Source organism: Bos taurus, chromosome X (assembly GCF_002263795.3).
Source record: "Bos taurus isolate L1 Dominette 01449 registration number 42190680 breed Hereford chromosome X, ARS-UCD2.0, whole genome shotgun sequence".
NCBI classification, from domain to species: Eukaryota; Metazoa; Chordata; class Mammalia; order Artiodactyla; family Bovidae; genus Bos; species Bos taurus.
The window spans coordinates 19,556,750-19,700,928 of NC_037357.1; the positions used below are offsets into that span (position 1 = coordinate 19,556,750).

Genomic DNA, 144,179 nt, shown 5'->3' on the forward strand with positions numbered 1-144,179 from the left:
AAGAAGAATGGAGCTGGAGGAATCAAGCTTCCTAACTTCAGGCTATACTACAAAGCTACAGTCATCAAGACAGTATGCTACAGGCACAAAAACAGAAATATAGACAATGGAACAAGATAGAAAGCCCATTAAAAAAACCCATGCACCTATGGGTACCTTATTTTTGACAAAGGAGGCAGGAATATACAATGGGGCAAAGACAGCCTCTTCAGTTAATGGTGCTGGGAAAACTGGACAGCTACATGTAAAAGAATGAAATTAGAACACTTCCTAACACCATATGCAAATATAAACTCAAAATGGATTTAAGACCTAAATGTATGACCAAAACTGTAAAACTCTTAGAGGAAAACATAGGCAGAACACTCGATGACATAAATCAAAGCAAGATCCTCTATGACTCACCTCCTAGAGTAAAAGAAATAAAAACAAAAGTAAACAAGTGGGACCTGATTAAACTTAAAAGCTTTTGCACAGCAAAGGAAACTATAAGCAAGGTGAAAAGAAAACCCTCAGAATGGGAGAAAATAATAGCAAATGAAACAACTACTGCTGCTGCTACAACACAAAGGATTAATTTCCAAATATGCAAACAGCTCATGCAACTCAATGCCAGAAAAAACAAACAGCCCAATCAAAAGGTGTGAAAAACACCTAAACAGACATTTCTTCAAAGAAGACATACAAACAGCTAACAAACACATGAAAAGATGCTCAACATTGCTCATTATTAGACAAATGCAAATCAAAACTACAATGAGATATCACCTCACACCAGTCAGAATGGCCCTCATCAAAAAGTCTACAAACAGTAAATGCTGGAGAGGGTATGTAGAAAAGGGAACACTCTTGCACTGTTGGGGGGAATGTAAATTGATACAGCCACTATGGAAGATGGTGTGGAGATTCCTTATAAAACTAGGAATAAAACCACTATATGACCCAGCAATCCCACTCCTAGGCATATACCCTGAGGAAACCAAAATTGAAAAAGGACACATGTATCCCATTGTTCATCGCAGCACTATTTACAATAGCTAGAACATGGAAGCAACCTAGATGTCCATCGATGGATGAATGGATAAGGAAGTTGTGGTAGATATACACAATCGACTATTACTCAGCCATAAAAAGGAATACATTTGCCAGTTCTAATGAGGTGGATGAACCTAGAACCTGTTATACAGAGTGAAGTAAGTCCAAAAGAGAAAGATAATATCATATTCTAACACATATATCCATTTTAAATGCAGAGTTCCAAAGAAAAGCAAGGAGAGAAGGAAAAAAAAAGTCTTCCTCAGGGATCAATGCAAAGAAATAGAGGAAAACAATAGAATGGGAAAGACTAGAGATCTCTCAAGAAAATAGAGATATCAAGGAACATTTCATGCAAAGATGGGCTCGATAAAGGACAGAAATGATATGGACCTAACAGAAGCAGAAGATGTTAAGAAGAGGTGGCAAGAATACACAGAAGAACTATAAAAAAAAGATCTTCACAACCCAGATAATCACAATGGTGCTGATTATTCACCTGGAGCCAGACATCCAGAATGCAAAAGTCAAGTGGGCTTAGGAAGCATTGCCACAAACAAAGCTAGAGAGGTGATGGAATTCCAGTTGATCTGTTTCAAATTTCTAAAAGATGATGCTGTGAAAGTGCTGCACTCAATATGCCAGCAAATCTGGAAAACTCAGCAGTGTCCACAGGACTGGAAAAGCTCAGTGTTCATTCCCATCCCAAAGAAAGGCAATGCCAAAGAATGCTCAAACTACCACACAATTGCATTCATCTCACATGCTAGCAAAGTAATGCTCAAAATTCTCCAAGCCAGGCTTCAACAGTAAATGAACTGTGAACTTTCAGATGTTTCAAGTTGGATTTAGAAAAGTCAGAAGAACAGAGATCAAATTGCCAACATCTGCTGGATCATTGAAAAGCAAGAAAGTTCCAGAAAAACATCTATTTCTGCTTTATTGACTATGCCAAAGCCTTTGACCATGTGGATCACAAAAAAGTGTGGAAAATTCTGAAAGAGATGGTAATACCAACCACCTAACTGCCTCCTGAGAAATCTGTATGCAGGTCAAGAAGTAACAGTTAGAACTGGACATGGAACAACAGACTGGTCCAAATCGGGAAAGGAGTACATCAAGGCTGTATATTGTCACCTGCTTATTTAACTTATATGCAGAGTACATCATGAGAATGCTGGACTGCATGAAGCACAAGCCTGGAATCAAGATTGCCCTGGAGAAATATCAATAACCTCAGATCAACAGTGACACCACCCTTATGGCAGAAACAGAAAAAAAAAAAAACAACTAAAGAGCTCTTGATGAAAGTGAAAAGAGGAGAGTGAAAAGTGTCTTAAAACTCAACATTCTGAAAAAAGAAGATCATGACATCTGGTCCCATCACTTCATGGGAAATAGATGGGGAAACAATGAGAGACTATTTTGGGGGGACCTCCAAATCACTGCAGATGGTGACTGCTGCATGAAATTAAAAGATGCTTGCTCCTTGGAAGAAAACTATGACCAAACTAGACAGCATATTAAAAAGCAGAGACATTACTTTGCAACAAGGTCCATTAGTCAAGCTATGGTTTTTCCAGTAGTCATGTATGGATGTGAGAGTTGGACTATAAAGAAAGTGAGTGCCAAGAACTGAAGTTTTTTAACTGTCGTGTTGGAGAAGACTTTGAGAGTCCCTTGAAAGCTAGAAGATCCAACCAGTCCATACTAAAGGAATCAGTCCTGAATGTTCATTTGCAGGGACTGATGCTGAAGCTGAAACTCCAGTACTCTGGCCACCTGATGCGAAGAACCCGTCTCATTGGAAAAGCCCCTGATGCTGGGAGATATTGAAAGGTGGGAGAAAAAGGATATGACAGAGGGATGAGATGGTTGGAAGGCATCACCGACTCGATGGACATGAGTTTGAGCAAGCTCGGGAGTCAGTAATGGACAGGGAAGCTTGGCATGATTCATTCCGTGGGTCGCAACAGTGAACAAAATGAGTGACTGAACTGAACTGAACACATATATATGGAATCTAGAAAATGGTAGTAAGAATTTATTTGCAGGGCAACTGGAGAACAGACATAGAGAATAGACTTATGGACATGGGGAGAGGGGAGGAGAGGGTGAGATGTATGGAAAGATAACATGGAAACTTACATACCATATGGTAAAATAGATAGCCAATGGGTATTTGCCGTATGGCTCAGGAAACTCAAACAGGGGCTCTCCATCAACCTAGAGTGGTGGGATGGGAGGGAGATGGGAGGGAGGTTCAAAAGGGAGGGTATATATGTATACCTATGGCCTGATTCATGTTGAGGTTTGATAGAAAACAGCAAAATTCTGTAAAAGTAATTATCCTTCAATAAAAAAGTAATTAATTAAAAAACCCACCAATGGCATTTTCACTAAACTAGAAAAAATAATTTTAAAGTTTGTATGGAACACAAAAGACCCAGAATAGCCAAAACAATCTTAAGAAAGAACAGAGCTGAAGCAGTCACACGTCCGGACTTTAGACTATATTACAAAGCTAGAATCATTAAAACAGTATAGTACTGGCACAAACACATAAATTCAATGGAAGAGAATAAAGAGCCCAGAATAACCTATGCACCTATGGTCAATGTATGACAAAGGAAGAAAGAATGTGTAATGGAGAAAAGATAGTCTCTTCAATAAGAGGTTCTGGGAAAACTGAGCAGGCTATGTGTAAAAGAATGAAATTATAACATTCTCCTAAAGCCACATCCAAAATTAACTCAAAATGGATTAAAGACTTAAATGTAAGACAAAGCCATAAAACTCCTAGAAGGAAGCATAGGCAAAACACTCTTTGATATAAATTGTAGAAATATTTTTTGGATCTGTCTCTAAAGCACTTCATGCTTGCAAGAACTACTAAATTTATTCAGAGCTAGTAAAGTTATGCTCAAAATTCTCCAAGCCAGGCTTCAGCAATACGTGAACGGGAACTTCCTGATGTTCAAGCTGGTTTAGAAAAGACAAGGAACCAGAGATCAAATACTGATATCCACTGATCATGGAAAAAGCAAGAGAGTTCCCAGAAAACATCTATTTCTGCTTTATGACTATGCCAAAGCCTTTGACTGTGTGGATCACAATAAACTGTGGAAAATTCTGAAAAGAGATGGGAATACCAGACCCACCTGACCTGCCCTCTTGAGAATCGTATGCAGGTCAGGAAGCAACAGTTAGAACTGGACATGGAACAACAGACTGGTTCCAAATAGGAAAAGGAGTATGTCAAGGCTGTATATTGTCACCCCTGCTATTTAACTTCTATGCAGAGTACATCATGAGTAAGCTGGGCTGGAAGAACACAAGCTTGAATCAAGATTGCCAGGAGAAATATCAATAACCTCAGATATGCCAGATGACACCACGCCTTATGGCAGAAAGTGAAGAGGAACTAAAAAGCCTCTTGATGAAGGTGAAAGAGGAGAGTGAAGAAGTTTGGCTTAAAAGCTCAACATTCAGAAAATCGAAGATCATGCCATCCGGTCCATCACTTCATGGAAATAGATGGAGAAACAGTGGAAACAGTGTCAGACTTATTTTGGGGGGCTCCAAAATCACTGCAGATGGTGACTGCAGCCATGAAATTAAAAGATGCTTATCCTTGGAAAGGAAAGTTATGTCCAACCTAGATAGCATATTCAAAAGCAGAGACATTACTTTGCCAACAAAGGTCCATCTAGCAAGGCTATGGTTTCCAGTGTCAGGTATTGGATGTGAGAGTGGACTATGAAGAAGGCTGAGCGCCGAAGAATTGATGCTTTTGAACTGTGGTGTTGGAGAAGACTCTTGAGAGTCCCCTTGATGCTTTTGAACTGTGGTGCTGGAGAAGACTCTGAGATGCCCCTTGGACTGCAAGGAGATCCAACCAGTCCATTCTGAAGGAGATCAGCCCTGGGATTTCTTTGGAAGAATGATGCTAAAGCTGAAACTCTAGTACTTGGCCACCTCATGCGAAGAGTTGACCTCATTGGGAAAGACTCTGATGCTGGGAGGGATGAGGGCAGGATGAAATGGCGGATGGCATCACCGACTCGATGGACGTGATTCTGAGTGACTCCGGGAGTTGGTGATGGACAGGGAGGCCCTGGCGTGCTACGATCATGGGGTCGCAAAGGTCGGACACGACTGAGCCTACTGGACTGAATTGAACTGAACTGCTGACCTTACAATGTTGTGTCAGTTTCTTGATGTACTACAAAGTGGTTCTGTTATACATATACACATGTATTCTTTTTCATATTCTTTTCCATTATGGTTCATTTGGGTTCCCTGGTGGCTCTCTGATGGTAAAGAATCTGCCTGCAATGCAGGAGACCTGGGTTTGATCCCTGGATTGGGAAAGATCCCCTGGAGGAGGGCATGGCAGCCCACTCCAGGTATACTGATTAAGTTCCTGTTCTATACAATAGACCTTGTTCTTTTTCTATTTATAATAAGCAGTATGCATCTACTAATCTGAAACTCCTAATTTATCCCTCCCCTACCCCCTTTTCCCTTTGGTAACCATAAGTTTGATTTTACTGCTATGTCTGCGAGTCTGTTTCTGTTTTGTAAATAAGTTCATTTGTATGTTTTAGATTCCACATATAAATGATATCATATGATATTTATCTTTCTCTTTCTGATTTACTTCACCTAGTAATGATCATCTTTAGGTCCATCCATGTTGCTGCAAATGGCATTATTTCATTCTTTTTAAGGCTGAGTAGTATTCCATTGTATATATAGTACCACATCTCCTTTATCCATTCACCTGTTGATGGACATTTAGGTTGCTTCCATGTGTTGGCTGTTGTAAATAGTGCTGACAGATGGGGTGCATGTACGTTTTTGAGTTAGAGTTTTCATCTTTTCAGGATATATGCCCAGGATTGGGATTGCTGGACATATGGTAACTACATTTTTAGTGTAAGGAACCTCCATACTGTTCTACATAGATGTTGCATCAATTTAACATTCAAACAGTGTAGGAGAGTTCCCTTTAGCCACATCCTTTCTAGATTTGATATTTATAGATATTTTGATGATGGCCATTCTGACTGGTGTGAGGTGATACCTCATTGTAGCTTTGATTTTCATTTCTCTAAAAATTGGAGACACTGAGTATCTCTCCATGTGCCTGTTGGCCATCTGCGTGTCTTCTTTGGAGAAATGTCTATTTAGGTCTTTGGTCCATTTTTTATTGGGTTGGATTTTTTTTGGAGGGGGATTGCTATTGAGCTGAATGAACTGTTTATATATTTTGGAAATTAATCCCTGTCAGTTGCATCATTTGCAAATATTCTCTCTCATTCTGTAGGTTGTCTTTTCATTTTGTTTATGGTTTTCTTTGCTGTGCAAAAGCTTTTAAGTTTAATAACAAAGCTTATTTTAAGTACAGCAGAATTTCTGTAAAACTGTCATAGCAGTAAAAAGTATTAAAAAGAAATTGTTAGAGTATTAATGGAAAAAGCCATATCACTCTTGACACAGTTATTTAAAAGAGATTGCTTCACCGCCTCTATCATTTTAAAAAATGTATGTTAAACATCCTGTCAGAAGAGAGTCATCTTCAGTATTACAGATTCCTGTACTGTTGTGTTAAGATTCACCTGTACTTTGGGATCTTCATGAAACATACTTTCTTTTGGAATACATTTTATTGCTAAGAAAGTTTAAACATTGCTTTCCCCTCAGTGTAGAAATACTGTTGTTTTACTTCTTTTTCTTTCAGTGCCAACAAAATAAAACTTGTTTTTCATTAAACAAAAATCCCACCACAGCAGTACTCATGTTAGAGATTGATTAAATAACCAGAAGACTGGAATCTTGAAGGGCACATTGAGAATCCTGCCTACCACTCAAGCCAGAAGTGGACAGCTGCATCAGTCCAGTCCACTTTGGGACAGCCTGGAAGGACATGGTGAAGGGTAATCCTCCCAGGGAAGAACTTTGAGCAGTGCACCTGTCATTCCTTCTGCCAGGAGAGTCAGCCACAAGTATGAGTGCATATCCATGTCTAGGTCACTTCCACTTCATTGGCTGAAGGGTCAAGGACTTTGCAGACGCATAATTGAACATTTGGGACAAGGAGGTCTGGGGGAAAAGTATGTGAATACACCTGTCCAAATGGATACATGATATGAAGATACTTGTGTCTTGTGAGAATTCTCCATAAATAAGCTTACCAGAGCAGAATTTTAATAATCCGATGGATAGGTATTCATCATCTAGACATCAATCAGCCTCTTTCTCTAGCATTCAGGTCATAATCCAGTGGACTCAAGAACCAAGTGCCCAAATCGCAAGGATGGAGGTTTTGCTCAGCAACATGGGCTTCTACTCAGCAAGACTGATCTCACTATAATCACTGCTGAAGCCCCAATCTGCAAAAAGCAGAGGCCAACACTGAGCCCTCAATATGACACCAGTCTCTAGAGTAATCTGCCTGCTACTACCAGGTGGCAGGTGATTACACTGGCTCACTTCCATTAAGGAAGGGGCAGTGCTTTGTCCATGTTCAAACACTCTAGAAATGGATTTTCCTTCCCACCTGAACTGCTTTTGAGAAACCAACATTTATAGACTTGAAAAATGCCTTATTCACCATCATGGTATTCCAATCAGCATCACTTCTAAATAAGGAGTCCATTTCACAGGAAATGAGTGCAGAAATGGAGCAGTGTTCATGGAATTCATTGTTCTTGTGTTTCCCATCGTCCTGAAGTAAAATGACTTTTGGGAGACTCACTTATGCGAGTACAAAAGCATCAATTCTTCAGCACTCAGTCTTCTTTATGAAGACTCTCACACCCATACATGACTACTGGAAAAACCATAGCTTTGACTATATGGACCTTTGTTAGCAAAATGATGTCTCTGCTTTTTAATATGCTGTCTAGGTTGGTCATGGCTTTTCTTCTAAGGAGCAAAGTATCTTTTAATTTCATGGCTACAGTCACCATCCACAGTGATTTTGGAGCCCAAAATGTGTCATTGTTTCCACTTTTCCCCCATCTATTTGCCATGAAGTGATAGGACTGGATGCCATGATCTTAGTTTTCTGAATGTTGAGTTTTAACCCAGTTTTTTTCACTCTCCTCTTCACCCTCATCAAGAGGCTCTTTAGTTCCTCTTCACTTTCTGCCATTAGAGTGGTATCATCTGCATATGTGAGATTGTTAATATTCCTCCCAGACGTCTTAATTTCAGCTATGATTCACCCAGCCCAACATTTCAGATGATGTACTCTGCATATAAATTAAATAAGCAGGGCAACAATATACAGCCTTGACGTATTCCTTTCCCAATTTGGAACCAGTACATTGTTCCATGCCCGGTTCTAACTGTTGCTTCTAGACCTGCATACAGGTTTTTCAGAGGACAGGTAAAGTGGTCTGGTATTTCCATCTCTTTAAGGATTTTCCACAGTTTGTGGTGATTCACACAGTCAAAGTCTTTAACATAGTCAATGAAACAGAAATAGATGTTTTTCTGGAATTCCCTTGGTTTCCCTGGCGGGTCAGACAGTAAAGAATTAGCTTGCAATGCAGGAGACACAGGTTTGATCCCTGGGTTGGGAAGATCCTCTGGAGAAGGGAATGGCTACCCACCCCAGTATTCTTGCCCGGAGAATTCCATGGACAGAGACGCCTGGCTGGCTACAGTCCAAGGGGCCCCAATGAGTCAGATGCGACTGAGCAGCTAACAGTGGATAATTGTAAACCTAATTGAAGCAGAATGTCTAGTGGCCAAAGCATTCAAGAATGAATGTTGAGTCACCTCCCAAGAAAAGAACCATGAAAAGCTGAGTGCTGGTTGAGGACAAGGGTATTAAAAGAAAGTAGTTATAAATACCAGGAATGTGACTTGCTGCACAAACCAGGACTGTAATAGTATTTAGCCTGATGAGTTAATAACAATACCTCTCAAGGGGAAAACAATAATAAGAAAGCAAACTATGTTTTCAAGAAAATTTTAGGACCAAAGCCAAGATTTTACTGACTAAATCATAGCATTAAAGCTTCACTGTTTTTCTTAACCCTCTGGAAGGCAAGTCCCCTTGAAATGTTATATTCTAGGGAACTTCACAATCCAGCAACCACCTACAGGCACAGCAAACGTGTCCATGTTTTCACTGATAGTTTTAATAGGATTATGTTTTTATGTAATTAACTTTGTTGTGAAGATGGTAGGAATTATTTTTCTAGTACATTCTCAAGGTCCTGAATCTTCTTCTAAATCTGAAAATAAACAGGTATTTCATTAACCAAAGATGCCAAAACACCTATGTGGTACAACACATTGTGAGGGATACAAAAAGGAGCTTACAGTGAATGTGGGATTATAAAATGAAACCTCATGGAAAGTTACAAAATCAACACACACATAAATAAGTTGCAATGTTCTATACCATTAACAGAACAAATCTCAATGGAACCTAAGAAAACAATTCCATCTTAAAGAGCAGAAAAATAATACTTAAAAAATAAAACCTAACAAGAAGGTCGGAAAGATTTGTACACTGAAAACTACCAAAACATCACTGAAAGAAATTAGAGAAGACACAAATAAATAGACAGGCATCCATGTTCATGGATTGGAAGATTTAATATTGTTAAGATGCCCATACTAACCAAAAGCAATCTACAATATAATTCCTGTCAAAATTCTAAAGTTATCTTTTTACAAGAAATAGAAAATTAGATTTTAATATTCCTATGGAATCTCAGGGATGCCAGACAAAAAAATTTTTAAAGATAAAATTGGAAGACTTATGTTCCTGATTCAACAACATATTTCAAAGCTTTAGCAATTAAAAACAGTATGTTACTGGTATGCTGCTGCTGCTGTGCTAAGTCACTTCAGTAGTGTCTGACTCTGTGTGACCCCATAGACGGCAGCCCACCAGGGCTCCCCTGTCCCTGGATTCTCCAGGCAAGAATACTGGAGTGGGTTGCCATTTCCTTCTCCATGTTACTGGTTAAAGACATACAAAATAGATCAAATGGAACAGAATAGAGATTCTGGAAATAAACCCTCCATGTATATGGTCAAATGCTCTTCTACATGGGTGTCAGACTACTCAATGGAGAATGAGTGCTTAAAAAGGAAGGGGTGTTGAGAAAACTTGATATCCACATAAAAAAAGAATGAAGCTGGACCCTTACCTATTATACCATAAACAAAAATTAACTCAAATCAGATTAAAGGACCCAAATCGTAAGGACCTAAAACTATAAAACTCCTAGAAGAAAACGGGAATAGCTTCATGAACTTTGGACATTGGTAATATTTCTTGAGATACTCACACTAAAAGCCACAGACCAACAAAGGAAAAATAGACAAATGCTGTAATGCTGAGAAGGCTAGTGCAGGAGAGGCGAGTTCAGTTTAAAAACATGGAGTGATTTAAGTTATTAAATGTCTCTTAGACATGCAAATGGAGATAACATGCATGCATTAGAATCTGAGTCTGGAGTTTAGGAGTAAGTTGTCATTTCGAGGTATAAATTTAGGAATTGTTGAAATACACATCATATTTAAAGCTCTAAGGCTGTGAGATCATCTAGGGAGATAGTATATTCAAGGGAAGAAGGCCCAGGATCCAGATTTGGGGCCCTACAATATTTAGTGGTGGGAATGAAAAGAAACAACTGAAAAAGGAGAATGAAACAGGGAAGAAATCAGGGAAATGTGGTTTCTGGAAACCCAAGGTTTCCATGGAGAAGTGAGTGACTGACTGTGTCACGTACTGCTGAGAAGTTAAAGGCAATGTGTAGCAGACAAGGGACTAGATGTGACAGTTTCAGTGGCGTAGAGGATGCAGAAGTCAGACTCCTCTGGATTAGAGTATGAACAGGAGATGGCGATATTCAGACCTATCCTCTTGTTGAGCCCATCATATCTTACTGCCTCAAAGAATCTGCTTCAATCCTTCCAATTCTTGCAGTAACTCCAATTTGTTGCACCTTATTAGATTCTTTCTCTTCCACTTGCAAAAATGTTTATATCTCTCCATTCCTCAAAGATATAATTACCATCTTCCTTCCTAATTATCAACAGAAAGGCCATAGTCTACCTTCTCTTAGATGAGGAAGGACTGTTGGATTCTCTAGGACTTCCACTTTGCTTTTCAAGCTGAAGCAGCAAACTCATCAGCTTCATAGTCATCACTCACTAAAAAAAAAAATCAACCTATTCCATTAATGACAAAAATACAACCATCACAACTTTGGAAAGTTTTCAGATGTATGTATAATCATGCATTTGTACCATTAATATGGTTTTAATCACAGGGAAAAATTTGCCATTCATCCCCCCAAGAAACACTCTGTTAATCAGAAATGCAACTTAATTTAATCCAGTCTAAATGAAATAAGGTCAGTTAAAATATGTGGTGTATATCCAAAGCCAAAAACCATGGTGGGGATGAGTGGCTGTCATCAACCAAAAGGGGACAAATGCATAATTTACCCACTGAAGAGGTACAATTCATCCTTTATCAACCCTTCTTAGGGAAAAATCATTTCTCTTGTGTGTTCCTTTTATGCTTTAAATTCATCATTAACAATATTGATTACCACTTTACCCAATGCTACACCACAGATGGTGAAGGGTAGGGTAGTTTGAAAATATAAGCCCCCTCACCCCCCAAAACACAGGGAGATTCAAATATGTCCACCTAGGTGCTGGATTGAGGGGGATTAAGGTCAGAAGCATAGAGCTTATCTTTAAGCTGTTTTCATCCAAAGATAACAAGGACTATGCCTCCCATAATTTGAATAGAATCATGATAAAGAATTTTTTCCCGTAACATTTGATTTCTTATAATAGAATACAAAGAGGGTGAAGACATTTCATTGAGCATTTACTGCCTGCCAGGTACTAATTTCTAAATGGTTAACATATATGAACTCACTTAATCCTCTGTAGAATCCTGAGTTAGGTATGATTACCATTCTCATTGTTATAAATGAAGAACCAAGACAGAAAGATTAAGGGAAAACTAATTAATTGAGGATTCGGGGTAGGTGGAATACAGTTTAGAAAGATTACTGCATGTTCTGTGCTTAATACAATGGTCTTTCCATGAGTACAGATGTAATGTGGCCTCTTCCATCCCTGCTAGGACTGAGATTACAGTTCCAAAAACAACCACCTTCAGGGCTGGGAAAACACTCAAGGCAAAGTACCACTCCCAGGACAGTTAGAGCATCCAAAGAAAAATATCGCACAAAGGCTAAGATATAGCTCCCAAGAAAGCCTTCCTATGTACAGCTGAGATTAGGGTCCACAAGGAACTCCTCCCCCCACTACTGACATAACATGCAAGAAAAAGTGCCATACCTTGGCTGAAAATAGAGTACCCCAATGGAAAGTCCTCTCCAGGGCTTAGAGGGAACTTAACAGGAAATACCCCTCCCACAAAAAAAGGGTTTGATGTCCAGAACTTGTTGGAGAGGACCAGAAATGTATGGCAGGAGATTTTTGTGGTGCTGAAACCCACCCTCTGGGATTAAGAGGTGTAGCACCCAAGGAAAGAATCCCTTTGGGCTAGGGCTGAAAATCAAACATGCAAGGACAACGCCCCTCCTTTAACACTACTTGGGTTAGAAGGGCCCTAGGAAGAGTTCCTCCCTGCCTCCATGGGGTTGAGACCAGAGCACTCAAGTAAAAGCACCTCCCACCCATGGCAAAGACAGAGCATCCAAGGAAAAACCCTGGCCCCAGGGCATAATGTAAAGCACCCAAAGTAGAGTCCTTCCTCACAGGACTAAGAACAGAATCTAAGAAACAGAATCTAAGAAACACCCCCAAACCAGGGCTGAGATGGAGCGATTAAGGAAGAGACTCGCCCACTACATGGCTGATAAGCAAGCAAGGAAAATCCCTTTCCCCAAAACAGCTGAGATGGAGAGCACCCCGCACAGGAAAGTCCTCCCCTAGCACTGAGATAATCACCCAAGGAAGACGTCCTCCTAAATGGACTAAGATGGAGCACTAAAGGAAAGCCCCCTCATCAACAGAGCTGAGAGAGTACCCCAGGGAAAGTTCCTCCTACAGTGCTGACATCATCCCAGTGAAATCTCCCCAGCCCACAGCTTATCTGTAGTACCCAAGGAAGACTTCCGCCTTCCCAGCGTGAGATAGATCCCCCCAAGGAAGAGTACCACCCCCTAGACTGAGAATGCCCAAGAACAGTTCCTTGTAGGCAAAGTACCCAAGGAAAAGTATTCCTGCTGCTCAAGGGTCGAAATCCTGACCTTATTGGAAAAGACTAGAAGCAACTCAGAGAATGGTGGTAAAGTTGCTGTGGTACCACACCAATGGAAATTTCTAGAAATCTGCCTCTGGGGTATCTAAGAATGTTGGTACAGAGATGTCTCATCAGAAGCAGTTTGACATATACTATTGGCTGAGAGGGTTTCAAGGGAAGCTGCTGACCATTGAGTGCTGCTGGTCACTATGCCTTTCACCAGCAGGCCTGGAGAAATCATTGAGGGGCAGAGCCTAGCCCTGGAGAAGCCTTGGTGCCCAGCAGAAGCCAGCTGTGTCAGCAACCCAGGACCAGAAGCAAAACTTTCCCCTTACAATGTCTCTGACGCCCTTTACAGACAAACTTCTGTGACAACTGCTATAAGGAAAAAAAAGAGAAATGGACCATTTTCACAGATTAGGCCAAACATTAATTTGGAGGTGAGAGGCAAGAAATAGATAACCAGTGTACTGTATTAACAAATAAAGGAGGAAAGTCATACAATCATTCTAATCAATGCAGAAAACACAAGTCATAAAACAACTATTCGTAAGGACAAAATTAAAATCATGTGTTAAGAAGTGAATCTACCAGAAATCTATAGTGTATATTATTCCTAGTTGTGAAAAATCAGTATTCCTTGTAAGATCAAGACAGGGATGTCCACCACTTCTATTTAACACTGTACTCCAAGAATCCCTAGCTTACACCTTAAGATAATAAAAGATAGTAAGTTATTTGGCTAAACTCAAAGTAGTCTATAAACAAAGAATTTGACAAAGAGAATAGATATCAAATCAACACATAAAAATTAACTGTGTATTAATTTCTATAATTCTTTCAATATATAAGAATTAATTCTTTAATATATAAGAATTCTATAATTCTTCTATATAACAATAACAAGAAATTCAGGAAATGTAAGTTTTAAAGCCAATCTTAAAATCAACAAAATTATATAAAGAATATTAAAGATATATATAGGAATATATAGTAGGGGATTCCCTGGTAGCCCAGCTGGTAAAGAATCCCACCTGCAATGCAGGAGACAGGTTCGATCCCTGGTTGGGAAGGTTCCCTTAGAGAAGGGAATGGCTACCCGCTCTAGTATTCTGGGCCTGGAGAATTCCATGGACTGTATAGTCCATGGGGTCGCAATGAGTCTGACACAACTGAGCCACTTTCACTTTCATAATATATGAGAGAATATGTGTATATGTGTATAGAATAAATATAACTAAACATGTCTAATAACTGGTATGCAGGACAATTATAAAATTTTATTGAAAGGTATCAGAGAAGACTTAAAGTGAGTCTGTACCGTAGACAGGAAGGACTCAGAGTCCACTTCCTCCGTCCCTCAAATTAATGTATAAATCTAGCACAATAACAATCAAAGTTCCAACAGTTTTTCATGGAACTTTACAAGCTGATTCTAAAAATCTATGTGGGAAAATAAATACCCAAGACAAACACATAGAAGAACAAATTAGGGGGATCTGCCTTACTATCTCAAGGCTTATTATTAACCTTTAGTAATAGAAACAGTGTGTACAGATGCAGAGGTACATGAATTGAACAATGATAACAGAATAGCAGGGCCTAGAAATAGTGTCACACATATAAGGAATGTGATACATTTCAGAGGTATTATTACATATTGCTGGGAAAAGAATAGACTTTCTTTTTGCAGCACATATTGGCAATGTATGTAAAGTGTAATGCAATTGGATCTCTTCCTCATACCATACTCCAAAAATTTCAGATTGATTAAGTATTTAAATATGAAAGAAAAAATAAGACTTTAGAGGAATTTAGAGAAGAGTATCTCTAAGAATTCCAAAATAGGAAAATATTTCTTAAAGAGGACATACATCAAAAGGCCCACTACACATAATACAAAAGATTTTTTCAATAGTACTGATAATACTCTTCTTCTTAAGTTTGATGTGAGTTTACACAAGTCCCTTTAAGTTTCGGCTTACATATATATTCCATACATTTTGTATGGACCAAATACTACATTATAAAATGCAAAAAGAACAGCACATAAACTAATGCAGAGAAAGAAGTGAGTACCCTTAACAACAAAGGAAGAAATAACCCAACTTTTGGCAGAAATCTAGTCTTCCTAGTGAACCTGTGGCTTAAAGAAAGTATTATAAAAGCCGGGTTAACATTAAAGAAAATCATAAAGACCAAAAATCCTAGCAAGCTGTTATCTTTAATGGATATTTACTTCGCCCCATGAATGCAAAAATGGGTCAGTATTTGAAAGTCTATTCTTATAATTCACCATTTTAATAGGTAAAAGAAGAAAAAACATGAGTATCTCAATAAATGCCAAAATTGCATTTAACAAAATTCAAGATCCATTCCTGAATTTAAAAAATAATGATAACAAGGAATAAGATACAAGGGTAATGTACAAAAAATTGCCTTCCTAAATACCAGCAATAACTATTAGAATTTGAAATTTAAAAAATACCATTTATAATAGCACCAAAATAATGAAATACATATAAATCAAATGAAATATGTACAAGATCTCTATATGGGAAATTATAAGATCTATATAAATGCAGAGATATTCCATGTTCACAAAATGGAAAATTCAATATTATTAAGATATCAATTCTTTCCAATGTGATCTATAGATTCAAAGCAATCCCAGTCAAAATCCCAGAAAATTATTTTGTAGATATCGACAAACTGATTCTAAAGATTAAAGGGAAAGATGAAAGATCCTGAATAGCCAATGTAATATAGAAAAATAAGAACAAAGATGGAGGACTCACACTACCTGATATCAAGGCTTAGTGTAAAGCTACAGTAATCAAGACAGTGTGGTAGAAGAGTAGACGTGTAGATTAACAGAACAGACAGCCCAGAAATAGACCCACACATATATAGTTGACCATTTTTGACAAAGGAGCAAAGGCAATTCAATGGAGAAAGCATAGTCTTTTCCACAAATGGTGTTGTAACAATTGGGTGTCCATATGAAAAAAAGATGAACCTAGATACAGATCTTACATCTTTCACAAAAATTAGCTAGGAAGTAATCATAGATCTAAATGTAAAATGAAAAACAATAAAACCTCTACAGGAAATCATAAGAGAAAAATCTAGATGGATTTGAATTTGGAAATGAGCATTTAAACATAATACAAAAAGCATGAGATAAGAAAGAGAAAATTGATAAGTTGGACTTCACTAAAATAAAATCTTCTCTGTAATAGACACTATTATGAGACTGAAAAGACAAACCACGAACTGGGAAAAATATTTGCAAAACACAACTCTGAAAAGGACTTGTATTCAAGATATGCAAAGAACTTTTAAAATGCAACAGTAAGAAAACAACCTGATTTTTTAAATTAAGCAAAAGATCTAAACAGATACTTCACCAAAAGAGAAATACAGATAGCAAATAAACATGAAAGATGCTCAACATCTTTTGTCATTAGGGAAAACTGTCAATTAAAATGAGCATCACTGCACATCTATTACAATAGTTACAATGCAAAACCTGACAATACCAGTCACTGGCGAGGATGCAGAGTAACAGGAAGTCATTCACTGCTAATGGGAATGCAAAATGGTAAGGCCACTTTGGAAGACAGCTTGGCTATTTCTTATAAAACTGAATATAATGTTACCATATGATCCAGCAATCATACACCTTGGTATTTACCCAATTAATTTGAAAAAGCAGGTCCACACAAAAACATGTGAGTGCTTATTCATAATCATCAGAAAATGGAGATATCTTGCAATAGGTGATGGATAAACTGTGGAACATCCATATAATGAACTATTATTCACAGATTTTAAAAATGAATTATCAAGCCACAGAGAGACATGAAGGAAACTTGAATACATATCACTAAGTAAAAGAAGCCAGTCTGAAAAGGCTACAATACTATACAATTCCAATTATATGGCCCTCTGGAAAAGGCAAAACCATGGAGACAGTAAAAAGATCGTAGTGAACAGGAGCTCAGGGGAAAGGAGAGGGCTGAACATGTGAAGCACAAGGGATTTTTAGGGTTGTGAATTTATCCTATATAATAATGTAATTGTAGATACATAAATTATGAATTTGTCAAAACTGACTGAGCTCTAGATCACAAAAAGTGAACCTTGGTGTATATTTTTAAAAATCATTTAGGTCAGGGGAGTCCAAGGATAGAATGCAGAAGGGGAAAAATAATCTATACTACAAGTTCTTGAAACAAATGTACTAAAGAGTACGTGGGAAATGTGCTGACCTAAGTAAATTTGGAAATGAGTGGACACTGTAAAATAGCAAAAAATCCCTATACAATCACTGTGCTCTAGCTGAAAAAGTTGTTTCCCATGGGAAAACATGTTAATAATTCTGGAAAACACTGCACATGTATACTGGAATTAAACAATTCAAGTAAGTGGCTAGCAGACAGTGGGAACCAGGTTTCTCAGTGTTGAAACAGTTTACAGATAAGCAAGAGGAGGAAGTTACAGTGATGTATGTGGCGATGGATCAAACATCAAAACGAACTTGCGTTTCACTTAATAGAAATACAGATGTTACCTATAGAAATATTTATACATATGTGTATAGGCACAGGTTAGTAACACATATTTCCTTGCTCTTTCAGGTAGAAGGGCCTTGAAGTGACAAATTTCCAGTAGTAACTCAGCAAAACCAGGGCCCAGATCTTGGTTTTAAAAACTATTCTCCAACAAAAGAACCAGGTTCCTTGGAGTAAAAGGCTGACTCTAGGACTGGAGAAGGAAATGTGCAAGATGAACCCAGAACATCTTGTAGTGCCAGAGGTAAGAAATACTGGGGCAAAAAATCCACAATAATGGGAGTGATGTCAAAGGGACACAGGAATCAAAAGAAAGAGCAACCAATGTCCATAACTGGAACAATTTCAACAACAAATTAAGTAGTATTGCATGATAAGCCAGAGTACAAAATAAATATCCATGAGCCCAAACTCATATAAATAAAATATAGAATAAATTGATAAGTGGGGAGAAGAGATATCTCCTGTGCAGAAGAATTCCAAATAATTGATGTAGATACTCCATCCTCAAGGAGGTGCAACATAACTCCCCACTTTCTAAGTCTGGGCTATGTATAGCAACTTCCAAGACAGTATGGAAAGGGTAACTCTACCCTTTGATAGAGAAACTTGACCAACACTGCTTTAGGTGATCAAGAATAACACCAACAGGGAGTTCCTTGGCAGTCCAGGGGTTAGGACTCTGCCCTTTCATGCCATGGCCTAGGTTCAATCCCTGGTTGGGGAACTAAGATCCCACAGGCTGCAGGCACAGGCAAAAAAATCAAGAGCGATAATTCAGGTTAATAAATGTGTACCCTTGGTATGACAACGCCATACATAATCCAAGTCTAATAACGCTAAAAAAAAATTGGACAAATCCAGATAGAGGAATATCATACAAATTACCTGAGTTTCCTAAAACTGTCAAGGTCACCAGAAATAAGGAAAGTCTAAAAACTGTCACAGCCAAGAGAAGCCTAAGACATCACAGCTAATATCCTGGATGGAATCCTGGAACATAAAAAGGATATTAGGTAAAAACTAAAGAAATCTGAATATTAACTCTGGTTAATAACAATGTATCTATCTTGGTTCAAGAATTGTTACCAAATGTATCATGCTAACACTTTAACCTGTGGTGAAATTGAGGCAAGCTATGTGGGAATTTTCTGCACCATCTTCCCAAGTTTTCTATAAATCTAAAACAGTTCTAAAAACTAAGGTTTATTTAGAAAATAGCATCTTTAAAAGGAGGTAGAAGGACTATTTAAGAGACACTAGAGGGACTTCCCTAGTGGCCAATTGGTTAAGGCTCTGTGCTTCCAATGCAGGGGGCACAGGTTCAGTCCCTGGTTGGAGAACTAAGAGCCCACAAGCTGGGCAGCACAGCTAAAAAAATAAATGAGACCAGAGAGACAAATTTAAAAATGTAATTTGTGAACCTCGGTGAGGGCAGCTATAAAAGTCATTCTGGGGATACATGGGTAAATCTGAATATAGTATTAGACGGTTCATCATTTTCTTAAGTGTGAGAATGGTATTGTGGTTAAATGAAACAATGTCTTCACTCTTACAGGGGAGGCCTGCTGACATATTTAGGAATGTCATGATGTCCTGAAGTGTGATGATGAAGTCTGTTAACTCACCACAAACAATTCAGGAGGGCTTTTGAAAAAACCACACTTGGAAAGAACAAAAGCAAAAGTAACAAAACACTTAGAAATGGTGAATCTAACTGAAAAGTATCTTGGCACTCATCAAACTATTCTTTCATATTTTAAGTTCCTAAAATTTTAGGAAAAATAGCAATAGGATTTTAGAACTGAATAAAATGATACTCAAGTTCATGGACATCACAAGATGGTCAACACCGAAATCAGACTGATTATATTCTTTGCAGCCAAAGATGGAGAAGCTCTATACAGTCAGCAAAAACAAGACCAGGAGCTGACTGTGGCTCAGATCATGAACTCCTTATTGCCAAATTCAGACGTAAATTGAAGAAAGTAGGGAAAACCACTAGACCATTCAGGTATGACCTAAATCAAATCCCTTATGATTATACAGTGGAAGTAAGAAATAGATTTAAGGGACTAGATCTGATAGATAGAGTGCCTGATGAACTATGGATGGAGGTTCGTGACATTGTACAGGAGACAGGAATCAAGACCATCCCCAAGAAGAAGAAATGCAAAAAAGCAAAATGGCTGTCTGGGGAGGCCTTACAAATAGCTGTGAAAAGAAGAGAAGCAAAAAGCAAAGGAGAAAAGGAAAGATATAAGCATCTGAAAATAAAATAAAGTTAAAAAAAAAAAGATATAAGCATCTGAATGCAGAGTTCCAAAGAATAGCAAGGAGAGATAAGAAAGCCTTCCTCAGCAATCAATGCAAAGAAATAGAGGAAAACAACAAAATGGGAAAGACTAGAGATCTCTTCAAGAAAATTAGAGATACCAGATTTCATGCAAAGATCGGCGGCTTGATAAAGGACAAAAATGGTATGGACCTAACAGAAGCAGAAGATATTAGGAAGAGGTGGCAGGAATACACAGAAGAACTGTACAAAAACGAGCTTCACGACCCAGATAACTGCGATGGTGTGATCACTCACCTAGAGCCAGACATCCTGGAATGTGCAGTCAAGTGGGTCTTAGAAAGTATCACTACAAACAAAGCTAGTGGAGGTGATGGAATTCCAGTTGAGCTCTTTCAAATCCTGAAAGATGATGCTGTGAAACTGCTGCACTCAATATGCCAGCAAATGTGGAAGACTCAGCAGTGGCCACAGGACTGGGAAAGGTCAGTTTTCATTCCAATCCCAAAGAAAGGCAATGGCAAAGAATGCTCAAACTACCACACAATTGCACTCATCTCACATGCTAGTAAAGTAATGCTCAAAATTCTCCAAGCCAGGCTTCAGCAATACGTGAACCGTGAACTTCCAGATGTTCAAGCTGGTTTTAGCAAAGGCAGAGGAACCAGAGATCAAATTGCCAACATCCTCTGGATCATCAAAAAAGCGAGAGTTCCAGAAAAACATCTACTTCTGTTTTATTGACTATGCCAAAGCCTTTGACTGTGTGGATCACAATAAACTGTGGAAAATTCTGAAAGAGATGGGAATACCAGACCACCTGACCTGCCTCTTGAGAAACCTATATGCAGGTCAGGAAGCATCAGTTAGAACTGGACATGGAATAGACTGGTTCCAAATAGGAAAAGGAGTATGTCAAGGCTGTATATTGTCACCCTGCTTATTTAACTTCTATGCAGACGACATCATGAGAAACGCTGGGCTGGAAGAAGCACAAGCTGGAATCAAGATTGCTGGGAGAAATATCAATAACCTCAGATATGCAGATGACACCACCCTTATGACAAAGTGAAGAGGAACGAAAAAGCCTCTTGATAAAAGTGAAAGAGGAGAGTGAAAAAGTGGCTTAAAGCTCAACATTCAGGAAACTAAGATCATGTCATCTGGTCCCATCACTTCATGGCAAATAGATGGGGAAACAATGGAAACAGTGTCAGACTTTATTTTGGGGGGCTCCAAAATCACTGCAGATGGTGACGGCAGCCATGAAATTAAAAGACACTCCTTGGAAGGAAAGTTATGACCAACCTAGATAGCATATTCAAAAGCAGAGACATTACTTTGCCAACAAAGGTCCATCTAGTCAAGGCTATGGTTTTTCCAGTAGTCATGTATGGATGTGAGTTGGACTGTGAAGAAAGCTGAGTGGCGAAGAATTGATGCTTTTGAACTGTGGTGTTGGAGAAGACTCTTGAGGGTCCCTTGGACTGCAAGGAGATCCAACCAGTCTATTCTGAAGGAGATCAGCCCTGGGATTTCTTGGAAGGAATGATGCTAAAGCTGAAACTCCAGTACTTTGGCCACCTCATGCGAAGAGTTGACTCATTGGAAAAGACTCTGATGCTGGGAGGGATTGGGGGCAGGAGGAGAAGGGGATGACAGAGGATGAGATGGGTGGATGGCATCACTGACTCGATGGACATGAATTTGAGTAAACTCCGGGAGTTGGTGATGGACAGGGAGGCCTGGCGTGCTGCAATTCATGGGGTCACAGAGTCGGACATGACTGAGTGACTGAACTAAACTGAAAGTTTGTCTAGAAATATAAAAATTCAAGAATAACTAGGAAAATATGCTGAAATTAATAATAATGTGATGTATATTAGCAAAGCCTAATATGAAAATGTGTAACAACTTAAAGTAATTAAAAGACTGGTAAGTTTTGGAAAGACTGTAAGTTCAGAAACAAATCTAAATATATATGGAAACAATATACAAGGGATGTTTTTCAAATCAATGTGGAAAAAGTAAATAAATAGGATTGGGACAACCAGATAGCTATTTGGAAGAGAAAAATGTTGAATCCTTAGTTCACTCTTTACACCTAAATTCCAACGAATCAAAGATTTAAAAGTTTAAAAAAAAAACTTAAAAATACTGAAAAATACATTAAAATTTATTCTTAAATGTAAAGGCCTTTCTAAAGCAAGGCACAAATCCCAGAAGCCATAAAGACTGGTAAGTTTAACTACATAAATAAATAAAACTCAGGAAAAATATTATTAAACATAAGACAATAGACCAATTTTCTTAGCATACAAAGAGCTCATACAAACTAATAAAAACAAATCGAATCGAAAACAGAACATGACCACACAGTTCACAGAAAATGAAATATAAGTAACCAATAAACATGAAAATGTGTTCCATCTCCTTCATTAAAATGCATTAGAACTTCATTAAGATGCAAAGTACCATTTATTCACTTTCAGATGATCAAATTTTAAAAGCTGAGTGCCCAATATTGGTAAGGGCCTCATAAATAATTATTCTTATACATTATATGTGGAAGTATAATTAGGCAGATTTCTGGAGATCAGTTTGGCAATACCTACTGACCTGAAAATGAAAACTATCCTTTGACCAGCAATTCTATTACTAGGAATTAACCCTTGTTAGGTTAAACTCATTATACGTACAAGTAAATTCATCACAATATGGTTTATCAACAGTAAAATACTGCCAACAACCTGGAAGTCTATATGTTTTAACATTTGTAACACAATATATAGTAGATACCACACAGTCATTAAAAAGAATGAGGTATTTCTATATATACAGATACAAAAAGAATCTTATAAGACACAGCAAAAAAAAGCAAGGTACAGAGAGTGTATACAGTCTTATTCCATTAATGTAAAAACTTTTTATGTATACACTTGCTGGCAAATTATTTTTTTCCTTGAAAGAATATACAAGACACTTAAAGCTAGTTACCTCTGGAGAGAGGTTATTAGGAGCAGGAAGAAAGGGAGCAAGTTCTAATCTCATACCTTTCTGTACCATCTGATTTTTTTGCCATGTGCATATATTCTTTTTCTTTTTAAAAGAACACTTGATTAGTAGGTTATTTGAGATATTCCTATGTAGATTTGAATACTAATAGTGCTATCTTTCAAACTACTGCAGACAAGTGCCATGCTTTTAGAATCAGAAATTCCTCTTGGATTAAACTTTAGATTTGCCCCTGATGCTTCAATCATAATGATTTCCTATGAAGTATAAATTGCCATTTCTGTAATAGCAGTTTGGCTATATAACAAATTTGTGCTGGAATGATTAGACACTGCTGCTTGAAGACCAATATTCTTGTACTCCAAAGGGTATTTGATAATTCATAAATACAAATATAAATGAGATTACACATTCTATTTCAACTCTAAAAGAGCATAAAATTGCAGTAAGACTTTACATGTATAATGAAAAGTAAAGTATCCATTGAATTTAGTAAAAGCATCACACTAGAAAAATACAGTTGTTAAAATTAAATCTTACATTTTCTGGGGACAGAGAAGCAGAAGAAAATGAGATTAAAAGTAAAACATACAAACAAACAAACAAAACAACAAAAAAACCACTACCAAAAACAGGGTGAGACAATCATTTATTTATTGGACAGGGCAAGATCATTTAAAGAGAGGAAACATATCCAAAAGAATGTGTTTAGCTTGGTGTTACAGGCATTGATGCTCACAACAAACAACACTACTCAATACATCATGGAAACAGGCCACATACAACGGGGGATGCTGTCATGCCACTCAAAAATAAGCCACAATGCTCAGGAAACAATCATTAGGGAGTTACAGAGCTTCACAGCCTCCAATTTGCCGACCTGCATTTTCTGCAGCTGGGCCACTAGGCCATAGCATTCGGCTGCTTCCCTGATTAAGTGAGCCTTCCTATATTCTAGAGAGCCTTCAACAATACACACTTCTGAATGTCACTGAAATCATAGTCAGCTGCAGGCTAATTTGCTCACATCACTACATTTTTGGCTACCTTAGTACTGCCTCACAGCATTACAAAAAACTTCTGAACTTAATTCATTTAGCACTGTTATGATGCATCCAAATCACCCCAATCCTATGGTACATACTTTAAAAAGAGAGCATAAATTCACTGGAGGAAATTAAAAATTTGGGAAACTCACCTGACCAGAGGTATACAAGCTCCTAGCAAAATTAGACATGACTGAAGTCTGCTATGTCAATTACTTGCCATATTATTTGGCATCATTTTTAGCAAGACTATCCTGAGCAGGCAAAGATTTCAATATCCATTCTAGAGACTAGACAAACAATTATATTACACATCATGAATGCTTGGTTCTGAGAAAAAACCTATTCAGCATCCGACTGACTGAGAAACCTGTTAGGAATCTGACCTTGCCTCCTTACATCTAGTGATTCTTACCAACCACCTCCTTTCAGAGAATTCACAGTTCTTAACATGAGAAGTTCTCACTCCACATAGAACTAAACAATATCTGGGAGCCAGCCATGAAAGTTCAGATACTATGGGAATCCAATCATACTAAATGACCAGAAGAAACAAACCTGCACAGACAGAAAGATTAGTTGCTCAGGGTTGGGAGGCACTGGGAGGGAAGGACAGGTGACTACTAAAGGGTACAGGGTTTCTTCCAGGGTGACAGCCACAATTCTCAAATTGACTGTGACCATGTTTGCACGACTTTGTGAATACATTATAAACCACTGAATTGTACCCTTTAGATGGGTAAATAGTAAGGTATGTGATTTATATCTTAATAAATTTATTATAAAAACATACTAGGAAAGGAAGACAGGCCTCAAAGAGAAGAAAACAAGAGGATCTTGCAAATCAAGTCATACCTGAGGAAATGGTAGACAGGCATGATGGAAGGAGCTTGTTTCTCGTACACTACTTCGATTTATATGACTTTAACTCCTGACTTCACATTTTAAACTCATTTCTAAATTATTTTAGATTCTAACTTTGTTCTCCTTAGAGAGCAGAGTCAGTGTTCCACAGATAGATTGGGTTAGCAAAACAAAACTAAACAATGATTAAAAGGTTAGCAAAACAAAACTAAACAACGATTAAAAACCCACTGACAAAATAATCTTGTACTTTGGGCTGTGTGTTACCAGGCAGAAGAGCTGAGGTTTTAACTACTAGCAGAAAAAAAGCCATCAACGATAAGGGCATCTTATGATTCTTGCCTAAAGCACATTTCCTTTTTAAAATTCCCTTTACACCTATACAATTCAACAAAGCAACGTTCTCTACAAGAAATGTTAAGCTTCCAGCAGATCAGAGCTAGCCAAATTTCCCTAAAATTGCTATTTCTAAAAAAATTCTAGTCTGGTACCCTCATCCTCACCTTCAGCAACATACAATGAAGAACAGAAAACTTCCAAGTCTGCCTACAAATTGGAAGCTACGACCTTAATTTTTAAATTAAAAGATATTAGTTCCAATATTTAGAACATATTTGGCCCAATTCTGTTGAGATCTACCTTTAATAAGGTTTCCTTTATTATTACTAATTCATTGCTGCTAAGTCGCTTCAGTTCGTGTCCAACTCTGTGCGACCCCATAGACAGCAGCCCACCAGGCTCCTCTGTCCATGGGATTCTCCAGGCAAGAACACTGGAGTGGGTTGCCATTTCCTCCTCCAGTGCACGAAAGTGAAAAGTCAAAGTGAAGTCACTCAGTCGTGTCCGACTCCTAGCGACCCCCATGGACTGCAGCCCATCAGGCTCCTCTGTCCATGGGATTCTCCAGGCAAGAACACTGGAGTGGGGTTGCCATTTCCTCCTCCAATGCATGAAAGTGAAAAGTCAAAGTGAAGTCACTCAGTCCGTGTCCCGACTCCTATCGATCCCGATTGGACCTGCAGCCCACCAGGCTCCTCCGTGCCAGGGATTTCTCCGGGCAAGTACTGGAGTGGGGTGCCATTGCCTTCTCCAACTAATTCACAAGTTCATTATGCAATAAAATAACAGAGGCTTAGAATAAGTTAAACTGGTTAGTAACAACTAATCAGTTTTCTTCAGTGATTACTGTTCTTCTACATAGGCAGGATAATTAATTCACGGATGGTCTTTCTGGTCTATCCTTCAACTATTCTTACACTATATAATCAATTAGGGACATTGTTTTACAGATACATGAAGAGAACACAGGTAGCTTTACGTAAGTTGAGTTTGTTAAATCTATTTGTTTATGACGGGATTTCTGACATAAAAATTGCTCACTGCACACTGAATCCCAGAGAAGTGATGAAACAAGACAGCTGATGTTAGGAGGTATATGGGAGTAGGGTAGGGTGAGAATTCATGGATAAATTAAAACTGGCAAGTATCTGCTGAAGCAGAGCCACTTTTAGGGGGCATAAGAAAAACTGGTAAGTCACCATTTTGGTCTCTTTAGAGAAATTCATTTGTTGTTAAGAACTTAAGACCATTTACTACCATTCATGCTGCAAAATGCAGTAGTCACACTATTTCCAAAAGGATCCTAAAAACTGTAGTGCAAAGAAATCTAAGAAAATAAATAATTACAAAACCATCAACATTTTCAAAGAAATGTGCTTCAAAACAGTGACTTTTACAAAAAATGTGAATTTGTTTTAAATGAAAAAAGAATTCTATGAAAGATCAAAGACTCATTTCACAGATAACTTATACTGCATTAATGACTTGATTAACAGTGTACAAATAAGGGTTGTAGACTTTTTTTAATTAGGTCTGAGCGATCAATATAAATACTGATGGGGGAGTGTTTTGTATCCCAAACTCCAATATTCCAGCTTTGTGTCCTGTCCTGTTATTATAATTTGTAAAAATCTTAACGACGCAGTGACTCAAGTTTTCGTAACTTCAATGATGTGTTAGAGGACAATGCATCTTGGTTTGAAGAATTTGTTGTATCCGAAGGCCGGAACAGTACTCGACCACGATGATTAAATACATAAAATGATGGGTGATTCCTAGTGTGTCAAATGTCCTTAAAAAAAGAAAAGCATCAATTTTAGATAAACCTGATAAAGCCTATTTGGAAAATAAGTAGGCTTCTAATAAATTATGAATTTGCTATGGGTTGTATTTTTAACTAAGTTTAAATCCATAAAATGAGACTATAATTGGTAATCATACTGTATTCACTTTTTTCCTGTACAAGGAAAATAAGAAACCCGGAAAAGCAACATAATAAAATTTTTAATTCAGGCATTCCTTCCAAGGATATCTATGCAAACAAATAATCACTCAACTTTAATCACCTCTGTGAATCTACCACTAGCCCATGCTAAATTAGTCCTTAAAAAAAAAAAGTACATAGATTGTACCTTGATTATTCTCACTTGATCTGTTTCCCAAGAATCAGTACAACGAAAGATTCCTTTCGGCCCTTCTGTACCCGCTGTTGTCCAAACCTGTATATTCTGCTGCCATGTACTAAATTCATGTACTTTGCTACCACCTACTTAATGCCATTCTGTTTTACTGCTTTCTTCTTGGCCCCTCGCCTGTGATTCCTGGTAGACCTCTTTGTAAGAACAGTAGTGGGTGGTGATAGTGGAGTATCCTTTTCTTCTTTCCAGCGAGATATATGTAGTCTAAAAAAAGTTCACAAACACTGAAGTGTACAGCTTTTTGGTGTTGATTTGTTTTAAATATTAATTTCCTGGAAGGAAAGAGAACTCTTCTTTTGATAAAAACTCAAATCTCAAAGTCAGCCCCACCTAAAAAATCCAAGCATACCCCCACATAAAGGGAAGCCTGACATGTGACTATATGAAATGTAAATTTAAAGTAAAAGTAAAAGGGAGCGAATTTCCTGTTAACACATAAATGTGTACTGTGAATTCTTCTAAGGAAGTACTGTGTTAAATTTCTAGGATCAAGAAGGTGGGTAAAGTCCAGAGATTGAATTGAACAAAGCTAAAGGATATTCTATGAAAGTGAGCAACACAGAAAAGTAAAGCAAGCAAAGCTCGTGAAAATAGCTTAGAAGTAGTACAGGAGGAAAAAACAAAGCAGAATAACAAATATACTTTAGTCTGAGGACATAAAAGGGCCTGAGAGCAGAGTTTATGTCACAGACTAGGTTCAAAGGATAGAGGAAACAGAAAACCCTTAATCTTCCAACGACTAAGCTGGGACAAGAGGATAAAAAAGCGGAAAAGGGAGGGAGGGAGGGCAAGGGAAGGAAAAGAGAAAGGAGACAGGGAAGCAAAGTGGTGAGGGGTGGAGGAGGGGGTAGAGGAGAGGGAAGAAGGGAAGGAAAGAAGGAAAACATGCCTGAGGGAATATCTTCCTTATATATCTATTTTCATCCATCTATCCAACCAACAAACAAGTAATTTTAAGCAACCATAATATAACATCTTATTCTAATGTCAACAGTCTGTCATTCAACTTCCATTTTTCCTGTCAAATCAAACACTGACTCAATTTTTTTACCTCATTACTCATACAAACTGCATGATCAAAATGTAAAAACAAAACCAACTTTTACGTACCAGAAAAACATAATATTAAACTATGTAAATGAGCAAAACCCCCATGAATTAAATGTCTATGAAAAGGAAAAGACTTACTTATTTTTTAGTTCTGAAGTGGCATCCATGTCTTTTAAACTCCCCTGCAATTGAAACTATACCATAACAGGTAACTGCAAAGGCCAGAAGTGTCTGAAGAACTATCTGTGAGTATAAAGATTAAGATTACTTCAACAACAAACAAATATTATGAAAATTTACAATTTTCTCTCCGTTTCTAGCCTCTATCAGGTATTTCTCCCAGATGCTATCAAGCAGTCCAATTCTCACTTTAAATGATTTGGACTCAAACACAATAGTATCTTCTATAAGTTCTGTGGATCAGCTGCAATAACACGTCTGGGTTTTGCTCAAATAGGCAAAACAGGTACTGAGCCATTCAGAACTTCAGTTATCAACTATGACTAACTTCTAATGAGCAACTATAAATGTTTTAATGTATTAGTGTTAAATAACACAGAGTATTAAAAAAAAACACCCCTTACCCACTGCTGCTGCTGCTGCTGCTGCGTCACTTCAGTCGTGTCCGACTCTGTGCGACCCCATAGACAGCAAGCCCACCAGGCTCCCCCGTCCCTGGGATTCTCCAGGCAAGAACACTGGAGTGGGTTGCCATTTCCTTCTCCAGTGCATGAAAGTGAAAGTGAAAGTGAAGTCGCTCAGTCGTGTCCAACTCTTCGCGACCCCATGGACTGCAGCATACCAGGTTCCTCCGTCCAAGGGATTTTCGAGACAAGAGTACTGGAGTGGGTTGCCATTGCCTTCTCCGCCCTCACTCACTACCCAGCTTAAAAAAGAGAATATTACCAGTCCCTTTCAAGGCCCAGGTATCCCTCTCCAATTATATCCCTCACCCTCCCTGCCAGTTAACCATTGGCCCCAATTGTGTATTAATCAGTTCCTTGCTTTTATTTATTTTACCAGCTCTATGTGTACGTCTAAAACATACATGCTTACTTTTTCCCATTTGAGCTTTTTTTTCTTTTGGTGAGATTCCTCCCTATTGTGGTATATAGTTATTATAGTCCATTCATTTCACTGTATTTCATTACATGAAATTCCCACAATTTATCCATGCACTGTTGATAGCTATGTGGGCTAGTTCCTGTCTGTAACTTTTACAAAGTCAGGATGGATACCTTTGTGTATGTCTCCTAACACAAGGGAATGCAATCACTGGCGTGAGAGTATACACAAATTCAACTTTATTAGGTAAACCAAACTGGCTTTCCAAAGAGGTTGTGCAAGCATGTAAACAAAAATTTGCAGTGTTTTGATATTAACCAACATGGGATTACAGGCATATTTAATTTTCCTGATTGTAATTATCTGTATTTTTCAAATTTTCCCATTTGTAAACAGAAGAAAGTTTATTTGAAACAGATAGAAATGAGTGGCATATACACAAGTGCATGTGTGTGTGTGTGTGTATGCATCTACCACAAAAACAAAGGTAACAGAAGAGTGAGTTAATAGTCACATTTACCATATCTTGATTTACAGACAATTAAAGTCAAAATTAGCCACAAGCTATTACTTTAATTTTCTAAATCAAAATCTAATGTCATATGTTATGCTGGTTTACATCCCCATCATCAGTGTACCAAGACCTATTTCATACAATGCAATCACAGACATCATTAACAAGGATGTGGTAACTCTGAGCTGTCGTGAAAATATGTCAAGATAAATCAATAAAAATCCTGTGTGTTTTGGTTACATAAAACTATATACACACAAACAAAGATAATGTTGCTTATGCACAGAAGAAAACTAAACTACTGATACGCTCCAAACTGTTGGGAACAGAAGGAGAATTGTGAGCATGGGGTCAGTGTTTTTTTAATATATGGAGTCAATTTTACTTTTGACACTGTTTGATTCTACAAAGAACTTACTACTTTTGTACATTAAAAATCCAAGAAAGATAAAAAAGTTGGGGGAAGGATTCCCTGGCAGTACAGTGGTTAGGACTTTGCACTTCCACTGCAGAAGGCATGGATTTGATCCCTGGTCAGGGAACTAGATCCTCTCAAGCCACAAAGCACAGCCAAAAAAAAAAAAAATCCAGGAAAGATAAAAAACTGTGAGTGAAGTTCACATATTATTGCAACTTTAAAAAAGCACTTCCTATTTTTTAATCTTTATCACCTCTGTGTATGCCCCTAAACAATGTTTTGTTAGGTTTACTTGTTTTTAAACTTTATGTATAAAAGAAACTTTTCTAAAAAAACATAAGATTTTTAAAAAGTGGGGGACTTCCCTGGCGGTCCAGTGCTTAAGACTCCATGCTTCCACTGCAGAGGACACAGGTTCAATCCCTGGTCAGGGAACTAAGATTCTGCATGGCTCAAGGTGCAGCCAAAAAAGATAAAGTCAAATAATCAACTTGTTAAGTTCATCTTAGACTATGGACAGAGCAACTTCTAGAAAGACTATTTAAACTGAGTTCTAGGGACTTCCCCCATGGTCCAGTGTTTAGCACTCCACAATTCCATTCCAGGGGCCTGGTTTCATCCATGGTTGGGAAACTAAGATCCCATAGGCTGCGTGGCACAGCCAAAAAATAAACAAACTAAGTTCTAGAAACCAAACAGAAATATTTTGTTTCTACATCTTTGGGCTTTATAATCAGTGACAAAAAGTATATAACAGATGTTATTTCATGTCTGGAAAATTAAGAGAATAAAAAATAAAAAAAAATTTTAAATACATTTTAAGCTATGTGGCTAATTTTTAAACTGTATATAAATATATATTTTTATTGAAGTATAGCTGATTTACAATGTTGTGTTAGTTTCAGGTATACAACAAAGTGATTTGGTTATATATATTTCAATGGAATATAAATGACCAACTTACATCTATTGGCAGGGATTCATCTTCCTTTTCTGTTAATCGCATATAAGAACGATCTATAAACCAGAAGCACACCATTAAGGAAACTGTAGCCCATTTTTCTTAAAATGCAAGCAAATCAATATACCAAAGAAACAACTGACATATGCTAAAACAAACAATGCTAATCCTGGATTCCTCAAAAACCTCTATCTTCTAAGGCAGTCAGTCTGATCCTGAACTATTTTATTCCCATCATGACCTGCTTTCTCATCTATAAAACAGAAGAGTGAAAAGTGAGCAAACTAAGGAAGAAATACCTAAAACAACTTTTCTTTCATTATTACAGGAAAACTAGAATTCTCTTAAATTCTTTCACTAACTGATCAAAGAAATCACAATTATTTAAAAATTAAGTCTACAGAAAAATCTCAACTCTAAAATAGCACTACCATTACATAATATGGACAAAGTAATATTGCTATGGAAATGTTTTTCTCAAGAGAATATCCTGGGGCAGCGTTGGAATAGGAGTAATTCCTGTACATCAATTTCTGCTTCTATGATTTAATTCTGCTACTGCCTTAGCCTCAGGAGGCAGCAGGGTATGAAGGAAAAGGATCAAGGTTTGGAAGTTGAGAAGCCTGGATCATAACACCAGCTCTTCAGTTTATCATAATCTCATTCAATGTGAAAGACACTCTGGTGGACTGTAACATGTGTCTCAATCTCAGAGTGTTAAAATGTAGGAGGGAGAGGGTGAATGTGCCTTGAGAATATAGTATCCTTTCACTGCCTAGATTTCTGCATCAGTAAATGGGAATAATATAAGAATCAAAGGAGATACAGGATAGGCGCTCTGCCAAAATAAAGTTCATCACAGGAAAGATGAGCATGCCACAGCACCATAGGGTGCTACTTGCTGCCACAATCTGACAAGATACAATTAGCCTCAATGGTAATAATGGTCTGTTTCCAACATGAGCATTGTAAAGAGGTCCTACTGCAGTGATAAATGCCACAAGGCATTCTCATCTCACATAAAAAACACAAAATCCTAATTCTAGAGGAACCTAGCAGTCTCTACTTAATTTAATATGTGTTGTGCTTAGTTGCTCAGTTGTCTTAGACTCTTTGTGACCCCATGGACTACTGCCCGCCAGGCTCCTCTGTCCTTAGGGATTCTCCAGGCAAGAATACTGGAGTGGATTGCCATGCCCTCCTCCAGGGGACCTTCCCAACCCAGGGATCGAAGCCAGGTCTCCCGCACTGCAGGTGGATTCTTTACCAACTGAGCCACCAAGGAAGCCCTCTACTTAATATAACATGCTTAAAAACTCAAATTGTGAGTAAGCATGCACTCACTGATTCTTAAAAGAGAATGTGTTTAGAGACATTTCTGGTTTTATCTCACAAGTTTCATCACAGGACAGGTGTAAAAGAAAAATTAAACCAATGCCAAAGTAGGTTTTGGCTAACTTCCTACTGTCCAATTCCCAGCTACCTTTCTTTGCTTGAAGCCTAATCTGACTCTAACCCTACCTTAGTAGGATATTCCCTCATCTGTAAAACGAAAGGGTTGGACTTCTGTCACCTGTCTCCTTGCTCTAGGACTGTAATATTTTACAGCTGAAGTCTATAGTAGAAAATGACACAGTACCACTGTATCCTAATCTCCTCTAGGGCAGCATTTCTCAAATGAATGTGCATACAATCACCTGGGGATCTTATTAAAATGTAGATTCGGATTCCACATATCTGAGGTGGGGTCTGAGTTTCTGCATTTCTGACAAGGTCCCAGATGATTGACCACACTTGATCAGCAAGGCTCTAGGTGCCTCTTAACCCCTTCCCCCACCTCCAAAAAACAACTGCTCCCATCTCCATGTATCTTTACTTTTAGCATCTATATCACTTTATGGTGACTGCTGCTTGAATCACTTGTTTCTCCATTTGACTCTGAACTCCCTCAGGACATCACTGCACCTTCTAGCACCTAAGCACATCGCAATTTCAACCAATTACTCAAGACTGAATTTTACCAAGCAATGTAGCACATAGGCTCTAGAATCAAACTGTTTGTATTTGAAGCCCAGCCTCCCCATTTATCATCTTTGTAATTTTGTGCAAGTTTCCTAGCAGCGTGGCTCAATTTCTTCATCTTTCAAAGGTGATAATAACAATAATATCTATTCTTGCCTGGAAAATCCCATGGACGGAGAAGCCTGGTAGGCTACAGTCCACGGGGCCGCAAAGAGTCGGACACGACTGAGCGACTTCACTTCACTTCACTTCACAGGGATTTTGGAAGGATTGAATTACACAATACACATAAAGTGCTTAGTTCAGTGCCTGGCACATGGTAAGCTATTATTATTGTCATCATTAAAGACAGGAGTTTTGCAGAAACTGTCAGAGAGAAAGGAGGCAGGGAAAACATGAGGACTAAATGTAATGTGATATCCTGGATTGATTCTTGGAATAGAAAGAAGACATTAATGGGAAAACTGGTGAAATCCAAATAAAAGCTAGACTGTACTTAATAGTAATATACCAATGTCAGTTTCCTAGTTGTGATATCATACCATAGTAATGGAAGATGTTACCAAGGAGAGAAACTGGGTGAAGAGAATACAGTAACTATTTGCACTATCTTTGTAACCTTTCTGTAAATCTAAAATTTCAAAATAAATTTTTAAAAAAATTAAAGCTGAATTTTTGTCAAGACAAATGTTGTCATAATACATGTATCTAAAAATGTAATTTTAATAATTGGATCATTTTAATTACCGTATACATAATACATAGAACGAAAGATTTTATCTTGAAAACTGGAGCTTTGAAGGAATTCGCATTTCCTTTTCCACTTTATTCCTGAAGATGGAAAGTAATCTAGCAAATAAAGGAAAAAAGTTCAACTCTGAATTTCCTCCCTTCATTCAACAAATTTATTGAGTAACTACTGTAGGGAACATTATGCTGGGCACTGAGATTACAGCAATGAACAAAATATACATCATCCCTGCCCTCGTGGGCTCTATAGGTTACAAAAGAGATCGGCAAACTTTTCCTGTAAAGGGCCAGATAATAAATATTTTAGCCTTTGCAGGCTTTACTATCTCCGTTGCAACTATTCAACTTTGCCCTTAGAAAGCAGCCAGAAAATACCTAAACGGGCATGACTGTGTGCCAATAAAACCACCGATAGACACTGAAACGTGGATTTTATATAACTGTCATGGATCATAAAATGATATTCTTTTGCTCCCCCCACCCCCAACAAATTAAAACTCTAAAAAACATTCTTAGCTCACTGCAAAAACAAGAGGGAGGCTGCATTTGACCCACATGCTAGAGTTTGCTAACCCTCGGTCTAGGAGAGAAGGAAGACCTCCAAACAGATCAACCGTCTCACTGCACTGCATCCTCTGCTGGAGTCTAAGTTTCTTCTTGACAATACAATTGTATATGTACGATAAAGTACTTTTACTTTGCCTTTTTCTTAAACTTCCCAATCACTCTTTGACATAGAAAGGGCAAGAATTAAAATCCACCTCAATGAAGCATCAGAGAAGGGATATGATATGCCCAAGGTCACAGATTTAGCGGTAAAGCAAGTTTTTAAGAAACCAGCCCTCCAGTCTCCCAGCCCGGTGCTCTTTGCCCCATATCACAGTGCCTCCCAGAGGCAAGTGGTCACCTAACTTCTCAGTCCTCCTGGAAAACCCAGGAGTGCCCAAGACGCTGTCCACCTAGTTGTCATGGAACCATGAGCATCCGAAGTCCTCGATCTGACACTTTACCAACCCCGCGATGGATCTGACAACACTTGTCCCAGATTCCCGGAAAGGCTCCCTTTCTGCCCACCCTGCAGCCCACCCGATCCCCTCTCCCCAACATCCCCTTCCAACCCTGCTGTAATCCCAGTTGCCCCACTCTCCTCAGACTCCAAGCTTTCCACCGGGGAGCCCCGCACCGCTTCTCACAGTCACCCCAAACTCTAAGGTCTCAAATGACCATTTCTGGGCCACTCGGTCCGACACTCCTTCTTGGGTGCGCCCACACGCCGCCCGCAGAGTCCCGCATGGGAGCTGTCCCTGTCCCCCAGGCACTTACGCTGCGCAGCGGAAAAGGCCGCGTGGGCTAAGGCAAAGAGGCCGATGCCCACCAGCCCCTTCCATAGCGACGGCGCCATGACTCCGAAAGAGCAGCCCAACAAAAGAAGCGAAGGGCGGCAGAACCGTTCCTTCCTCCACCGGCGGTTGTCCGCGCAGCGCAGAAAGATGACGTCACTGAACCCCTGGGCGCGAAGCGTCTCAGAGGTGGAAAAACAGAATAGCCGTGAGAAAGCGGAAACGGGAATGCTGGGAAGAAGGGGTAAAAGACAAGGAAAAAGGTCCAGGAATGCTGAAGAGCCGGGCCTGCGCCGCGCTGCCGCTCTCGGAGAGGCGGGGCTGCGTGGAGAGCGTAGAAGAAGAAGCGCAGGCGGATCAATGGGGAAGTGGAGACGAAGGTGCCAGCAAATGAGCGCGGGCCGCGGGGCAGGGGGGCGTGGCCTGCGGAGAGCCGGGGGCGGGGCCTATGGAGAGTTCCGGGTAGGGCAGAGGGACAGTGGACGCAGCAGGAGGTAGTTAGAGGCTGTCAGTACCAGATCCCTATGTCTTGGCCGGGGATTTTTGTTTGTTTTGCTTTTTCTTCAAGTTGTGCTCTTTGTTTTCTGTCGACCTTTCTTGTACTTCAGCGTACTGGAAACTGGCACTACGGAAGGAGGCACTAGTGTGAAAGCGAGGGAGCTAGTGGGGGTGTAGAGGAAACCACCCGGGATTTGGAGGCCCCGAACACGTTGCAAGCGGGGTACGCTCAGTAAAAGTTAGTCCTCTTCTCTTTACTTGTAAGTGGTCTATGTGAAAGATTCGCACCCAAAGGGGTGTAGCGCCAGAGGAGTGTTTGTCACTAAGGGGACCTATTTCACATTGTGTGTGCCTAGTCGCTCAGTCGTGTCCGACTCTTTGCGATCCCATGGACTGTAGCCCGCCAGGCTCCTCTGTCCATGGGGATTCTCCAGGTAAGAATACTGGAGTGGGTTGCCATGCCCTCTTCCGGGGTATCTTCCGACCCAGGGATTGAACCCTGGTCTCCCCCCATTGCAGGCAGATTCTTTACGGTCTGAGCCACCAAGAAAGCTCAGTCCTCTGTCCATGGGGATTCTCCAGGCAAGGATACTAGAGTGGGTTGCCATGCCCTCCTCCAGGGGATCTTACCAACCCAGGGACCGAACCCCAAGTCTCCCGCATTGCCGGCGGACTCTCTACCATCTGAGCCACCAGGGAAGCCCACATTTCACATTAGGTTGAAATAAAAAGGGAAGAATAAAAGGATGATAACAATACTGGCTCATCTTCTCTCTGTCTCTCTGATCAGAATAAAATATACTCTCGATTTTTATCTTTGTCTTCATCCCCTAAAATGTAGACATTTCACATTGACCTCTTTACGTTCTACTCTCCTTTGGCCAGGTCACCTATTCCTCCCCACTGCTTTCAGCCATTGTCAATATTAGTGATTCCAAATCAACAGCTGTATCTCAAATGTCTCTCCTAAGCTCCAGACTTGCATTTCCAACTCCTTGCTGATCATTTATTTCTATCACACGGCACTTAAAACTTAATATGGCCAAAATAGAATTCATTCCTTTTCCCAAACTCCCATCAACTCCTCCCTGCCACCTGACTGGCTGGCGCAATGTTGTAAACTGCATATCACAGGGTAAATGCAAAGTATGATGATCACCATGCTTTCCCTTTAACGTCAGAATTCTACATGTTAGCTACTCAATTTATTCACCTCACTTGCTATTAGAGGCCTATCCTGGCTATGCTTTTAAATTTGCATTCTTCCCATTCCTGAGGCCCCTCGACTGCTCTATTTTCATGTCACTTTCTAAGATACACTACAATTTACCTATTGATTATGTTTCTTTTGTTTACTATCTCTCTTTGCCCAGAAATGTAAGTTCCAAGAGGGCAGAGATTTGTATCTATACCTAGAACATTGCCTGTCACATGGTAGGCATTCAGTGTTTACTGAAACAATGAATGAATTGTGGGAAAGTAGAGGGGGTGTATCCTCCTTAGAAAGGATCTCTATAGAGCATCCTTCTGTTATTTTGAATTGTGTTCAAAAATCCCTCTGGACTTGTACACACACTTACATTTTGATAACGTTTTGATGATAAGCATTTTCTGATATATTTGAGTTTCCTCAAAGCTAAAAAAAAAAAAAAGAAAGAAAGGAAGGCATCCAGGAATCATCAGATTTCCTCAAATTTACCTATATAGCTTTTGTCCTGGATCCCATTTTCCAAACATTTAATTATAGTCATTATTTTTCTCTGGCCCTCACCAGTTTATTCACCTCTAAGCCAAGAGTTGACAGAGTACTTGATCAATGTCAAGTATGGTATATTATATTTCTTACAAATGTTCAGTTCAGTTGCTCAGTCATGTCCAACTCTTTGTGACCCCATGGATTGCAGCACACCAGGCCTCCCTGTCCATCACCAACTCCAGGAGTCTACTCAAACTCATGTCCATTCGCGTTGGTGATGCCATCCAACCATCTCCTCCTCTGTCATCCCCTTCTCCTCCTGCCCTCAATCTTTCCCAGCATCAGGGTCTTTTCCCAATGAGTCAGTTCTTCGCATCAGTTAGCCAAAGTATTGGAGTTTCAGCTTCAGCATCAGTCCTTTCAATGAATATTCAGGACTAATTTCCTTTAGCATGGACTGGTTTGATCTCCTTTCAGTCCAAGGGACTCTCAAGAGTCTTCTCCAACACCACAGCTTAAAAGCATCAATTCTTTGGCACTCAGCTTTCTTTATAGTCCAACCTCTCACAATCCATACATGACTACTGGAAAAACCGTAGCTTTGACTAGATGGACCTTTGTTGGTAAAGTAATGTCTCTGCTTTTTAATATGCTGTCTAGATTGGTCATAGCTTTTCTTCCAAGGAGCAAGCATCTTTTAATTTAATGGGCTGCAATCACCATCTGCAGTGATTTGGGAGCCCCCCAAAATGAAGTCTGTCACTATTTCCCATTGTTCCCCCATCTATTTGCCATGAAGTGATGGGACCATATCCATGATCTTCGTTTTCAGTCTGTTGAGTTTTAAGCCAACTTTTTCACTCTCCTCTTTCACTTTCATCAAGAGGCTCTTTAGTTCTTCTTTGCTTTCTGTCATAAGGGTCGTGTCATCTGCGTGTCTGAGGTTATTGATATTTCCTCCTGGCAATCTTGATTCCAGCTTGTGTTTCATCCAGCCTGGCGTTTTGCATGATGTACTCTGTATATAAGTTAAATAAGCAGGGTGACAATATACAGCCTTGACATACTCCTTTCCCAATTCGGAACCAGTCTGTTGTTCCATGTCCAGTTCTAACTATGTATAAACCTCACAATCAGGATGAAGAAGGAAATGGCAACCCACTCCAGTACTCTTGCCTGGAAACTCCCATGGACAGAGGAGCCTGTTAGGTTGCAGTCCATGGGGTCACTAAGAGTTGGACAGGACTGAGCGACTTCACTTTCACTTTTCACTTTAATGCATTGGAGAAGGAAATGGCAACCCACTCCAGTGTTCTTGCCTGGAGAAATCCCAGGGACGGGGGAGCCTGGTGGGCTGCCGTCTATGAGGTTGCACAGTCGGACATGACTGAAGCGACTTAGCAGCAGCAGCAGCATATTCATGGGGTAGGATTTTAATTGTCTTTAATTGTCTTATCTTTAGATTCCAATCTGAAAGGAAGCCAAGATATTCATAGTCACAGTTATTAAAGACTTTACTAAGTTACAGTTACTAAATACCTTGGGTCCACTCATACAGTGTTCTGTACATTAGAGCTATTCCCAGAGGTGCAAGGTACAGCTAATGGCAGCAGTGTTTTCACGAGCTCTTAGAACAAGAGTCAAACGTCATGAGAAAGAGCATTTAAATTCCTGGGTGATGCAAGAAGTGTGTTTAGTTTTCCCAAAGAAATAGCCGTTGTTCATATGCATAGTGGATAAGTGATGAGGATGTTATTAAAGGTGGGGATAGCCATCTCTAAAGCATTTCCTATGGAGATAGAGATGTTTATGAAGGCTCATCACTGTTTCCCCAGGAGATCTGGTTGAATAGAAAAAGCACTGCAATCCCAGAATTGTTTTCAAGTTGATTAACAGCCATCCAGCTGGAGAAGTAATTTCATGCACCATGTCCATGTATCCATTTCCCATGCATATTCTCCCCTACCTAGCACACTTTGTCCTTTCCTACTTAGTTCAAAAACCCACCTTCCCTAGAAATGATTACCACAAGTTTAGTAAACATGTCATTTCATATAGCTATTTTAATAACCCTGCATTTTTGCCCCCCTCCTTCCACATTTACTGTTTTGATATCATATTTTACATCTTTTTGTTTTGTGTACCCTTAACTAATTATTGCAAATACAGATGATTTTATTACTTTTATCTTTCAACCTTCCTATTAATATTACAAATAGTTGATTGACTACTTTTACTGTATTTTTGCCTTTACCAATGAGATTTTTCCTTTTGTAATTTTCATGTTTCTAATTGTGGCCTTTTCTTTTCCATCTTGACAAGTTCCTTTAGCATTTATTGTACAGCTTGTTTAGTGGTGCTGAACTCTTTTAGCTTTTGTTTGTGTGTAAAACTTTGATCTTTCTATCAAACCTGACTTAAGACCTTACTGGGTAGAGTATTCTTGGTTGTAGGTTTTTCCCTTTCATTAATTTAAATATATCTAGCCTGTAGAGTTTCTGCTGAAAAGGGATATGATAACTTTACAGAAGTTCCTTTTTACATAACTTGTTGCTTTTCCCTTGTTGCCGCTAATAGTCTCTCTTTATCTATAATTTCTGCCATTTTTATTACAGCATATCTTGGTGTGGTCCTATTTGGGTTCCTGTTTGGGATTCTCTGTGCTTTCTGGACCTTGATGTCTGTTTACCTGTCTTCCAGATCAGGGAAGTTTTAGCTAATATATCTTCAAATATGTTCTCAGTCCCTTTATCTCTCTCTTCTCCTTCTGGGACCCTTTTAATGTGAATGTTAGTATGTCTGATATTGTTCCAGCAGTCTCTTAAGCTGTCCTCATTGCTTTTTATTCATTTTTATTTTTATGCTGAGCTTCAGTGACTTCCACTACTCTGTATTCCAGCTCCTTGATCTGTTCAGTACTGTTGATTCCTTCTAGTGATTTTTCATTTTAATTATTGTATTCTTCATCTCTGTTTAGTTCTTTATGTTTTCTAACTCTGTTTAAAAAAACTTCCAACTTCTCACTCTGTTCATCCAATCATCCCCCAAATTCTTTGAATGGCTTTACAATCATTACTTTGAACTCTTTACTGATAGATTGCCTATCTCCACTTCACTTAGTCATTCTAGGGTTTTATCTTTTCCCTTGTTTGGAACATGTTTCTGTGTCACCTCGTTTTACCTAATTTGCTATAGCCAGACATCCTGGAATGTGAAGTCAAGTGGGCCTTAGAAAGCATCACTATGAACAAAGCTAGTGGAGGTGATGGAATTCCAGTTGAGCTGTTTCAAATCTTGAAAGATGACACTGTGAAAGTGCTGCACTCAATATGCCAGCAAATGTGGAAAACTCAGCAGTGGCCACAGGACTGGAAAAGGTCAGTTTTCATTCCAATCCCAAAGAAAGGCAATGCCAAAGAATGCTCAAACTACCGCACAATTGCACTCATCTCACATGCTAGTAAAGTAATGCTCAAAATTCTCCTAGCCAGGCTTCAGCAATACATGAACCGTGAACTTCCAGATGTTCAAGCTGGTTGTAGAAAAGGCAGAGGAACCAGATCAAATTGCCAACATCTGCTGGATCATTGAAAAAGCAAGAGAGTTCCAGAAAAACATCTACTTCTGCTTTATTGACTATGCCAAAGCCTTTGACTGTGTGGATCACAATAAACTGTGGAAAATTCTGAAAGAGATGGGAATACCAGACCACCTGACCTGCCTCTTGAGAAACCTATATGCGAGTCAGGAAGCAACAGTTAGAACTGGACATGGAACAACAGACTGGTTCCAAAAGGAAAAGGAGTACGTCAAGGCTGTATATTGTCACCCTGCTTATTTAACTTTTATGCAGAGCACATCATGAGAAATGCTGGGCTGGAAGAAGCACAAGCTGGAATCAAGATAGCTGGGAGAAATATCAATAACCTCAGATATGCAGATGACACCACCCTTATGGCAGAAAGTGAAGAGGAACTAAAAAAGCCTCTTGATGAAAGTGAAAGAGAAGAGTGAAAAAATTGGCTTAAAGCTCAACATTCAGGAAACGAAGATCATGGTATCTGGTCCCATCACTTCATGGGAAATAGATGGGGAAACAGTGGAAACAGTGGCAGACTTTATTTTTTGGGCCTCCAAAATCACTGCAGATGGTGACTGCAGCCATGGAATTAAAAGACACTTACTCCTTGGAAGGAAAGTTATGACCAACCTAGATAGCATATTCAAAAGCAGAGACATTACTTTGCCAATAAAGGTCCATCTAGTCAAGGCTATGGTTTTTCCAGTGGTCATGTATGGATGTGAGAGTTGGACTGTGAAGAAGGCTGAGCACTGAAGAATTGATGCTTTTGAACTGTGGTGTTGGAGAAGACTCTTGAGAGTCCCTTGGACTGCAAGGAGATCCAACCAGTCTATTCTAAAGGAGATCAGCCCTGGGTGTTCTTTGGAAGGACTGATGCTAAAGCTGAAACTCCAGTACTTTGGCCACCTCATGCGAAGTGTTGACTCATTGGAAAAGACTCTGATGCTGGGAGGGATTGGGGGCAGGAGGAAAAGGGGATGACAGAGGATGAGGTGGTTGGACGGCATCACCAACTCGATGGACGTGATGGAGTTCAGCTCAGTTCAGTCGCTCAGTCGTGTCCGACTCTTTGCGACCCCATGAATCGCAGCATTCCAGGCCTCCTCTTTTCCAATGAGTCAACTCTTCGCATGAGGTGGCCAAAGTACTGGAGTTTCAGCTTCAGCATCATTCCCTCCAAAGTAATCCCAGGGCTGATCTGCTTCAGAATGGACTGGTTGGATCTCCTTGCCGTCCAAGGGACTCTCAAGAGTCTTCTCCAACACCACAGTTCAAAAGCATCAATTCTTCAGCGCTCAGCTTTCTTCACAGTCCAACTCTCACATCCATACATGACCACTGGAAAAACCATAGCCTTGACTAGACGGACCTTTGTTGGCAAAGTAATGTCTCTGCTTTTGAATATGCTATCTAGGTTGGTCATAACTTTCCTTCTAAGGAGTAAGCATCTTTTAATTTCATGGCTGCAGTCACCATCTGCAGTGATTTTGGAGCCCCAAAAAACAAAGTCTGACACTGTTTCCATTGTTTCCCCATCTATTTCCCATGAAGTGATGGAACCAGATGCCGTGATTTTCGTTTTCTGAATGTTGAGCTTTAAGCCAACGTTTTCACTCTCCTCTTTGACTTTCATCAAGAGGCTTTTTAGTTCCTCTTCACTTTCTGCCATAAGGGTGGTGTCATCTGCATATCTGAGGTTATCGATATTTCTCCCAGCTATCTTGATTCCAGCTTGTGCTTCTTCCAGCCCAGCTTTTACCTTACATTTCTATTAACTCCTCTAATAATGTACAGACAAGCAGATTCAGCAGTACAGATCAAAAACAATCCTTATGGACATCATTGGTATCTGAATATGCCCAGCCAAATATAAATATCAAAATTAATGGTAAAAGATTTTCTGGTCTCCTCGACACTGGATCTAATATTAATATTACTATTATTTCCAAACATTTATGGCCCAAATCCTGGCCTATACAAAAAATCTCTTGCCAAATTGCAGGAATTTGTCAAACCAAAGTACAAAAAATTTATCAAAATGTTCAAATCTACCCATATGAAGGACCAAAAGGCCAGCCTGCAACATTAAGATATTGTGTGATAGATGCACCCCTTAATCTAATAGGAAGGGACTTACTTATGCAATGACAAACTCAGATATACATTCCATATTTTTGCTAAGGGCCACTGCTCATTTAACAAACAAAGCAATTATTAAAATAACTTGGAAGAATGCCGAGCCTATTTGGACAGAACAATGGGCCCTTACGAAAGAAAAATTACAGACTATTAAAGAACTTACAGACACACAATTAGAATTAAAACATATTGAGGAATCTTGCTCTCCTTGGAACTCTCCTATTTTTGTTATAAAAAAGAAATCTAACAAATGGTATCTCTTAACAAGCCTTAGAAAAGCTAATGCTTCTATGAAACCTATGGGTACATTATAACCAGGGATCCCATCACCTACTACTATTCCTCAAAATTGACACATTATTATTACTGATTTACAAGACTGATTTTTTAATATACCTTTACACCCTTTAGACCAGGAGAGATTCACTTTCTCTCTCCATTATCCTAATCATATCGGGCCTCATAAAAGATTTCATGGACTATATTACCTCAAGGTACGCTTAACAGTCCCACTATTTGTCAAAATTTTATAGCCAAGACTTTATATCCAGTGTGACAGCAATTCCCTCATGCATATATCATTAATAATATACTATAACTACAAAAAGGAGAAATGATATTTTTGACACTGACTGGCCATGATATTCTTTAGACTCCAGAGAAAACTGATTAAAATAAAATCTTTTTTGAAATTGCAAAACCGGTTCTTCTTACACGTGCAGTTAGGAAAAGGTTAACTTGTTAAAATACTGTTTTGGAGCTCCAATTCTACCTGGGAAACAAAAACAAGCCTACGAAAAAAAACTAAAGTTAACTCTTATCGTGTCCTTGGGATACACAGCCCACTCTATCTGAGACTCCAGCTATAAGCAAATTGGTGAAACTTAAAATCTATATCTATCTATATATATATATATATATATATATATATCAAAAAGATATTTAAATTATATATATAAACTTAAAATCTATATCTATCTATATATATATGTATATATATATATATATCAAAAAGATATTTAAATTTAAACAGAAAACTATGTCTGTCTATCTAAAATTATCTATATCTCAATGTATGTCTTTGTTTTTGGATAATATGAAGTTAATGAGCTCTATTTAAATTCAAGTTCACATGAACTGAAAAATATTCAATATTAAATATAATGTTTATTTAAATATATATATAATTTAAATATAATTATTTGCTAATCTAATTAAGACATGTCTTAAATCATCAACATTGTATGATACTTTTATTATGCCTAGATTTAAGGTAAAACTAAATTTGTCAACAAAAAACTAACTCTTTATATATATATAAATATATAAATAAGGTGAAAAATTTTAAATAAACTGTATTAAAAATAATTATGTTTTAAAAATGTCTATCTAAAATAATCTCTTAGGATTGGGGTAACTTAAATTCCTAGAATTCAACTAAACTAAATGATAAAAGTTTATTAAATAGCTAGGTCATTTCCAAATTAAGTAAGATTTTAAAACATTAATTACTGAACACTAACTTCCTCTTACAAAAAGTTTTTCTTACAGAAAAACTAAAGAGATTTTAAACTATTAATAAATATAAATATTTATATAAAAATAAATATATATTATAATATATAATATAATAAATATATTCAATCTATAAAATGCTAATATACAAGACACTTCATAGTTGCTAAAGAAAAGTAAGATATATGCTTTTCATAAAAAGATATAAGAAATGACAAATAAAATGATAAATACAAAAATATAAAAAAGGTTTATGACAAATGAAAGAGAATTTTATGGCAAGTGGATGTAACTCATTGTCCTGAACTTTCTTGCTCTTCCTTCTTACATGTCTCGATCGATACAAATTCTTCTTTTATATGGGCCACACCTCTCCGAGGTGAAACTACATGACATGTCATAACCCACCTGTTAGCTTACTTTGCAATAATGAGAACACCTAATTCTATAAAAACAGACAATGGCCCTGCCTATATTTCTAAACAATTCAAACAGTTTTTACATTCATTCTCTATTAAACAGATTACATACATTCCTTATAATCCACAAACACAAGACATAATTAAACAAACACATTACACACTGAAACTACAAATAAAAATTAAATAAGGGGGAATATACAAGAACACTTTTATCTTCCTTATCCAGAACAGACTTTACTAGATTCCAACGCAATATATTCTTTAAGCCTATAACTATTGTTAATATAGCTTTATTTCTGTTTCCAGTCTGTAAGATTCTTAAAACCAAATAACATCAGCTTCAGTGCCTATTTCACAATACAAAACCAAAAAAACATAAAAAAGACACCATTTGCCAAATAAGTTATTTGTTCCTAAGAATATCAAAAGTGAAAAATATTCACCTTCTTTTCAGGTAGGTCTTGACAGTATAATCATCTTCCTTGACACACTGAACAGAGAGATTCAACAGCTGCCAGGCTGCGTTTCTTTTCTGGGACAAGGTCAGGTATTTGGATGTGAACAGCGTTTCATTTGTCAAGTTATTCTGCATCAGCTTTTCAGTAATTTCACTTAGGAAAAAATGTTTGAGTGTTTGCTCCTAATCCTTTGCTCCATCAGAGCTTGGGTCCCCATATCTTTCTTTCTCTCTCTCTCTCTCCCTCCCTCCGGCTCTCTCTTTCACTTTCTTATTGTCTACTCCAGACCACCAGGTTCCGGTCCATTAGAGGACCCCAACAGTTGATTATATTTTCTGAGCCTGCATAAGTGGCCATTTGTAGAAGATATCCTATGCGTCCCAGTAGCACACCCAACTCTGGTCACCAGAGCTGTGTGCTGTAGGGGTGCCCCCTATGTGGGCTGCATGGGTCCTTCTGTTGTGGTGGGCTGACTACTGTGGGTGGTGTGGTAGGCATGGCTGTCACCCAGTCCGATTGGTTGCCAGGCTCTGCCTTGTGCAGAGGCTGCAGGCTACTAGTGGGTGGGATCAGGTCATGAGGCTGCTGGCTTAAGAGCCCCAGTGGGTTCCAGGGCTACTTCTAGCCTACTGGTGAACAGAACCAGGTTCTGGGCTGGGTGGTTGGAGGGCCAAGGTTTCCAGATTTACTGTTATCCTGCTGATGGGTGGGGCTGATTCCTAACAAGGCTGGCTGAGGGTTCTGAGGTGTCCCAAAGGTGGCCCTGATCCACTGATGAGTTGGGCCAAATCTCAGGGCGACTGGCTGAGCCATCCAAGACATCTCAAAGCTTGTGCTGGCTTGCTGGTGGGAAGAGCTGGAGCCCATGGGGTCCAAGAACTAGTGCCAGCTTACTGGTGGGCAGAGCCAATTCCTGGGGTCTCTGGCTATAGGGCCTTGGAGGTCCCAAAGCTGGTGTCAGCCTACTGGTGGGTGGGGAAGGATCCCAGGACCACTGGCTAAGGGGCCCAGGGTGTCCCAGAGCTGGTGTTGGCCTGCTGGTGGACGGGGATGGGATCCAGGTGGTCCTGAGGCTGTGACAGCCTACTGGTCGGACCAGGGTACACCAGGTCCCTGGTGGGACCAGGGCCCAGGGGATCCCAGAGTTGGTGCCCACTCACTGGTGGGTGAAGGTGTTCCCAGGGCCAGTGCTGGTCCACTGATGGATGGAGCCAGGTCTCAGGATCTCTAGCTGCAGGGCCCTGGAAATCCCAGAGATGGTGCTAGTACACTGCTGTGCAAGGACAGGTCCTGGGCCCTGTGGTGAACAAGGCCAGGTCCCGGGGCAGCTGTGGGCTCAGGAGGTCTTAAGGTAGCAGGTCTGCTGGTGAGTGGGACTGTATCTCCTCTCAGCTACATGCTTGGCCTAAGGTCTCCCAGTACTGGTACCGACAGGCTGGTGAGCAGGGCTGGGGGCAGGTCCCTGCGCTAATAAGCTAGATCAGTTCAATTAGGTCGCTCAGTCCTATTCCACTCTTTGACCCCATGAATTGCAGAACAGGCCTCCCTCTCCATCACCAACTCCCTGAGTTCACTCAGACTCACGTCCATCGAGTCAGTGATGCCATCCACCCATCTCATCCTCTGTCATCCCCTTCTCCTCCTGCCCCCAATCCCTCCCAGCATCAGAGTCTTTTCCAATGAGTCAACTCTTCGCATGAGGTGGCCAAAGTACTGGAGTTTCAGCTTTAGCATCAGTGCTTCCAAAGAACACCCAGGACTGATCTCCTTTAGAATGGACTGGTTGGATCTCCTTGCCGTCCAAGGGACTCTCAAGAGTCTTCTCCAACACCACAGTTCAAAAGCATCAATTCTTCGGCGCTCAGCTTTCTTCACAGTCCAACTCTCACATCCATACATGACCACTGGAAAAACCATAGCCTTGACTAGACGGACCTTTATTGGCAAAGTAATGTCTCTGCTTTTGAATATGTTATCTAGGTTGGTCATAACTTTCCTTCCAAGGAGTAAGCGTCTTTTAATTTCATGGCTGCAGTCACCATCTGCAGTGATTTTGGAGCCCCCCAAAATAAAGTCTGCCACTGTTTCCACTGTTTCCCCATCTATTTCCCATGAAGTGATGGGACCAGATGCCATGATCTTCGTTTTCTGAATGTTGAACTTTAAGCCAACTTTTTCACTCTCCTCTTTCACTTTCATCAAGAGGCTTTTAGTTCCCCTTCACTTTCTGCCATAAGGGTGGTGTCATCTGCATATCTGAGGTTATTGATATTTCTCCCAGCAATCTTGATTCCAGCTTGTGCTTCTTCCAGCCCAGCGTTTCTCATGATGTACTCTGCATAGAAGTTAAATAAGCAGGGTGACAGTATACAGCCTTGACGTACTCCTTTTCCTATTTGGAACCAGTCTGTTGTTCCATGTCCAGTTCTAACTGTTGCTTCCTGACCTGCATACAGATTTCTCAAGAGGCAGGTCAGGTGGTCTGGTATTCCCATCTCTTTCAGAATTTTCCACAGTTTATTGTGATCCACACAGTCAGAGGCTTTGGCATAGTCAATAAAACAGAAGTAGATGTTTTTCTGGAACTCTCTTGCTTTTTCCATGATCCAGCGGATGTTGGCGATTTGATCTCTGGTTCCTCTGCCTTTTCTACAACCAGCTTGAACATCTGGAAGTTCACGGTTCATGTATTGCTGAAGCCTGGCTTGGAGAATTTTGAGCATGACTTTGCTAGCGTGTGAGATGAGTGCAATTGTGTGGTAGTTTGAGCATTCTTTGGCATTGCCTTTCTTTGGGATTGGAATGAAAACTGACCTTTCCCAGTCCTGTGGCCACTGCTGAGTTTTCCACATTTGCTGGCATATTGAGTGCAGCAGTTTCACAGCATCATCTTTCAGGATTTGAAATAGCTCAACTGGAATTCCATCACCTCCACTAGCTTTGCTCGTAGTGATGCTTCCTAAGGCCCACTTGACTTTCATTCCAGGATGTCTGGCTCTAGGTGAGTGATCACACCATCGTGGTTATTTGGGTTGTGAAGATCTTTTTTGTACAGTTCTTCTGTGTATTCTTGCCACCTCTTCTTAACATCTTCTGCTTCTGTTAGGTCCATACCATTTCTGTCCTTTATCAAGCCCATCTTTGCATGAAATCTGATATCTCTAATTTTCTTGAAGAGATCTCTAGTCTTTCCCATTCTGTTGTTTTCCTCTATTTCTTTGCATTAATTGCTGAGGAAGGCTTTCTTATCTCTCCTTGCTATTCTTTGGAATAAGCTAGATGGAGGGCTCCAAAAGGCACTTGATAGCACCACTGTTCACGTGGTAGAACAAGCTGCCCAAAATGGCTGCTGCCAGGGTCTGTGTCCCTCGGGTGATCTCCAGTTACCTCTTCCTTCTGTGGGAAGCGCTCCAAGATCAGCAGGTGGATCTGACCCGGACTTCTTGCACATTACTGCTTCTGCCCTGGGTGCCAGAGTATGTGAGATTTTTCATGCACCCTTTCAGAGCGGATCTCTATTTCCCACAGCCTTCTTGCTCTCCCAAAAGTAAGCCTACTAGCCTTCAAAGACAAACATTCTGAGAGCTTATCTTCCAGGTGCAGAACCCCCAGGCTGGGGAGCCTGATGTGGGGCTCAGACTCATTGCTTCTTCCTTTGCAGTTGTAATTATCCTTGTTTGTGGGTTGCCCACCCAGTGGTATGGTCTTGACTATACTGCATCTCTGCTCCTCCTACCTGTCTCGTTGGGGCTCCTTCTTTATATCTTTAGTTGTAGAAGATCTTTTCTATTAGCCTTCTGGTCTTTCTCATCAATAGTTGCCACACAAATAGTTGTGATTTCGGTGTGCTTATGGAAGAGGTGAGTTTAGGGCCACACCCCCAGAAACAGGTTGGGTTTAAATACTGGCAGATTGGACAAGTTACTTAACTTCACTGTGCCTCTGTTTCCTCATCTGTAAAGTGGGAATAATAATAGTACTTACCTGATAAGATTGTTGTCAGGATTGAGCAAGATGATACTTACAAATTGTTTATAAAATAATCTCACACACAGGAAGCACTCAGTAAATTTTAGCCATTGTGATTGTTGTTGATGCTGCTATTGACTCTTCTTAGCTGTTTTTCCAGACTGAAGAGGTTCTTTATCCTTTTAGTCTTTTGTAAAACATCAGTTGCTGCACCCCTTTGATTATTTTAATTGCTCTTCTCTGGGCTTTTTCCAGATCCACTAATATTTCTCGTGGGGTTTCATTACTACATCTGTACCAAGTATCCTAGGTTACTTGGCTGAGGGTAATATGAGTATTCATTTCACATAGCCTTGACACTGAAAATGACACCAAAAATCTTATTTGCTTTTTTAGCACATTGGGCTGGTTTGTTTAGGAAATAAACTGAAAACTCCAGCATAATTATGTTGAGTCCTAATCAATATGTGTGACCTATTCTTTCTTCTGCTCTTTGAATATAGCATTCTCGATACTACTGGCCCAGGACTGGCTTTCTTCCTTACCTTCTTTGAAGAACACATGACTCCCATAGCTTCAACATTGTGCATATAGCTCCCAGATCTACCACTGGTCCTAACTTCACTCCTGAATTCTAGACCCAAGTTTCTAACTGCCCATTTTGATAACTTCACTTGGAAATCCCACCAGTCTCTTAAATCAGGAGTCCTCAACCTCCGAGATCTAATGCCTGATGGTGTGAGGTGGAGTTGATGTAATAGTAGTAAAAACAAAGTGGACAGTAAATGTAATGCTCTTGATTCATCCTGAAACAACCATTGCCATGCCCCACCCCCAAGTTTGTGGAAAAATTGTCTTCTATGAAACCAGTTCTTGGTGCCAAAAAGGTTGGAGACTGCTGCCTTAAATCCAACCTGTCCAGAGCTGAGCTCTACCTTCTGACTCCCATTTTAATGCTATTAGCTGTCCTGTGCTTTCCAGTCATCCAGGTTCAAAACCCCGGTGTCATCTTCCCATCCTTCTTTAAGCACTCCGCATCCACCCACCCCATCGGTTGCTAAAGCAGGGTAATCATACCTCGGCACTGGATTTCTCTTTCAGCTTTCCATTTCCATTCCTACTGCATCCTATAAATGAAGGCCTCACTACTTTTCAGCAAGACTACCTTTCCAACCTTTTCACTGGTCTCCCCTGTTGCCCATTTTGTTTATTCCCCTATCTGCTGCCAAATTAATATTGGTGAGGTTTTGAGCAGGGGAGTGGATGAGTTAAACTTTTATGTGGTGTTAAGACCTTCCACAATACGGCCTCAACTTAGCTTTTCAGCCTTTCCATCAACATGTGAATTAATTAAATCAGTGTTTATTATGCATCTCCAAAGAACCAAGGACTGCCACAAACACTAGACTAAACTTATGTATACTTTTCAATCAGTAAGTCCTTCCTGAGCATTTACTATGTACCCAATACCGTAAAGTCCTCTTTCAGTTTGTCCTTGAACTGAATCTAGGTACTTACGGGAACTGAATGTCATCTGCAAACATGGAGATTTCCTTGGTACTCAAGGAAATAGAACAGACATACACTGATGCTCACATATGTTGTAATTGAGTACCTATTTTGGTTAGGTGTTGGGCTAGTGGCTGTCAGTAAAGAAATAAGTAATACTTGCTTTCTGCCCTCAAGATACTCATGACATGGTATGAGAAACATGTAAATCAAACATAATATTTCAGGAGGGCTAAGAGAGAGATTTGCAGGAGGCAAGGGGTGGTACTCTGAAAGACCATATAGTTCAGTTCAGTTCAGTTCAGTCGATCAGTCATGTGCAACTCTCTTCGCGACCCCATGAATCGCAGCACGCCAGGCCTCCCTGTCCATCACCAACTCCCGGAGTTCACTCAGACTCACATTCATTGAGTCAGTGATGCCATCCAGCCATCTCATCCTCTGTCATCCCCTTCTCCTCCTGCCCCCAATCCCTCCCAGCATCAGAGTCTTTTCCAATGAGTCAACTCGTCACATGAGGTGGTCAAAGTACTGGAGTTTCAGCTTCAGCATCATTCCCTCCAAAGAAATCCCAGGACTGATCTCCTTCAGAATGGACTGGTTGGATCTCCTTCCAGTCCAAGGGACTCTCAAGAGTCTTCTCCAACACCACAGTTCAAAAGCATCAATTCTTCGGCGCTCAGCTTTCTTCACAGTCCAACTCTCACATCCATACATGACCACTGGAAAAACCATAGCCTTGACTAGACAGACGGACCTTTGTTGGCAAAGTAATGTCTCTGCTTTTGAATATGCTATCTAGGTTGGTCATAACTTTCCTTCCAAGGAGTAAGCGTCTTTTAATTTCATGGCTGCAGTCACCATCTGCAGTGATTTTGGAGCCCAAAAAAGTAAAGTCTGCCACTGTTTCCACTGTTTCCCCATCTATTTCCCATGAAGTGATGGGAGCAGATGCCATGATCTTCGTTTTCTGAATGTTGAACTTAAGCCAACTTTTTCACTCTCCACTTTCACTTTCATCAAGAGGCTTTTTAGTTCCTCTCCACTTTCTGCCATAAGGGTGGTGTCATCTTGTATATCTGAGGTTATTGATATTTCTCCCAGCAATCTTGATTCCAGCTTGTGTTTCTTCCAGTCCAGCGTTTCTCATGATGTACTCTGCATGTAAGTTAAACAAGCAGGGTGATAATATAACAGCCTTGATGTACTCCTTTTCCTATTTGGAACCAGTCTGTTGCTCCCATGTCCAGTTCTAACTGTTGCTTCCTGACCTGCATACAGATTTCTTCAAGAGGCAGGTCAGGTGGTCTGGTATTCCATCTCTTTCAGAATTTTCCACAGTTACTGTGATCCACACAGTCAGAGGCTTTGGCATAGTCAATAAAGCAGAAATAGATGTTTTTCTGGAACTCTCTTGCTTTTTCCATGATCCAGCGGATGTTGGCAATTTGATCTCTGGTTCCTCTGCCTTTTCTAAAACCAGCTTGAACATCAGGAAGTTCACGGTTCATGTATTGCTGAAGCCTGGCTAGGAGAATTTTGAGCATTACTTTAGGAGCCCCTAACTCAGCCTGAGGGCATCGTCGAAAGCTTGATGGCCTTTTTTTTTTTTTTTTTAACTGGAGGATAATTACAATGTTGTGTTGATTTCTGCCTTAGAGTCAGCCATGAGTTTACATAGGTTCCCTCCCTCATGAACTGCCCTCCACCTTCTCCCTCCATTCCACCCCTATAGGTTGTCACAGAGCACTGGGTTGAGCTCCCCATGCTATACAGCAACTTCCCACTGGCTATCTATTTTACACACAGTAGTGTATATGTTTCAATGCTACTCTCTCAATTCCGCCCCACTCTCTCCTTGGGCTTCCCTGTGGCTCAGACTGTAAAGAATCTGCCTGCAATGCAGAAGCTCTGGTTTTGATCCCTGGGTCAGGAAGATCCCCTGAAGGAGGAAATGGCAACCCACTCCAGTATTCTTGCCTGGGGAATCCCATGATGAGAGGAGCCTGGTGGGCTACAATACATGGGGTTACAAAGAGTCAGACGTGACTGAGCAACCAACACTAACTCCTTTCACCATTGTAGCCACAAATCTGTTCCCTATGTCTGCATCTCTAATTCCTGCCCTACAAATAGGTTCATCAGTACTATTTTTCTAGATTCCGTGTGCTGCTGCTGCTAAGTCACTTCAGTCATGTCCGACTCTGTGCGACCCCATAGACAGCAGCCCACCAGGCTCCCCCGTCCCTGGGATTCTCCAGGCAAGAACACTGGAGTGGGTTGCCATTTCCTTCTCCAATGCATGAAAGTGAAAAGGGAAAGTGAAGTTGGCTCAGTTGTGTCCGACCCTCAGCGACCCCATGGACTGCAGCCTTCCAGGCTCCTCCATCCATGGGATTTTCCAGGCAAGGGTACTGGAGTGGGGTGCCATTGCCTTCTCCGTAGATTCCGTATATATTGTTAAAATACAATATTTGTTTTTTCCCTTTCTGGCTTGCTTCACTCTGTATGATAGAGTCTATGTTCATCTACCTAACTAGAACTGACTCAAATTTGTTCCTTTTTATGGATGAGTAATATTCCATAGTATATATGTACTGTCAACTACAAATTGGCACTTGCCATGGGTGCTTGGCCATCTACCTCTACCAAGGCTTTCCTGGTGGCTCAGACGGTAATAGTGTCTGCCTGCAGTGTGGGAGACCCGGATTCAATTCCTGGGTTGGGGAAGATCGCCTGGAGAAGGAAATGGCAATCCACTCCAGTACTCTTGCCTGGAAAATCCCACGGACGGAGGAACCTGATAGGCTACAGTCCATGGGGTTGCAAAGAGTCAGACACGACTGAGCGACTTCTCTTTCACTTTCTATCAAGGATTAAATCATGTGCTGCTGCAGCTGCTGACCTTCAATACCCCCAAAGGAATTCAGGGTGGAGAGCAGAAATGAGGTACTCTGTGCTCTGGGAAAACTGGCAGGACAGGTCCTCAGATAGATATTCTCAGGAGGTAATTTTATGAGCCCAATTCTTGTATCTCCTCATATCTAGAAAAGCACTAAAATCCTTCACGGTGACCATTGTTTCTCATGACTAGTAGAAACTTCATGAGACCAGCAGAATTTTTTTACAAAAAATATGTGCTTGATTGCATGTAGTCTCCCTTTACCAAAATCACATATATACTGTCTGTCCCCACTACCTCTTTGGAGCAGTTTCTCAGCGCTATCTGAGGTGCTGTCTCCTGGACTGCAGTCCTCATATTGCCCCAAACAAACCTTAACTCACAACCCTCACATTGTACATATTTTTTTAGTCGGCAGTACCATGTTTGGTGACCTTTAAACTGAGTTTTGTCAGATGAGAAGTTAGTTCGGTGAGGAATGGGTTGAAGGACTCTTCAATCAGAGGGAGAACGTGGCGAGGCACATGAGAGCACATGAAGCTTTCAGGAAACTAACAAGTTCAGAAAGTCTGAAGCACAGTGTATTTGTGGGAGAAAGGCAGGATATATGGTGAAGAAGCTGTCTGGAGTCAGGATGTATGGACCTTTGTGTGCCAAGCTAAGGAGCCAGAACTGAAAGCCATGGGGTCAGTGGAGGGTTTGGAGCAGGGCTGTGGTATATATAGGGCTTCCCAGGAGGCACTATTGGTAAAGAACCCACCTGCCAATGCAGGAGACATAAGAGACACAGGTTTGGTCCCTGGGTTGGGAAGATCCCCTGGAGGAAGGCATGGCAACTGATTGCAGTATTCTTGCCTGGAGAATCCCATGGACAGAGGAGCCTGGCGGGCTATGGTCCAGTGTTCCAAAGAGTGGACATGACTGAAACAACACAGCACGCAGACACATGGTATATGTAATCAGACTTGTGCTTCAGAAAGATCCCTCTGATAAAAGTATAATGATTGGCAGTGGCCAAGGCAAAAGTCAGCAAAATTTCCTGTAAAGGACCAAATGGTAAATACTGGAGGCTTTGCAGACTATATACTGTCTGTTTTTCAACCACCCATTTGGGACTGCCTTGTAGTCCCAAAGCTGTCACAGACAGGGGCTTCCCAGGTGGCACTAGGGGTAAAGAACCCGCCTGCCAATGCAGGAGACTTAAAAGACACCGGTTCAATCCCTGGGTCGGGAAGATCCCCTGGAGGAGGCCATAGCAGCCCACTCCAGTATATTTGCCTAGAGAATCCCATGGACAGAAGAGCCTGGCGGGCTACTGTCCATAGGGTCACAAAGAGCCAGACATGACTGAAGTGACTTAGCACACACCCACAATGGTACCTGACCCCTAGAACAGAAATAATACCAAAGCTGGTATTATGTCTGCAAAGCTGCTGCAGACAATCAGTAGACTAATGTGTTTGGCCGTGTCCAGTAAACTTTTACTGGTGGACACTGAAGTATGAATTGCACTGGATTTCACGTGTCAGAAAACAGTCTTCTTTTGATTTTTTCAGCCACTAAAAAATGTCAAAAGCATGCTTCACAGCAGGTCATAGCAAAACAGGGGCAGGCCAGTTTGGCTGGCTGATAGTGGATGGGAGTGTAGAGGACTCTTGAGAAACTCGATCTGAATGGGAGGAGAGAAACGTGCTAGTAGTAGAGGCGGGTGTGGATGGGGGGTGGGGGAAGCTGTTTCCTAGAAGAGAAACCTGAAAGTGTGTGTGTGTGTTTAATTTTTGGCTGCATCCCTTGGCATGTGGGACCTTAGTTTTCCACCAGGGATCGAACCTTGCACCCCCTGAGTTAGAAGGCAGAGTCTTAACCACTGAACTCCAAAACCACTGAAAAGTCCCTGAAAGTGGTTTTGGAGAACAGAAAGGGTGGTGAAGACTGAGCCACTGAAGATGGTGGAGGAAGATGATTCTTGGAGTAGTAGACCCTGAAAGAGGCAGGAAGCGGGTGGTGGAATGCTGGGTGGGACTGAGGCATGCTTCATAAGGGAGGAGGGAACACCACTTGCACTGGGGCTGGAGAGGAGGAGGAAGGCATGGGCACTGATGGCATACTGAAAGAGACTGACTGCAGGGTGAGGACGGTGAAGACTATTTTTGAGGATCTTGATTTTCCTAATAAAAATGGAGGCAGGGCTCGAATTCCAGGTGACTGACCTGTTTGAGCTTCGAAGGCGGGGCTAAGGGAGCCTAGACTTGGGGGTGGTGAGGGGAGGGAGGGGAGAGGAAGCTGTGAACCAGATACCCAAGTCCTTGCTGAATGTGTGAGAGTGATCAGGAAATCGTTTGAGGACCAGGGAAGGAGAGGGTGTTAGCATTCAGGGCAGGGTGGGGCAGTTAGGAGCTTGGAAATGCAAACCAATGGGTAGTGAGTGGGAGTGCCAGCTCCTCTTCAGGCAACCTGATACAGGGCGTGATGTGTGTGTGTGTGTGTGTGTGTGTGTGTGTGTGTGTGCAGGACTGTGGAGTGGTGAGGGTGTGGTGTGTGTGTAGAAGTGTGGAGTGGTGAGGAAATAAGCAGGCTCCACTTGAAACAGCTGCAGAGCATGTGATGTGCTGGGCGAGGCTCAGGGACTGGGGAAAAGGGGAGATGTAGCAGGCATCATGCAGCAACTGAGAGCGTGGGTACTTTGTTCCTAATAGAGGGCATTCCAGAAGGCACATGCAAGGATTGGCAGGGGGAGCAGCAGTGAGAGGAAAAATGGAGGGCGAGAGTCACACCAGGCAGTGTTGAGTTGAGAGAGAATATACTCTGAGGGGAAGCCAAGGGCTCCCCCTGCTAGGGGTGGCCTGCCTGAAAGAGTTATTGCCCTCTCAAGACTCCTTCTGGAACCCTGCTATAAGACGTTGCTAGGGAGAGGGGTAGGGAAGGACACTAGTTGCTGGGGCCATGTAATCAGAGGTAGAGTCTGGAGCTTGGAGAATTTTGCTGACTGTAGTCAGGAGAGCAGACTGTGACTGTTTTTTTCCCTTAAGTTCCAAACACTAGGAGAATAAAAAATGGTTTTGCGCTGGGGCAAAACAGCCTTGGATTGGGTGGGTTAGGCCTGAAGAAGCTGAGATGCTCATGTGCTAGTCTTCTGGGGTGACAGAGATAGGTCTGAGGGAGGGATGGCAGTGGAGACCTGGAATGATTCTCACTTAGGTTTTTGTTCTCTACACAGCCCAGCCTTGTGTGTACAGGGCAGTGTGGTTAGGCTGGAGGCAGGGTATAGGGACAGGCAGCCATGAAATGGGAAGACAGGGGCAGACCCAGGTACTAAGAGGAGAGAATGGGGTTCATAGTCACTGGCACAGTTCTGACCCAACGGGGCCAGAACTCCAAGATAAGCACCATTCCAGAACTTTTATTTTTAAGCTTACCATCTTAATGAACTGGTTAATGGAGTGAAATCCACATCAGGGCAGCTGGGATTGCCTGGATGTTGTTGTGTTAGCAAAGAGGTTATATGGCCATGAGATGAAACGTTTGAGAGTCATGACTTCTAGGCAGTATGATAGGATTGGATGGATAGCTAGTATCAACAGTATGAAAAAAATAGAAAGAACATGTGTTGGTAGGGGTGAAATGAGCTCATTCAAAACATTTCTAGGGGATTCCCTGGTGATCCAAGTGGCTAAGACTCCACACTCCAATGTAGGGGGCCTGGGTTCAATCCCTGGTCAGGAACTAGATCCCACATGCCACAACTAAGACCCAGCACATCTAAATAAATAAATAATTTTTAAAAGCATTCTTAATTTGCAATTGGTAAGAGTCTCACCAGCATTACGTTCACGATCCAACAGGTAGAGGCCTGAGGAGTGCAGGTCAGGTCTTGGAACTGGAGTTCATTCCTGCAGAATTAGAAATGAACATCTAGAGAAAGTCTAGAGAGAACAAAAAGCCACAAAGACTAATGAGTGATCTGAGAGGAAGGGAGAAAATAGAAATCCACTGTTCTCAGAGTGGTGAGAACTGTGAAAATCTTGGGTACATGGTTGAAAGGCTGAGAACAGGGAAAATACTCTTGAAGAAGAGAGATGAGATACGGTTTAAAGGTGGCTTCTGAGCTGGGGAAATCTCCTTTAAGATGGCAGAGGAAAGGACAAGAGGAAAAGAGAAACACATCACATCACAAAGATTTCTTCCTGGGGAGAGAGGAGACTAGAGCACAGGGAATTTAAGCACAACCGACTGAATCTTTGCGAGATTGAGGAGTTATCTGTAAGAGATGACTACAATCGGGTGTTTACGTGTAAAGAAAACCGAGCATAAGACACACGCAGAATCCTGCCTTTGAGTCAATATTTATGAACTATTACAGTGCTGATTTTTTCCCCCTTTGAGGACACAACAAGGAGAATCAATTTAAATTAAAGATGGAGATTTAGGCCCTTCCCAAGAGGACAACTTCTTATCCTGTTAAAGACACTGGGGGGACAATGTTGAGATGGGTTATGAAAGATCCATTCCTCTGAGACCTTTTAAGAATAGGATCAAAACTAGACTGAGCGCAATCTGCCACTGCTTTTGATTACGCTGAACCCAGGTTTCTCTTCCAGAAGGCGGTGGACTAGATTAGACGGCCTTTCATTCCCTGGCAGCGGAGCCTGGGGGAAGCTGATGTGGCGGGGGACAGAAGGCCAAAGTCATAGGGCCCAGCGAGCTGGGAGTGGCGCGTCCGCTTTAAAGAGCGGCGGCGGCGGCGGCGGCGGCGGCGCGCGCTCCGACGGCTTCCCTGGGGCCCGCCCTTTCCCGTGAGCCCTCGGGGAGTGGTCCGACCGCGGGCGGCTGCGGGTGAGGAGCGGGGCGGGCGTGGGGGGAGTCATGGCTCGACGCGGCTGGCTGCGGGCGCCCCTCCGCCGCGGCGTTCGACGGCGGCGGCCCCCGGGCCCGCCGGCTTACGCGGCCGCTCTGGTTACTTCTCGCAGTGGGCGTCTTTGGCTGGGCCATGGGGCTTCGGACGGCGCTGGCGGAGAAGCCGAGAGCCATGGACGAGGAAATCGTGTCAGAGAAGCAAGCTGAGGAGAGCCACCGGCAGGACAGCGCCAACCTTGCTCATCTTCATTCCTGCTGCTCACGCTCTACCATTCTCACGATCTGGCTCTTCAAGCACCGCCGGGCCCGCTTCCTGCACGAAACCGGCCTGGCTATGATTTATGGCAAGTGTCTCAACCCCGTGTCTGCCCCGGCGCTCCCCCTTTCTCTGTCCGCCGGCTGCCTCACCTCCTCTCTTGGCTCTCTCGGCCTACGTACCGCTCCCCTTCCCATTGCTTCCATTTTCCGCCTCGCCTTTCTCCCGGATTCTCCGTTTCTCTCCGTCGCCCCCTTTTTTTTTTCCTGCTTCACTCCTCGTTTCTCTGCCTCACCCCATTTTTCCTCCTAAGCTTCGTCCCCCGTTTTCTCGGCCTCGCTCCCCCCTTTCCTCTGCCGGTCCACACCATTTTCCCTCCGACCCCACCTCCCTTTTCTTCCGCACCCCTCCTCTCCGCCTCTGCCTACCGAGCTCGGGACCCAGGACTGAGGATGGAAGGGAGTGGGTGCGGTGTCTCGGATTGGGTTGAGGACTGGGGGAGGGGAAGCCAGCCCAGCTATCCATTTCTCTGGGATGTCAGTTCGTTTAAGGTCCATTGAAGCTGCAGCAGTATCTCTGCTGCTCAGCATCTGGCGTTCCCTTGGAGCCAGAGTCCACCTTTCCCCATTCACCCAGCTCTTGCTATGCCCTGTCTTTTGGAGGCTGAGAAAAACCTGAACGGGAAGAAGCGAAGGCGGCTTAGGGCAATTTTGATGACACCTTGATGTATTGTACTAGGCTTGTGATATCTGATATGAATACATATGGTTGACTCTTCTAATTCAGGCCGTGCCGAGGTAAGGACAAGAGATAAAGATCTTCCGGCAGCGTGTTGTACTGTAGGATGGTCAGAACAGTTCCGCCAAACAGTAATTAGGAGCACCACGCATATGCAGTGCGATGGGTGACTTGCTTGATGGCATAAGGTTGTTGACAGATTGTGAGTAAATGGCTTCAGTTCTTGTGTCTTAGTGTGCTTTCTTTTTGAGATTTCTTATTATCTTTATTTTTTGATCATAAGGGGAGAAGGGCAAATCAAACCACAGACTCAGAGGCATTTTGGCCTCTGCTGGGACTCATGAGAGGAAAAGATGCATATTGCTGTCTTAATCTAGGATGACCAGGAGGGATATATGGCTGAAGAGAAGAGGGCAGATAAACAGTTCCTTTCTGTGCAGTTCATGAGTGAAGATTATCTGCATTTGAAACAGGCTTAAACTGATGAGGCTTGTTGAGCTTTGTGTCTCAGACTTGCAGATAGGTGGGAGAAGCCTTGGCATAAAAAGACGTTTCTCCACGCACCCCCCCACCCGCCATCCCTTTCCAGTAAATACAGACTTCTGGAATGTTGCAGCTCAAGGGTAGCATAGCAAGGAAAGGTAGCTGTGTGTATCAGGAAAATGCAGGAAACTCAGACTTATTTTTCATTTGTAAGGTAAATAAAATTCTAAGCCTGTGTGCAAAATATCTCTGCTTCCTGAGATTCTTAGATTTTAGACATATTGGGTGGTGGTTTTCATATTTCATGTTTTTGTATTCTATTTGCAGCACTCCTTAAGCTGAGTTAGTCAGATAAACTGTATATCTCTGTTTAATTTCTCTGTATAACAGTGTGTGATTTATTTACTATCCTCAACAAACATTTTGCTACTCAGCTTACTATGTTATGCACAGAAAATACAAAGAAATATATGATCCCTACCTTAAAAGAACTTATCTTTCTTGGGTAGACAAGTCATATAAAGAAAATAAAGGATCTTAAATTCCATTAAATGCCAAATGAGTATTATGGTGTTAAAATAAGGAACCGATCACTGTAACCTCTTTCCTATAGAGTATGATAAAGTGGTTCAAGATGGTTAGATCACAGGTCTGCAAATTGTTTCTGAAAGGGGCCACAGAGTAAATATTGTCAGCTTTGTGGATCACATCAATCTCTGTGTTGTGAAAATGTTTGTTTTGTTTTGTTTTTTCTTTTTTGTAAACCTTTAAAAATTTAAAAGCCATTCTTAGCTCTTGTACCATACAAAAACAGACCACCACCGTGATTTCTAGCCCATGTTTTAGAGTCAGACCTGGGTTCCTATTTCGCCTGTGCCAAATAGCTCTGTGATCTGGGCAAGTTCACCTTTCTTCCACTGTCATCTATAAAGTGGGAAACAATGATAGTAGCATTATTGTGAGGAAGAAATGTTTTTTAGCTCAGTAATCTGACCCCTAAGTAAATGCTCATTAAATGAGAGTTCAATTGCATTATTATTGCTGTTATAAACTGCATTTTTTCTCAGGTTAAGCTCAGAGATGATTCTTTTAAGTGTGGACTCAGTCTTGTAAGTTAAGAGGCAGACATTAAGTATTTTTTTACAAAAGTCAAATAGAGAACTTAGAATTGCCCTGAACAACATTTGTTCTTTTGGTAGTTGATATCATAACCTCCTCTAATTCTTGGGCTAAAGAGGAGAAAAGTGGGATTACTGATTTCCTTCCCCTGATGTTTCTAAGTTAATAAAAGGTGATGGAGTACCTTAGTGTTGGTGTTGTGTGAAGAAAAACAAGGGTGTCTCTTGTGGAATATAAAGTAAAAGAGATTTTACCTGGGTGTCAAATCGGGTTGATTTTGCCATGACTTGCATTCTTTAGCCTGTCCCATTTTCTCAGTATGGGTGATCGGGGGCTGTGGATGAACAGCTCCTGACCAACTCCCAAATCCAGTTTGAGAATAGGTGAGGCTCAAAGTACTTTCAGTGCCATGAAAATTAGGACATTTTCTAGTCATAATTACCATCTGCCATTTACCTTTTCTTACAACTTGTACCATTATAGCTATTATGTTAATATAGTACTTTAAGACCTTTAGTTTTTAGCTTTACTTCCAGATGAAAAGACTTCTTACTCTGGGAATGTCCAGATCACCAAGATTCAGTCCACTGATGATTTAGCTACCTAAATCCTGGAAAAATGCTACTTAAAATAAGCCTCTCCTTTATCTTTTTGAGAAGCAAGGGTAAAAAAAGAAAATGAGATTAAATTGCCAACGTGGTCACTTTCTAGATTATAATATAGCCTAGTTACAAACACAATGCTGAAGCACCCAAGTGTTCTGTTCCCTGGGCTAGTTTGCTTAAGAAGCTTCAAAGTGAGTTACCGTTAGTAAGTCTGAAAACTGCAGTGTGCTTTTAGATGGTATAAAAAGCAAAAAGCAAGGAAGCAGTACTTATTATGCCTGAAACTACAGCATCCAGAGTCCCAAGTTTAACTAATGTGATTCATCAATAAATATTTATTGTCTTTGATGTATGAGACATAATGGGAAAATACAGATGAGTCATCCTCCCTGCCCACAAAGCACTTACAATCTAGTGACTGAATAGGAAGTGTTTACTGAGCATTATAACGTTAGACACTGCTAGATGGTCTCCAGATATCTCATTTAAACCTCATAATGACCCTGTAAGATGGGTACTATTATCTTTCCCATTTTACAGATGAGGAAATTGGGGCACAGGGAGGTTCAGTGACCTGCCTGAAGTCACATAACTTGTAAGGATGAAGTTCAATCAGTCAGCCTCAGAGCCCCATTCTCTTAGCCTCTTAAAACATATTACCTCATGTCGAAGAGATAAAGCTTATTTATGAAAACGAACTATGTTAGTATTATCATCACTACGTATGAGGAAACTGAGGTTCAATGAGAGATTATCTACGGTAGAATCACAGACTAGAACTTGATGGAGCCAGAATTGATACTTCTATCTGCCCTCCAAACTTGTGCTTTTTCTCCTTCACTATGTTATATTAAATTTCATAAGATCAGATATGAAGGGAGTTAATACTTAAAGTTACAGGGGTTTTAAAGTGAGTTGTGAGGGAAACCTGTGAGAGAATGGAGACATAACCACCAGAGAACAAGTTAGTGACATGAAAGCCAGGAAGTGATAAGAAAATTATAAAGACTTTGGAAATAGAAAATGCAGATTTTAATTCTGGTTTTGTCAATGCCAAATAATGTTGAGAAAGTCATTTATCCCCATTTTATAGATGAGAAAATAGTGACAGATTCGTAATAGTTGGATTAACTTTTAAGACAGAATCTAACAGCATTCTTCAAGAAGCAGATAAATATTATATATGTATACACACACATATACAAATATGCATATATTTTTAACCTGTAGAAATCTTTATCAATTTTGGCCATACTTAAGTTTCTTCCATATTTTTGACTATCAGAGGCTTCTAGTATGATAAGCTGGAAGGATGTGCTGAAATCCATTAAAAAACCAGTTTCCACTATGGGACTCATACAGTGGTTGGGCCTTGGGTCCAGAGGGCCTGAGTCCTCAGTCCTTGGGAGGATCTCCAGCACAAGAGGGTCAGGAATGTGTAGGAAGGGAGGGACTTGTCTCTTGTGAAAGATATCTCTTTGTGGTTGTACACTTTGTTGCCTGACAGTGGTAATTTTAAATGTCATGATATCAATATTTTTTGTGCCTCTGTGTAGGAAGCGAGAATTTTCTGCCTTATCCCCTTAACAAAGCACTCCTTTTGTGTACTTTCTCTTTACTGAGAACTGCCTTAACTCCATGATTAGGATTTGACCTTTCACAGAGCCCAAGTTAACTTGATCTGTCAACCTTATTCACAGAAATTCTAATTTTTCAGCTGTCTGATGCTGTAATAAGAAGATCTGATTTTTTTGCAACCTAAGTAATTATTCTCCTTGCTGGTGTTTTAACTGCCAGGGTATAAGATTTGTCCAAGTGCTGAGCCCTCCTCAGGACACACAGTGACATTTCAGCATTGGATTGGGGTGCAGTAGAACCTGTGGGTACTCTTCCTTATATAGTTAGGCTTGGGGATAAGGAAAGAATTTATGCTGATATTATTGCTGCTTGTAATAGCTTAACTGTGATTTTTGTACATCAATGTAAGGGGACAACTTAGTACTACTTAGCCTCTTAATTAGGAGGTCTTATGGGATAGTAGAAAAAAGAGATATTTCCATATCATATAGACAGGATGACTGTGGAGTGATAACCTTTTCTCTCCCAGATTATGTTTATCAAACACAGTATCCAGCCATCACTTTTTAATTTTGTTTTTTGGAGGTGAAATATTTTCAAAGTGTATCTTTTCCTGGTAGCTTAGTGGTAAAGAATCTGCCTTCCAGTGCAGGAGACATGGGTTTGATCCCTGGGTTGGAAGATCCCCTGGAGAAGGAAATGGCAACCCACTCCAGTATTCTTGCCTGGGAAATCCCATGGACAGAGGAGCCTGGTGGGCTACAGTCTATGGGATCACAAAACAATTGGACACGACTTAGTGACTAAACAGCAAGATCAAATCTTTCAATTATTATTTATTAAATTTTAAATAAATTTATACCCCTTTACCCATTTCTCCCATCCCTTTCCACCTGCCTCTGGCAACCACCAGAGCTTGTATCTATTGAGCTTGTTTTTTGTTTTATTCTTTTTAAGATTCCACATAAAAGAGAATACAGTATTTGTCTTTCTCTGTCCAACTTATTTCACTTAGCATAATGCCCTCAATGTCCATCATGTTGTTTCAAATATCTGAATCTTTGTTAAAATGTTTTTTAGAGTCGATGCCATTGTACTGGTTACCAGTTTCTCATTGTTGCTCATTTAAAAAAAGAAAATTACATGTGACTATAAGTTGAAGAGAAGGATCCTTCATCTCTGCTGCTTCCTCCTCCATTCCCGGCCAACTACTGCTCTGGCACTCCCCATTTCTGCTTTATCACTCCCCACTCTGGCCTAGCTTCTGCCTCCACTACTTCACTGAAATTGCTCTTACCAAGGTCACCTGTGACCTCCTTGTTGCCAAACCCAATTGACACTTCTTAATGCTTGTCTTCCTTGACTTTGCTGCAGCATTTACTAGTTTTCATCACTTCCTCCTCTGTTCTTCCTATGCCTGTGGCTTTTCTTTCTTAGACTCCATCGTCTTCTTCTCTTCTACCAGCCCCTTAATTTTGGCATAAAACTCTGGGCATATATCCATAGTCCTCTTCTCACTTTGTTTGCTCCCTAGGTAATCCCTTCTGCACTTGACTTCAACCATCTTATGACTGCCAAGTGTATATCGCCAGTCCAGACCCTCCCCTTCCTTGAGGTCCAGATCCCACATACTCAACTGTGCATGTATCACAGGTACATCAAACTCAACATGTCCAAAATGAAGCTGCACATTTCCCCTAGAAATCTGTCCCCTGCCTCACTCACTGGCCCAGCTTATCCACCTAGTTGCCAAGTCACTTTAGGTTCCTCTTAGTTTTTCATCTCCCTTGCTCCCAGTCTGCTCAGTCACCAAATTCTTTTACAAGATAATACTTTCTAAAAAATCTCCCTCTCTCCCTATCTCTGCTGTCTTAGATTAGGCCCTGCATTCTTAGTGCCTGAATAACCTCAGTGGCCTTCTTATCTGACCTTCCCGAACCTCTGTAGTCTAGACCAGTCATGCTAAAATAGAAATCTGATGTCAAGCCCCTGCTTATAGGCTTTCTATGGCTTCATTTGCTTTCAGGATAAAGTCTAAACTCCCTTCCCCAAACATGCAAGGTCTTTCGTGATTCAGCTCCTGCCAGTCTTTCACACCTCAACTCTTGACAACTTGATATCCCAGCCCATCCTGAACTATTTATGATTCCCTGAATGGGCTATGTTTTCTCACTCTTCCGTGACTGGATATGTACGCTAGTCCTCATACCCTGGGAAACCATTTTTCTCTGACTTGTTACTTGCTTAGATGACACCTCTGGAAAGACTTTCCTAATGTCCCACTCCCTTTGCCAAGTGGACTGAGAGCTACTTGAAGGAGGGACCTTGTTTCATGTTGTGAACCCTGTTGGGCCTACTTAGCATAATAGTCCATTCACATATATTAAAAAGAAAGACTGACCAGTTAGAGTGGACGGAGACAGGAAGGTAAAAATGCCATTAAAGCAGAGTTAAGGAAAGTTCCAGATGTTTGAGTTCAATTTGCAGTTGAGGTATATCTATACCACTGGAAGCATTATTTGACCATAAAAAAGAAATAAAGCACTGATATATGCTACCAACAATGGAATAAACCCTGAAAACATTTGTTTAAGGAAAAGAAGCCAGACATGAAAGGTCACATATTGTAGGATTCCATTTATATGAAATATCTGGAATAGGCAGATTTATCTAGAGAAAAAGTAGATTAGTGGCTGTCAGGGGGATGGCAGTTGGGGTGGGGGAAAATGGAGAGTGACTGCTAATAGGTCTAGGGTTTCTTTTTGGAGCAATGAAAATGTTTTGGAATTGGAAAGTAGTGATCAGTATAGCAACTTTGTGAATGTACTAGAAGCCACTGAATTGTACAGTTTTAAAAGGATAAACTTTGTGGTACTTGAGTTATATCACAATAAAAGTCATTTTTAAACATTTTTGATCAATCTAGGTTTATAGTACTTAGAACATTGTGAATAACCTGAATATCAATATGATGATCCAGGTAAAATTCTAATAATACATTGATATAGTGTCAAAGTCAGTTTCTTCTGTCCATGTTTTCATTTTGAAACATATTTTAAAATTAAAATCTGAACCTTTAGCATTAGAAGAACTCAATCTACAAACATTAACTTCCAGTTTGTAAAAGTTGTATTTGGCCAGCCGTGTGCTTTAGGAGGAGAAGCAATGGCACCCCCACTCCAGTACTCTTGCCTGGAAAATCCCATGGATGGAGGGAGCCTGGTAGGGCTACAGTCCATGGGGTCCTAAGAGTCGGACACGACTGAGCGACTTCACTTTCACTTTTCACTTTCATGCATTGGAGAAGGGAAATGGCAACCCACTCCATTGTTCTTTCCTGGAGAATCCCAGGGACGGAAAGCCTGGTGGGCTGCCGTCTATGGGGTCGCACAGAGTCGGACATGACTAAAGTGACTTTAGCAGCAGCAGCAGCAGTGCTTTAGGAATGACTTAAAGAAAATAGCAAGAAGTTAGGACTTGTGAATTGGTATTAATAGATGGAGATGGTAAACACATTTCTAACATAATTATACTGTCAGGTTGGGACACCTTGGAGCATGTACTGTGTACAGATGATCTGAAGGTATTTCCTCATTTTGTTACTTTCCTAATCACTTATTTATATCTTAATCTAGGAATACAATATGCGTTGTTACCCCCCAGGGATATTTTCCCCTCCTGTCACTTGGAGTTAAATTGGGCACTTAGATTTGTGAATTTAGTAGGACTTTAAATGTAACTGCATTTGGCATAAAAATGTATTTTGAACTACAGGAAACTATCATAAGAAGATTTTCTGTTATTAATCCAGAGGTATGTGTGGGGTACACAAGAAGTAGTTTCTGTATGAAAAGAAGAGCTTATATTATTCTTTTATTATTTCCAGGTCTTTTGGTGGGCCTTGTGCTTCGATATGGCATTCACGTTCCAAGCGATGTGAATAACGTGACCCTGAGCTGTGAAGTCGCAGTCAAGCCCAACTACCTTATTGGTAAATGTTAGTGGAAAATTTTATGAGTATACGCTGAAAGGAGAGATTAGTTCACATGAACTCAATAATGTTCAAGATAATGAAATGCTTAGAAAGGTAAGTTCTTCATTAAAGAGAACCTTTGGATTTTTTTAAAAAGTATATAATAGCAGCAAAAGTGATTCAGGAGAAAAATAATGAATTTTTAATGATATTTAGAATAATCAGTATTTTCAAATGCATTAAAACCTCAATGAATGAATGTAATGCAGTGCTAAGGAAATTGTCATGTCTACAGTTTGATTTTCTGATTGAAACTAAGTACTGTAAATTGTTTTTTGTTTCACTCTGTAATGTTTTACAGTTGTAATAAATGGTAACCGGTATTGAGTTAAGCAGAATTTATAAAATATTTCTTTCAATTTGCCTATGGCCCTTGGAGTTTTATGGTTACTTTAGCACATAGCATTTATATGATAATACCTAAAATATTCCATGAATATTTTTTTGAATTCTTTCTTGCCTTGATTGTGTTGTAGAGTGCTTAGTCACTCAGTCCCATCTGACTCTTTGCAACCAGTAGGACTGTAGCCTGCCAGGCTCCTCTGTCCATGGGATTTTTCAGGCAAGAATACTGGAGTGGGTTTGCCATTTCCTCCTCCAGGGATCTTCCCAACTCAGGGATTGAACCGGCATCTCCTGTGTCTCCTGCGTTGCAGGCGGATTCTTTACCCACTGAGCCAGGAGGGATGCCCTTGTGTTGTATACTGAGCACAATTTAATCTTTCTTTGATTCATAAGGGCCTCAACCTGAGTATCAGGTACTGTACCATGGTGTGCATGAAACTTGATGTAGGTTGGTTTCAGTCTTACTGGCTCCCAGACATTCCTGGAGCTGCTTTCTCCTGACCCATTCATAGTTCCCATCCTGGACGTGTCTCAGGGCCTCATATCTCTGTTTTCATCCACCCTTGACCATTGCCTCCACATATGCTTTCTACATTGACAGGACTTGGCTTTTACAACTACTTGGTTGTGTTTTTGACCATCTTTAATGCTTTTCAAAATTACACACAAACTTAAATTTTACTTTGTAGCTAGAGCTTTTTTCTACCTGTGGAAAATTTCTAGTTCCTTAAAAAGCTCTAGGAAATGAACTTTTAGCTTGGCTATGTGTGTAGCTGCTCTGTGTTCATGTCAAATCCTACTGTAGCCTTATGAACAGAAGGGGACATCTATATTATTATAGGGAATAGATAGTAAAAGAAATGGGCTGTCAGGACTAGAAATCTGATTTGTACAGAAACTTTTTATATTATGCTATATACCTTTAGAGATGTTACCTATGCAAGAACTCTGTTTTCCTCTTGCCAACAATAATTCTGTACTCCCAAATTTTATGTTACCAGTTTGGGCCTCTTTTATTTAAAGCAAAGACACGTTTCATACTTCTTATTTTGAAGGGAGTGTTACTATCATTTTAACCTACTTTGCATAGATAGGATGTAAACTGATTGTTTCCAATGCTATCTCCTTGTCATTTGGTTGAGAAGTGGAACACCAGCTATCCTGTATGAAATATTTTTCAGTAACCACAATGGTACTGTTCTTGGCTTTCACCAGTTTAACATTAATCTTTTTTCTTTTTGCTCATTTCATAGTGTAATAAGAAATTCTTCTGAGCGAATTCATCTAAAAAGAACTCTTTATTTTAACAGGTTACTTTTGATCCAGAAGTATTTTTCAACATATTACTTCCTCCTATCATATTTTATGCAGGATATAGCCTGAAAAGAGTAAGTGCTTTTGTATTTCATATGCTTTGAACACCCTTACACTCCACGGGCTTTTACTATCGCTGCCGCTCAGAAATGGCCAGCTCACCCCTCGCTTCTCCCTCTCCTGATCCTTTTGAGATGCTGAATTTAATGCCTGTACGAAGTCTCTCTTAGTTATTTCTTTTAATGGATAATGCATTTAATATTAGTATAGTACACTAGAATATGAAACCTTTTCTTTTAAAAATAATTGGTGAATATTCTAACACAGTAAAACTTTTTTCCTATCAGAGACATTTCTTTCGAAACCTTGGGTCAATCCTAGCATACGCTTTTCTTGGAACTGCAATTTCTTGTTTTGTAATTGGGTGAGTATTTGAAGCTTAAAACACTTTTAGCCTTCAAATTATAATTTTAAAATAATGCATATTTGACTTCTGCAATATTGTATTCTTGAATGTGTCTAAGGACTTTTGTAGTAAAATGTATTCATATAGGTAATAAGTTCTTTGAATTTTCCTTAAGGCTAAGGCATTACGATATTTAAATGACATGCAGTAAATGCGGGTTTAGTCACAAAGTACTAATAGTAGACCCGTCTTATTCTTATTGTATTCTAACTTCTTTCGCAGTTGATGTTTTTTCTAAAGTAGACATATGTTTATTGAACAGATCAATAATGTATGGCTGTGTTACACTGATGAAAGTAACTGGACAACTTGCCGGAGATTTCTACTTTACAGATTGCCTGCTGTTTGGTGCCATCGTATCAGCAACTGATCCAGGTATGTTTTACATGAATATGGAACTTGAGTACTTAAGGTGTACAGTGTTTTTCCAACAACACACATGCATGTATTTCTTGCTTTGAGGTGTAGAATTCAGTATTAGGTATTCCCCATCTTGCTATACTTTCCAGTTGTGGAAGGAAAAAACAAAATTCATGGATCCTTTTGGCTTAAGCACACAATTTTTTTCCTCTTTATTATATGTCCTAATACTGGTCCACAATTTGATGCTTTTTAGATGAGGACCGTAAAGCATTTCCTTCAAGAATTTTAGGTTGGTCTCTATCCCAGGTGACAGGGTATAGAAGACAAACTGTATTAGTTAAGAATGGGCAATGATGATACATTTCCTTTCAAGCTTCTAGAAAACAGATCCCTAAAAATCTGTTGACATTTAGCTAATCTGAATTTAAGAGTAAGAAAAATTGTTCTAAAATGACTGTTAGAAGGCCATTATACAAACAAGTGTGATTTGGGGCCATTGGTGGGTTGTAATATATATTAAAGAGCTATTTTTAGAAAATTGGCTTTCTGATTATGGAGTAGTTTTGATATTATCATGACGTGACAGTGAATTTTGTTGTATTGAGTTAGATGAGTTAGACTGTAGTTTTCCTGATATAATATTGGTGATCTTCACAGCTACATTCAAATTAAGAATTTAGAGCATGTTTAGGCTGACGATGTAGGGATAAGAGCAGAGATTGCATTTTTTGAACTAAGGACGCAAGTTTTCTTTTACTAGATTTTGTTTTCTTGGTAGGTTTGTTTCGTTTTACCCTTTGACCTTGTAAGTTAATAATCTTCTTTAATTATCATCTAGCATAATCAAAGTTTATCTCTGAATTCCTGTGTTAACTCTGATAACACAGGGCATTATAGAATGTGGGAAAATATGCTCTATACTCTGTAAGAAATGATTTTAAGAGCTCAGAGGACATTTTAGAGAGGCATTTTTGTAGTCTGGCATTTTTAAAACTGAAAAGCAAATCACCTCCTTAAAGACAGTCGAGACTGCCCCCTTGTTGTTTGTAGCTATTCCCATTATCAGTATGAAGATGGGATGGTTTTTGCAGGAAGCTAGTGGTCTCTGTTCTCCATATTCTCTTACTGGAAGCAAAATCCTCAACTTTTCAAAGTCTAGGAGAAATCTCAGTCAGTTGGACTGGCCTACATTACTTAAAACTTCTGGTTTTGTTTTAGTGGGAGTATTGCCTGGATGGCTCAAGCAGAACTGTTTTGCTTATATAAAGCTGAATGGTTATATTTCTTCTGAGTTATATAGGTATTTACCCCTATAATAATTCTATTATTTTGCAGTTGTTCACTTGATAGAAGGGGGAGCCATAGGTTCTTTTTAAAATTTTACAGCATTGTTCCAGCCCTCCTTTTTGCCTTCTCTTGGTTAGCTTTGATATCAGGATATTCTGGATGAAATGCTTTGCAGTGGACACTTTATCTTTTAAAGTACAAGCTTCCTGTTTTTTAGTTGGCATTTGAAGAGGTTCTCCCAACTCTGGTTGTAATAATCTTTCATGTTTGCTTGAGTTTATCTAGCAAGTGAGCTGTACGTGACTCAGCAATTAAAGTTACAATGCAACTTCAGTCTCCTCTGATTTTCTAAGAATTCTCATGTAATGGTTTTCTAAGAGAAGGTTTTTTTGTTTTTGTTTTTTTTTCCCTCTCAAGCTGAAATAGCCTGATAGTTGTCCTCTTATTAAGTTAAATATAGCAGCTGTAATTCTGGTCATAAATTTTATGCCAACCGGAAACCAAACTCGTGTTTTCATTTCCCACTGTCTCTGCTAAGCTGGTATGCTTGAAATTTACAAGTCAAATAGAAGTGAGTTATAAGGCTCCAAGGAAAAAATGAAGTTTGCAGCAGGAAATGCTTTTTGTAATAGTCTTCTTTATCAAAGATTAATGATCACCTGGTCTGTAAGAAATTCTGAATGTATTTTTTATGGGAAAGAAATGTACAAGGCAAGATTATTAGCATTTGCATAAAGAATGTAGGCCAACTCAGTCCTCCAAGGTTATTTTTGACTGTTAGAAAAAGGAAGGAGATATTACAGGTACACAGTTAGGGAAAAGAAAAATATTGACATAAAATTACTGAATCTTTAATATGGTATGAATGTTTGTTAGGATTGAATTCTGAGATGAAGAAAGGAATTTCCAAATAACTAGTATGATCATCTGTGGAGGGAAATATGTTATATTTGTAATGTCTTAATATTCCTGTGACTCTTTCTACTTGCTAGTGACTGTTCTTGCCATATTCCACGAGCTTCAAGTTGATGTTGAACTCTATGCACTTCTTTTTGGTGAAAGTGTCCTCAATGATGCTGTTGCCATAGTGCTCTCTTCGTAAGTGTGTTGTTTTTTTTTTTTCTTATTTTATTCTCTATGTCGAACATTAGGATTCTAAGAACCAGAAGTCACTTATTGAGTAGAGTAGATTATGAATAGAAACATTTGAAAACCTGAAGCATTTTCCCCTGTGAATAAATATATGCTTATAGATAACATGGAAAATTCATAGAAACCAAAAAAAGAGGGGAAGGAATATATGTATATGCATGGCTGATGCAGTTTGCTGTGCAGCAGAAAATAAGACAACATTGTGAAGCAGCTATACTCGAATAATTTTTTTTTAAAAAATGCACAGAAGAAAAGGAAGAAAAAGCGACATGTATCCCTGACACCTAAAGACAATTACTGTAAGCATTCTAGGACATTTTAAAAATTTCTTTTCTTCTATACATAATATTTTTACATAGTTGTGATTGTAGTGTATATGTAATTTTGCATTCTGTTTTAACATGGACATTTTTTCTTCAAATTGAATTTTTTGGCATAGCTATATATTCACATGGTTCAAAAATCAAAACTATATAGAAAGGTATACATTGAAAAGTCACATTCTCACTCCTGTCCTCATCCACCTATCCCCTCAGTCCCTTTAGGTAACCATTTTTATTAGTTTCTTGTGTATCCTAGTGTTTCTTCAAATGCAAGCATGTATATGAATAAATATTCTTAATTTGCCTCATTTCATATTTTAAAAGTAGCATGCTGTATATGTTCTATACCTGACTTCCTCTCACGTAACTACATTCTGGAGATCTTTCTGTATCAAAGCCAGGAGTTTCTCATTCTTCATTTACAGGCACATAGTATTCTGTGTACAATACTATGAACTGTACTGTAGTTTACTTAATCAGTCTTCTATTGCTGGAAACATAAAGGGTTTACAATTCTTTGCTATCTCAAATAATGTTGCTGTGATTAACTTTGAACTTGCCTGTTTTATATGTACATTAGTATATTGATTATTGGTAGGATAAATTCTCAGAAGTGAGATTAGTGGGTTAAAGGGTAAATACATTTGTAATTTTGTTAAATTGCTAAAATGCCTGTCAATTAGCTGTTTTGCATTTTAGCCACCAAATTATGAGAGTGCCTGTTTCCTCACAACTTCACCAACATGGCAGACTTTGCTATTTTTGCCAATTTGATGATTAAGAAATACTTCATACTTTAATTCATATTTCTCTTATTTAACATAATCATTTCAGAAACTTAATTTTTAGAAGTGCTAAGTAGTATACTTTTTAAATTTATTTTTTTAATTGAAGGATAATTGTTTTACAGAATTTTGGTAAAGAATCTGCCTGCAATGTGGGAGAGCTGGGTTCGATCCATGGGTTGGGAAGATTCCCTGGAGAAGGGAATGGCTACCCACTCCAGTATTTTGGCCTGGAGAATCCCCATGGACTCCATGGGGTCACAAAGAGCTGGACACTTTTTGAAAACAATGAAAATGAGCAGTATTTTAATCTAAGTATAGAAATCACTATATATGCTACTAGAAGATATTTGCAGGTGAAAGAGTGGATGTGAACCTCTGAGGAGCTGTGGCCTGCCAACTCACTCCTACTAAGCAAATATCTAACCCTATAGACAACTGCCTTTACTCTACACCAGAACTTTCTACAAGAGAGAAGTAAAACTCTCTCACCTTTCCTCCTTACTTTTATTTCTCTCCTTAATTTCCACTTCATTAACCATAAAAGAGCAGTCAGTCACTGACTCTGGTTTACACAACTTGATTTACCCCATTGTCTAACTGCAAAGTGGAAAATTATCCTTTCTGAGATGTAACACTAATTCCTTAAATGTTGTGCATGAAGATGTGCGAAAGATCAGATCTTCTTTTGTGAATGTAGTGCATATAAATTCTACCCCCTCTACCATATTTATTGCCAGAATTTTTTGCGACTGTGGTGGCTCAGATGGTAAAGCATCTGCCTGCAGTGCAGGAGACCGAGGTTTGATCCCGGGGTAGGGAAAATCCTCTGGAGAAGGAAATGGCAAACCACTCTAGTATCCTTGCCTGGAAAATCCCATGGACAGAGGAGCCTGGTGGGCTGCAGTCCATGGGGTCTCAAAGAGTCGAGCATAAGTGAGCGACTAACACTTTCACTTTCGTAGGAGGTTCCTAACTGAAGTGCTTGGCATTACATTTTTCATCATCTTTCGTTTGCCTTTAAAAGTACATTAGATAGCTCAGCTGGTAAAGAATCCGCCTGCAATGCAGGAGACCCTGGTTCGATTCCTGGGTCGGGAAGATCCCCTAGAGAAGGGAATGGCTACCCACTCGAGTGTTCTGGCCTGGAGAATTTCATGGATTGTATAGTCCATGGGGTCTCAAAGAGTCGGACACGACTGAGCAACTTTCACTAGATGTGAATAGTCTACTTTGTGTTGACTTCTGTTTGGTGATTTTCTAACGTGTATATTCTGTAGAAACAGCCTTGTGGAAAGAGGGGGACCCCTTCCTGAAGGACTTCTCTTAGGCAGTTAACAGGTTAAGATATCCATTCTCGAAATTTATGTTAGAAGTTGTTTTTATTTGTTTTTTGACCTGTTAGATTGACAGTAACTTTTTTTGTTGTTAATGTCAATACTTTAATCTGGTGAAGGTGGAGTGAAACTGATTCCCTCATTGCTGTATGAGGTAGAGCTTATGTACTGATAGGGTTGTGTATACCTAGAGATGGTCTACGTTGAATAGTATTCCTCTGAACGGGTATACCATGATTACCCTAGAGACCTAAGTTCATACTAATTTAAAATATGTTTTGAGGGTCATTTACATTTTATAAAATGTAAGTATGAGTAGACAAACATGACAGAAACTGTTTAGCTTTACTAGTCACCAGAGATATACATGTGAAATTAGTGGCCATTTTTACCTATTCAGTTACCAAGAACAAAATTGTTAATGAAAAATAGTTACTGCTGGTAATGGTCTACTATAGTCATTCTTAACTGGGGACAGTTTTGCACCATTACCACCCCCCAACCAGGGGATATTTGGCAACGTCTAGGGACATTTTGGTTATCAAGAACAGGAGGATGTTGCTGTTGGCATCTAGTGAGTAGAAGCCAAGGGTACTGTTAAATAATCCTTCAATACACAGGACAGCACCCACTACCCAACAAATAATTACCTGGCCCTGAATGTTAGTAATGCTGGGATTGAGAAACCCTGATGTCGTTTTAAAACTGCATCACTTGTACATTGTTGTTGACATTGAAATTGGTAGTACCTGCTCTTTTGTATTTTATCTTTTGTCATTTATGATAATAAATTAATACATGTTTTTAACAAAAATTTAAAGTATCTGACTTAGTAGAAAATTCCTGAAATTTCAGCTCTCAGAAATAACCACTTATTAATGTTTTCATCCAGATTTTTTCCATTAGGATATTAGCATATGTATAAATAATATTAATTTTTAAACAAAATGGCATAGCACTGTACATACTTTTCTGTAACTTTCTTCTTTCACTTAGACATTGTACTACATTAATACCTCCTTTATCCCATTGTATGGATACACTACCAATGTACCTCTGCAGTTCCCTTGCTGATTAATATTTAGTGTTTTCTAATATCGTATTATTGTGAATAGCACTGCAGTGAATATATTTATATATAAATCTTTGTGAATCCTTGAGAGTATTTCTGTAGGATATTTTTTGAAAGTAGAATTTCTAGGCCATTGGATATCATTACTAAAAAATGAGAGATATAGTCATATTTCCCTCTTAAAATATAATAAAGATTTAGTTGAAAGCTATTGCTCAACATGTAAAAGCAGCTATAGGTTTAGTTAATACCTTGTTTCTAAGAATGTAGAATGGGAAAACAGTCCAAAATTTGTAAAAAGCACAAATATGTTCTTTCACACTGTTATTTATAGTAGCAAAAATATTAGAAGCAACTTTAAAATGTCCAATAGTGAGGAAATGGTTAAATAAATCATGTTATATCCATTTGGACCATTTTGATGTCTTAAAAAACCACGACTAGAGAGACTGTAGTCATTCTTATTGTCAGTTGAAGAAGCAGAATTCAGAACTGTATGTTCACTATGATTACAACTAAACATGAACTAGCATGCATGTAACAAAAAGATTGAGGACATAAGGAGAAGGGGGTGACAGAGGATGAGATGGTTGGATGGCATCATTGACTCAATGGACACGAGTTTGAGCAAACTCTGGGAGATAGTGAAGGACAGGGAAGCCTGTTGTGCTACAGTCCATGGGGTCACAAAGAGTTCGACACAACTGAGTGACTGAACAAAAACAAAAAGAGGGGGAAGAAATACAGAAGGAAAATAAGAGATCTGTCAGGGTAGTGGAATGATGGGGTGATTTTCCCCCCTAAATTGTACATTGTATTACTCTCAAGATTTTTTTTAAGTATTCATAAAAATGCTGCTGCCTCAAGTTAAAATGTTGACTGATGTAGAAAAGATGAGTTAAGATTTCAATCCAGAGGCCAGCATTTGAAAAGGAAGAAGACAAACCTGTCATGTGTTCTCAGCCCACCATGCTTTTCCTGTACATTTTAGTGATTAAAGAATAAAATAATGATTAATGTGAATCTTGAATTTCCATGAACTACTCCAGGGAAAGTGATCTCAGAAGGCATTGCATTGATACTTTGTTCCTGTCAGCATTTTGAAAACTATGGCCAGAGAGAAAGAACGTATTTCCTTTCTCCAGCCAGCTGCTATATTTTCATGCTATAATATAGTCAACTCTAATTTACAGTGGTAGGGTCCTTTATGTGTAGGTAAGATAGTATGACGTGAAAAGCCATTTCATATTCACTAAAACAGTAACAGATCTACCAATCACAAAATGATCTGGTCACTTTGAAGATTTAAATGCAGATTTTATTATTTTTTTAAATTTAATTTTATTTTTTAACTTTACAGGATTGGTTTTGCCATATATCAAAATGAATCTGCCACGGGTATACATGCGTTCTCCATCCTGAACCCTCCTCCCTCCCCATACCATCCCTCTGGGTCCAACCCAGTGCACCAGCCCCAAGCATCCAGTATCGTGCATCGAACCTGGACTAAATGCAGATTTTAAAGTTTTCAATTCAGATTGAGTCTCAGAAATTTCTATATTCCATTACCAGAAATTCATATTGGAGTTATACTTCAATAAGATAGGTAAAATTAGGAAATGTTAGCTTGGTCTTAGGTTTTGTTTTGTTTTTTAACTTAACTAGGGAGGTGTGAAGAGAACTTCATGTACGTGGTATAGCAATGTCATTTTTTAGCCTCGAATCAGAAAAAACAAAAATCAGCAATAACCACGGGGAGAATTCATTATATTCTTAGGAATGTGTTTCTTCTGCTTCTTTTCTTTGACATGACTTGTGTGATGTCTTTGAGTCTGGATTCATTATATAAACACTGGTACTCAATTAACTGTGATGAAAACTGACTTAGTAATGGTAGGTGCTTTTGCCAGAGACCCACTAGCAAGAGTGATTTTCTCAGCTGTGTTTAGTTCCTGGGGCAACTGTTTCAAAAGAAGTATTTTTAGACCAGATTTAGACTGTGAGTTCAAGATGGAGAGTGTCCCTTCTAATTACCTGTCTTGGCCTCTCACAGAGTGACTTTCTTTCAGAAGTTTAGGTGAAGGATTCAGCTGGGTATGCTAAAAGTACTGTTGAGTGGACTCTTAACTCCTTGGAAGGCCTTTCAAGCCCTTCTATCTATAAAAGTCCATTTCAGTGAGTGAATAGATAGGAGGTTCTGGGCCATCTAGTATTCTAAAAGTTGAAAGGGTTCTTTAGTCATCCTTTTTATTTTTCCCATAGGAAAAACAAAATGTGACTGGATTGAGTATTGAACAGTGTTCTTTATATTTTTATGCATACTGTGTTGGAAACGTGGGGAATTTTTCATGAGTTTGTTCATATTATTAGTACGTTAGGGCTTTTAGGCACTCAGTACCAGTAAGTAAACAGTCACAAAAGAATAGTGCTGCGTGGTATCTTGAGACGGGAGGAAAAGGCTTGGTTCGACCTTCATAAAGAGGATCTTACTGAATAAAATGTTCTACCTTCTGAAATTGTCACTTAACAAAAGCTGAGTTTTCTTGTTAGCTGATCCACTGCAGCATGTTTTGGTAACCTTTGGTCCTTATTTTGGCAATTCAAATCCAAAGTTTTGGGGTTTTACCCCCTCTTATTTCATCATCAAGCTTGACACTAGGTAATTTTTAAAATTTTTTAGATAATGTTTTAAAAGTAAAAGTTGCTTCTCGAAGAAAGAGCCATTTCTTTCTCTTTCATAGCTCAATAGTAGCATACCAGCCAGCTGGAGACAACAGCCACACCTTTGATGTCACAGCCATGTTCAAGTCTATTGGGATTTTCCTTGGAATCTTCAGTGGCTCTTTCGCGATGGGTGCTGCTACTGGAGTGGTGACAGCTTTAATATCCTTTTATTATACTTATCTTTTCTTGTTAACTTTACAGAGTAATGTAATACTGTGTTCCGTGGTCTCACCTACTTCTGCAATTGACATCATGTTATAATTATTAACCTTATAAGCAAGTGCTTGGTTTGAATTAGGCAATCATCTTTACCAGTAAATAAATAAAAGAATTTCATTGCTTTGTGTAGGGCTTCATGCCCTTAAACACTCACTATGGAATTCTATTTAGACATAGTGACCTTTTGGGGGTGAATTTTAAGGGAGAAGGCAATGGCACCCCACTCTGGTACTCTTGCCTGGAAAATCCCATGGATGGAGGAGCCTGGTGGGCTCCAGTCCATGAGGTCGCTAAGAGTCGGGCACGACTGAGCGACTTCACTTTCACGCATTGGAGAAGGAAATGGCAACCCACTCTAGTATTCTTGCCTGGAGAATCCCAGGGACAGAGGAGCCTAGTGGGCTGCCGTCTATGGGGTCGCACAGAGTCGGACACAACTGAAGTGACTTAGCGGCAACAGCAGCAGCAGATTGAATTGATATAAAGGTAGATATTTTCCAAAGAGCCCCTTGGGTGTTCCATGTGGCTGTTCAGCCTGGCATCCTTTTGCTCTTCATTTAATAGGACGAATAGGAATGTATGATCTTGATACCAATTGAATAAAATAAAGTTCCCGGCTTAGGATAGATGGGAGTTCATCTTAGCTCTCACCGATTTTAACCTTATGCTCTCAAGTCCTACACATTACCACTAGTTTGCTTTTAGAAACATTGAGCCAGTCATTCTTGTATTCATTCAAAAATTTTTCTTTTTTTCTTAGTCATTGCAGTTTCACGTTCATAAGTTAAAATATAATAGAAAATGACAGTTTAATAAATGAATCTAAATCTTCTGTTATTGGATTCTTTAAGTGCAAGTATACCTAAACTTCTGGAACTTCAATTTTCTGTTTTATATCAAGCTTTTAATTCTTCAAAAAAATTTCTTGATTATCTGTTATATACCACATGCTATGCCCTGTGTATCACAGATAAACAAGGCCTCTTGTGGTGTCTGCCTTTTGGAACTCCTAATATAGAAGAATTGCTGGCACTGCACTCCATGGGACCTCAGTGTAGGAAGGTGGAGGGTGAGGAGAGCGTGGAAGATGAGTAGGATTTGATCTCTAAAGAGCTTCCAGCTCCAGAACTTTCAAGATACTTTCATAGAAAACAAATACTTTTCCAAGAATATATTCATTTTCTGTACTTAGTTTTGTTCTGGAAGAAGCTTGTCTTAGGGCTTTTTTTCAGGCACACTGAGCCTTAAAGGGACAGTGAAAACAGTTCTGAAGAAGGACCAGGCCAGCTAGTATCTCTTTCCTAGCCTAAGTTCCTTGAGGAACTTTATCATTGTGTTGTAGTACACATTTGTTGAAGGGAATGTAGACTCCAGGCTGAGATTTGCCACAGCTTGATACAGGCCCTTCCACTGGCAACTATCAAATACTTGTTATACTAGTATGAGTGAGTGACATGCCTCAGTTTCCTCATGGGATACTCTACATCACAGAGAGGATTAAACATCAAATCTCATGAAAATGACATTTTTACTAGGTATAAATTGCTATTATTATGGAAGCTGTCTTGCTTTGGGTCTCAAATTAATAGAGTTGGCATATTGTGTATCTGATCTGTCACTCCTGTCCTTTACTGTCATGTTTGTTCTTTACTTGGATTAGGAAGGCAACCCACTCCAGTATTCTTGCCTGGAAAATTCCATTGACAGGGGAGCCTGGTGGACTATAGTCCATGGGTCTCAGAAGAGTCAGACACAACTGAGTTACTGAGCACGCACACACACTGTTCCTTACTGCATGGTTTCTAACAAAGCATGTGATACCCATAAAACAATTGGATGGACTAAGCTGTAGAGCTTCCTCATGGAAGGGAGGACTGCTGACTCCTTAGTACAATGCTTGTGTTCAGAATTTCTTCACTTTGGTGCCTCCTTATTCTGTGACTTTTGTGTTAGAGACTAGAGAATCCTTCTGCTTTCAGGCTTGCCTTGCTTCAACTATTATTTTTTCTAGTAACACTTCTGTATTATGAGATCTTGTTATCAACCTTGACAGTCTTACGTGACAAAGTTCACCAAATTACGAGAGTTCCAGCTGTTGGAGACGGGCCTGTTCTTCTTGATGTCCTGGAGTACCTTCCTCTTAGCTGAAGCATGGGGTTTCACAGGTAGGTTACTTTCTCCTTTTAATTGTAAACCCTTATAGGGAGTGACTTAGCCAGTGATGTTTTTTCTATGTGTGGACCAACTCCTCTAGTGTTTGAGCACTCTTGTTAGGGTTGGCATTTATGCTATCATTTTAGAATGTAAAAGATTTTCAGTGGAAGCGGTTCCTCTCGACAAAGTAAGTCACAACTGAAAAATTTAACACTAAACATCTAATTTACTTCTATGAATAAGATCCTTAGTATAAAAGTTGGGAACACGCCTTTGATGTGAACTCGGAACTCATTGTCTTTATAGGTGTGGTTGCAGTGTTGTTTTGTGGCATCACACAGGCCCATTATACGTACAACAACTTGTCCACAGAGTCTCAGCATAGAACTAAACAGGTAAGAGAAACTATAGTTTGTCAATAAACTTTTTTTGCAGCAAAACAGTTTTTTTTTTACTTTAAAATAATCTTTGTTCTGTTCAAAGTGATGTCTGCTCACTTCAGTTCCTCTTCTGTTGGCTCCAGAAATAGATGAGACTGGCAGATTGAAGGGTGACAGCTTTTAGGGTAGAGATAGATCAGCAAAGTAGCCAGGGGCTGTTACTATTGTGATTCCAATGGTCAGTTAGCTTCTTTTCCTTGTTTTCCTCTAATAGCTTTTTTTCTTCTAGTTTTATTGAGCTATAATTGGCATACAGCACTGTCTTAAGTTTAAAGTGTACAGAGTAATGGTTTGATCTGTATACCTCATGAAATAGTGACCACATCATGTCGTATAGATACAAAATTAAAGAAATAGGAAAAGTTTTTTCTTGTGATGAGAACTCTTAGGATTTACTCTTAACAACTTTCATATATAACATATCACAGTGTTAATTATATTTATCATATTATGCATTACATCCCTAGTACTTGTTTATCTCATAACTGAAAGTTTGTACCTTTTTATTTCCTCTATCCAATTCCCCTCTCCCTACAACTTGCGTTTGGTAACCACACATCTGATGTCTTTTTTCTATGAGTTAGTTTATTTTTGAAGTATAATTGACCTATGACACTGTGTTGTATGTGTATGCTCAGTCACTTCAATCATGTCTGACTCTTTGTGACCCTGTAGACTGTAGCCCATCAGGCTCCTTTGTCCATGGGATTCTCTAGGAAAGAATACTGGAGTGTATTGCCATGCCCTCCTCTAGGGGATCTTCTTGAACCCACATCTCCTGTGGCTCCTGCATTGCTGGTGATCCTTTACCGCTGAGCCACTGGGGAGGCCTGTAACACTATGTTAGTTCCTCTTATACAGCATAGCAATTTGGTTTTTATGTACATTTCAAAATAATCACCATGATAAAAGATAATACCTTATTATTGACTATATTCCCCAAACTGTGCCTTTCATCCCATGACTCATTTATTTGGCAACTTAAAATTTGTACCTCTTAATCTCCATCACCTATTTCTTTTCTTCCCCCAACTCTATCCCCTCTGGCCACCATCTGTTTGTTCTCTGTATCTATAACTCTGTTTCTGTTTTTTATTCTTTGTTTTTAGAATTCACATATAAGTGAGGTCACATAGTATTTGTCTTTCTCTGACTTATTTCATTTAGCATAGTACCCACTAGGTCCATCCGTATTGTTGCAAATGGCAAATTTTAATTCCTTTTCACGGTTGAGTAATATTCCATTGTGTGTGTGTGTGTGTACACCACATCTTATCCATTCATTTATTAATAGGCAGTCAGGTTGCTTCTATATCTCGGCTGTTGTTAATAATGCTGCCGTGAACGTTGGGGTGCATATATTTGCTGATCTCTTAAGTTCAAATGCATTTCCCCCCCTTGCCATGTTTACTGTTTTTGATATCATATTTTACATCATTTTGTTTTATCTCTTATTGCAGATATAGATTATTTTACTACCTTTGTCTTTTAACCTTCCTACTAGCTTTATATATGGTTGATTTATTACCTTTACTGTTTATTTGCCTTTATAAATGAGATTTTTCCTTTTATAATTTTCATGCTTCTAGTTGTGGCCTTTTCATCACAGTGATGTAAACAGGTGGAGGTGGGCAGGTAGCAGGGCAGGGAACAGAGCACAGGACTATAATGTGCAAGCCCTCACTCTCTTAGTGAGGGCTGAGACCCATGTAAAAAGTGAAATCACATGGCAAGCTGGTGTGAGAGTTGTCATGAAGCACTCTGTACCAGGATAAAATGATTTGAACTGGGTCTTACAGCCTGTAAAGAGGGAAGTGTCTGGGACCTGCCATATTTAGGAATTAATTGAGTCAGGGTGTAGAAGTCGAGGGTGGCAGGGATACCACTTAGGGTCCATCCCCAGCAGTATCGATGGGAAGTGATGAAAGTTAGACTAACGCAGTGGCTGAGACAACCAAGAACATTCCAAAAAAAAAAATTGGCAGGGTTTGGAGGATGAGGGTGAGAATGACTGAATATGGGAATTGAAGAAGGGAAGTTGATTGGGCAAGTGAAGGGGAAACATTTATGGCTTTTTCTGTGGGACCAGAAATGTCATCTCTACATTTGCTTCCCTCTGAATCGCATGTTTTGGAGGATATACATGAACATTACATATTTGAAGTATCTGTTTCAATATCTTAGTAATACTCATGTTTTCAAATTAATGTAGATTTTTACTGGACTAACCTTTTGAAATTTCGTTTCAGTTGTTTGAGCTTCTCAATTTCTTGGCAGAGAATTTCATCTTCTCCTACATGGGACTGACACTGTTCACCTTCCAGAACCATGTCTTTAACCCAACATTTGTAGTAGGAGCATTTGTATCCTTTATTATGTATTCTGTTTTGGAAACTTCTTTTTAAATTGAGATTTGCACGTGTTTTCTTGGGGGTCGGATGATTGATAAGAATTGATAAGATTGATAAGAATTGATAAGGATACATATATTTTTAATATAAATAATATGTATAATAATATATATAATATTTTCCTCTGAGCGAAGTAAATAAGGATTTCAACTCTTTTATCTAGTCTATGCTATTTACGTTTTTGTTTATTGCACAAATAATACTGACAGATTGAAATGACAAGAAAAAGTCTCTTACCATTCTGCCAACTCCAAAAGATAAAACTGTTTGTCCTCTGTTACTGAAGGGAAGAAAGAGAGATTGGATGATGGAGAGCAGTTTGCAGTCTGTGCCACAGGGCAGTAGTTGAAAGATGATGAAAGATGGAAGGAGGCTTGCCCACTCTTTCCCTCTCCACCACCCTTCTTTTTCTCTTTCTCATTGAGTTTTTAAAACCTAGTTGAAAAGGAGACACTGATTACGTGAAAGAGAGCAAGCAATAGTGCCAACTTCACAAGAAGGCAGGAAGAGATGGAGTCCAAAGCACATGGGGAGGGATGGGCCTCCAGAGGGAAGAAGCACAGTTCCGCCATTGTTCCAGGAGAAGGTAGAGTATGTAGAGATGAAGTATGTACATTTCCAAGATGGCATTTCTCTGATTACTTCTATTTTTATCTGAAAAGCAGGAGGTGAGATCATCTGCTGAAAGTGAGATAGGAGCAGGTGGCCTATCAGTTATCTATTATGTAACAAATTACCCTAAAATTTAGCAGCTTAAAACAACAAACATGTTATTTTGCAGTTTCTGAGAGTCTGGAATCCAGAAGCAACTTAACTGGCAGGTTAAGTTGGCAGGCTCCAGTATCCCTCATGAGGTTATAATCATGCTCTGGGCTGGGACTGTACTCTCTCAAGACTTGACTGGGGATGGAGGAGCCACCCCAAGCTCACTGACATGGCTGTTAGCTGGAGGCTTCAGTTCTTCTCCACATGGACCTCTCCATGGGGCAACTCACAACATAGCTTCCCCAGGAGAATAGAGTGAGATGAGAGAGCACCAAGATGGAGTGCAAAGGGCCTTTTATGACCTAGTCTTGGAGACAGTGTGCCATCTGCCTTCTGCTGTTTTCTGTTGATCACACATAAACCCTGGTAAAGTGTGAGCTGAGACTACACAAGGGTGTGAATACTAGGGAACCCTCTAGGAGGCTGGCTCCCATAGATGATAGGAGTTTTGAGGAAATAGTTGTTGCAGAGAGTAGAAAAGTGCATTGAGCAAAGAAATGCAGTAGAATCGCTGAGCGGTGTTAGGAACCCATTTGAGTTTGAGGAATAAATCTTAAAGTAGAGTCAGCCTGCCCTGTTGTATTACTTTATCCAGGACTATTTAGCTATAAGCATGGAGAAAACAGATAGCTGAGTCCATCTGAATTTGGAGTTTTGTCAAGTTGGTGCAGTGAAAACAGAGGGGAAAGGGATTGCTGAGTATTGGAAAGAGTTTTATTAAGATGCGTCTAGAAAAGGAAATGAAGAAGGGAGAGGACTGACTGATGGAAAAGCAGAGGGGTCTTTGGACTGGAGGTCCCAGTGAAATGGAAGAATTATCTGCAATAGATGGATGTGAAACATGGAAAGAGAAATTGTGGTCAGAGAGTGGGATGTTTGAATTAGTGATTTTCAAAAGAAGTAGTATTTTAAGAAACCACCTCAGAATGAAGATTCTGCCAAAAGAGATTGTTGGAAATATTTTCTTAGTTAAAACTCTAAGTAGGATCTGTGTTAGAAACTGAAGTATTACTGAAATACTATTCTACCGAGTCTTAGTCTTCTGAGAATGAACTTCAGGCAGAAACAGATAAAGCCTTATTCATAAGAGAAGAACCTTGACTTGAAGACTCCCATGAGATCAGTAACTTCATATCCTGCTAGTCTTTGAGAAATTTTTAAGCAGTCAAGTGGCTTGAATCCACAGTACTTACCCAGCACCAAGGCTAAATATTTTCTGTAGGTTTTTGAGTCTGTTAAGAGTTGAAATTCCTCAAAACAGAATCCTACCATGGAAATTGACTCTTAGCAGGAGATACTTGTTCTCCTTCTGGCTGTATTTGTTAGGATATAGGTTTGGTTTCATGTGGCAATTACCAAAGTTAACCAAAGTTTAAAAAAGATAGAAATGTATTTCTCTCTCATGTAAAAGTCTGAACTGGTGTAGCAGGCTCTGCTCCACAAAGTCACCAGGGACCCGCACAGCCTTGTAACCATCCTTAGGGAGTTGTCCTTGTTCTTAGGGACCCAGGTGGCTCCCCCCTCAATCGTTAGCCATAATAGCAAAATCCTAGAAATAGTACAAAAGTCCAGTGATAGGAATGCATGGTCTAAATAACGTTAACAATAAAAAGAATTATCCTTAACCTATTAATAATTTTAGATTGCTATTTTCTTGGGAAGAGCTGCCAATATTTACCCCTTGTCCCTCTTACTTAATTTGGGTAGAAGAAGTAAGATTGGATCAAATTTTCAACACATGATGATGTTTGCTGGTAAGTTTTAACTCTCTATTTCTTGCCTCCTCCAGTAAACAACTCACCGTGCATATACCAGTCTGATTTTAGATGGAAATAATACGCCAATAATATATTCAGTGCAGTTCAGTTGCTCAGTTGTGTCTGACTCTTTGCGACCCCATGAATCACAGCACGCCAGGCCTCCCTGTCCATCACCAACTCCTGGAGTTCACCCAAACTCATGTCCATAGAGTCGGCGATGCCATCCATCCATCTCATCCTCTGTCGTCCCCTTCTCCTCCTGCCCCCAGTCCCTCCCAGCATCAGAGTCTTTTCCAATGACTCTTTGCATGAGGTGGCCAAAGTATTGGAGTTTCAGCTTTAGCATCAGCCCTTCCAAAGATAATATATTAGACTCCCTTAAACATTGAAATCACAGCCTCCAATAAAACATCCTTTTTAAAAGTGTCCCATTCCTTTCTGTGGGAGTTTTCTCATGTTCTGGTTCCAAATTCCCAGTTCAGAACTATGTTAAGTGTAGTGGAGGAGGTAAAGATGAACACATTTTCACACAAAAATCTGTATGTGCATGTTTATGGCAGTTCTCTTCATAATTGCCAAAACCTGGATACAGCCCAATTGTCTGTCTTCCAGTGAGTGAGGGAGTATGCAAAATAATGGCACCTCCATGCCATGGAATATTCCTCAGTGCTAAAAAGAACAAACCAGTGATACATAGAACATATATGGACCTCAGAGGCATTGTGCTGAGCGAAAGAAGCCAGGCTCAAATGGTTTCATTCTGTATGTTCCATTTACATGACATCCTCAAAAAGACAAAAACCCAGCAATGCAGAGAAAATCAATAGTTACCAAGAGTGTGGTAAGATTATGAGAAGTTAGACCAAAAAGAAGGTAGCACAAAGGAATTTGGGAGAGGGGTGATGAAACCACTGTGTCTCGGTTGTGGTAGTGGTCACACACCTCTATACATTTGTCAAAACTTACGGAACTGTACACCCGAAAGAGTGAACTTTAGTGTAAGTACATTTTACAATAGAGTTTAAAAAATTATTAAATGATCAATGCTTGTGAGTATCATCTACTAATTCTTTTTGTATTTGGTTGTATATACCTACGTATGTTGAAATATGTGTTTGTTCATGCTATTCTAAGGTCTCAGAATGTACCTTATGTCTTTGAATTTATGAAGTTCATGTTGTCGTCCTCCTATTCCCTTGTAGGCCTTCGTGGCGCGATGGCGTTTGCCTTGGCCATTCGAGATACGGCCACTTATGCCCGGCAGATGATGTTCAGCACCACACTTCTGATTGTGTTTTTTACTGTGTGGGTATTTGGTGGTGGCACCACTGCCATGCTGTCATGTTTGCATATAAGGTATGTATTGATTGGGGACCTCATTTTAGTATTAAAATGTAATTTGTGTTATTTTTCTTTTAACCATGAGAGAATTTTAAGCTTAGATAAGTCCCTAATATTTCATTTCTTCCTTATAATAAGTATATAACATGTAGCACAGAAAAAATGGAAAATATGCAAAGGAAGGATAAAAACTATTGTTAACACTTGGAGGGATGTCTTTCCAGACCTCTTGCTCTGCTCCATGTATTTTTTTTAACAAAAAGAGGCAGCACTGTAGGTACTCTTATAAACTGATTTTTAAATATAATATAGCATAGACATTTATGTTAGTAAATATCATTATTTTAATGGCTGCTTATATTGTAATTTATTAACCAAATCTCTACCATTGGACTTTTGTGTTGTTTTTAGGTTTTTGTTATTACGGCTGAGAATTTTGCTCTTACTATGATTAACAGTGTGAGTGTTTGGAAATGCATATACCAATGTGCACTTGGCTATTTCCTTAGGATGCATTCCTAGAAGTCGAATTGCTTGGTCAAGGGATATGCATATATTTAAGGCTTATTATTCTTATCTCCAAACTGGATCAAAAATTTTCTTGTATCTGCAGCATATGAGACAGTCCAATTTATCCCAGCCCAAATCAATAACTAGATATTATCATTCTTTCTTATCTTCATGATCAGCACTGTTTCTGACCTGACAATCCAAGGCCAAGGTTGTAAGATCTTAGTCTTGAATGCACACTAGTTACTGTATTCAGTTGGAAAAAGCTCTGTTGTATCTCAGGAGTTCTGCATTTGTTTCCATGGGTACAGCAGTCTATAGTTAAAGCCGTTGTAGGTTTTACTTCTGTGTTTGCTGTAACTTCATAGATCTTGAGAGCTACTGAGCTTCCAGAATGTGTAAGGTTCATTAGAGAAAATAGTATTTCTTTCACATCTTACAGAGTCCATTCTCCATTTTATGCCTTTCTTTTAATACTCTAAATAGCAACCAGCCCTAAATCAGACTTTGAATATTGTTATGATTGTCTTTCTCTTTACTGTTCTAATCCTTTTATTACAATTCCTGTGCTGTTATTGTGGATAATTAAAAATACATCAAAATAATGTTCTTGTAACCCTGATTATTACTTTAGGGAGGACCTGGCATTTGTTGAACACCTTCTATGTGCTGGGCATTGTGCTAAGTGCATTTGATATATTTATCTAATCACAATCACTCCATTTTACAAGTGGGGAAATAGAGGCTTTAAAAGTTTCTAGTTGTTCAAGCTCATAAATACCATTAATGGTGGACAGAGGAGCCTCCAATCTCACTTGATTTGTCCTAGACCTCTGTATCAAGAAATGAGGATGGTCCATTTTGGAAGGATTAAACTCCTTTTTTTTCCTCAAGAGTTTTAAAACAAACGTTCTTCCTTATTCTACTAAGGAAAACAAAGCCAAAGCTAAATGTAAGATAATTTAGGAAAAATAACACTCTTAAGTGGAATCTCAGTGTTTAGGTAGAATCAGTTCTCTTCCCTCATTGCCTTTCACACGTACTAAACCAAATACCCATGTTTACCCCACCCCCCAGAAAAAGCTCCCCCAAAACCTACCTACTCACATAAAGCTGAATCCACCTCACCAGCTTTGCAAGCTCTTTGGCCCCATCTTGCCTGTCCTGTTTGGCATTCAGTTGTATACATTATCATACAGTCTTAGGTTAACTATTATTAATGTTGTTGTTTGGGGGTTTTTTGGCCTCTTTGCAGAGACTGGAATTTAAATTTCTCTTACCTCCCCCCAAATTTGTTGAGTATAATTGTGAGAATACTAAAAAGTCCTTCAGTTTTAACATATATGCAGGATTAGGCTTGACTTTGAGTTCTTGCCCCTTTGTTTAGTAATTCTGTGATCCTGAGCAAGTTCTTTAACCTTTCTAAGCCTCAGCTTCCCCATTGGTAACATGTGTGACAGTACTTTCCTCCAGGGTTGTTGTAAGGATTCCTGAGCTCATGTCTGTAAAGCTCTTAGTACAATACTTCAAATGTGTCTTTTATTCATTTATTCAATGAATACTAACTTAGCACCAGCCATGTTCCCAGTGCTGTTTTAAGGTGAAATTTAGTGGCCGTCAACTGGCAGCAGTTCCCCACAGGGGCATTTGGCAGTGCCTGGAAACATTTCTGATTGTCACAGTCAAAGAGAGGGGGCTGCTACTGGCATCTTGTTGGTAGAAGCCAAGGATACTGCTGAACATCCCACGAGTACACAGAGCAGCCCCCACAACAAAGAGTAATCTGAGCCAAAATGTTGGTACTGCAAAGGTTAAGAGACCCTGATCTGGAGAGGTACAGTGGTAGTAACAAGATAGAAAAGGTCTCTGGTCTCATAAAGTCTGTACTGTAGTGGGAGAAGACAGATAGTAAACTGGCAAGTAAGTAAATGAAGATGACTATTTTAGATGATGTTAAATGCTCTGATGGCAAACAAGGTGCTATGATAGTAGGTGGGCATAGAGTGCATTTTATCGATGGAGCTCAAGAAAGGTGTCTCTGAGGTTACATTGGAGCTTAGGATACCTGAATGACAAGATAATGCCAGTTAAGCAGTGAGCAGGAAGAAGAGTGGTCCAGGCAGAGGGGAGAGCAAGTACAAAGGTTCTGAGGCAGGAACAAACAGCCTGTTGAATGAAAAGGAAAAAAGCCCACCTAGCTGGAATATAGTAACCAAAAGGCAGGTAGGAAACAAGGTGGGCAAGATCCTTTAGGGGCAGAGCTTGACAAATGTGTCCTGTCAGGGGCCAGAGAATAATATTTTAGGCTTTGAAGGCCATATGGTCTCTGTCTCAACTACTCAACTCCAGCATGAAAGCCCCATAGACAATACATGAATCAGTTGCCATGGCCATGCTCCCACAAGACTTTATTCACAAAAGCAGGAGGTGCACCAACTTGGCGTGGTCGGTGGAGCCCTGCTATTGGTTCTAGTAGGACACAGTAAGGAGTTTGGATTTTAAAATCCACTCGGAACTTCCCTGGTGGTCCAGTGGTAAAGAATCCGCCTGCCAATGCAGGAGACAGGGGTTCGATCCCTGGTCTGACAAGATTCCACATGCGTTGGAGCAGCTAAGCCTGTGCACCACAGCTACTGAGCCTGGATGCCCTAGAGCCTGTGCTCCACAACAAGAAAAACCACAGCATGAGAAGCCCATATACCGCAACTTGAGAGTAGCCCCCACTCGCCACAACTAGAGAAAACCCTCACGCAGCAACGAAGACCCAGTGTAGCCATTAAAAAGAAAATGTAGTATAAATAAAACAAGAATGTCTTAAAAATAAACTTTCTGTTTAAAAATAAATAAAATCCAGTTGCTGTCTTGTAGGATTTCACAGCAAGAACGTGATGTCATCTGTCCTGTTGTGTGGACAGTGGCTCCTCAGTGAGTGAGAGCCAGCCAGCTCTTCCTCTGTCCTTTTGCGTAGTTTGTGACAGTCACCTTTGGCTCCTTGTTGTGTACCACACATAGTTTGCACTTCCCCGTCTCTGAGCCTTTGCTCACATTGTTGGCTCTGCCTGGATTGCTCTTCCACTCCCAGGAAACGACATAGCTCAAACACCGCCTCCTTTCACCCTCTTCTTTTCTCTCAGAACCACTCTTCTGTCTGCTTACTGTAGAGTACGTCTGTTATAGCACTGTTTTCAGTCAGCCTTGTAATGATGATGTTATTATAAGAGTTACCATTTAGCAAGTGTTAATGATGAAGGACAGGGAAGTCTGGCCTGCTGCAGTCCACAGGGTCAGAAAGAGTCGGACACAACTGAGCGACTGAACAACAACAATGATGTATCACTGTTTTAAAATCTTTAGACACATTTTCTTGTTTAGTTCTTGCAGCAACTCTGCATGGGGGCCATCACCCCCATTTCTCAGGTGATAGAACTGTGGTTCATAGGGCCGCATGACTTGACTAAGTTCAAACAGCTAGAAAGGAGCTGAGGTCAGATTGGAACCCAGCTCTTCTGGACTGCAGAGCCCTTGGGGATTGCGCTGTAGTTATGTCTGTCTTTCCCACCAGTCTGTGAACTCCTGGAGGGCAGGGCTGTGTGTAAATCGTGTCTATGCCCTATGCTTAGCACAGTGCCTGGCAGGTGGTAACTGCTCTGATAAATGTTTATTACGTTAACTTGGCCTCCAACACTCTTGCATCTGAGAATTAAACTTGTGTTGTCAAGACCACTAGATGTCACTTGAGATACACAAATGTGGTTAGAGTTTAATATGGCGAAGGAGGTATTAAATAGCTTCTGGCCATCTTAACAAAGAAGAAACGAGCATTTCTTGGAATTCTGAATCTAGTTATGACCATCTGTTTTTCAAGTATTTGGCCCTGATTCTCTTGCCTTCCAGATAAGGTCGTGCATCATTTTCCTCCCTTTGGTGTTACTAGGCTGCTCCTGCTGCAGCTTCTCACACTGCTATTTTTTTCTGTGTTGTCTGTAGTAGTGGCCTTAATCGATAAACATTTGAGCACCTATTGTGTGTCAGGTACTGTGCTAGACTCTGGGGATACAGAGATGAATTGGGACATGACCTTTACCCTCAAGGAGCTCACAGTCTTATCTGGGGAGACGGACAGGTAAATAACTATACTCTACTATACTAAGTATTATAATAAAAGAATTAGAAAGTACTGTAAAAGCCCAGAGGAAAAATGATCCTGACTGAAGGGGTCATAGAATGGTTCCTTTGGAACTCAAAAAAGGAGAACAAAATAAGGGACAATACAGTTCAAATAGAGGGACCAGCACAAGCACAGACATGGAAGCTCAGGAGAGGACAGGGTCTGGGGCAAGGAGCAGTCGGGTCTCACTACCAGCAGGTGTTTGGGCGAGGGTCAGGGGAAAACTGGGCCAGAGTGGCAGGGGTGGCTAATTTGAAGAGTCTTGAATGCCACACAAAGGACTTTAGACCTGACCCTCTGAGTTACAAGCTGGTCTCAGAGACTTTTGTAAAGGTAGTAAGCCAGTGAGCTCTCTGCTTGAGATGGCTAACTCTCAGGGAGAGCCTGGCAGCAGGGGACCCTTACAGCCAGTTGCTCCAGATGCTGTGAGTCAGAATGAGGTCCCAGCTTGAGCAGTTGAAATGGAAAGGAGAGAGGATCTGAGAGACAGTTTAGAGGGAGAATGAACAGAGGTGGTGAGTGCTCAGATTGAGGAGATAGAGGAGTCAAAGAGAGCTTCTCATAATGAAGCTGTTCCCTGAGATATTGAAAGCAGATAAAAAAGAGTCATGAAGAACCAAGGCTAATAGCTATCCATTCACCTATGGAAAAACACCCTGGAATTGGACCTTCTCTTCAGTCATCATAACAGAATGTTGCCAGGAGAGCTGAGAGGTCTGAAAACATGCAGCTTCCTCTCGGAACTGCAATGGGCCAACCTTGTTTGTGGAACTGCCCTAGAGTTCTTATTCGGCCACTGGGCAGCACTGCTTGCCCTGACTCCTGCTTGTTGTGGACTTGGTTACAAAAGAAAAAGTTATTTTTTCTGAAACTGGTAAGTGGGATTGGCTTGCGGGAAGAGAAGGTTAGTAGACCCTGCTTACCTTAGGAGTCAAGCTGTTGCTAAGGAAAGTGGCAGGAGCCAAAAGTCTACAGCAGCAGCCATTGAGAAGCACAAAAATATTAGTCATTTCATAGCTTCTGTGTTGAGAAAAATAGTTGCCTAAGAGTACTCATATGTGAATAGGGCTTTTTTTTTTTTTTTTTTTTTTTTTTTTGCTTCAAGATCTCATTTGCCTTTTGTGTTTTTCTTTTAGGGTTGGTGTTGATTCAGACCAAGAACACTTGGTAAATATGCATTTGTGTTGTCCTGGCATTTCTGTCAAATGTGTGGTTGCTTGGAAAGAAAACAAGTCTACGTAGACTTCATGCCACTGTTATTTAGATTCTGTACTATTTGCATCAGCTTTTAACTGACATCATATCATTCCTGGCTTTTCTCACTGCTCGATAGAGACAAAACTGAATTTTAGGCCGCGTGTGGTTATCAAGGGTGACAGCTCCCCTATCTGTGGGCAAGGCTGGGCTTTGGCCACAGACAAGAGCAGTCCCTTAAGCACTCCTGGGTTTTCAAGTGACTGTTCTGGCACGGGGAGCCTTTTTCCATTTTGGTTTCCGCATGAAGTCTTGTCTCTGATGTAAGCCCCACTCCAGCTGCTTTTCCTGTGCAACTTTCAAATTGGATGACCAGCAGCTGCCCTTGAGAACTGCCTGGAAGCCTTGGGCTCTTCAGCCAGGCTTCCCTGCCTGTTCAGGAGAATGTGCTTTCTTACCCTCTGCCTCAGCCCTGCCCATGTTTCCTTGCTTACACTCATGTGTCACTTTCTCTGTTGTTTCCTTGAAACAGAACTTGGTAGACTAGTGCATTGTAACTCCGTGCTTTCTCTAGACTGACCACCTTTTCCTGGTATTTTTCTTCCACCTTTTAATGCTTTCTGAGCACAGCTGAATAGGTGCCTCTGCCCTAGACATGAGATGGGAAATAACAGAAATGAGGTTTTTGAAAATGGAAAGCATCTCTTTAAAAACAATAGTTCTTTTTCTTGTCTGAAACAGGCCCTGGTCTACTTGTCTTCAGAGTGTAATTAAAAAAATTTTTTTTGTCAGATTCATTTCCTGAATGCTAATTTTGCTAGCTATCGAGTGATGAGTTTGTATGTGACCTAGGACGCACCTGCCTCTTTTGTGATCAGAACCTTAAAGTATAATTTCATGGGTTTGAAATAATTGTACAAACCAGGCTGGATGAGTTCCCATGATGCTGAGTTCCTGGGGTAGTTTCCAAAGGGTAATAGCCCCTCAGTGCCTCCACCCCCATGTCGAAAAAAGAGTAGTGATCAGACAGCTCCCCAGACCAATGCTTGATCACCATCTGTGTATGCCTCTACCTGTTATGTCCCCTCTGTCACCACAGAGGACAAATGGAAATGGAGTGACAGGGAAAGAGCCAGGTAGGTGAGTACCAACTGTGACATCCAGAAAAAAATGTCATTTTTACTTTGCCCTCAAAACTGTGGATGCCTTGGCTCAGTATATTGTTTACTCAATATTTCAAGTGTCCACTGGGAAGCACAGAGGAAGATTTTAGTAACTATGGAACATGTAGGGGTTAGGTTTACAGGTGTTCGTGTGGTGAGGGGATCGTGAGATTTGTAGATTTGTTGCTCTTCTAAAAAGTGGAGCTATACAAACTAATGCCTCCTGATGTGAAAGTAAACACTGTAAGCCTGTTCAGTGTTCTCAGACATTTTGTATTTTGATACCTACTGAGAGGAAGATTCACTTATTTTGAGGATCAGGAAAAACAGGAACAAAACAGGAACCAAACCCAGAATCTAAACTGTACTCTTTGAAAATCTTGGAAACAGAACATTCATGCTGGAAAGAGCTTTTGAGTAAGGTTCGCATTGTATTCATGAAAAAACTCAGGCTGGGAGGGGAAGGGACTTGCCCAACTAGTTCACATCAGAGCCGAGATGAACCAGATGGCCTCACAGCGCCACTGCTGACTGCTCCGTGTTACACATGGGGATGCAGTTTATGTTTTGGGGGGAGCTGTTTTTGAAGAGATCCGCTTGCTGTGTTAGTTTTCCCTCCTACCCAGCCTGGCTTACCATGGAATTTCCCTACTTACTTAAATTTTGCTAATGTTCTAACAACATAATAGCATCTTTGAAAATGCCAGTTAGTTTTGAGACCCATGACAACTCCCAAAGATCAGAATGTTTATGGGATGTTTTCCGCTTAAGGTGCAGTTCACATTGTGGGTGTAAAGCTTTCAGATTTAGGGGGTGGATTATCCCACATTAATTTTGCTAAATGCCAGTCGACTCATAAATCAGGAAGCAGCCTGAGTAATAGAAGTGTTCAGAAAAATACTTCAGTTTCTTATTCCTAAGCTGCAATATACAAGCTCTTAAATTAGGCTATATTTGTAATTCTACAAAGCAATGACTCTTAAATGAATGTGTTTTTTGTCTTTATGTATATATTGACTTACTTATTGTCTGTTTGCAGGGTATTCCTGAAAGTGAAAGAAGAACTACCAAAGCAGAGAGCGCGTGGCTCTTCCGGATGTGGTATAACTTTGATCACAAGTATCCTTAATTGAGAAAAAAACAGTATGGATATGAATGATTACAATTTAATGGAACAACTGTTTTGACTACTCTCTTCCTGAACTGGAATATAAAACATACCTTTGGTCTTCCTTTTCCCCTTCAGTGTAGTGGAGAAGGTTATCCACACACATGGATGAATTCCTCTGAAAACCCGTGAAGCCAGTAGGGACTCAAGAGCCTTTATGATAGACTTGCTTTGATATATAGGTTTATTTATGGAGTAAACTTTAATATTTATTGTCTTTTAGCTAATTGAGTGAATGCCGCAAAAGGAATTTGTTGGTGTTTGTCAGTGTGCTTGCTAGGGTAAAAGAGGAAAGGCAGGCTTAGGAAGAAGCATGGGAATGAGAAACTCAGCAATGCTAGATACCGCAGTGATCATTGATGTCTTTTCTCTGACCTTTCCAAAGACTGGAGGATTCTCCTCTCCATTCAGAATGCCAGTGCTTCATTATTTACCAGATTTCTTTCTTGTCCTATTGTAACAGTCTTCTTCATAGCTATACTTTAAGTCAGGTTATATATAATAACCTGTTTAAATCATGCTTTTAAAAAAATTTTTTAAAGGATACTTTTTATATGAACTATTTTTGAAGTCTTTATTACATTTGTTACAGTACTGCTTCTGTTTCTGGTTTTTTGGCCAAGAGACATGTGGGATCTTAGCTCCTGGACCAGAGCAAACCCAACCCCCCTGCATTGGAAGGCAAAGTCTTAATCACTGGCCCACCAGGGAAGTCCCTAAATCATGCCTTTTAAAAAATTGTATCACTCACTATTTATTAAAATTAATTTCTTATTTGAAAATTGAACTAGATAAAGGGATTATGGAGTTCTTTCTGGCTGAGACTTTAAGTGAATCAGAACCTAGTTTATGTTCTGTTGAAGTGACTTTGGGACAGCTATGTAAAATCCTTTTTCCTTGCTTTTGACTTTCTGATCAAAACCTTCTATGTTTAAGAAAAATGCACTTGACACTTATCATTAGAAGCTACTACTTACTATATTCTGTTTGCTAGATTTTTACATTCACTTTCTGGAAGGATTCTAATATATCGAAACACGAATGAATGCGTATCTATGGTATTGTTCAGTTGCTAACTTGTGTTCAACTCTTTGCTACCCCATGGACTACAGAACGCCAGGCTTCCCTGTCCTTCACTATCTCCTGGAGTTTACTTAAACTCATGTCCATTGAGTCGGTGTTGCTATCTAACCATCTCATCCACTGCTGCCCCCTTCTCCTTTTGCCTTCAACTTTTCCTAGCATCAGGGTCTTTTCCAGTGAGTCAGTACTTCGCATCAGGTGGCCAAAGTATTGGAGCTTCAGCTTCAGCATCAGTCCTTCCAATGAATATTCAGGACTGATTTCCTTTAAGATTGACTGGTTTGATTTCCTTGCTGTCCAAGGGACTCTCAAGATTCTTCTCCAGCACCACAATTTGAAAGCATCAATTCTTTGGTGCTCAGCCTTCTTTATGATCCAACTCTCACATCTGTACACGACTACTGGAAAAACAATAGCTTTGACTATTTGGACCATTGTCAGCAGAGTGATGTCTTTGCTTTTTTATTATGCTGTCTAGGTTTGTCATAGATTTCCTTCCAAGGAGCAAGCATCTTTTAATTTAATGGCTGCAGTCACCATCCACAGTGATTTTGGATCCTCCAAAAAAATCTGTCACTGCTTCTACTTTTTCCCTTCTATTTGCCATGAAGTGATGGGACTAGAGTTCAGATCATGAACTCCTTATTGCAAAATTCAGATTTAAATGGAAGAAAGTAAGGAAAACCACTAGGCCATTCAGGTATGACTTAAATCAAATCCCTTACAATCGATTATATAGTGGAAATGACAAATAGATTCAAGGGCTTAGATCTGATAGACAGAGTACCTGAAGAACTATGGATGGAGGTTCATGACTTTGTACAGGAGGCAGTGATCAAGACCATCCCCAAGAAAAAGAAATGCAAAAAGGCAAAATGGTTGTCTGAGGAGGCCCTACAAATAGCTGAGAAAAGAACAGAAGCTAAAGGCAAAGGAGAAAAGGAAAGATATACCCATCTGAATGCAGAGTTCCAAAGAATAGCAAGGAGAGATAAGAAATCCTTCCTCAGTGATCAATGCAAAGAAATAGAGGCAAATAATAGAATAGGAAAGACTAGAGATCTCTTCAAGAAAATTAGAGATACTGAGGGAACACTTCATGCAAAGATGGACACAGTAAAGGACAGAAATGGTATGGGCCTAACAGAAACAGAAGTGACTAAGAAGAGGTGGCAAGAATACACAGAAGAACTATACAAAAAAAGATCTTAATGACACAGATAATCATGATGGTGTGATCACCAACCTAGAGCCAGACTTCCTGGAATGCCAAGTTGTGTGGGGCTTAGGAAGCATCACTATGAACAAAGCTAGTGGAGGTGATGGAATTCCAGTTGAGCTCTTTCAAATCCTGAAAGATGATGCTGTGAAACTGCTGCACTCAATATGCCAGCAAATTTGCAAAACTCAGCAGTGGCCACAGGACTGGAAAGGTCACTTTTCATTCCAATCCCAAAGAAAAGCAATGCCAAAGAATGTTCAAACTACCACACAATTGCACTCATCTCACACACTAGCAAAATAATGCTCAAAATTCTCCAAGCCAGGCTTCAGCAATCCATGAACGGTGAACTTCCAGATATTCAAGGTGGTTTTAGAATAGGCAGAGGAACCAGAGATCAAATTGCCAACATCTGCTGGATCATGGAAAAAGCAAGAGAGTTCCAGAAAAACATCTACTTCTGCTTTATTGACTATGCCAAAGCCTTTGACTGTGTGGATCACAATAAACTGTGGAAAATTCTGAAAGAGATGGGAGTACCAGACCACCTGATCTGCCTCCTGAGAAATCTGTATGCAGGTCAGGAAGCAACAGTTAGAACTGGACATGGAACAACAGACTGGTTCCAAATTGGGAAAGGAGTACGTCAAGGCTGTTTTATTTAACTTATATGCAGAGTACATCATGCAAAATGCCGGACTTGATGAAACACAAGCTGGAATCAAGATTGCCAAGAGAAATATCAATAACTTCAGATACGTAGATGACACCAGTCTTATGGCAGAAAGCGAAGAACTAAAGAGTCTCTTGGTGAAAATGAAAGGAAAGAGGAGAGTGAAAAAGCTGGCTTAAAACCTAACATTCCAAAAGCGAAGATCATGGCATCTGGTCCCATCACTTCATGGCAAATAGATGGGGAAACAGTGGAAACAGTGACAGATTTTAATTTTCTTGAGCTCCAAAATCACTGCAGATGGTGACTGCAGCCATGAAATTAAAAGACGCTTGCCTCTTGGAAGAAAAGCAATGACCAACCTAGACAGCATATTAAAAAGCAGAGACGTTACTTTGCCAACAAAGGTCCATCTAGTTAAAGTTATGGTTTTTCCAGTAGTCATGTATGGATGTGAGAGTTAGACCATAAAGAAATCTGAGTGCCGAAGAATTGATGCTTTTGAACTGTGGTGTTGGAGAAGACTCTTGAGAATCCCTTGGACTGCAAGGAAATCAAACCAGTCAATGATAAAGGGAATTAGTCCTGAATATTCACTGGAAGGACTGATGTTGAAGCTGAAGCTCCAATACTTTTACCACCTGATGGGAAATACTGACTCATTGGAAAAGACCCTGATGCTGGGAAAGATTGAAGGCAGGAGAGAAGGGGGTGACAGGGGAAGAGATGGTTGGATGGCATCTCCAACTCGATGAACATGAGTTTGAGCAAGCTCTGGGAGTTGGTGATGGACAGGGAAGCCTGCAATGCTGCAGTCCTTGGGGTCACAAAGAGTTGGACCCAACTGAGCAAGTGAACTGAACTGATAGTGGCTGGACCTTCCCAATGCAGTGTTAAATATAAGTGATGACAGTGGGCATTCTTGTCTTATTCCTGACCTCAAGGGATATTTTTCAATATTTCACCATTAAGTATGATATTAGCTATAAGTTTTTGAGATATCTGTGATCAATTTAAGAAAATTCTCTTTTTTTCTAGTTTGCTGAGAGTTCTTATCATAAATAGGTATTGAGTATTATCAGACCCTTTTCCTGCATCAATTGAAATGATCACGTGTTTATTTTTTTCTCTGTTAGTGTTTTATCTTGCTGATTTTCATCAATTGAATGTTAAGCCAATCTTAGTTTGGTGGAACAAATCCCATTTGATCATGATATGTTATTCATTGTGTGACACTGGATTTAGTTGCTCATATTTTGTGTCTATTTTCATGAGAAGTATTGGCTTGTGATTTTTTTTCTTGTAATATCCTTATCATGTTTCTATAATAAGACTGTGCTAATTTTATAAAACAAGTAGGGAAGACTTTTTCTCTTTTTCTGTTTTGTGGAGGACTTTATGTAAGCTTGGTGTTGCTTCTTAAGTGCCAGGAAGATTTTAACCAGTGAAGCTTTCTGGGCCTGGAGCTTTTTGTATGAGCAATGTTTTAGTTTGTTTGATAGATACTGGACCATTCAGATTTTTTGGTCAATATTTGATAAGTTTTAGTTTGTAGGGAATTTGTTCTTGTAGAGTTAAACACCAAGACTTATTAGCCTCAGTACTAAGTACCCTGTTAAGTACCACTGAACTAAGATGTGGTAGTTTCTGTACTTGATGCACTAGTACAATTCATCATTCCAGATTTTCAGTGATTTTTGTGTGGCAAGATGTTTTATGAACTATATAAGTGTGTTTATACAAAGTACTTTAACCTTAGAGTTTATGGGAATTTATGTAAATTTCTTTCATTTTTAATTGAGAACAACCTTAGGTTGTAATTTTAGAAAGTAGGGAATATGTATATGTGTCTTTCTCCCTTTCTCTGCTTTTTCTTGTGATTCTCTTTTTTCCTTTCAAGTATCAAATATATTATTGCATCTGTTTTTATTTTTGGAGAATAGATGAATGCTAAAATGAGAGTCTGTGACAGAGGAACTCATGATGCATAATTTTTAAAAATATTTTTAGAATTGCATTTCCTCTGATACTGAAGTTTCAACTCATTGAAGAGGCCAGCTAAATAATGAAAACCATTTTTTATTACTATATTCTACTACTGAAATGTTTAATCGCTTTTCAGGCTCTTTAGTATTCTTTCTTCTGTATCTCCTTCGGTGCTAAATCGAGTGTGATTTTGCCTTTAGTAAAATCATAAAGGCAATATGATGTAGTGGTCAAAAGGTCATAGGATCTGGAATCAGACTGATCTGGGTTTGAGTATTGGTCCTCCATTTACTTGTGTGACTTTAGGCAGATCGTTGACTTCTGTGAGCCTGAGTTTCCATATTTGTAAAACAGAGATAATATTACAAAATTTTAAAATGTTGCTATCTCACTGACATAACAGGGTCATGAAGTGGGACATTTGCTATCTGAAGTGGTTGGTACACTGTGACAGTGATTGTAATCAAGCAGAGTGTTCTTTTTAAATTGATAAAGAAAGGAACACAGCTCTTCCTTAACCAGCACAGCTATCTGAAGCCTCTGTTGACGCATAGCGGGCCTCCTCTTACCACCACCCTGCCTGCCTGCTGTGGCCCCATTGCAAGATGCCTGACCAGTCCCCAGGCCTATGAGGTAAGTTGGTTTCATCCAGAACCTCAGTTCTTCATTAAGTTAAATTTAAATGTATCTGCTCTATGGATGGGTGACTGCTGTTTTTGTTTTGTTTTGTTTTGCTTTGCTTGCTTTTATGATATAAAAGCCACAAGCAGGAATATAAACATATGTTGCTCAGCTAGAAAGTGCACTGAAATCTCTAAATTTATTATATATATAATAATTTTTATATAAATTGTATATGGAATAGATATAATTTATCTCTAAATTTATTGTAATTCACAGTGTTTGAAACATCATTTGAAAACAGATATGGAATAGCATCTTGCTATCAGTAATTTTAGTAAAAAAATTCTATTTCTGTGCTGGTTTTCAATTTCAGAGAAGGCAATGGCAACCCACTCCAGTATACTCTTGCCTGGAAAGTCCCATGGGTGGAGGAGCCTGGTAGGCTGCAGTCCATGGGGTCGCTAAGAGTCGGACACAACTGAGCGACTTCATTTTCACTTTTCACTTTACTGCATTGGAGAAGGAAATGGCAACCCACTCCAGTGTTCTTGCCTGGAGAATCAATTATTTGCAGCATGTGGTCTGAACTCAATACTAACTTTATATATTTTAATCTATAAATTTGGATCATCACAGTCATGATGAGAGGATTACTAAAACATTTTTTGATGCTCCTAAAGTGCAGCAGATGGTCTTTTATTTCATATATAAGGGCAAGTTTATCTACCTGTATTGTATATCTCATGGGAGGCATCAACATACCTAGATATAATCTAAATTCCATATTTTTCCTTAACTGCCAATGTAAGATTGGTAATTTAGCAGGTACTGCAACAAAGAAAGAAATGACAAATGCTAAGCAGTTTTTATTTTAAAATATGAGCATTTAGTTTTTTTCAAGTTTTTTGTTAAAAACTTTACTTCTAACCCAATCCTTCAAAAATAATCTGTGACATCAAATAAAGTCCCCATGTTAACAAAACCTGTCAGTTTTGACTACTCTGATGTAACACCTTGAGAGGCAAGGGTGTGGTAAAACAGTGTAGATGTGTGTGCACATGCACACCCACACACACATACACACTTCCTTATGACCTCCTCTGTGGTGTTTTAGCGTAGGTCTCATGGAGAATGGACAGGGAAGGGGAGCCTTAGCTGGGGTGGCACCTGGGTCAGGGAGGAGTACCCTGCAGCACTATGTTATGTTGAGTCCATACACTGACTGCTGGTGGGTGGGGGGCACACCCCATGTTGTCTTGTCCCTCCCTCCCACTTTACCCAGGCTCCCGTATCAAGCACAGTGCCCATTCCCTCTTTACCCTGTTAGCCCACATGGCTGTCTGCTGAGGGGTCAGCCAGCTTTGTCAGCTAAGTCAGTGAGGCCTGGCTGTTGGATTCCAGAGACCTACTCACCATCATGAAAAGCCAGAAGAGCTGCACAATGCCTGTGTGTTCTGTGGAATATAGCAGAATACAACATTGTTCTATTTGCTTCCTTGGGCTGTCATAACAGAGTACCCCAAACTTAACAGCAGAAATTTACTGTCTCACAGTCTGGAGGCTGGAAGTCTGAGGTCCAGGTGCCAGCAGGGTTGGGTCCTAAGGGCTCTGAGAGAGAGTCTATTCCAGACCTCTCTCTAGCTTCTAGCGGTTTGCAGGCCATCTTTGGCATTCCTTGGCTTGAAGATGCATCACCGTGATCTCTGTCTTCATCTTCACCTGGCATTTTCCCTGTGTGTGTGTGTGTGTGTGTGTGCACGTGCAGGTCTGTGTCTCCAAATTTCCCCTTTTTATAAGGACACCCTCCAGCCATACTTGATCAGGGCCCACACTAAAGACCTCATCTTAACATGATCCCTTAAAAGTCTGTACTTCCAGATAAGGTCACTTTCACAGATACTGGGAGTTAGGATTTCATATTTCTAGGGGATGAGGGGGATGCAGTGTAACCCAGAACAACCATAAAACTTCATTTCTAATTTAATTTTTTGTTATGCTGACTCCTTATTAAATTACAAAAGTAGCATACTTACAGGAGAAGGCAATGGCACCCCACTCCAGTACTGTTGCCTGGAAAATCCCATGGATGGAGGAGCCTGGTAGGCTGCAGTCCATGGGGTCGCTAAGAGTCAGACACGACTGAGTGACTTCACTTTCACTTTCCACTTTCATGCATTGGAGAAGGAAATGGCAACCCACTCCAGTGTTCTTGCCTGGAGAATCCCAGGGACGGGGGAGCCTGGTGGGTGCCGTCTATGGGGTTGCACAGAGTCGGACACGACTGAAGCGACTTAGCAGCAGCAGCAGCAGCATACTTACAGCCAGATATTCAAACAGTATAGAATGTACAAAGTGATAAATGAAAGTCACTCTCTTTCTCCCACCACATCCCCTAGAGACAGTCTTTTTAAGAGTTTATTGTGGATAGTCCCAGATATATTTTATCTATACAAACTTCTATGTGTGTATATAACTGTCTGTTATTGTTTTTTTACAATGGGATTGTTGCAGGAAGGCGGACCCCTTCCAGGGCCCGAAACTGGGCTCTTGTCTAACACTCGGAAATGAACTGTCCGAGGAGACACATGTGCTGACAAAGCAAGAGATTTTATTGGGAAAGGGCACCCGGGTGGAGAGCAGTAGGGTAAGGGAACCCAGGAGAACTGCTCTGCTGTGTGGCTTGCAGTCTCGGGTTTTATGGTGATGGGATTAGTTTCCGGGTGGTCTTTGGCCAATCACTCTAATTCAGAGTCTTTCCTGGTGGCGCACACATCGCTCAGCCAAGATGGATGCTAGCGAGAGGGATTCTGGGAAGTGGATGGACACATGGTGTCTCCTTTTAACCTTCCCCGAACTCTTCTGGTTGGTGGTGGCTTATTCCGTATTCCTTATCAGGATCTCCTGTCATACAACAACTCATGCAAAGTTACTGTGGTGCCTGGCCAAGGTGGGCGGTTTCAATCGGTGTGCTTCCCTTAACAGGATTATAATAGTATTGTCCTGCTACTTGCTTTTTTTCACCTAATGATCCACAGCATGGATACCTTTGTAAGAGTCCACAAGAACCTTCTGTCTATTGGTGGCTGCGTAGTGTAGCTTTACTAAGGTTGATCTAGTCAGTCTCATTCCTTTTGTGTTTTTGTTATTACAAACAATGTTTACAGTGAGTATCCTTGTATATATGTTTACCCAATAATATAAAGTTATAAAGAATAGATTTTAAAGGTTAAATCGCTGGGTCAAAAGGCATATGCATTTTAAGATTTGGTAGCTATTGCCCCAAACTTCAAACTTAATAAAGGCAGTCCAAGGTGCTGAAGAGCCCCTGCTGATGTGTGAAGGCCCCACAGAGCTTTGTTGTGGGCATTGCTGAATTAAGTGATAGACAGGCTCCTTAGACTTACAGCTTAGACTTACAGCTGGATTGGCTTGGAAGGGATTATGGCTGGTTGGTGGAGCGGGTTTCTTTGGTTTTTAATTTACAGGTCTTTTTCTTTGAGTGTTGAGGCAAATCTCTAGCAACAGCAAAGAATTTTAAAATTTCCAGCAACAGCAAATGTGAAATTTTAGTCTAATAGTGTCCTCAGTCTATTTGACTATCTTAGACAAACTTAACATTTTTAAATGCACAGGATAGGAGAGTTGGGTGTAGGAGGTTTCTATCTACTTCCCTCAAGGAGTATTAGTCACAGACTTTTTTTTGCTGTATCAACATGAGTATTTACAATGATTCTTACTCTACATTTAAATAAAATGACTTTCTGATTTTTAAAAGTAATAAGTATTCATTATAATAAAATTTCAGATAATACAGAAACATAAAGAAAACTATAAAAACCATTAGCAATCCTATCATGCAGAGCTTGCTATCATCATTTTGTTGAATACCCTTCTAGACTTTTCTATTGTTGACTGGAAAAATAGTCACAACCTAAAAGTTGGAATTTGGGGTACTTCAAGTCTGGGAGGCAGCATCTCAAGAAACCCTGAGAAAACTGTTCCCTGGAGGTGGGAGTGGGGGGAGTGGGGTGGATTGGAGCTGAGGCATAGGGTAGGTGGAACCAGGTTATATAAAAATTTTGCAACAAAGGGTGGGAAGTCTGAATGTCAAAAGTTTTTGTAAATTAAAGAAAACCAGATATCCCAAAAGAAGGAATCTAGTGCTTTTTTATGATGGGAAGATGGCAAAGTCTGGGCTCACTGAAAGCATTCCTTTGAAATGCACCTCAGCTGTGTGGGGCGGGTATCCTATGTTTTCACACCCTGAGCTCCCTTGGGGCTCACTGTGGGCTGTGGCTGCAGTTTGATGGCTGCTGGATGGCAGGTATTCTTTCCTTCCTGAGTTTCCTCAGGCTCACCAGCTCACATTGGAGGGCTGCAGTTTCTTGCTGACTGTGACATCATTGTTTACTGATATGTGGTGGTGGTTTAGTTACTCAGTTGTGTCTGACTCTTTGTGACCCTGTGGGCTGTACCCCACCAGGCTCCTCTGTCCATGGGACTCTTCAGGCAAGAATACTGGAGTGGGTTGCCATTTCCTTCTCCAGGGGATCTTCCAGACCCTTTCTCACTATGCACATGTACATTTTTTAATTAACCAAAATGGCACTATATATCCTGGACACTTTTCCCTCTTCTGGAACTTTATGAAATTATATTCTTTTTGGCCCCCAAATTTCCATTAGAACAAAAGCTTTTTGAGCTGCTTGACAAGTATGTAATGAGGGTAGTGAAGGTTCAATATTTCTAGGCATTGTTGACATGAAAGTAAGCGCTTCATTTATTTAAACCTATTCAGCAATGAATTGCACTTACATTTAGTGAATACTTTTCTGTGTACCCCAAATTGTTAGGTGGTTGAACTACAGCATACAAGGGATTTAGAGTCTAGTGGGGGGAGATGTGATGCAGATCCCTGCATGTGCAGCTATGAAAAGGGGTAAGTGCCACTGTAGGGAGAGGGCTAAGTGCAGGCTGCTAGGGAAGAACACAAGAGGGCACTAAGCTAGCCTTGGACGATCAAAGAAGACTTCTGGGAGAAAGTGACTTTTAAGTGAAAACCTCAGTGATAAGTAGGAGCTAATACCTGAAGGAGGGGAGAGGAGACAGGAGGTAAGAGAAAGCAGTAGAGATTTTGGCAGCTGTCAAGCACTTCAGTCTGCAGGCACACAATGGGGCAAGTGGGGTCAGAGAAAATACAGCATCCTTGAAAATTCAGCTATTGGAAATGTTTCTTTAATTTTTCATAATAATTCTCAAAACTTGTTTTATTTGCATTTAGAACCAGGAACAGTTGAAAGACGATGACTCTGATCTCATCCTCAATGATGGTGATATTAGTTTGACGTATGGCGATTCTACTGTGAACACTGAGTCAGCATCATCCGGTGCCCCTAGGAGACTTATGGGAAACAGTTCTGAAGATGCCTTTGATCGGGAACTTGCCTTTGGGGACCATGAACTGGTCATTCGGGGAACACGCCTGGTTCTACCTATGGATGATTCTGAGCCCCCCTTAAATTTGTTAGATAATACGAGACACGGTCCAGCCTAAGCTTACTAGTTACTCACTTAGTGATCTGTAAAATTTGCACATGTGATTGTGAAGAAATTCGTACTACCTAAAAAGTCCCAGTGCATGTCTCTGAATGTTTAAGCTATATAAATGCTATTTATTTATATAGCATTGAAAGACTATAAATACCCTGTACAAGGCAGATTGTGAACAAATTCTTCATTTTACTTTTTATTGGCCACACTATGTAGACTGGACCTGTTTAGAAAGTTAATTTCACAGTGATGTCTTGTGTTCTGTTAGCTTTATGTCTCAGTTCAGGTATACAAGGTGACAGATTTACTCTTTCTTATATTTACCTGCCACTTAACCAGAGCACCAAGTTCTTGTGATGTGAATTAATTTTGTCTTGTGGGAGGGGAGGGAGAGGAAGGAGGGAGCACTGTTTCTGGGGGAGCCCAGGCAGGAGAAGTTGCTTTGTTGGAAAGTTATGTTGATTGCTGCTGCCTTTGTCGTGACCTTTTTCTTTCCTTTTTGTCTGGTGGCCTGTTATGGTGCATGAGGCCAGTGGCTTCGGATCTTGCCCATTCAGGTTGGGGAGTGAAGTGCTGGGGCCCCTTTTCCCCTTTGCCGTGAAAAAGTAAATTTTTTGGCTCCAGTACACTGCTACTCAGAAAAGAACGCTATGCATGACTTCCAAGACTTTGTTTCTTTTTTCCAGACCAAGACCTTGGAAAGAGTTGCACCATCCAGCCCACTTAGCCAAAGTATAGTTGTATATAGTTCGGAACACTTGATTTCGATTTGGAGGGGCTGGGGTGGGCAGAGGACAGGAGAAGTAAGGAGCGTAGTGGTTTCAGAGAGCTCTCCCCCCAAATCTGTAAATACTCTATACCAGATAAGTTTAAATGAGAAACTCGATTGCTGCTTACTTTTTGATTATGTACTTTATCTGTATAGCAAGCTTTGTGGTCAGAAGTTTTTATACCAATTTAAATCGCTGCTCTTTAGCAGCCAAACAGGAGCAAAATGTAAAATTTTTGAATTGACTGTGTCTACTTGTCATTCGTTAGTCTGTAGTTGATGTTAATTTATGAATCCATGACCGTTCCACAGGACACCACAGCCAGTCAGGAGAGAATACAGCGCTCCCGAGCTTGTTGTGAGGACGGTTCTGCCTTTGTGTTACCAGGTGTAGTTGTCTTCATGTTCATGTGACTTTTAATAGGAAATACCTAAGCTGCCATGTTTGTTTTGTTTCTTACAGTTTTCAAGGAAGAGTGTATAACAATTGCCCATTTCATATGCAGAGTATGAAAGTGGATTCTATTTTGTAATGCTGCAAATACCTAACAGTGTATTGAATGCTTAGCAGAGGGGATCCTTTCCAATGTTGATTCTGACCTGTCAGAGTTTTGGAAGAAAAACAAACTTCTGTAGGTTTTTTCCCCCTCAGGTCTGAGTAGCATTGCCTTAAATCTTATCCAATTTGAAAACGGTTTTGTTTATGTGATGTTCAAATTGTCCAATGCAAAATATCTTTCCAAACAAAATATACTTATTTTCCCAAAGGTTTTCTTGCTGTGATGCAAACACTCCTTGCGGTTTTAAGGGAATTCTACTGTTGATCCCTTGAGTGGCAGCTCTAACTGTTGGCATAGCCATTTGTTATGTAGTGGTAGCGACTTTCCTGCTATGCAGGAACCCGTGAAGTGTGCATTTTCTATAATGTGTGCCTCTTCATGCCGTCAGTAATTTCTTGTTAACATGTTTGAGGGGCTTTGAACTTCAGCGTCATTTACCCACAAAGTCATTCACGCTGTAAAAGGTTATACAAGGAATTCACAACTACCTTTTTTATCCTGTCAAGTTACTGGGCTCACTTTATGAAAATGACTGTAAATACTTAGCATGACAAATTCAGTAACTTGTCTGTTTCAGCATGCATGAGACTTTTTCTTAGGGAAACTGATAAAGCTTGAGTCAACTGAATCTGCCTTCGTACTTTATCAAAGGGGAACCAAGCCTGCTGTGCTTAAATCAGCATCTGGAAGATTCTCCTCTCCTCTAATCTATGTGTGCATCTCCAAGCAAAGAAGAAAACAAACTCTGCTCATCCATCTGTTGGTTTAAGACACCTGAATGAACCTGGATGAGGTAGAGCAGAATTCTCATCATGCACAAGTAGGACTGTTCTCGGACTTGTTTTCCTGTCCTTTGTGGACCCTACACGTGTGAATGACTTGAACGTTGTGTCTTTTCAAGTTATTTTTTAAGGTTCCTTGGCATTGTATCCTAGTTGTCCGTGTTTGGCAGTGTGCTGTTAAAGTAATAGACTTTTAATCTTTATGTATTTTTTTGTTTTCCCTTGGAGGACTTGGACAGACGTTATAGTGGTTTCTTTTAGGAAAATCTGTCATTAAAAAAATTATAGCCTTGCAAGTAACCATTCATGGTGTTTGAGTCACAGTTTATTCTAGTAAGAGGTAAAGAGTGCTGACTTCATTTATTTTTCTACCTATATACCTACTGGGAAAGGGGGAAGACTGGTGTTTTTTTTAAAAAAGCAGCAAACAGAAACCTAACAGAACATAACTTATGGGGTGGCACATTTTTGGTGCTTATGTGTAAGGCTGGATGTGTTTGCTCATGGGCACAGTTGGACCATTTAAGAAATATGATTCAAAGCAGTTGAATTCTGTTATATTGATTTGTAGCCTGTTAGCTCAGTAATGGATAATGTCATGAACATGTTAACTTCCATTATGTGGGGAGAGTAAATTCTGTAAAAAGTTAGGTAAGGTAGTTCCAAGTTGGGTTGAGAGTACAATCACACAAATAGTCCTTTTCCAAGTTAAAGACAGGTCTTGCTTATTGTGTGTAAGAAGTTCTCTAGGTTGGGGTTTGCTGACAGTCACTTCGCCTAGTCCGGTAATGGCACCAACCACACCATGATTGTCTTTTGGTGCCACCCACTCCAGCTCCCTTGCTCATGGTCCTTGAGGGGCCCAGGTGGTGGCCTCCACAGCACAGGCTTGTTTCTTCAACCAACTCATGTTTTCTAATTCACACATAAAACCTTAACATTAAGTTTGAGAAAGTATATTTGTTTATCTGACTCAATGCACAAGTGTTTGGAGATGAAGATGTAAAAGCCTTGACTTAATCAGAAAGCCCTTGATAGGAAGTACTTCACACAAATGATGCAGCGTTGATGTGTGAGGCTTGCAATAAACTGGGAATGACAAAAATAGTCATTCAGTCACTAAGTAGTTTGCATTTTGGGGGCCCGCTTAGGTCTAGGCAATGTGTATGAGAGGTATTTTTTTCATTTCCATTTTAACTTAATCTTCATAATGCCGGGAGGGTATATTCCATTACTCGCTTTTCACTGATGAGGGAACTTAGCTGGGAGGAGTTTGATACACTGCTAGTAAGTGACAGAGCCAGGACTCAAATCCAGTCTTGACTCCAAAGTCTACATTTCTTCCCTGCTACTCTAGTAGCTCCAGTGCCAGGTGACAGGCTACTCCATCTTGAGTATTAGTAGAAGGATGATGAAGGCAATTACAGATGTCTGTCCTGCTGCCCACCCCCCACTTACTTGTCATCAGGCCAGGGTAGGGCATGAAGTCTCAGCTCTGTTCCTCCATTTGATGCACTGTTGGCTGCCAGACACACGTTCCCTGGTTGGGAAATTTCTTGAATTCTTAGTGAAGTGCCCCCTTGTATCTCTGAGTCCATGGACAAGGCAACGTGGCTAACACCATGCCTTCACAGTGTGCCTGCCAATATTTTCACTAAGGAGCCCACCTTTGATGGCAGAGCATGAGGTCCTAAACAATGGCTGTGAACCCACACAGAGTTTGGTATAATATTGATAGAAAAAGCCCAGGCTCTGGAGTTACACAGACCTGAGTTCAAATCTAGACTCTGCTGCTTGCTTATAGTGTAACATTGACCGCTTACTGTTGCCAAGCTTTTGCAATTTCTTAGCTGTAAAGTTAATTCATTTAAGAAATATTTGTGTTATTTACTGTGCCCCACATGGTGGCTATAGCAGCAAACAGCAATGGTCCCTGCCCTCACAGCAGGGGATGCCAGTGACCATCTCATGGTGTTGCTGGGAATCATTCAGGCAAGACACACCAAGTGCTTCTGGTGGGGGAGTACGTACCTCAAGTAGCAGACAACACCAAATTACAGTCATCACAGGGTGGAAAAGTACAGGAGGCTCTAAGCGGGACTGTCATTTGGTCATGGGGGATAAGGAAGCTTTTCCTGATGATGAGATATTTAAGGTTAGACCACAGAATAAGCAGAGGGTCAAGCAGATGACAAGGTGAGGATGAGAAACATTCCAGGCAGTGAATAGTGACAGCCTCTACCTGTAACTTCCACACAAATTCATTCAGTCAAATAGATATTGAGTGAAACCATAACCAGGTACATATAGTGAGGAAGAAAATAGATGGAGGCAACCCTCTTATACTCACAGCTGAGTGTGCAAGACAGGAAGTACCCAGCACTCATAACGAGAAGCACCTTGAACCCAAACCTGTCCCTGCAACTTCCTCCCCTTCAGCCCTCTCCCACCAGCCCTCTGAGGCACGTCCATGGTCCTCTTTGGGATCACAGCCTTCAGTTATTGGAAAAGAAAAACTGCTGTGTCTCCCCTGAGTCTTTCTGCCCCTAGACTGACAATCTCATTGCCTTCCTGTATTTCAGATGCTCGCACTAGGAGTGCCCATTGTATCTAAAATATTGTTGGGATCACGCTCGAGGACCATGTTGGCTTTTGTTTTAGTGGCATCATCTCCCTCATCTTAAGTGTCACCAGAAAGTCTGAGGCTTGGCTTCCTGGCCTTCATGGAACTTCCAGTTGGGGGAAAGCCACCATAATAAACAAATATACACATCAAGGTAATTAGAGGTTGGGATAATACCAACAGGAATCAGGTGAGAGGTACTGGTGATGGAGGCAGGGGCTGGGTGGCTGTGGGAGGGCTCATCGAGGAGGCCTTGCTCAGGAGCTGATGATTAAAACCAGGGCTTGAAGGAACTGGCCAGGCAGGAGGCCAGGGGGAAGAGTAATGGGAAGTTCTGGCTTTGGGGATAGATGCTCAACAAAAGTTTGCTGAAATGGAGCAAAACATCCTCATACCCTTTACTGAGTTGGGTTTGGAAGGCCAGCATGGTGGAGTGGGAGAACAGAATGGCCAGGTTTCAGCCCTGCCTGCCACTGGGCACACTGAGGAAGCTACTTAAACCTCTCCGAGCCTGTTTCTTCCTTTATAAAATAATGACAGGTCGTGGATCCAGTGAACACTTACTGAGCTACTGTCGTGTGCCAACACTTGTGGTAGGTACTGAGTTATGATTCCAAGCCCAAGTAGCTGCCAGATCTGATTGGGGGATCAGATGAAGTGATGTACATGGAAACGTTTTGACCAGGATTCAGAAGGCTCTTGACACTGAGCTTGAGTATTCCGCCAGGTGTTGTGATGAGGTGCTTACATGAATAAAATAGGGAAAACTCTCTGCAGGCCATGCTTCTACTGTGAGCGACTTTCCTTCCGAATCTCCAGTTCTGCAAGTTGGAGGGTTCCCAAGCGGTTGCCACGGTGAAGGCTGAACTCTGAGAACTGGCTTAGCTGGGGCTGTCATGGCTGGAGCCCTGACTGCCGTGAGACCTGACAGTTTCTGGACAATTCTGGTGTACTGAGTGAAAGAGCCCCTCTCCGTTGAGCAGCACCGCCCTGCTGTCCAGGAGCCCCGCCCCTGGTGTCCTGCTCGTTTTCCACTGCTGTGGTCTGATGGTGTGAGTCCCACTCAAGAGACAGCTTAGCAGTGCAAGTTCTTTCTTTTTGTAGTGATGGAAAAACACTTTGAAAGCTCTGTGAGCGCTTCTTGGAAACAAGGTTTAATTTCTCCAGATTTGTTGGGAACTGAAGTGGTCCACTATGTGTTTAAATACTAATCCTACCAAAATTGCTTGACAAGTATTCAACTCTTGGTTGCTTGGGGAGTCACAAGGCTTTATTACATGATTTTTTTTCTTCATTTGAATCTCCTATACAGCTGCGTTTCCATGTGCACTAGGCAAAAAGCACGTGAGCTGCTTTGCATCTGAAAAATCCGGAGGACTTCTGTCAGACAATGAAAAGCTGCCTGTTTTTCCCATCTGAGAGCTTGTTTGGTGTGAGAAAGTGAGATAATGGTGATCAGACCCCCTGTCTGCACTACACAATTGTTTTTTAACACTTTATTGAGACCAACAATCAGAGATCCATTTTCTAAGGGGAACCAAGAAGCTGATATTTAAACATTTGAGCCCACTAATATTTCACTTCCTAACTTGCCTGGAACCTGTGAATAGTAACATGGCAAAGAGAATTACAGTTGTAGATGAAATTAAGATTGCTAATCAGCCAACCTGGAGATGGGGAGGTTATCCTGGATTGTCCAGTTGGGTCCAGTCCAATCCCATAGGCCCACAGAATTAGAGAACACTACTGGCTGTGTTCAGAAAACACATGTGACACCAGAAGCAGGGGTAGACACATGCTTCAGTGCTGGTTTGAAGAGAGAGGAAAGCAGTCTCTAAAAGTTGGAAAAGGGAAGGAAAACAGTTTCCCCAGATTTTCTGGAAGGAGGGCAGCCCTGCTGACACCTTGATTTGAGCCCAGTGAGACTGTCAGACTTCTGGCCTCCAGAACCATAAGGTGACAAGTGCGGGTTGTTTTAAGGTGCTTTGTTTGTGGTGGGGCTTCCCAGGTGCCTCAGTAGTGAAGGGTACGCCTGCCAGTGCAGGAGACATAAGAGACACGGGTTTGATCCTTGGTTCAGGAGGTTCCTCCGGAGGAGGGCATGGCAACCCACTCCAGTATTCTTGCCTAGAGAATCCCACAGACAGAGGAACCTGGCAGGCTGCAGTCCATAGGATCGCAGAGAGGCAGACACGACTGAGAGACTAACACTTGCACTTCGTGTTTGTGGTAAATTGTCATGGCAGCAATAGGCAACTAACGCATTGCCTCTGAGGGAGAGGGGCTTGTTTTTATTTAGTTCTGAATGTCTGCTCTGTGTCAGGCATTGTGCACGATGCTATGGGTACGGAACTGCACAAGATCCAGAGTTCACAGTCCAGTGGGGTAGACTAGCAGGTATACAGACAACATGGCACTGGGATGGAGGAATGTCCGGATGATAAATGCCCAGCCCTGAGAGGGGTCAGGAGGCTGGGGAAGGAGGCCCTGCCATTTCTGTGATGTTAGCCTATCTTTAACAAATGCTTCCACATTACTCACTGTTGTCAGGAATTTTCCCAAGCCACCATGCCCACGCGCTGGCCAGGGAGTGGCAGTGTGTGGAAGACATGACCATATTTGGGTTCTAGAAAGCTCGCTCTCATTGTGGCTGCAATGGGAATGATGGATTATCTGGACAGACTAAGAGTGGACACAGAGATGATGGCTTAGCCTAGTGAAAGAGGGCATGGCCTGGACTGTACAAATGTCAAGAGTGGAGAGGAGGGAAAAAATGCAGGAGACATGCACAGGTGCTCCATAGATTCAACAGGACTTGGAGACTAAACGTGGTGATTGAGTTGAGGGTGAGGGGTGGTACAATGATTCCCAGTGATCTGGGTTAGGCAAGTGAGTGGGTAGAATGGTAGTACTATAATTTTATTTATTTTAAAAATTTCATTGGAATACAGTTGCTTTACACTGCTGTGTCAGTTTCTACTGTACAGCAAAGTGAATCAGCTGTACATATACATATATCCCCTATTTTTTGGATTTCCTTCCCATTTAGGTCACCACAGAGCATTGAGTAGGGTTCCCTGTGCTATACAGTAGGTTCTCATTAGCTTTCTATTTTATACACATTAGTGTGTATATGTCAGTCCCAATCTCCCAATTTATCCAACCTTGCCTTCTCTTTTTGGCATCTGTATGTTTGTTCTCTACATCTGTGTCTCTCTTTCTGCTTTGCAAATAAGTTCATCTATATCAAAAACCTTTTATGACAAAGATGTTCAGAGATGTAGGCAGTAAAGATATGAATCCAGTTTTGCCTCTGAAGGTAAGAGAAGATGGAACCCAATCAGGAAAAGCAGAGTAAGAGAAAATAACTCAGGGCCCCAAATGAAAAAGCTGGGAGAGGACACAAGCTTGGAAAACACTAGGACTTGCAATCTATTCTCCCGTTATGACCTAAGAACATCTGGAGCTTTCTGCTTGGGGTGGCGTCTGGGGAAAATAATTGCTTTAACCAAAGTACAATAGATGGAGGAAAAAATAAATTATTTTCCTTTCTTACAAAAATACAGAATACTTCCAAAGTTCTCAGGGAATGATGGGTGGTGTTAGGAAACTTTAAAAAGTGTGTCACTCTGGATTTCAGTGTATCCTCCACTGGTCTGGGCAGGAGATGAAAATATATGTTGCAGGCGCTCTAAAGTTCTTAGCATTTTCTGGGAGGGTCAAGGGCCAAGAAGTGAATCCAGGATCTGGAAAGGAAGCCACTGCTAGCTGGCCGGACCCTTTCTGGTTCTGGGGAGGTTTACGTGCAAGCAAGGAGACGGCTTCACTTTGTGCTTCTCCCAAAGGCTGTTGGGACAGTTCTCCAGCGAACCCAGTGGAGCATCCAAAAGCCCTCTGGTGTGCTGTCCTCAAACACTGTGTCGTTCACTTGCTGAAAGCGTCCGTGCCGGGGCTGCAGTCTGTGTGGACATTTGAGCCAAACAGCCACTGTGGGACAGAGTTCATAAAAGATGCAGATATTCAAACTTTTTAAAGATTGATTTTTGCCTCAAGAGAAGGAAATCAGCAATTGACAGTAGAACTGACAAAAGAAAGCACAGAGGCCTATATTAAGATGAAGGAAACATCTGGTTTTTGTTTTCTTAACTTTTATTAATTCATCTGAGGTGTGACTCACCAGCTCACCAGCCAATGTTTCCAAAATGAAGTCTTCGTTGCCTCCAGAGTCGCTGGGAAAAGTCACTTCAGAACTACCTTGAGAGAAAGATGATCCACAGAGAGCTGTCATTTAAAAAAAAAAAAAGGTAATGTTGATCCTGTTAGGTATTTCCTAAAGTTGCTTCTGTGTTAACTCATGACTGCTTTCCTTCCTCAGTAGGATTTTATTCCCCCATCTAGAAACTGTAGGACTGATGTGCTGATCTAAAACTGTGTATTAAACCTCATGAAGTATGCCCTTCAGCTATTGAGAACACTTAATTGATTCACCTGAGTCTTTCCCTGTAGAGAGTGGGGTTAGAAGTACAGCCCCGGGAAGGTGAAAAGTCTCCTCTCCCTCTCCCCAAGGTTTCCATCAGCCGACACTAATCCCACCTCTAAAGGGAGACATCAATGAAAGAATAAGATTACTTGCTGGGGTGAGACCCTACCACCATCCGGGTTTGTGATGCTGTGTTCTCACCCATTTCTCTTGATGACTAACGTTACATTTTCAAGACAGCTGGTCAGAGTTCACAGCTGGCCTCGAGTTACCATCCAGGACAAATCTGGCTGGTCTGGGTAATAATGCAGCCATCAACTCTGCTCTCATTACACTATACTCTATCCAGCTGAGCTGTACTCTTTTTGACCCATTGGTAGGGAAGTCAGTGTGTTCATGCTCAGTCGCTAGGTCATGTTCGACTCCTTGCAACCCCATGGACTGTAGCCTGCCAGGCTCCTCTGACTATGGGTTTTTCCAGGCAAGAATACTGGAGTGGGTTGCCATTTCCTCCTCCAGTGGATCTTCCTGACACAGGAATTAAACCCCGCATCTCCTGCTTCTCCTGCATTGGCAGGTGGATTCTTTACCACTGAGCCACCTAGGAAGCCCAGGGATGTCAGTAGGGCGATTCAAACCTCTACCATTCATAGGAGACCAATTAGTTGATTCTACTAATCATTCATTCACTCACTCATTCAGCAAACTTTATCTGAGCACCTACCCAGGGTCCTGGCAATTCAGCAGTGAATATGGCACAGTTCCTGCTTTCAAGGGGCTCACAGTCTAGTAGTGAAGACAGGCCTATAATAAGATGAAGTACTCTTCTGTGATTCCTGAGGAAGGTGGCATTGAATTGAGTCTTAAAGGATGAGTTAATTATATAAGCCCAAAGCACAAGAGAGAGATTTAGACTTTGGGAGTAGATGAGCTCACCAAGAGAAAGTATATAATAGAAAGAGTCCTAGACAAAAATACAAAGCAACAACAAACAGACAAGCAAAACCAGTCATATTTAAAGGGATTAGAGAGGCTAGTAGAAAAGAAGAGTGGTGTTAGAGATATCAAAGGAGAAAAAGACTTTTTCATTAGGAAGGGACCTCCAGCAATGTCAGAATCAGTAAAGAGGTCAAAGTCATACAAAGATAGAAGAGCATCCACTGGATCCAGGAACGTGGAGACCAATGGTAACACTAAGGGAATGGCAAAGCACATTTGGGGGAAACCTATTGAATGCTTGCATACTGGAGGTGAGGAAGGTTAGGGTGTTAAGGATGACTGCCAGGTTTCTCTGGACTGAGTTACTGGTAGGTAGTAGCTCCATTCACCAGGATGGGGAACCCAGGAAGAGCATATGCTGGGGAGAGGGAAAGGGAAAAAGTTCAGGTTTGGACATACTGAGCATGATGTACCTGTGTGATATCCAAGTGGAGACATCCAGTGGGCCATCGACTTTATGGGTCTAGAGCTTGAATTTCCTAGTTTGTAAATAAAATGGACTAACAAGGTAATTTTTTTTTTCTGTAGTGAACTCCATGCCATCTTTTCATCATACCCTTAACCAGGATCCATTACTTAACTATTTTTTAATTTTCAGTATTTCTCTGTGATTTCTCAACTGGTTTTATTTGAACCAGGAGCATCTGTACATACAGTTTCTGCACCACACATTTAAAGCCACTTCTAAGGAGAAACACGGAGAAGGCAATGGCAACCCCCTCCAGTACTCTTGCCTGGAAAATCCCATGGAAGGAGGAGCCTGGTGGGCTGCAGCCCATGGAGTCACGAAGAGTCGGACACGACTGAGCGACTTCACTTTCACTTTTCACTTCCATGCACTGGAGGAGGAAATGGCAACCCACTCCAGTGTTCTTGTCTGAAGAATCCCAAGGACGGGGGAGCCTGGTGGACTTCTGTCTATGGGGTCGCACAGAGTCGGACACGACTGAAGTGACTTAGCAGCAGCAAGGAGAAACAGAAGAATTTGCAGCTTCATAAAAAGTAAATAGAATAGCTCTTCTCTCTGCACTGAGCCAGTTGCCCACCTGTCTTCCATAACATTTATTCTAAGGAGGCAACGAAAGAGTAGCTTTGAATCTATCTTGATTATAACAACACCTAATGTCAATATTTATGGACAGTTATCTGATTTGATATTAAATAAAGGACCAAGGATAAATATTTAAATGATATGACTGAATTTGAACACTAGTGTCTACCTTGGTCACTCGGGACAAGAATTGTAGCACCTGCCCCTATGCCAGACACAGGGGACCCTCAAGTCCTTTTACGTGAAGGAGAGTCTGTGTCTAGGCATCGCTCTTTCCTTCTACAGATAATCTTGAGTTCATGCCAGCTTCTGGCTCATGTAGTTCCCTACTCTAACATAGTCTTTATGTCATGTCCTGTGCAGTGAATTAAAACCCCAATCTTCTTAAAGAAAATGATGTCACTGGCTTGCCCTTTTCTCAATTCTCCATCAGATTGAATTTAGATATGACACTGACAAGATCAATAGGGTAAATGATCAATTTGTATGTGTCTGGTCCAATGGCATTATTTTGAGTCTGTTCTAACCATAAAAGCAATGTTTCTAATAATAATAAATAAGTTTTATTAGGTGTTGTCACAGGTGTAAATGTTTCATAAAGATATCACTCCAGTTGTAAATCATATACTTGAATTCATACTCAAGTCACCTCATTAAATACCAAGAAAAACTATATCTTTCATATATATCCTGGTCTCAAGTGACTTTAAAAAAGGAGCAAAGGGAAAAAAAATTAAAAAAGGAGCAAAGAACAGAAACCAAACTCAAACCCCAGTCACTTAAGGCTGAACTTGAAGAGACTGACAGGAATATGAAACTTTTCTTTATCTCTTTCTTTAATCTTCCTTTTTGAGATCATATCCTCTAATTTTTCATTATCTTCTTAGGTCCATTTGATTCTTCAGAAATAATAGAAGCTGAGAAATGATCCAGACTCTAACCAAAAAGAAATCTCTGATTTACTGAGGAAATTTTTATATACAACAACATTTGTCCTAAGTGTTCAGTTCTGTGAGTTTTGAAAACCACACACACAATCATGTAACTATCACCACAATCAAGATACAGAACGTTGTCATCACTCCAAAAACCCCCGTGTCCATTTGTAGTTAGTCCCTTCCCCACCCTAGGCTCCCGGCAACCACAGACCTGTTTTCTGTCCCTATAGTTTTGCCTTTTCCAGAATGTCATATAAGCAGAATCATATAGCAATGCAGCCTTTTGCAAACTCTTCGTTTTTAAAATTAACAGTATATTTCAGATAATAAAGATGAATACATATTCATTGTGGGAAAATGAAAATATTTAACAAGAAGATATAAGAATGCTTCCCAAAGAGAGCCACTTTTAATGTTTTGATGTGTTTCCTTCCAGTCTTTTTTCTGCATGCGCATTATGAACTCCCACATACAGAAACAGACAAGTACAAAATTGGAATCCTACTGTATACAGGATTGGGGATTTTTATGTTGGATTTTGTAACAATATTGTGAGCTGACTCAGCAGTTCCACTCCTGGGTGCATACCCAGAAAAGATTAAAACTCTTAATTCAAAAAGATAAATGAAGGCTCTCATCAAAAAATCCACAAACAGCAAATTCTAAAGAGGGTGTGAAGAAAAGGAAACCCTCTTGCACTGCTGGTAGGAATGTAAATTGATACAGCCACTATGGAACATAATATAGTGAAGTGAAAGTTGCTTAGTGGTGTCCAACTCTTTGGACAATTCTCCAGGCCAGAATACTGGAGTGGGTAGCCTTTCCCTTCTCCAGGGGATCTTCCCAACCCAGGGATTGAACCCAGGTCTCCCGCATTGCAGGCAGATTCTTTACCAGCTGAGCCACAAGGGAAGCCTGTGTTACAATACGGTATGGAGATTCCTTAAAAAACTAGGAATAAAGCCACCATAGGACCCAGCAATGCCACTTCTAGGCATATGCCCTGAGGAAACCAAAACTGAAAAAGACACATGTACCCCAGTGTTCTTTGCAGCACTGTTTACTAGAGCTAGGACATGGAAGAAACATGGATATCCATTGACAGATGAATGGATAAAGAAAACTGTGGTGAAAGTGAAAGTCACTCAGTTGTGTCCGACTCTTTGTGACCCCATTGACTACACAGTCCATGGAGTTCCCTAGGCCAGAATACCGGAGTGGGTTACTATGCCCTCCTCCAGGGGCTCTTCCCAACCCAGAGGTCGAACCCAGGTCTCCCATATTGCAGGCAGATTCCTTACCAGCTGAGCCACAAGGGAAGCCTGTATTACATATATGCAATGGAATACTAATCAACCATTAAAAGGAACACATTCGAGTCAGTTCTAATGAGCTTGATGAACCTAGAGCCTATTATACAGAGTGAAGTAAGTCAGAAAACAAATATCGTATATTAACATACATGAAATCTAGAAAGATGTTACTGATGAACCTATTTTCAGGGCAACAATGGAGATGCAGACATAGAGAACAAACTTATGGATAAGGGTGGTGGAGAGGAAGGAAAGGATAAGATGAATGGAGAGAGTAGCATGGAAGCATATACACTACCATATGTGAAATAGATAGCCAATGGAAATTTACTGTACAACTCAGGGAACCCAAACTGGGGTTCTGTAACAAACTAGAGGGGTAGGAAAGGGTGGGAGGTGGGAGGAAGGTTCAAGAGGGAGGGGATACATGTACACCTATGGCTAATTCATGTTGATATATGACAGAAATCAAACCAATATTATAAAGCAATCATCAATCAATTAAAATAAATAGAATTTTAAAAGATACATGAAGTCCAGTGTTCATAGCAGCACTATGAATCAAGAGATGGAAGCAACCTAAATGTCAATCGACAGATGAATGGATAAAAGAGATGCGGTACATAGACACACACACACACACACACACACACACACACGATGGGATACTGCTACGCCATAAAAGAATGAAATAATGCCACTTACAGCAATACAGATGGACCTAGAGATTATCATACTAAGTGAAGTAAGTCAGACAAAGACAAATATATGTTATCACTTACATGTAGAATCTTAGAAAATTCATACAAATGAACTTTTTTACAAAACAGAAAGAGGCTCACAGACATAGAAGACAAACTTATGGTTACCAAAAGGGAAAGGGGATGGGGATGGATAAATTAAGAGTTTGGGATTAACATATATACATCACTATTCATAAAACAGATAAACAGCAAGGTCCTACTGTATAGCACAGGGAACTATATTAAATATTCTATGATAACTTATAATGGAAAATAATCTGAAAACATGCATACATATATGTATAACTGAATCCCTTTTCTGTACAACAGAAACATTGTAAATCAACTATACTTGAATTTAAAAAGAATATTGTGAGTATTCTCTTAAGGATTAACTCTTCCTTGAGGGTTGGAGGCAAGAGCCCAATCAGCAGGCTCAGGAACAGACAAGAAATAGCAGTAGAGTCACCACGACCCAGAGAAACAAGATCTAGAGCTGCCTTGGCAGGCCCTGGGTGCTTTGCATGTGGTTTCCTGGGCTGCTCAGTTCCATTTATTTTCATCAAAGCCTGTTTTCTGTTGTTGTCACAAACACAGTCCCAGGATGAGTTCAGTGCCTGTTCCTCTGGGGCCCAGCAGCACCTCAGGCTCCTCTCCCGCAGAGAACTTTCACACCACATCACAGTTGCTTATTTACTGTGTCCACCTCCACCAGTGGAGAGTGGCCCCTCAGGCTCAGGCACCTTTGTCTGACTCGATCCCCCCAGGCCTGTGGTGTATTACTCAGCTACTTACTAAGAATGCCATGAATGAACAAGTGCACAAACCAAGACGAAACATTTTCTTCACAGGACTGGTTGCCACCACTCACTTTTTTTTCTCTTCTGCTTTGTTGTTTTGTTTGGGTTTTTTTGTTGTTGTTTATTTTTTATTTTTTAATTGGAGTATAATTGCTTTACAATGTTGTGTTGGTTTCTACTGTACACTGAAGTGAATCAGCTATAGGTATGCATACATCCCCTCCTTCTCGAACCCCCCTCCCACCCTCACCCCCATCCCGTCCCTCCTGGTCATCCCAAAACACCAAGCTGAACTCCCTGTATTATACAACAGCTTCCCACTAGCTGTCTGTTTTACACATGGTTTATATATGTCAATGCTATTCTCCTCATTCATTCCACCCTCGCCTTCTCATCTGATTTACACTCAGAAAAACAAGGGAAAAAATATCTTTGGGGGCATTATTTTTGGTGGCCATCACAGAAAGGGTGCTTTTGCTTTCAAATGCCTGAGTATTTCTGACTCACAGTTTGGTCACCTGGCAAGATAGCCAATGGACAACTTGGCTAGGGCTATGCCTCATGCATTGCCCTGTGGAGCCAGGCCAAAGTGAAGCTGTCAAGGAGATGTAAACTGCAGAAAATGGACCTGGTGGGGAGGAAGAAAGAGGCAGTCTGCTCAGAGTTGCAGTTGATAAGCACATGGACCCCTGAGGGATTAGGTTATGCTTTTGGATGGCCAGATCAGCCCTCATCCTGGCTGCCCCTCTGGGCATTGGGAGAAAATTGACGAGTGTGTATTGAAGAGCCAGGGTAAGGTGAGCAGAGTGAGGGTGAGGAGGTGCAGAAGGCAGAGTTCAGACGGTTCTTGTGTCCCCTTTTGATCTTAATCACTTGATACTTTTCATGTGGAATAGTAATAATAAGTTGCTGCTGACCGAGTACCTCAAATGGGCCAGGGGCAGGGTTAAGCCCTTTACACTCATAGCTTTGTTGAATCATCACAAGCGTCCTCTGAAGTAAGCCCTATTATTGTCTTTCTTTTACAGAGAAGCAAGAAATTCAAGCTCAGAGAGGTTCAGTGAATGTCCAAGTTCACATAGCTGTTTAGTTTCAGTGCCTTGGTGACAGTGACCACTCTATCCGTTGTGGCTGTTACAGATATTATCACTAGTTTTTTTAAAAAATGTTTATTAATTTTTGGCTGCGTTGGGTCTTAGTTGTGACACCACAAGCTTCTCTAGTTGTGGCATGAGGGGCTTAGTTGCTCTTTGGCATGTGGGATCTTAGTTCCCTGCCCAGGGATAGAACCTGCGTCCCCTGCATTGGCAGGAGGATTTGTAACCACTGGGCCACCAGGAAAGGCCCTGTTATCACTATTCTTAATCAGAAGAGATGACTGATACCATAGACTCAAAGGCCGAAAGCAGGCTCTGAGATGCCGATTCCCATGAGCCTCACCAAGCTCATAGGGGCCAGCTCAATGGGGTGGGTGCCCCGACTCCCCTTTCTGTCTCTTCAAGACTCGAGACTCAGGAAGGTGGCTCCCTGGGTGGTGGGAAAAGTTATGCTGTGCTTGTGTTTGGCTCCTTCTTGGTTCCCACAAATGCCCTTCACATTTTCCATTTTCTGAGCACTTTTGTGAAACAGCTATGATGTGGTTGACAGTATTTGTAGCCGGAGCCAAGTCAAGCCTTCCTCTGGAGGAAAGCTGGAATCCTTTAAGGGTCTTGTCAGCGCGCACGTAGCCCACAGGCCCCTGCTCGGTGGCGCCCGAGGCCAAGCACAGAGCGCTCATTGATCCCCGCGCCGCTTCTCCGCCTGAGTGGTATCAGCCTGGCTGGGCCTCACAGGGGCCTTCCTGCCTCCAGGGAGGCCTGCGCTGGAGCCTCAGATACGCCCATGCTGCTCTTTGTGGTTTAGGGACTGCTGCGGATGGCTCAAGATCATTTCCCTTTCTGTCTTTTCAGCAGCTTTTTTTTTCCCGCCCTGGGACCCAGGAGAGTCTTTGAAACAAAATCACCCTCGTGCCAGGAATCCCCACAGCCTCCTTGGGAGGCATAGATGAGCACCATATGCTGTTTATAGAAAAATAAATGGCTTCCCCCCATGAAGCACATGGGCCTGAATCACTGGCTAACCCCTCTTTTACCTTAGCAGCTGGAGCAAGGGCCCTATGGATGAGGATGTGGATGTGGAGAGAAATTTGGCTTGAAAAAGCCCCAGTTTGTTTGTGTGGGAGCCACGTCTCCTAGTGAGGCAGGTGGTGGACAGACCAGTAGCCCCGGGTGGTGCCAAATGAGGGAGGAAGAGAAGGGAATAGGACCTTCTGCCTCCTTTCACTTAGACTTTCAGAGGGGTCCCTCTCGCTCTTGTGACTCCTCCCAGCATCAGGAGCCCCAGGCATGGTCAGGGGAGGGGAGAAAAGAATCTCTTTTCTTGGACTTCCAACACCATAGTGCTTGGTTTAGGCAATACCTGTTCATTCATTCATGCATTCATTTGTCAAGTGATTATTGATCAGCTACCACAGATACATCGTGACATCACACAAAGTCCACCCCAACCCTTTATCCACAATGAGGACTCAACAAGGGCATTGGGCCAAAACTAAATGTCTGGAAGTGAGACAGGCTGCAACCCGACAGCCTGTGCAGCTAGTGAGTGGAGGCATCAGTTGCTAGATTTCAGTGGGGTTCCATTTATTCTTCCTTCCTTCCTTTCTTTCTGTCATTCATTCGGCAAACAATTCCTGAGCATCTACTGTGTATCAGATGTGCAAGGCACTTGGGTTATCAGAAGGGAAGACCTGGCTCTCAGCAAAGGGCATTTCAGATAACAGTAGCTAATACTTATCACACCCGTACAATGTGTGCCAAGAACTATATACTGAGTGCTTCCCATGACTTATCTCTTTGAAACCTCATTCTAGAGCTGATGGAGAAGTCTGCACAGATGGGGAAAACTGAGATTCAGACTCCACCTTGTTCCAGGTCACCTTGCCAGAAAGTAAGTTTGAAAAATCCAAGTGAGGTCAAACACCTGAGGCTGTACTCCTTGTGTGTGGCTGCTTGCTGCTGGGGGAGGTCCGCTGCAGCCCACAGTCCAATTCAGACCCACCCACCACCTGCCTGTTTTTATATTACCTGAAAACTAAGAGTGGCATTTACATTTTTAAATGGTTGGAAAAAATCAAAAGAAAACTACTTCATGACATGCAAAAATTATATAAGATTCAAATTTCAGTTTCCATCTGTAAAGTTGAATTGAGACACAGCCATGCCAATTCTTTTACCTGTGGGCTAAGGCTTTTCCATTCTAATAGCAGAGTTGAGGAGTGGTGATAGAGGCCTTACGGCCTACAAAGTTAAAAACGCTACCTAGCTCTTTACAGGAGAAGGCAATGGCACCCCACTCCAGTACTTTTGCCTGGAAAATCCCATGGATGGAGGAGCCTGGTAGGCTGCCGTCCATGGGGTCGCTAGAGTTGGACACGACTGAGCGACTTCACTTTTCACTTTCCTGCATTGGAGAAGAAATGGCAACCCATTCCAGTATTCTTGCCTGGAGAATCCCAGGGATGGGGGAGCCTGGTGGGCTGCGGTCTATGGGGTCGCATAGAGTCGGACATGACTGAAGCGACTTAGCAGCAGCAGCAGCAGCAGCTCTTTACAAGAAGAGTTTTCCAATTCTCTGGCCTTATAGGTCACTGGCAGAAAAAGAAGCAGATCTTAGCCCTTGTTCCAGAACCCTGCCCTCCCATCCCACCCTCTTAGCAGATCAGGGAGATCTCTAGGAAGCATGTCCATGATGACCACCTTTGAGTTATTTTCTGCACTTCTTTCAAGGGTTTATGAAGCCTGAAATATTTAGGGTGGTATTAGAGTTTTCCTCAAATGTTTAGATGAAAATGTAGACAGCAGATCTGGGGTTATTGGTGAACAAAGGCCTGAGCGCAGTCCTGCTGGTCTTTGCTGAGAGGTGCCAAATTATCTCGGTCTCCACTGGGAGCGGCCTGCAGGGCCTTATATGGTCATAATCTCCTAACCCGGGCTTGTCTTCCTCTGCAGTATGGTCAGATCCACTTTTAAGGTTATGTGCGAACATTTCTGGTTTCCCTGGTTGCTCAAGCTGTGGGGAATTTAACTTTTGCTTCCCTTGAAGGAGAGATGAATGTTGTCCACTTCTGCATACATCTTATTTGTCCATGAAAGATGACAACTGCCCTCTTTTTGGCTTTCATCTCCCTTCTCATTTGTCTGTAGATGGAAGGAAGCATTTTTGCAAGCGTGGGAGCAGGGAACATGTGGCTTCATTATCCTAGCTGTTTCCCAGGATTAGTGTGTTTGAAGAGATATCAATACAAAAACGTTTACAGCACACCCATAGGCAACAGTTACTGTGTGAGGCATTCCAGGTGTATTATGTTACTCAGACTTCACAGCGTTCATTCATTGAACAGATATTTATTAAATGCTATCTAAATGCCAAGTCCTGTTCTAAGCCAGGGCTACAACAGCAAATAAGCTAGTCCCTTGTGGAGCTAACCCTCTAGTGGGAGAGGCAGCCAATAAACAAGTAAAGAAATAGCACAGATCATTATAGACTGTGATGAATGACATAAAGCAAAATAACAGTGTGCCAAGATAGAGTAATAAGAAGATCTACCCGAGGACTGGGGTGCCATAGAAAGCCTCTCTGAAGAGAAGACATTTAAAAGAGACCTGAAGGATAAGAAGGAGCCATCTGGAAGACTATCAGTAATTGGACTGGGAGGCTTGGTGTATAAAAGTTGGACTAAAGTTCATGAAAGAGTTATGCCAATGACCCATTTGACTGGAACCTCACGCTGAGGAACCCAGGGCTACAGATGGTTGTGGTCTAGAGACCTTAATGTGGAGACCTAACTTAGGCAAGCCCCGGAAAACATAGCTCTGGTTCAAAAGAAAACACCTGGCAATATGGTGCTCCCACTACTGGACATCCTAATTCCGCAAATGCTTATGGAGCTCTTCCCATGAGCCCAGTACTGTCTAGGCTCTGGAGATCCAAAGATGTATCAGACAGCAAGGAGTTCGTGGTCTGCTTGAAGAAATCAGCCATATAATCAAACAAATGACTCAACGGTATGGTAAATACCATAGGAGAAATATGTACAAAAGAGCCATAGGTAGCACAGAAGGGAGGGTGCTGAACATATTTAGGAGGGTCAGGGAACAGACAAAGGAGGCGGAATTTTGACTTTTTTCATTGAAGTATAGTTGATTTACAATATTAGTTTCAGGTGTACCACATAGTGATTTAATATTTTTATAGATTATACTCCACTTAAAGTTACTATGAAACAATGACTATATTCCCTGTGCTGTACAATGTATCCTTGTAACTTATCTTATGCATATAAAGAAGCTAAGTTTTAAAGGGCAAGACGGGCCTTCTAGAACAAGGAACCCCACGAGCAAAGGCCTAGCAGCATGAAACCACACAGCCCTGGACCTTCGGGAATTAGAAGTTGTTGTGTCACGTAGTTTTGAGCCTGGAGTATGAGATAGAGAGTGGTGGCCTTGAGGTTGGAGATTCTAGCAGGAGCAGGTAATGGGAGGGCTTTGCGAATAAGTGTCGGGGATTTGAACTGCACTAAAGGTATGTAAACAAAAGAAACAGATCTCCCTGCCTATTTGCCTTGATAATGTCCCTCTTGTTGCCTAATCCGTTAGTTTAGACTCGAGTTTTTAGGAAGCTATGATATTTCAAAGAAACTGCCTGATCCTTTTCTAGACAAATTTCATGCTTTTGGAAGTAGCTTTCTCCCCCTAAGTAATTTCCACTTTCCTTACAACTTTTCAAAGCATCTACCATATGGTATTTCTCCCAAGTGAGAGATTATTACCCCCTTTATTTGGGGGGTGGGTAGCTGAAATGAAGTCATCTGGCCACTGGATGACAGCTGCAAGGGGAGATGTGATGGGGTGGGGGAGAGGCAGCAGGCCCACCATCTGAGCTGGCCCCTGCTCTGTGAGGGACTGACCCTGCTCAGCTGCCCATGGCTCCCTTCCCTTCCCTTGCTTCCCATTATATAAGAGCATTTTTGCAGCGATGAGCTCTGGGCCTGTTCTGAATATTTTAGGTGTCGAACATCCTGTTTTTCTCTGAGTAATGTGACCCTGTCAGTGACCCACTGCATTTCAGAATGACATCATGGGATTCAACTGAGAACGGTTGAAGAGAAGTGATTATGGGTGTCTAGGGACCTCAGCTTGTCCTTTTACCTTTCAGCAAGTTTGGAGATGCTGAACCAGAAGAAGTCTGCAAATGAGCCTTCGCTTTGCACAGGGCAAGGGTCACCAGCTATGGACTATAGGCCAAATCCAGCCCAAAGAGCCAGTCAGGCTCAGGCTGCTTTGGCAAATAAAGTTTTATTGGCATTTAGCCACGCTCATTGGTTTGTATTTTGTCTCTGGCTGCTAGAGCCACAAAGGCAGAATTGAGCCTGTGGGACAGAGCCCACAAGGCCCACAAAGCTGAAGATATCCACTATCTGGCCCTTTCGGAGAAAGTCTGCCCAGCCCTGCCCTGAAGCCCTCAGCAATCCCCTCCCGCTCAGGACAAGAACTGTGACATTAGTGGCCTCCCCCGCCCCCGCCCCTCCTCCCCAAACACCTGGCACCACAAAAAAGTAGAGATGGATTTTTAACAAGCATATCAGAGCTTTCATATTTCTTCAGTGACTTCAGAAATTCTACCTTCATTAAGTGAGTGTTGCCCTTCCAAGAAGTCCTCTCTTGGGAGATTGCACACTGCTTCCAGGGCTGCTGCCAGCACGCGTGACATAGTCGGGGCTGCTCTTCCCAGCCAAGTTATACAACACCTGAGAAAACCCCCTTCACCTGCTTTTTGGGGAGCCACGGTAGCCTGGCCTTATTGGAACATCTGCCTCATGGGCATGGATCAGACGTTGACCAATTGTTGAGAAAATGCCGTCTAGTGATGAGATTATCCCAAGAAATTGGCTGCAGGGTCTGAAGTAGTTTTCCTAAAAGGTGATCCACAAACAAATTCTTCACAGGCTACTTTACCTCACCCAAGGAGTTGAAAGTCAAGGTTGTATTCTGTAAACACCTTTGGGGATTTTGCTGCATGTTTTCCTGCACTTGGGCCATTTGATTTTTCAAAAAAATGACTGCTCAGCATGCGGCTTTCTCCTCCGTTTAGGGACTGCTTCTCTACTTCAAAGGCCTTTCCCATCTGTCCCGCATTTCCGCACCTCTTTACAGCTGCTAGCAGTAGATTTTGCTGTGGTTTGGTGGATTGGACCCATTCGGCTAAAAACAGCCCAGGCTGAGGGCTCAGGGAGTCCTTTGCCCAGTTCCATTTCTCACAGCCAAGTCTGGATGGGAAAGAGTCCCCTGGGGGCTGGGATGTGGTATGCTGTGGGTGGGCCCGTGATGGTGGGGAGAGAGTGCAGACAGTGAGCATGTCAGACTCTGGTGATCCCCCTTGTCTCCCAGAGCGCTGTGTGCCCTGGACTGCTATGCCAGAGCTGGGCTCGAGTGTGGTGGTTTCTGCAAACCATGAAATGCTTTCTCATTTTCCTTTAAACTCATCCTGTGACATGGTTATTGTGTGGCCAGCCCTGAAGTAAAAAGATAACCAGTTAAGCAAGTTGCTTTTTCTGTGGTTGTTCTTTTTTTTTTTTCCCCTAGGAGCCATTGCCTCCCACACAAAATGTCTACCTTTCCTGAGTTCACTGTGGCTTCACTGATTTCTGTGCTCCCAGAGCCTCAGGTGCAGGCCTCTGAGAGGAACTGCTCAGCTCTGTGTTTGTTCTTCTGCCTCCCATTAAAGGAAATGTGCTTGGGTGATGGAGTGTGATCAAGTGGATTACTAAGGAGCAAAGACGTGTAGTGGGAATGTAAGCTGGTGCAACCACTGTGAAAAACAGTATGGAAGTTTCTCAAAAAACTAAAAATAGAACTAACATGACTCAGCAATTGCCCTCCTGGGTATATATCCAAAAAACCCAAAAACACTGCTTTGAAGTTACATGCACCTCAGTGTTCATGGCAGCAGTATTTATAATTGCCAAGATATGGAATACCATAAGTGTCTATCGACAGATGAATGAATAGAGAAGATGTGGTACATATACACAATGGAATACTGCTCAGCCATAAAAAGAATGAAATACTGCCATTTGCAGCAACAGTGATGAACTAGGAGGGCATTATGCTAAGTGAAATGAGTCAGACAGAGAAACACAAATGCTGTGTGGTATCATTTATATGTGGAATCTAAAATTAGACACAAAGAACTTATCTATGAAACAGAAACAGACTCACAGACATGGAGAACAGACTTGTGGTTGCCAAGCGGAAGGGAAGGCAATGGAGGGATGGGAGTCTGGGATTAGCAGATGCAAACTATCACATGTAGAATGGATAAGCAACAAGGCCCTACTATATAGCACAGGGAACTATATTCAATATCGTGTGATAAACCATAGTGGAAAATCATGTGAAAAAGTATATATATATACATATATATATATGTATATATATACACATAACTGAGTCACTTTGCTGTATAGCAGAAATCAACACAACAGTGTAAATCAACTAGACTTCAATAAAATAAAAATTTTTTAAAAGAAGCAAGGAAGATGAGACCAGAGCCACAGGTGCAAATTCTTCCCTGGTGCTCCAAGATTTACGTGCCAACCCGGCCTTGTGGGCAGGGCTAGTCATTTCCAGTCGACTCAGTTAACAGACATTCCATTAGGGGGTTAGTTTGGTAGGGCTTCCTTGGTAGCTGAGCTGGTAAAGAATCCACCTGCAATGTGGGAGACCTGGGTTAGATCCCTGGGTTGGGAGGATCCCCTGGTGAAGGGAACGGCTACCCACTCCAGTATTCTGGCCTGGAGAATTCCATGGACTGTATAGTCCATGGGTTGCAAAGAGCTGGACACAACTGAGCAACTCACTTGGGTTGCGAGGCTCTTTAGATCTTCTAAGATTTTCTTGTCCCAGGGACCAGAATTTAAACTTGAGCTGTTTTCACTAGCCCTGGGTGAGGGATGTGGCCTGCTCCTGGTATTCTGGAGTTGGGTCTTCTGTGTCATGGGGCCCAAAGGATACCTGAGAGCTCAGCCCACTCACCAGAGGTGGCATAGAGAGAGAACACTGCTCACGCCTTATGTGTCTATACTACAAGTGTCTTCATTAACACGTATGTCCTGGGCACATATGATGATCTGGCCCCACTGGACCCTTTTAAGGGTAGAATTATGTCTTCTATTGTTTAAGCAGCACCACACATGGTACCTTGGACCAGAGGGCACATAATGCTCTGAATTGCCTACAACAGTGTGTGCAACAGCAAGCAAATGGAACTTCAGGGCATTTGGTTTTATACTGGGGGGCTTAGTGTCTATTCTGGCGGTACTTAATAATCAAGGAGACTTTGAATGTGAATCCTCTAAGGGTCGAATCCCACAGAACTTCCATCAATCAAGCAGCATTTGAGGGAACTTGTGCTTGGTTTATAAAAGTCTGGTCCTTGGGAGGTGTCCAAACTGGCATGGCTCGCCATCAAGGGGGTAGCAGGGAGGAGGACTCTGCGAGAGAGCTCTATAGTTTGCAGTTTTAAAAAAGAAAGGGGGTGGCTTCAGAAATGTTTGTTGGAAAGCTCAGAAGCTCGACTTCAATGCTGAGCAAGCGAGAAGTTTTGTTGGCAAGGGCTCCATTTAGGTTTGCTTCTTAGTATTCACAGAAGTGAAGAGCTTGATTTAGTAAGTTGGACAAGTTCCTGTGGCCAGAGTTTCTGGAGGTGGAGTGATGACTTTCTGTTCTAGCTGTTGGTGGTCTGGGGGTGGAGGACGTGAGGGTAGCGGGACGGGGAGAGGCAGGGCGGCAGTGGAATGTGGGGACTGTTGGCCAGTATATGCTTCTTCACTGCCCTCCAGCAAAGCTGAGACTGTTCAAAATCCCAGTCCTGCCCTGGGTGTAGACAATGGTCCACTCATTTCCATGAGTGCTCATGTGACATCTGTGTCCCAGGCCTTACTTGTTACCAGTTGATCAACCTTCAGTACCCATCAAAAGTTCTGAGAAGCCAGTCCCTGCCAGTGCCTTCCATTAGCAAGCCATGGGAGGCCACAGGGAGCTATTTTTCTTCTCTCCATACCAAAGGTCTGTGCCATTTGGAAATTTGAAAAAAGAACCTTCCTTAGTATCCTTCTCTCATGAGTCCCAGAGACAACTCATGCTAGGTGAATGTTGGCCATGGTCCTTCAGGATCCAACGATCACCCATCTTAGGCCTCAACTTGTGAAGGTGGTTTTACAAGCTCCTCACTTAATTTACAGCTTCCACTTGAGAATGCTCAGCTCTCCTCAGAGGGTTACATTTGAATGATTGATTGATTCATTCATTGGTTCACTCATTCAATTCATCCAAAATGTGTTCATCCAACATTCATCTTACCACAAGCTATACTTTAACTTAGCTGCTATGCTATAATGTGGGGCAAAACTGGACAAGGTTCCTGTTCCCATGGAGGGTATGTTCCTGCTGGGGAAGACAGGCCAGGAACAGATAAAAAAGAAGCTCACAGGCAAGGAAAATATCCAAGAGTGGCAAGTGCAATGCAGAGAAAGGAAGTAAGGTGATGTGATAGTGAGTGGCTGGCTAGCTCTGATTGGTGGTCAGGGCCAGCATCTGTGAAGAGATGATCTTTAGCCTGAGGTCTGAAGGATGAGCAGGCAAACTTTTAAAGATGTGCATGAGGAATATTCCAGTATAAGGATAACTGGTGCAAAGAGCCTACTATGAGCTAGACACATGGCATCCAGAAGGGAACAAAAGACTGGAATTTCTTGCCCTCCAGAGCTTCTAGTCTAGATGGAGAGATGGAAAATTGGCAGTTACAGTGCAGTCAGATCGATGCTATGACAAGGAGAATATGTAGTGTGCTCTAGAAACATAGAGCAGGGACCCTGAAGGCTGAATGCGAGGGTCAGTGTGGATTCCCAGAGGAAGTGGCATTTGAGCTGTGACATAAAGGATAAGGAGAAGTTAGCCAGGTCAACAAGGTGAAGCTGAATACGGGAGAAGATGGGCAACACATGTGAAGGGCCTATGCTCACTGTGCAAAACTGAGGGACAAAGAAAAGCTCACAGAGTTTAAGAAAGAGGAAGCAGTCATGCAGGGGAGACCAGAGAGGTAACTTGAGCATGTCATGGATTTGGGATTTGTATTCTGATGACAATGGAAGAACCATTAAACAGTATTGAGTGGGAGAGAGACACAATCCAATTTATGTTTTGAAACCACCACCGATCTCATTGCAGTGGGGGAGCAAGAGTGGAGGCAGGAAGATCAGTTAGGACATGCCATGCAGGTGAGAGAGGATGCTGGCTTGGCTGGCGTGATGAGTGGAGATGAAGACAAGTAGATGGAATCCTGAGCTATTTAGAAGGTAAGACTGAGAGGGCTTGATGATGGATTTATAAATCGAGGTGAGGGAGGAGAAAGAGGAACTGATGATGCTGCTAGGTTTGTGGCCAGAGCTATTGGAGCTATGCTGGTGCCATTTAAAGAGATGAGCAACACAGAGGAGGAGATTTGGTGAGGGGTGGAGGGAAGAGGCACAGCTTTGTTCTGGATGTTTGCATTTGAGGTGATGTCTAGTAGGCAGACAGAAATACTGAAGTTTGGAGCCCAGAGAAGAGTCTTGGAGTTGTAAGAGCTGTCAGGAGGTGGATGGGAGTGGTGGCAGCGGAGACCATAGGAGTGGAGAGGCAAAGCCGAGGGAAATAGCCAGAAGCAGGATGAAGGCAGAGAAAATGACACCAGAGACTGAGCCCTGAGGCCCTCACACCACATTTAGAGGCCAAGCAGAGGAGAAGGAGTAGCTAACGAGATGGGTGGGTGGGGAAAATCCTAGGTATCTCCCAGCAGCTGAGAGAAGAAAATGTTTCAGGGAGGGGAGAGCTGTCTGTGTGGCTCAGGCTGCCACTGAGCATTGAGGCAGAGACAGTAGAATGACTGGATGCAGGAGGTCTCTGGTGTCCTTGACTGGACCTATTTCAGTAGAGGCAAGGGGAGGTAGAGCCTGATTGGAGCCAGTGGAGATAAAAAAGAATGGGATGTGGAAAGGTGTAGAGCCCCAGAGGAAAGGCAACTTTTGCAGCTGGAGGTCAGCCCAAGGTCGCATTACTCCTCTGCTGGCTGGAAACTAAGCTTGAACCCTTCGTAGGGTGTGCACAGGGAGACCCTTGGGGGAATTCTGTATTCATTCAACATGTAACAGCCAACACTCCCCTGAATGCAAAAAACACTAGCTACACTTTTCAGAAATTGAGGGCTCATCACTAGTCCTCTGCTTTTTGTAAAACCCCCCTTCCCAGAAACCCTCACCAGCTGACACAGGCTCAGCCTCCCCTAAATGAATCCTGTTCACCCAGCTTTCCAAAGGCTTCATGAAGGGCCCTCCTGTAGGCTGAGGAGGCAGCACATGCATGATCAAACTCATTCAAGCTTTTTTCATTATTTTCTAATGGCCAGTTATTAAGTACACTATATGGAGAAAAGTAGCTCAGACAATAAAAGAATCTGCCTGCAATGCAGGAGACCTGGGTTCAATCCCTGGGTTGTGAAGATCCCCTGGAGGAGGGCATGGCAACCTACTCCAGTATTCTTGCCTGGAGCAGTCCACGGACAGAGGAGCCTGGCGAGCTACAGCCCATGGGGTCGCAAGGAGTCAGACACGACTCAGCGACTAAGCACAGCACATGGAGAAAGCATTGGAGAAGACGAATTCATTGGATTCTAGCGTAAAAGGCAGAAAATAAGGGGACAGAAAGTAACTAAAGAAGCATGATCTTTCCAGACGATGATGAGTGCATTAAAGAAAGCAAAATAGAGTAATAGGATGCACAGTGATGGGAAGGGTAAGAGACAGGTGTGGGAGGGGCTCATTTAACCTCAGGAGTCAAAGCAGAGTTCTCAGATGGGGAGACATTTGAACTCTGTATGGAGCTGCCACCACAACCATAGCCTCTTCCACTAACACCACCATAGCCACTTTGGTATCCACCCCAGCCTCTCAGTTCCTTGATCTCCTTTCCTCCAGTGATCTTGTTTGCCCTCAGCCCCACCCCAGCCTCTCAATTCCATGACCATATCCTAGACCTGGTCATTACCAATTTTTCTACCCAATCTTGCAATGTCTCATTGCAAGGCTAGATAGGAGTCTGGCATCTCCTGTCTGTCCAGCTCACTGCCAACTATCTTTTGACCCCATGAAACTTCCCATCCATTGATCCTACGACCTTTTCCCTGTCCTGCATCTACTTGATGTCTTCTGTCCCCTCCTTACTGAACCTGCACTCCATACTCGATCATTGTAATCACTCTCTTGCATACGCTCCAGCTTAATGCCCTTCTCGTATCTGCAGACTTACTTGGCAAAACCCAAACCTGGTTAAGTGCACCTCTCTACTTGCTCTGCACCTGCAGCTGAACTGTGGCTGAAGGAAAATACAAAACCACATTATCTGATCTCACTTTAAATTCATGACGGCTAGCCACAAGTGGCGGAGATGGAAATGGCATCCCACTCCAGTACTCTTGCCTGGAAAATTCCATGGACGGAGGACCCTGGTAGGCTGCAGTCCATGGGATCACTGAGAGTCGGACACGACTGAGTGACTTCACTTTCACTTTTCACTTTCATGCATTGGAGAAGAAAATGACAACCCACTCCAGTGTTCTTGCCTGGAGAATCCCAGGGACAGCGGAGCCTGGTGGGCTGCCGCCTATGGGGTCACACAGAGTCGGACACGACTGAAGCGACTTAGCAGCAGCAGCAGCAGCCACAGGTGGATCCTTGGAGTTGTCTGGCAACCAAACTGTTTTCCTACACATTCACTCTCCAACTCCTGTGGAAGACCATGTCACATCTATTCCTCTCTCTTTAGGCCTCCAACACCTCTTCTCCCATTTTTCACTCTCAGTTAGTGATCTAGTGTCCTATTTCATTGAGAAAATAGAAGTGAGCAGAAGAGAAAAGAACTTCCTAAAGCTCCCACAACCAAATCTGTTACTTTGGAAAATGTATGTTTTCTCTCTAAGAGCGACCACTCCAATTCCTCACTAGATCCCTACCCTCTGTTCCTACTGAAGGACATAGCTATAACAATCCTTCTTCCAAGCCAGTCATTTTTCCTGCTCTACCACATCATTCTGTTCAGTGAACAACATGTCTCTTTTAAATTTTTTTTTAAATTTTAATGGGCAGATAATTACTGCACAATATTGTAATTTTTTTTTTTACCATACATTGACATGAATCGGCCATAGGTATAAATGTCTCCCCTCCCTCCTGAACACCGCTCCCAAATCCCTCCCCACCCCATGCCTCCAGGTTGTCACGGAGTACCAGCTTTGGATGCTCTGCGTCACACATCAAACTCCCAATGGCTATCTGTTTTACATATGGTAATGTATATGTTTCAATGCTGTTCTCCCAAATCATCCCACCCTCTCCTTCCACAGAGTCCAAAAGTATGTTCTTGATGTCTGTGTCTCCTTCACTGCCCTGCATATAGGATCACTGGTACCATCTTTCTAAATTCCATATATATGTGTTAATATACAGTATTTGTCTTTCTCTTTCTTTTTTCATACTGTATAATAGACTCCAGGTTCATCCACCTCGTTAGAACTGACTCAAGTGCATTCCTTTTTATATCTAAGTAATATTTCATGGTGTATATGTACCACAACTTTCTTATCCATTCATCTGCTGATGGACATATAGGTTGTTTCCATGTCCTAGCTATTGAAAGTAGTGCTGCAATGAACACTGGGGTACGTGCATCTTTTTTCAACTCTGGTTTCCTCAGGGCATATGCCTAGTAGTAGGATTGCTGGGTCGTATGGTAGTTCTTTGTTTTTGTTTTTAATTTTAAGTCTCATTGAATTGTTACAATATTGCTTCTGTTGCTTATGTTCCAGTTTCTGGCCATAGGGCATATGGGATCTTAGCTCCCTGACAAGGATTGAACCAGCACCCTCTGTATTGGAAGGTGAAGTCTTAACCACTGGGCCAGTAGGGAAGTCCCTGTATGGTAGTTTTATTCCTAGTTTTTTAAGGAATCTCCAGACCATTGTCCCAAAGTGATTGTATCAGTTTGCACTCCCATCAACACTGTAAGAGGGTTCCCTCTTCTCTACACCCTCTCCGATGTTTATTGTTTGTAGAGTTTTTGATGATGGCCATTCTGACTGGTGTGAGATGACACCTCATTGTGGTTTTGATTTGCATTTCTCTAATAATGAGCAATGCTGAGCATCTTTTCATGTTAGCCATTTGTAAGTCATCTTTCGGAGAAGGCAATGGCACCCCACTCCAGTACTCTTGCCTGGAAAATCCCATGGACGGAGGAGCCTGGTGGGCTGCAGTCCATGAGGTCGCTAAGAGTCAGACACGACTGAGCGACTTCACTTTCATGCATTGGAGAAGGAAATGGCAACCCACTCCAGTGTTCTTGCTTGGAGAATCCCAGGGATGAAGGAGCCTGGTGGGCTGCCATCTATGGGGTCGCACAGAGTCGGACACGACTGAAGCGACTTAGCAGCAGCAGCAGCATGTCTTCTTTGGAGAAATGTCTGTTTAAGTCTTCTGCTCACTTTTTGATTGGATTGTTTGTTTTCTGGTATTGAGCTATGTGTATATTTTGGAGATTAATTCTTTGTCAGTTGTTTTGTTTGCTGTTATTTTCTCTCATTCTGAGAGTTTTCTTTTCACCTTACTTATAGTTTCCTTCATTGTGCAAAAACTTTTAAGTTTAATTAGGTCCCATTTGTTTATTTTTGGGTTTTTGTCCATTACTCTAGAAGGTGGGTCATAGAGGATCTTGCTGTGATTTATGTCAGAGAGTGTTCTGCCTATGTTTTCCTCTAAGAGCTTTATAGTTTCTCGTCTTGCATTTAGGTCTTTAATCCATTTTGAATTTATCTTTGTGTATGGTGTTAAAAAGTGTTCTAGTTTCATTCTTTTACGTGTAGTTGACCAGCACCACTTGTTGAAGAGACTGTCTTTTCTCCATTGTATATTTTTGCCTCTTTTGTCAAAGAAAAGGTGCCCATAGGTGCATGGATTTATCTCCAGGCTTCCTATTTTGTTCCATTGATCTGTATTCCTGACAAACATGTCTCTTGATTCATTTTCTTCTCTAACTGCCCCATTTTTCATTTTTCTCTTCCCTTTCATGCTAAAGTGCCTTAAAAGAATTGTCTATACTCATTGCCTCCAAATTCCCTCCTCCCATTCATATCACATCTCTCTGTCTCTCTCTTTCTCTGTGTTTCTTTCTCATTAATTTATCATACATATATGGAAAAGATGCAGAAAGATGTTAGCAAGGAAGGCACAAAGTTCAAAAAGGCAGTGAAAATGGAAACTGTACAAAGTTAAGACTAAAGGAGTGTTGCCTTGACCAATGGCTGAGTTCTAATGGAACATAAAAACTTTGTAATAAAAATCTAATCTTGAGAATTCCTTAGAAATATAATTCCATGAAAGAAAATTCCAATTGTACCACCAAAGATTTCTAGATACCATAGATCCAGAAAAGTATAAAGCAATATATTGAAATTCCTCTGTTGGATTTTTTTAAAACCTTATTGATATTTATTAAATAAAAAAGAAACAGGTGCAGACCAAGGGATACAGCATTAGACACTCTGTTAGTCAGTGTTCTCCAGAGAAACAGAACCAATAGGATGTGACTATATAAAGAGATTTAAGGAGTTGACTTCCAGGATTACAGAGGCTTGGTGAATCCCAAATCTGGTGGGAGAGGCTGGCTGGGTGAATCCCAAATCTGGTGGGAGAGGCTGGCTAGGTGAGGACTCAGGAAAGAGTTGCAGTTCAAATACAAAGGCAGTCTGCTGACCAGCCAGGAAGAATGAGTGCTGCAGAGGAAGTCCAAAGGCAATAAGCTGGCAGAGCTCCCTGCTGCTCATGGGAGGTGAGCCATTTGTTCTTTTAGGGCCTTCAACTGATTGGATGTGGCCCACCCATGTTATGAAGGACAATCTGCTTTAGTCAAAGGCCACCCATTTAAATGGAAATCTCATCTGAAAACACCCTCACAGAAACATTGAGAACAATGTTCGGCTTGGACCCCTGGGCACGGATCCACAGCCAAGTTGACACATGGCATGTTGGATTTTTTTTTTAAGACTATTCTTTACAGCAGGTTTAGGTCCATAGTCAAAGTAAGAGGAAGATACAGAGATTTCTCATATACCCCCCACCCCCACACATGCATAGCCTCCGCTATTAACATCCCCCACCAGAGTGGGACATCTGTTACAATTGATGAATGTATATTGACACATCATTATCAACCACAGTCTATAGTTTACATTAGGGTTTGTTTTTGGTGTGGTGCATTCTATGGATCTGAGCAAATGTATGACATGTATCTATCATTATAATATCATGTGGCTAAATTTTCCTGTGTTCTGCCTATTCATCACACCCTGCCCCTGACAACCACTGATCTTTTCACCGTCTCCAGAGTTTCACTTTTTCCAGAATATCATATAGTTGGACTCAGACAGTATGTAGCTTTAGAAGACATTCTTTCACGTAGTAACATGCATTTAAGCTTCCTTCCTGTCTTTTCACGGTATGATAGCTCATTTCTTTTTAAATGCTGAATAATACTCCACTTCCTGGATGCACCACAGTGCATTTATCCACTCCCTTATTGGAGGACATCTTGGTTGCTTGCTTCCAAGTTTTGACAATTATGAATCAGGCTGCTATAAATATCCACGTGACATAAATTAGCCCCTTTGGGTAAATACCAAGGAGCGTGATTGTTGGATCGTATGGTAAGAGTACGTTTCACTTTGTAAGATATCACCAAACTGTCTTCCAAAGTGACTGTACCATTTTACACTCCCACCAGCAATGAATGAGAGTTCCTGCTTCTCTAAATTCTTGCCAGCATTTAGTGTCATCAGTATTCCACTTCTATCTCTCTTTTTGCCCCTAGAATTCTTTTATTGGAAAGAACTTGTTTATCCTTTAAAATCCTCCACATCCTCTAGCTTACTGACTGCAGCCCTGTAGTTTTATTTAACATGCTCCTTTGTCTCTTGTGTTTTATGCACATTGGTAGTCAAATCTAGAGGTTTAATCAGATTTAGTTTGATATTTTTTAAAGAAAGACTGTTTCATTGATGGTGGCATGTGCTTCCATTAAGAGATACGGGAGTATGATAATGCCTCCTGGTTGATGTTAGCAGTTATTGCTAATATTGCTGATCTAATGCATAGATTTCCACCGAGGATTGCAACATGGCATTATTAGAATTCCATCATCCTATCTTCACTTTTTAGCTAGAAATACTTCTACACAGAAAAATGCCCCCTCACCTGCTATATGGTTTTATAGTGGTATCATTTTCCTAGAAAGGCAGGAGGAGGGGTTGATTCTTTCTACTTTCCAGTTTTCAAAATAATGAGTTGAATCCCCATTATCCTCCAACAGTGACCAATGGATTTTTTCCCCTATCTCACTCCAGTCAAGGCTTCACTCCCACTGTTCCACCTAAATGGCTCTTCTCAGGATCATCAGTGACCTTCATGATGCAAAATCTAATGATGTAGCTGCAATGTAGGTAAGGTCTCCACAGCATTTGATATGCTTCTATTGAAACATTTTTTCCTCTTTCTTTCCAGGACAATCCACTGTCTTGGTTTTCTTTCCACCTCACTGACCACGCCTCAGTCTCCTTTGTTGAATCCTCCTCTTCTCTCCAAATTCTTTTTTTTTAAGTGAGATTTAATTAATATACCATAAAACTTACCCTTTTATAGTGGTTTACAGGATAGTCATGGAGTTGGCAATCATCACAATGATCCAGTTCCAGAATATTTTCATCTCCCCCCAAAGTAACCCCTTAACCATCAACAGTCACTCTCCATCCCTACCTTCAGCCCCTGACAACCATATATCTACTTTCCATCTCTATGACTTTGCCTATTCTTCCCCCTGACTTCTCAACATTGGAATGTTCCAGGGCTCAGCTCCTCTTCCTCTTTGTCCTTACTCCTAGGTGATCCAGTTCCATAACTTTTAATATAATTCATACACTGATAATACCAGCATGGACCTCTGCCCCAAATGCTAGACTTGGATATCCAACTTCCCACTTAACCTGTCTGTTTCAGTGTCTAACAGACATCACAGACTTTAACATGGTCAAAAGAAGTTGCCCATCGCCTAGAAGCTGCTCCACCTGTATGGTTTTCAGGTCAGATTACAACAGGCCCAACCTTCCTGTTACTGGGGCACAAAAGCCTTGCATCATCTTTGACTCCCCTGTTTCACTCACACCCCATGTTTACTAAATCAGAAAGTTCTGCTGACTCTAACTTGAAACTATAGCCAGAATCTGACTGTGTCTCACAACCTCCACTGCAGCTACTCTTGTCTCAGCTGCTATTGTCTCTCATCTGGTTATTTTAAAAATCTCTCTGCTGTCACCCTTGCACCTTCTATAGCTTTTAACACAGAAAAAGGTGGTTCTTTAAATATTTGTGTCTGGTAATGATGATGATCTTATATAAGAATACTTTTTTACATACATAGCACCTGCTACAACATGCCAGACAATATATGGCCTTACATGATCTTGTCCGCATTGCCTCTCTGACCTTATTTCCTACTCCTCTCCCCATCATTCATACCACTCTACACTGGCCTCCCTGCTATTCTGAACACCCCACATACATTTCTGTTTCAGGATTTTCGAGTTGTTGTTCCCTCTGCTTGAAACATACTTCTTGAAGATAGCCTCCTGGCTCCTGGCTCATTCATTCACCTCTTTCAGGTCTTTGCTTACACGTCACCATCGTAGGTGACCACCCATCAAAGCCTGCACCCCACTCTCAACACCAGCTCTCCATCTTCAATTTCCCTGCTACGATTTTTCCAAAGTCATTATCACTTTGTGACAAGCTACACTTTTTACTTTTTTTTTATTATTTGTTTCCTTTCAGTCAATTTAAGATCTATTAAGATTCAATGCAATCCCTATCAAGCTACCAATGGTATTTTTCAGAGGATTAGAACAATGAAGGGACTTTGGTTTCTTTATTCACTTCTGTGTTCCAAGCACCTAGAACAGTGCTAGGCAAATAGGTACTCAATACATATTTGTTAAAGCACTGAATCCTGATACCAAGTACCACTTACTAACAACAGACACAAATGGTGTGTAGACACCTCACATGCATGGCACCGCCTTTGCTTAACAACCTTAGGAAGTCAGTCATATTATATCCATATTTTGCAGATGAGGAAGAGTTAAGTGAACTGCTCAAACTCACACATCTGGTAAGTGCTAGAACTCTAAACCAAGCCTCCAGTGGGTCACGGTGTGGATGCTCATACCTCCTCTCAAGCTGCCTTGTCTCAAAAGGGTATTATTCTATGGGGTGCTCTAGACTCTCCATGAAAACATGTAAAAGGGACCCAAATAATGACATTTGCATTTTAGAAGATGTCCAAAATTAGGCTGTGCTTTGTGGGTTTATTTTATTTTCATGGTTTTGCATCTTTGGAATGCCAGCCACAAAGGACAAAATTGGTCCTGCTGAGGCACTGGAGATGACGGAATTGACATATGCATCGAGAGAACAATGTGATGAGAGTGGGAGATGAATTATTTTCTGGAGTGAAAATTATGTACAGCAGAGGCAATTTATCATGTCATACCATTCCTGAAATTATCCCCCTTCTGCCTGCCAGCCCATCAGATGCTTTGCTTTGGTGACTTCCTTAGTGCTAGTTAAGCAAATGAAATATGCTTGCTACTAGCTTGATTTGTTTATGTAATGTTTTGTACTCCTTTAGTAAAAGAATGTGTTTTAATAACTTTATGTACTTTACAGATAGTCACAGATACTTGTGACAATATTTTTGCAGCCATATAATAAAATAAGCATTGCATTCTGGACAGGGTCAGATTGACCAACACTTGCTGGCATAATCCTTTATATTTGATGCCAACTCTACTAAATTAAATAGGCTTCCCTGGTGGCTCAGTGGTAAAGAATCTGCCTGCAATGTAGGAGACTCGGGCTTGATCCCTGGGTTGGGAAGATCCCCTGGAGAAGGGAATGGCACCCCACTTCAGTATTCTTGCCTGGAAAATCCCATGGACAGAGGAGCCTGGAGGAATACAGTCCCTGGGGTGGTGAAAGAGTAGGACATGACTTAGCAACTAAATACAGTGAAAGCAAGGTCATTTTATCATGAGCGTAAAGATCTGGTGGATTCTCTACATAGGTGGACTTAGTTTGGGAGGGACAAGAGGATTGTAGTTGAAGAGACCAT

At 41.0% G+C, this 144,179-nt stretch overlaps 2 protein-coding genes across 2 annotated transcripts; one reads left to right on the plus strand and one right to left on the minus strand.

The window, feature by feature from the left end:
* Positions 1-28,829: 28,829 nt before the first annotated feature.
* Positions 28,830-58,275, minus strand: LOC112445176 (uncharacterized). Its single transcript, XM_024988770.2, has 5 exons — positions 58,270-58,275; positions 35,745-36,207; positions 34,419-34,520; positions 31,653-31,705; positions 28,830-28,934 (listed from the first exon to the last, which is right to left on the minus strand). Exons 1-5 carry the CDS (start codon positions 58,273-58,275, stop codon positions 28,830-28,832), a joined length of 729 nt encoding a protein of 242 aa, XP_024844538.2.
* Positions 58,276-59,315: 1,040 nt separating this feature from the next.
* Positions 59,316-110,128, plus strand: LOC112445029 (sodium/hydrogen exchanger 6-like). The gene is given in 20 exon segments (XM_059883660.1): positions 59,316-59,360; positions 59,362-59,650; positions 67,972-68,051; positions 68,053-68,172; positions 69,774-69,851; positions 70,125-70,201; positions 70,506-70,618; positions 72,886-72,991; positions 79,304-79,445; positions 81,565-81,670; positions 81,966-82,054; positions 84,349-84,462; positions 86,918-87,029; positions 88,238-88,391; positions 92,919-92,994; positions 92,996-93,009; positions 94,191-94,221; positions 96,451-96,530; positions 102,071-102,176; positions 107,449-110,128. Coding segments are annotated over 20 exon segments (2,205 nt in total). The 3' UTR covers positions 107,722-110,128.
* The last annotated feature ends 34,051 nt before the right edge of the window (positions 110,129-144,179 follow it).

Bases quoted from the DNA above. Each gene is read 5' to 3' on its own strand.
- LOC112445176 (XM_024988770.2), bottom strand. The intron at 34,521-35,744 runs GTAAGTGCCTGG...TTTATTTGCTAG, and splicing joins GGCCTTTTCCGCTGCGCAGC to ATTACTTTCCATCTTCAGGA. The intron at 31,706-34,418 runs GTAATTAAAATG...TCTGGTTTATAG, and splicing joins TTCTATGTATTATGTATACG to ATCGTTCTTATATGCGATTA.